We start from the raw sequence: 114,386 nt of genomic DNA, 5'->3' as shown, positions 1-114,386 counted from the left end.
GAGGAGACTGAGTATCCGGATCCATTCAATCTGGCTTCAGACCTGGTCATTGCACTGAAGCCACCTCGGTCAATCAGTTTAATGTCATTTGTCAGAGAGAGAGAGAGAGAGATGGGGAAGTGTGACCCTGATCACTCTCCTTACTTCTTGAAGGTTGTTGATACCATTGACCACAGTATCCTTCTGGAGTGGCCAAGGGGGGTGGAGTGAGGACACAGTACTTCAGTGGTTCTGCTCTTACCAATAGGGCCTTTTCCAGAAAGTAGTTATGGGAGGCTTTGGTTTGACACCATGGTGCTGTCCCGCAGGGTTCCATCTTGTCCCCGTATCACCACGCACAACGATTCTGTGGAGGAGTCTGCCTCTTTTGGGGTTTTGAGCTTGCTGGATTCAATGCCTTCTTTCACGTATAGAGCGACTCCGCCACCAATACGTCCTTCCCTGTCCTTCCGATATAGTTTATATCCAGGGATAACCGTATCCCACTGATTTTCTCCATTCCACCAGGTCTCCGTTATGCTCACTATATCAATGCTCTCCTCTAAGACCAAGCACTCCAGTTCTCCCATCTTGGTTCGCAGGCTCCTAGGTTCAATTTGCGATCCACTACAATTCCAAGGTCCTTCTCACACGCACTACTGCTAAGCGGGGTATTTCCCATCCTGTACCCGTGCATTTTGTTTTTGTGGCCTAAATGCAGAATCCTGCATTTGTCTTTATTGAATGTCATTTTATTAATTTCAGCCCAATTTTCTAGTCTATCCAGGTCCCTTTGGATTTTATTCCTGTCTTCCATTGTGTTAGCTATTCCTCCCAGTTTCGTATCATCTGCAAACTTCATAAGGCTTCCCTCCACCCCATCATCTAAGTCACTGATAAAAATGTTGAAGAGTATCGGCCCCAGGACAGAACCCTGTGGCACTCCACTCAAGACCTCCTTCCAGTCCGAAGCAGAGCCACCGACGACCACTCTTTGAGTACGGTTTTCCAACCAGTTGTGAATCCACCTGACAGTATTTCCATGTAGTCCGCATTTGACGAGTTTGCTAATCAAAAGGTCGTGGGGGACTTTGTCAAACGCCTTGCTGAAATCTAGATAGATGACATCTACAGCATTTCCACCATCTACTAAGCTAGTGACCCAATCAAAAAAAGAGATGAGATTAGTTTGACAGGATTTTTTTTGACAAACCCATGCTGGCTCCTTCTAATCACAGCATTGTCATCTAGATAGTTGCTAATGGACTCTTTTATTATCCGTTCTAAAATCTTTCCCGGTATTGAAGTCAGACTGACCGGCCTGTAATTCCCCAGATCTTTTTTACCCTTTTTAAAGAGCAGGACGACGTTTGCCCGTCTCTAATCCTCCGGCACCGCTCCCGTTCTCCATGATTTCTCAAAGATGATGGCAAGAGGTTCCGAGAGTACATCCGCAAGTACTCAGTGGACATAGTGGACATAGTGTACTTAGACATTTAAAAAGCTTTTGGCAAGGTACCTCACCAAAGACTTCTGAGGAAGCTTAGCAGTCATGGAATAAGAGGAGAGGTCCTCTTGTGGATAAGGAATTGGTTAAGAAGCAGAAAGCAGAGAGTAGGAATAAACGGACAGTTCTCCCAATGGAGGGCTGTAGAAAGTGGAGTCCCTCAAGGATCAGTATTGGGACCTGTACTTTTCAACTTGTTCATTAATGACCTAGAATTAGGAGTGAGCAGTGAAGTGGCCAAGTTTGCTGATGACACTAAATTGTTCAGGGTTGTTAAAACAAAAAGGGATTGCAAAGAGCTCCAAAAAGACCTCTCCAAACTGAGTGAACGGGTGGAAAAATGGCAAATGCAATTCAATATAAACAAGTGTAAAATTATGCATATTGGAGCAAAAAATCTGAATTTCACATATACGCTCATGGGGTCTGAACTGGTGGTGACCGACCAGGAGAGAGACCTCGGGGTTGTAGTGGACAGCACAATGTCGACCCAGTGTGTGGCAGCTGTGAAAAAGGCAAATTCCATGCTAGGGATAACTAGGAAAGGTATTGAAAATAAAACAGCCGATATCATAATGCCGTTGTATAAATCTATGGTGCAGCCGCATTTGGAATACTGTGTACAGTTCTGGTCGCCTCATCTCAAAAAGGATATTCTAGAGTTGGAAAAGGTTCAGAAGAGGGCAACCAGAATGATCAAGGGGATGGAGCGACTCCCTTACGAGGAAAGGTTGCAGCATTTGGGGCTTTTTAGTTTAGAGAAAAGGCGGGTCAGAGGAGACATGATAGAAGTGTATAAAATTATGCATGGCATTGAGAAAGTGGATAGAGAAAAGTTCCTCTCCCTCTCTCATAATACTAGAACTCATGGACATTCAAAGAAACTGAATCTTGGAAAATTCAGGAGAGACAAAAGGAAGTACCTCTTTACTCAGAGCTTGGAAAAGTTACTTTTTTGAACTACAACTCCCATCAGCCCCAGCCAGCACAGCCACTGGATTGAGCTGATGGGAGTTGTAATTCAAAAAAGTAACTTTTCCAAGCTCTGGTAAACTATGGAATTTGCTCCCACAAGACGCAGTAATGGCCACCAGCTTGGATGGCTTTAAAAGAAGATTAGACAAATTCATGGAGGGCTATCAATGGCTCCTAGCCATGATGGCTGTGCTCTGCCACCCTAGTCAGAGGCAGTATGTTTCTGAAAAACAGTTCCCGGAAGCCTCAGGAAGGGAGAGTGTTCTTGCAACATCACAGAAAATAGGGTGGGTCCTAAAAATATGTATCTCAGGTCTCAAAGGCCAGGGTAAAGAGGAACATCTTCAGCATTTGCCAAAAGATGTACAAATGAGTTGCCAGACACACCTTGGTGGAGAGGGAGTTCCACAGCTCAGGGGCTGCCACAGAGAATGCCCTCTCCCGGGTCATCACCACCCCTCAAGCAAAGGCACCTGAGCCCCATGCAGAGGCAGCTGCTGCCCTGACCCTCGGGGCTCACATCGGAGCACCCAGCTCACATCTAAAGCATCCTTCCTTTCAACCAGAAGGGGTGGTGTCAAGGGGCTGCAGGGCCAGGCCTCCTCGACCAGCCCCAGCATAAGCCATGCTGTGCTCTGGGGTGGTGCAAGCACATTTAAAAATAACAATGACAATAAAGAACAGCCAATGGTCCTTGCAATGAAGTCCACGGCAAAAGGAGAAGAAGAGATAAAAATAGGGGGCCGCAAGGCAAAAGGAGGAAAAGCCTACGGCACCCGGTATTCCCAGGCGGTCTCCCATCCAAGTACTAACCAGGCCTGACCCTGCTTAGCTTCCGAGATTAGACGAGATCGGGCGTGTTCAGGGTAGTATGGCCGTAGACGCTTCTGCAGCCCGCTGCCACTGCCTTTCACCAGGAACTGTGCAGAAACGCCCCCTGTGCCAGAAACCATTGTTCCCTAGGCCTTCTTTCTGTTTCTTTGGAAAAGCGTGGACCTGGGGCTCCCTGCCCCTCAGCCCACTCCCGCAAAGGCACCCCAGCCCCATGCAGAGGCAGCTGCTGCCCTGACCCTCGGGGCTCACACCAGAGCACGCCTAAAGTGTCCTCCCTTTCAACCCAAAGGGGTGGTGTCAAGGGGGTGCTCTTACCTGTGAGTTGCCTAAACTTGAATGAAACACCTAGACAAACGGTAGCAGACAGGGCTCCCCAAAAGAGCTCGCCACCTGTGGTTGACCCTCACCTAACTGTGGTTACTTCAGAAGGCTGGGGCAGGGGGAGTCTCTGTCTAAGCCAACCTGTGTCCTCTGGCGGTGCAGGCTTAAAAAAAGTTTTTCTGGTGTATTTCATGTATATTTGTTGCTATATTTCTCGTATTTTAATTGTATTGTGACTTTAAATTACTGCAAACTTCTGTGAGGGGTGCATGGGCATTAAAATGGCAGGCTAGAAATGTTTATATAACAATGAAAGGAAATTTCTGGAATGAAATAGAAGGCAAAAAGGAAGTAGCAGCTTCAGAGGAGACACAACGGAGAACAAGAGATGAAAATAACAGACCAAAATGCAAAAGAAGGAAAAGCCTACAAGCAATATTCCCAGGCAATCTCCTATCCAAGTATTAACTAGGCCTGACCTTGCTTAGTTTTTAAGTTCAGGCATATCCAAGGTACTGTGGCTATAGACACTTTAACATGCCGCTGCTACTACATTTAAGCAGTTTTAGGGATGTTAGCTCGCAATAGTAAACAAAACTATTAAATATATGGCATATTTTGGAGGGTAAGTAGCATTATTATTATTATTATTATTACTATTACCTGCCCTTCAGCAGCTGGTCCCAGGGTGGGTTACAGCAACAGTGAAAACAAAGCAGAAACATAGAAGGGGTTTCCTCCCCCAAAAACATACATCTCAAGTGCCAATGGCCAGGGTAAAGGAGTGAATCTTTAGCATTTGCTGAAAACACTACAGTGAAGATGCCAGGCACATTGCTGTGGCAAGGAAATTCCACAATTTAGGGGCTGCCACAGAGAATACTCTCTCCCAGGCCACCACTCTTGAACTTCTGAAAGTGATGGAACTACCAAGAAGTACCATTTAGGGCTTTATACACTAACGTGAGCACCTTGAATGATCCCTGGAAATGGACTGGCAACAAATGCAATTATTTTAGAACAGGGGTTATATGAGTTCTAAATGCAACCCCAGCCAATAATCTGACAGCTGCATTTTGGACCGTTTTAAGTTTCTGAGTCATCTTCAAGGGCAGCCCCACAAAGCTTGGAGAACTTATTTTGCTGATAAGTGACTTAAGAAATGTATATAAGTAAATAAATCATTATGGCTGCTAGAGGGGGTGTTTTAGTGTCCGGAGGCAGAGTCGGTCCCTAGGCAAAATGCTCTGGTGAGGGTCACCAGCTAAGGTATTTTTGAAATAGGTTAGGCTTCATCTTGAGAACTGCATCCAGTTCTGGACACCACACTTTAAGAAGGATGCAGACAAACTGGAAAAGGTTCAGAGGAGGGCAACAAGGGTGATCAGGGGACTGGAAACAAAGCCCTATGAGGAGAGACTGAAAGAACTGGGCATGTTTAGCCTGGAGAAGAGAAGACTGAGGGGAGAGATGATAGCACTCTTCAAGTACTTGAAAAGACTTGGAAGTACTCAGAGGATGGCCAGGATCTTTTTCTCAATTCCATAGTGCAGGACATAGACTAATGCGCTCAGGTTACAAGAATCCAGATTCCAACTGAACATCAGGAAAAACATCCTGTTAAGAGCGGTACAACAATGTAACCAATGACCTAGGGAGGTGGTGGGCTCTCAACACTGGAGGCCTTCAAGAGGCAGCTGGACAGCCATCTGTCAGGCATGCCTTAATTTGGATTCCTGCATTGAGCAGGGGGTTGGACTTGATGGCCTTATAGGCCCCTTCCAACTCTGTTTCTATGAAAGCAGGATTGTAAAAAACTCCTACGTGTTGGGTTTGTCATTCCAGCTAGAGCAGAATGCAGCAACTAGATGGCTGGTGGGGTAGACACAAATGTGACACCTCTGCTAAAATATCTGCACTGGTTACCAATATGCTATCAGGCCAGGCTGATATACAAAGCCCTCAGCAACTTGGGTCCAGGATACCTTAAGGACTGCCTGAGAGTTTATATCCCAATCCAATCACTGAGACCATCCAGAGAACCACTGCTGGTTGTCCGCATGTTACATGGGGAGAACCATGTCTGGCCTCAACCAGAAGTTGTACGTTTAATGTCACAGGTCCCATTCTATAGGAAAACTCATCCAGCCAAGATTCAGCAGGCATCCTTGCTTTTGGGTTTTAGGGATCTCTTGAATACTTTTTAATGCCGGGACCTATGCACAGGTGATATTTAGTGCTTGTCCTATTCAGCTTAGACCTAATGAAGATAATGACCATGACTAGCTTAGGTTCATTAATTTCAGTGGGTCTACACTGAGTAGGACTTGAATACAAGCCAATCTTTTTTTTATTTCTCCAGTTGGCTTTTTCAGCATCAATGGGCCAGGCTGCTGAGGTATGCAGAGCCACTGAGGCCTTGCTAGCTCCTATCACGAGTGGACTACAAGTCAGGGCCTTTTTGGCCTGCAATGGAAATGGTTGTGAGGTGGAGGTTTGGAGTGTGAAAGAGCTATATTCAACCCTGGGCTGGGGAGGAGGAAGTGGCCAGCTGGAATGATGGACCTAGATTTGAGGGGTGGCAGATTATCTTAATTTATGAGTTAACCTTATGGGCAGGTTGGTTTCTTCTTCACACCACAGTGGTGCAGTTGCTACACCCAGCTCAGGATGCCTTTGCTGGTGTTTGAGAGATGAAATGGAAAGGAGGCCTGGAGCATGTAGATAATGTAACTATATTGTTGAGTCACAAGGTGGCACTGGATTTAGTAGCAACTGGATGGAATCCTGTTGTTGTTCTGTTCTTGTGTGAGATACTCAATAAACATTCATGTCTACCTTCTTGACAGGCATATCCTGTAAGCTTTTCATGACACAGTATGTGCAAGTGCTGTGTTTGGCCCTAAGATGGGGAAGAGTGCATGGATGGCTACCATGATCCGTGGAGGTTTGGGTGGAGGTGGCTTATTCATATTAACAAGCCACCCTTTGTGGGTGGTTTTCTTTCCCATTCATTCCACAGCAGGGCAGTTGGCACAACCTGTTTGGGTGCTGGTGTTGGTTTACAGCCAGAAGAGGGTTGTGTGAAGGAGAGGAGGTGCCGGCCTTGATATAATTTGCACTGCACACCAGAGGCAGTTGGGAGGGAGTCTGGTGAGATTTCTGAGACCAAAAGACTTTTCCCAGAAGCCTTGGTTGCTCAGTGCAATATTTTCATCGGCCACCCAAGGACTCTGGAAAGAAATATTTTCTTGGCTCAAAAATCTAAAGGCGACAAAGACATATAGGGCAGGGAGAGAGCGTAGCTAGCAGGAACAATGATTGTGTTGGTTCCTGTCTCAGGTTGGATTGAGAAGCTTTCCTAGGGAGCTTGGTGAGACAAAGGCTGTGAGCGCACTAGTTGCCTACAGCAAAGTGTTTCCATTGGCCGTACCTGGGGGAGGAACAGGTTGATCTGCCAATCAGCTGCAAAATCTCTTTGAAGCTGTTTAAAAAAAAAAACACATTCAAGCTGATCCCACCGTGTTTTACAATAAAAAGGAGCAGGGTTTGAGTAGTGTTGTGTGTCCCCATTTTCAGAAGAGAAACAGTAGGCAGTGTGGAGACTTCTGTGAGGGGAGGGGAGGAGGGAACAGGTCCCTTCACACGCATCCTCTTTTGGAGGCTCCTGTCTAGCTTCTGTTTCCCTCAGAGGCTCCAAAATGGTCACACTTCCTCAGCTGCCACCTTTTTTTACTGTGAAACCTTTGGAGAAGAGAACATCTGCTCACAAGCTATGAAGCAACAGAGTGTTGCTCTTCTTCCTTTGCCTAAAAGTGAGATCCAGGGACATCCACAAGTGACTACAAGCATGAAAGATTGTCTTACTTCTTATATACTGAGTCAATCACTGGGCTCTGCAGAAGACCTTCGCCCTCAGGAGGTCCACTCCACACAACATAGGAAGCGGACCTTTAGTGTTGTGGCACCCACACTTCGAAATTCCCTTCCCTTAAATATTTGACAGGCATCATCTCTGTTATCTTTTCCATGCCTACTAAAGGTCATCCTCTTTTCAACAAGCCTTTTAAGTATCCTGCATCTGTGCTGGAATTGCTTTTTAAGATGTTTATTTATTTATTTATTTGATTTATATCCTGCCCTTCCTCTCAGTAGGAGCCCAGGGCGGCAAACAAAACATTGTGGGTTTTTTTAAAAGATGTTTTGTTTTAATATGCTTTAAAGTCTTTTGTTTTTCAGATGTTTTAATGTGCTTTTAGTGTTTTTGTTTGCCGCCCTGGGCTCCTTCTGGGAGGATGGGCAGGATATAAATGTAATAAGTTATTAAATAAAAAATAAAAATAAATAACTGAGAGAGAGGACGCGGGGAGAGAAGTTGGCTGGTTGTCTTGTTGATTTCAAAACTGTTTAGTCATCACCGCCCTGCTCTATCCACTGGTGTGTACATGGAGTCAATATGATCAAAAAAATGAACCAATTGTGTACAGCTTGGTGCAAGTTTGTTTCTACACTGACTGGCAGCGGCTCTCCAAGGTTTTGGGCAGGAGTCTCTCCCAACCCTAGCTAGAGATGCTGGGGATTGAATTTGGGACATTCTGCATGCAAAGCAGATGCTCTGCCACTGAGCTAAGGCACTTCTCTGCTGTCTGTGTAGAGAAACTTTGAATTTCCCTCAGGTTTTTCTGTGCTTTGTTTTGTGGTGAGTACCAGTTGATGCCCATGCCTGGAATTAATACAATGGACTAAAATAGATTTTTCAGAAAGGAACTTGGAAGTCAGGGGGAAGCTGTCCCCCGTGTTGAAGAACCCCCCACTCAGCCCTGCCATTGTGGTTAGTTTCATAGAATCAGAGTGCAAAGAAAATTGTGTTAAATTTAGTTATAACTGGAAGCCTTGCATAATTGTGCCAAGCTATGCCAAAGTTTGGTTATGCTTATTAAATTTATTTATTTATTTTATTTGATTTATATCCCACCCTTCCTCCCAGCAGGAGCCCAGCGCAGCAAACAGTTTTCAGTTTCCTTCCTTTAATTTAATCTAAGTAAAAAGGGACCCTCAGCAAGTAACCTACATAGTGAGCATTTGTCTGAGAAACTACCTGCTACTGGGTAAAGGACTGAGATTGTGGCTTAAGTCTCTTTTACTGAAATATATCTGTATTACATTTGGTTGAACAATTTAGAGAACAGGGGAGGATCTCCCAGATATTTAATAGCACTGACATATGTTAAAATGTTAAGCATGCAATTTAGGCACTGCGTTTTTACACACTTGTCTGTGTTTGTTCAAATGTTTCCTATACATTCCTTGTGCAATGGATCTCGAAAAGTGGAGCACCTTCTACAGAAGATCTTGTACAGTGAGTTTTTTTTTAAAAGGCAGTATGTTGTTCATGTTGTGCTGATGCCTTTATTCTGTCCTTGCTGTATGTAATGTTCTGCAGAAGAACACCCAAGCTGTTTTATGATGTTAACAATTATTTTAAGAATTTGCCTGGAGATGTCTAAAATTGAGTCAAGGGGCCTCAGAATCAGCTGTGCCGCTGCCTAGGGATCTAGTATATGCTAATTGCTAATTGTAAGTCTCACAGATGACTGGTTGCTTAATTTGCAAATGTATATGCTTGCAACAAATGTTTACTTTCTGCATATAATGGAAATCTAAACACTCCCAAACACTTTTTAAGGAATCATGGAATCACAGAATAGTAAGGTTGGAAGGGGCCTAAAAGGCCATCAAGTCCAACCTCCTGCTCAATGCAGGAATCCAAATGAAAGCATTCCTGGCAGGTGGCTGTCCAGCTGTCTCTTGAATGCCTCCAATGTTGGAGAACCCACCATCTCCCTATGTCATTGGTTCCATTGTCAAAACACTCTAACAGTAAGGAAGTTTTTCTTGATGTTCAGCCAAAATCTGGATGTTTTGTGACAACTCTATATATATTGGTTGGTAGTCAATGCTATTTCTACTCAGAGTAGTAGACCCATTAAGGTGAATGAACATCACTAACTCAGGTTCATTAATTTCAGCTGGTCTACTCTGAGTAGAATTAGCGTGGAATATATACCACCCATTGACTTAAAATGGTTTTTCCCCCCTGCAATACTAGATATGAGGCATGGATCTGATCTTGCTTTGATACTTGTGTATAAGGAAGGGTTGGTGTGTTCTGAAACACACTTTCACATCAACCTGCATTTCCATTAGACATTTAACTCTTTGTAGCGAATTAAAAATCCTGTCCAGAAATCTGATGCAAGTAATTTACAGTAGATTCTAGAGAAATCGCCTTTGCTTTCTAATGCAGAGGTTTCTAAACTATGGTCCATGGACCACTTCATTCAGGTAGTCCATGGCACGTCTGTGGCTCTGTGGCTGAAGATGGGAGATGGCGCAATATACGATACAATACAATACAATACTAGAAATAAAAGAAGCAAACAAATAAAATGAGAAATCACATAGCACCTAGCACAGTACATTACAATTGCTACAGCAGACAGAAAAATCATTAGGTAGTCTGCAAAGGCCCTCAACAATTGTCAAGTGTAGGGAAGAAAGTCTGGGGACCATTGATCTAATGAATGCTACTTGGATGCTTACTATCTAATGAATGCTACTGTCTCTGTTATGTGTTACAATTTTGTTCACTTTCCTTTGGGAAACTGAAGGAACACTCAGACAGTGCCCAAAGACCACAGAGCAGAAGGTGTGCTGTAATATCTCTTTAAGGTCTTGGAATTGTCAGTTAAAGGCAGTTGGAGTGCAGTTGAGATGGGTGAAGCACAGCATAAGCAGATGTAAAGACTGTGCCCTATGGAATGGTGATTAAAGTATACTATTCTGATTGTTAAAGAATCAAGATGTGTTTATTGTGAAATACAACACATTATATGGTGTCAGAAGTCACATTATAGAAGGGTAGCACACTTCACCCTCCATTATTGGCCAGAAAACTAAGAGCAGCTGATATGTGTGAATGTTTGCGGGGTTTGTGCTATTAGAACCTGCTGTAAGCCATTTTACGACAGGCTGTAATAGGGGTATAAATTTTCAAAATAAATAAATAAACCCAGATTTTTAAAAACTAGAACACCCTTGCATTCTCTACCAGATAGTTGCTGGAAACAAGCAAAGGCTTTGTTTCATTTTTGATGATCCATGGTCTGGGAATGAATTGTTATCTAGTATGTGCATGCACACAAATATACAGACTTTTTTTGCTGTTGCTTTTAAGAACTAGGCAGTTCCAAAAGGAGGCCAGGCGTAGCACATGGCTCAGTGACTGAGCACATGCTTTGCATGCAAAAGGTCCCAGATCCAATCCCAACAGCTTCAGAAACAGCTGGGAGGGATTCCTCCCTGACACCCTAGAAAGCCACTGCTAGTCTGTGTAGACAATATTGAGCTAGATGGGCTAGTGGTCAGGCTTGGTCTGGACCAGCTTTCTGTGTTCTTAGTTTGTATTAAAATTAACAACCCAAACCTCTGCTACTGGCCATGGTGGCTATGATTTATTCGCATAGGGCATGAAGCAGAAACAAGTGATTACATTTCTATCCCACCTTTCCTCCAAGGAGCTCAAAGTGGTCTATGTGGTTCTCCCTCTCCTCATTTTATCCTCACAACAACCCTGTATGGTAGGTTGGCTGAGAGGCAGTGACTGGCCCAAGGTCACCCAGCAAGCGTCATGGCCCAGTGGGGATCTGAACCCAGGTCTCCCATGTCAAAGTCCAACACCACACTGTTCCATCAAAGGCAATCTTATGTCCTGTGGTTCTGCCTTCTCTCTTGCACTCAGGGTCCTCCTTGCAGGCTTCCCATGGGCAACTGGTTGGCCACTGTGAGAATAGCATGCTAGATTAGGTGGGCCATTGGCCTGATCCAGCAAGCAGGCTCTTCCAGAGCTTGGAAAAGTTCCTTTTTTGAACTACAACTCCCATCAGCCCAATCCAGTGGCCATTACTCAAAAAGAGTAACTTTTTCAAGCTCTGGGCTCTTTATATGTTCCCATTAAAAAGGCAGGGAGGTAGCAGGTAAAATTAAAAACCGTAACAGCAGCAAACTTAAAGGATCGTGACTTACTGCTGAACCCCTTGCTTCATATTGCTCAATGGTGGATGGAAAGAGGTGGAACACTTTAGTTATAAAGATCTAATCATTAGTCTGTTACTTGCAGCAAGATTGTGGGTGGCTTGGAAGTGGAAGAACACTTGAACCCAAACTCAGTGGATTAGGAAAGTGTTTGGATATACTAGCCATTCTGAAATTAGCAGATGTTGTCAGGGGAAGTCCTAAAAGAGGAAATTCATAGACAGTTGGGACCCTTTCCTGAATCAGCAAATTATGAATGAGAGGTCACAACTGGATAAATATGAAATAATATGCTTGTTGTGATAAGGGATGGAGGAGAAATTTGGTTGAGTTCTAGGACTAGGACCTGGGAGACCAGGGTTCAAATCCCCATGCAACCATGAAGCTCAATGGGTGACCTTGGGCCAGTCACTGCCTCTCAGCCTAACCTACCTCACAGAGTTGTTGTGGGGATTAATTCAGGACGGGGAGGACCATTTTTGCACGCCATCTTGAGCTCCTTGGAGAAAAGGTGGGATATAAATGCAATAAATGAGATAATAAATAAATAATAACTTAAAGATGAATGTATCTAATTCACATTTTCTGAAACAATTTGCGAACGGAAACAGTCATTCTTCAAAATTCACACTTTTCTGAATTTTGCAATGCAGTTCTCCAACCAAACAATGTGTACAAAAATTCATATGCTAAGTAAAGTGTGCATGAAAATGCATATATTTATGAAAATAACATACCGAATGTGTTGTATTAGGCAAAATTGCATGCAAAAAAGTGTAATTAGGAGAAATTTGCACTGAAATAATGATGAATTTTCATGAGGCCTTTCTAAACTGCAAACTGAGGCAGAAATGTGGGAACTGCACTTAAAATGAGCAGATACTATACAAATAATTATTATCATAACAAAATCCACAGCAGTAGAGGAAAGGAACCATAAAGTTGACTAGCAGGCATGATTAGGAAACAAAACTAACTCCCCAAGACTGTTGCAGAACAGAAACTCCCCCCCCCAGTGCTTTAGAAATCCAGATATTATAGTGTGGGATAAAACAATTAACCATCTTGATAACATGCATAGTCATGGTGGCATGATATAAATAAATAATAATAATTAATACTATAATTCACGCCTGGCTGACCAGATTCGTACTTAGTTACAGAGTCAGATGAGTCCACTCGTCTTTAATAAGTGGAGAATATAAAAGGGTGTTAGTAAATAAAATGAGTGAGGTGGTGATGTTTCTGAGGAAAGCAAAATGCCACCAGAGAAAGAGCATCCAACTTGCCCAGCTCTACCTGGAAGGATGAAAGGCAGCAAGAGGGAAGTCAAGACAATGGTGCAGACATTGGGATCTTTGGTTGCTCTGATTCCGCATCAGATTCTGTGTCTGCTGAAACTGCCCTGGTCACGCAGACACTATCCTCCTGGGCCTTTTCGGTTTCCTCTCATTGGAGGGATGTGGCGGTTTGGGCTCACACTCTCTCAAGAAACGTTCATGAAGGTACTTCTTTCAAAACAATTAGTCAGCCAAGTAAGAGGATTAGTGGAAAGCACAGCGAATTATTTCCTTTATTTGATAACCGTGGATAATGTGCCGCATGTGAAATCTAGGGGACTTTTAAGAATTTATGTGCAGAAGGAATCTATCCAACAAAACTACCGATCATTTTTAAGGCCAGTGTGTATCCTGTCATAAGTGGGTCCCAAACTTTTTCCCCACAGACCACTTGAAAATTGCCGAGAGCCTTGGAGGACAGCTTAATATTTTCTGCCTGTTGTAGCAGTTGTGCTAGATGCTGTATGATTTTTAATTCTACTTTTATTGCTTCTTTTATTTCTTATGACGTATTTTGTTGTAACAAACACAATTTGAATTCCATAGAATACAGCATAAAATATAATAATAAATAATAAAATATAGTGTAGGAAATAAAAGAAGCAATTCAAACACCATTAAATATTGATGTGAATATTTAATCTACAGAGCCCACCATGTACAACCGCTGCTCCTGCTGTTCTTCACAGACACACCGTGGATCACCTGAATGAAGCAGTGGTGCACGGACCATGGTTTGGGAACCCCTGATGCAGACAATTATCAATTCAATAGGTTTTCCCTTTTTTTCATAATTCCAGCCAATTAGTCAGGAATTCTCTTCTGCTTGGTTACATTTCCAACAACAATTGTATTATTATTATTATTAATAACAATAATAATAATAATAATATTTTGTTGTTATATGCACGGTAACAGGTATTCAGAGGTGGTTTACCATTGCCTTTCTCTAAGGCTACATCACCTGGGATTCCCATACAGTCTCCATCCAAGTACTAACCAGGCCTGCGTGTTCAGGGTAGTATGGTTGTAGGCGTCAATAACAATAACAACAACAATAATTTTGAAAGAACTGTTTGCATAAATGGTCATATTCATGATTTCATATAAAAGTTCATTACATGCTACCCATTGGATTCTATGGAAGCAAATAAAGGGACATCATTTGATGGCACCATTTTGAGAGAGACCTGACTCTTGGGGACTCTTGCCTTTGTGAGAGAGACCTGACTCTTGGGGAATAGGTGAGATATTTGTGAATGAGGGCAAGCTTATTGAGCAGGCGCAACCATTATTTGGGACCCTGTAGCTCCTAGCACCAGAGATGCCTTCTGTCACTTTCATTCGATAGGTCACCTTCTTAGAAAACCACAATCTCACGACAGCGATCTATAGCTTTGTATCTTCATTCCTCAAGGAGTGACTGCTGCAGTGAGGTTTGCATGGGAATGCCCATGAAAAATGTGTCAAAAGCTTCAGCTAATGCACATCTCTTGATGGGTGTAGATGAACTGATTTGACCACATCAAAGGAGAATGTGGCAACTCTGCTGTCTTGCAGTAGGCTGTCTGGGCCCAAATCAATGTGCTGATATATTGACTGTTTAAATGGCAAAACCGCTTGAAACCTATAGATACATCAGTGCCTCTCCTTATAAGACACCGTGTGCCTACTACTATATAGGAAACACAGAGACTGGTAGCAAAAATGTTTGCATTTTCAGTGATAGTCCTGGGGGATGACCTTCTGCAATAGGTGTTATAATTTAGGAAGCTGCCTTTTCCCATTGGTCTATATAGCTTAGTATTATCTGCAGTGACTGGCAGCAACTCTCTAGGCTTTCAGATGGGGGTATTTCACCAGTGGCAAATTCAGAAGTGCAGGGTCCCCTCATGGTAGCCCCCTCACAGCCCTGTACCCTTTCCCACTTTCCTTCATCTCCTTTGCACTCCATGTCATCTCCAAGTCCGCTCTCCACTACAACAGACATCTCTAGGAGCCAATGAGCATGAAAGGGGAAGCTGTGTTAGCTACTGAGAAGAGTCTTCTAAGGTGCTGACTCACCTCCTTTCACTCTGATTGCCTCCAATCAGTACAAAAGAATGTGTCTCGGTGGCTAACATACTCCTCTTTCATGATGATTGGCTCATACATAGGGACCTGGCTGGGACTCTGCTCCCAAAAAAGTAAGAGGTCTATGACCCTCACCCCTGCAAACATGGACGACTATATCCCTGTATTTCACAGACCTTCTTGGTGGTGCTAGGGAGTGAGCCTGGGATCTTTTGCATGCAAAGCATGACAGACCCTACTACTGAGCCACAGCCCATCCCCAATTGCTCCTGGCCATTAGATGGCATGAAAAGCTCTTTTCTTGAGAAAGATTTGGACTTTGGAAAGAAGGTTTGCTTTTTTGACTGCATTAGCTGCTGGAAGCCAAGGGATGTTTCTGAATTATTATTTTTCTGCTGTTTTTATATAAATCTATTTGGTTTTGACTCGAGTTAGTTGTCATTTTCATATTTGACACTCAGCTGCGGTGAGCTTCAGAAAGGAGGAGTAGCAATGCTATTGATAGATATCCATCTCAGCATACAAGACCGGGGCACACGTTGCACAAAACCCCTCCACAGTGTCCTCAGTTACAGCCAACTTACTATCTCCTGTTGTGCTCAGGTCCCTTAGGAGGCATCTGGTTGACTACTGTGAGAACAGGATGGTGAACTAGATGGGCCATTGGCCTGATCCTGTAGGCTCTTCTTGCTTTCCTATAGTGATGCATGCCTTCCCATTGATTTCTGTGGGAGATATAAAAGAGGCTGAAATTGGAAACATCTATCTACCTCCTTCCCCATACACAGGGAGGGGGAACCTGGTGTCCTCCAGATGTTGCTGCACTACAACTCCCATCATCCCAGACCTCTGGCCATGCTGGGGCTGATGGAAGATGGAGGCCAGAGCTTGGGAAAGTTTTTTGAACTACAACTCCCATCAGCCCCAGCCAGCATGGCCACTGGATTGGGCTGATGGGAGTTGTAGTTCAAAAAAGTAACTTTTCCAAGCTCTGATGGAGGCCAACATCATCTGGAGGACACCTAGGGTTGCCAGGTTCAGGGCCTGAGACTGATCCTGTATCTTTAGGAGAAGAGAAAGTCAGCCACGTGCAGGTGTTCTTGCAACCCTGTAATGGGAAAAACCACAAGGTGGAATTCTCCCTTCCCCCTGCACAACTTTTAAAGATACAGAAGACCTCTTGGAGGCTGGGCCCGGCAACCAAGAGGTCTTTTGTGTCTTTAAAACCCTAGGAGGACACCAGGTTCTCCATTCATGCCGTGCATTTTTAACACCTCTGGCAGAGGAAGGGACAAGTCTTGCTACCCACCCTGCAATCTTCCATAGACCCATCTGTTACCGAATAACTATGCATCATGAAGCAATACTCCCATTTGCTTGTTCTTAACCTACTGTCTATCAGTCTCTCTGGATAAGCCAAGCTGTAGTATTTTGAAAGTGGATTATTGCAAAGCAGATGCTCTGCCTCTGAGCTATGGCCCTTCCCCACTTACTGTATACTGATTAGGCCCACAATATTGAGCTTTTAATCTAAATGCAGCCTCTGTCCTCATCTAACCTTCCTGACTTCAAAGAGAATGAAATAATCCAGTGTTCTGCAAGTGAAGGTTTGTTTACCCCCAATCCCTACTGTCACATTACCTTGCTCTAACTTTTATTTTCTGACTCCTCAATTTGTATAGAAAACACAGTAATTAACTGATCTTATATAATGTTTTGAGTCAGTGCTGTTTGTTTAAAATAAAATTTGATTTTTCTTATAATTCATGGTCTTATATTCTCTGAAGCGCCAGTCTTAGCCTCATATTTATGGATTCCTAATTGATGTATGCATATTGATGGCCCTTTTTAGACTTTTGGCTCTAAATATGGTGATCAAGGGGTGAGGCCAGTGGGGCATGGGAAAATCACTTTAGGGACCTCCAGAGCTTGAAAAAGTTACTTTTTGAACTACAACTCCCATCAGCCCCAGCCAGGATGGCCACTGGATTGGGCTGACGGGAGTTGTAGTTCAAAAAAGTAACTTTTCCAAGCTCTGGGGACCTCCATCTATTCCCTCCTCTGTTCATTCACGTTGCCTATGAAGGAGAAGAATTCCCAAAGAATCCTGGAAAGTGTAGTTTGATAAGGGTGCTTGGAACTGTACCTGTGTGAGGGGTAAACTACAGTTCCCTTGATAATTTTTTGGGGTGTGCTTTAAATGTGTGGTGTGTAAGCAGCCATAAAGACAAATGCATAAGAATAATCATTTCACCAAAGTTTAACAAGAAAGCAACAATTCTACTAAATTAAACTGATAAAAAAGCCAATCGTACAAGCCACCCTATCCTAGGATAAAAAATTACCGTAACCTATTTATTATACCTCTTCTACACTATCCTATATACTACAGAGAGAGAGAGTAGCCTATATTCTAAAAGCAAATTTACTCTCCAATTATGAATCTTTATATATCCAAAATGGCACAAACCACACACAAGAGAGAGGTGTTAGCTGGCTCAAGAGAACCATAAGGTCTGCAGAAGGTAAAAAAACTCTCCTTCTCTCTTACCTCTCCCGACACGAACCCACCCGTACATTACGTTCAACATCAAAGGCCCTCCCGCTGGTGCCTACTCCGAGGGAAGCTTGGAGGATGGCAACAGGGGAGAGGGCCTTCTCAGTGGTGGCCCCCAAATTATGGAATGATTTTCCTGACAAGGTGTGCCTGGCGCCAACACTGTTATCTTTGCAGCACCAGGTTAAGACTTTCCTCTTCTTCCAGGCATTTTAGCATGTGTTTTAAGTTGTTTTTTAAAAAATGTGTTTTTAAATTTGTATATTTAATGTTTTAATAGTTGTAAACCACCCAGAGAGCTTCAGCTATGGGGCGGTATACAAATGTAATAAATAAATAAATAAATAAATATTCTGCAGGCTCACAATGAGGACTGACAATTCTTGGACCAGGCAGGATGCAGAATGTTACAGAGCATCCTGGAAAAGAGCATAGCTGGCTGGCTGGAGCCCTGGATGGGAGCACTCCATGCTGCCACATTTTGTTGCAGGTCCCACTTATCCAGTGTCTGCTTCACGTGCAAAACTGAGACCACACAAGATTCAAAAGGAGCACAGTTCACAGTCTATGGCAGCGTTTCCCAACTAGTGGGCCACCAGATGTTGTTGGACCACAATCCCCATCTTTCCTGATCATTGGCAATGCTGGCTGAGGCTGATGGGAGTTGTGGTCCAACAACATCTGATGGCCCACTAGTTGGGAAAGGCTGGTCTATGGCTTATCTGTTCCTTATAACTTTCACCAAGGCGGCCTATCATTACAAGTTCATAAACACTTATCTGGGGTTCTCCATTCATCTCTGTCACATTTCATTGCTCCAAGATTTCCCCAGGAGTGACTCAAGTCAAGCTGTGCATGGCCTCTGTAAGCTATTGCTTGAAACTTTAAAATAATCTGAATATAACAAATCTTTTCTTGTTGTTTTGATCTGAACGGCAGCTAGCAAAGCAGTATGGAAACATTTACACTGTGTGGATTGGGCATATCCCTGCAGTTGTGCTGTCTGGGTACAAAGCAGTCAAGGAAGGCCTGATCAACCATTCAGATGACTTTGCTGACCGCCCAGTGACCCCTTTCCTTAAACTTGCAGGAAAAGAAAAGGGTAAGTTGTTGGGTTGAGTAAGAGCTTTTACCAGCCTTTTCTCCAGTGAAAAGGTCTTTTGTATCTTTAAAAGTTGTGCAGAGGAAAGGGAGGATTCCACCTTGTGGTTTTTCCCATTACAGTGTTGCTAAGAACACCTGCACTTGGCTGACTTTCTCTTCCCCTAAAAATACAGGATCAGTCTCAGGCCCTGAACCTGGCAACCCTAGGTGCAACAGAAGTGGGACAAAAAGTACCAAACCCAGAAGCCTTATTGTATGAAAAGTTTCAGGGTGTCATCCGGATGTTACCAGCCATGCAGATGTGGTGGCTGGTGCCCATTGCAGCTGGCTGGGCGGAAAGCAGGGAGGCCAACAGTAGGTGGAGCCAGAGCCAATAAGAGGCAGAGCCAACTCATTCTTGTTTTGCCCCCATCTTCCTCCCTGTCGAGTTCCTCAAGGGCAACATGGAGACTCAGAAGGAAAAAGCTGACAGCTGAGTGGCCGCCATTTGGACTGGTTGTCGGAATGCAGGGAGGTGGGAACTGACTCAGGTTAGTGGGACAGTGCCCCATTAGCCCTAATGGACAAACACACAGTTGCTGAAAATAAAGCAATATGTCTACTTTGAAACTTTTGCAGGGGAAGGTCCATAGCTCAGTGGTAGAGCATCCCCTTTGCATGCAGAATATCCACAGTTCAATCCCCAGCAGAGTCTCCAGGTAGGGCGTGGAGAGACCCCTGCCTGAAACCCTGGAGAGCTGCTGCCAGTCAGTGTAGACAATACTGACCTAGATGGACCAATGGTCTGATTCAATATAATGCAGCTTCCTCTGTTCGTATGTAAGGAGTATAAGTATAAAGAGTATTGAAAGTAGGGCTGCATATCACTGCCCTGATACCATCATGAGCACCAGTCATTGTGGATGCATAATAAAAAGGATGTCTGCAGCGGCCCAAAGAGAAAATAAATAAATAAAAAGGGAGAGAGAGAGAACAAAGGGATTCTTTGAACATTTCACTCAGCTGGAGGAATTCAGTTAGCAGCTGAGCTCTGGAAACAGCAATAGCAAAAGTTGCCTTGCGTTTACCAACTCTGTCATTGGGCTCTGAGACTGGTGCATAATCCACTGTCCTGAAGAGGTGTGGAAAGGCAGAAGTCTTGCTGGCTTGAAAAGTGGAAGTGGTCCTTCCAACAGGATGGAGAAGACAGGTGGGTGGACGGAGGGAAAGAATCTAAAGGAAGGAAGAGCAGGTTGGTTTTGAGGATGAGAGACGGCCGGCCAGCTGGCTCAATCATTATAATTGCTACTTATTTGTTCCCATAAGTCATTCCTCTGGTGGAAATCATAATAATGGAATTATTTCCATGAATTGCAAGTCAAATATGGCTTAGCTGAGAATCCCAGAAGTTGCTCACCATATCCATTCCTCACTCATTGCCACATATGTGTATATACCCTTTCAGCATTAATATTTTAAGTCATGGCAATGAATTGCAGATACATCAAAATGTGTGAAAATTCTAACATCAGCAGCTATTTTAACCTGTAAAGGTTAACCTGAAGCTGTGAGACAGCACTGTGAGCTGGTACAGCATCTCAAAGTCACAGTTTCCTTTCCAAATGGATGCCTGCACTTATTTTGCTGATTTATAACCCATCCTTCATGGAAAACCATCCCAAGGTGGGGTACACAACATAAAATATATAATACATAATGAAATAACAAGGATAAAAGATTGTTTCACTGTTTCATTCTGTGTAATTCAGAATGACTGCTGGCCAGCCCTCATGCAAGAAAAGATAGTGCATAGCCTCAAACTGCATTGATACTTTCTAGACCGGCAATGTAATCACTTTCACACGAATTTTGTGAGCCATAATTTCTCATTGGTTCTTGATGGCTTTAGGAATTGTACTTTCAAACGGTCACACCTGGAAGCAGCAGAGACGGTTCGGCGTGGTTACTATGCGGCAGCTGGGCCTGGGGAAGAAGGGCATGGAACAGCAAATAGAAGCGGAGGCCAGGGAGCTTGTGGAGATCTTTGCATGTGCAAAGGGTATGTGATACTAGAAAATGGTGCCAAGATGTGACCTAGTCTGTGGACATCTTTGCGTGATCAGTGGACATAGTGTACTTAGACTTTCAAAAAGCGTTTGACAAGGTACCTCACCAAAGACTTCTGAGGAAGCTTAGCAGTCATGGAATAAGAGGAGAGGTCCTCTTGTGGATAAGGAATTGGTTAAGAAGCAGAAAGCAGAGAGTAGGAATAAACAGACAGTTCTCCCAATGGAGGGCTGTAGAAAGTGGAGTCCCTCAAGGATCGGTATTGGGACCTGTACTTTTCAACTTGTTCATTAATGACCTAGAATTAGGAGTGAGCAGTGAAGTGGCCAAGTTTGCTGACGACACTAAATTGTTCAGGGTTGTTAAAACAAAAAGGGATTTGGAAGAGCTCCAAAAAGACCTCTCCAAACTGAGTGAATGGGCGGAAAAATGGCAAATGCAATTCAATATAAACAAGCGTAAAATTATGCATATTGGAGCAAAAAATCTGAATTTCACATATATGCTCATGGGGTCTGAACTGGCGGTGACCGACCAGGAGAGAGACCTCGGGGTTGTAGTGGACAGCACAATGAAAATGTCGACCCAGTGTGCGGCAGCTGTGAAAAAGGCAAATTCCATGCTAGCGATAATTAGGAAAGGTATTGAAAATAAAACAGCCGATATCATAATGCCGTTGTATAAATCTATGGTGCGGCCGCATTTGGAATACTGTGTACAGTTCTGGTCACCTCATCTCAAAAAGGATATTATAGAGTTGGAAAAGGTTCAGAAGAGGGCAACCAGAATGATCAAGGGGATGGAGCGACTCCCTTACGAGGAAAGGTTGCAGCATTTGGGGCTTTTTAGTTTAGAGAAAAGGCGGGTCAGAGGAGACATGATAGAAGTGTATAAAATTATGCATGGCATTGAGAAAGTGGATAGAGAAAAGTTCTTCTCCCTCTCTCATAATACTAGAACTCGTGGACATTCAAAGAAGCTGAATGTTGGAAGATTCAGGACAGACAAAAGGAAGTACTTCTTTACTCAGCGCATAGTTAAACTATGGAATTTGCTCCCACAAGATGCAGTAATGGCCACCAGCTTGGTCAGCTTTAAAAGAAGATTAGACAAATTCATGGAGGACAGGGCTATCAATGGCTACTAGCCGTGATGGCTGTGCTGTGCCACCCTAGTCAGAGGCAGCATGCTTCTGAAAACCAGTTGCTGGAAGCCTCAGGAGGGGAGAGTGTTCTTGCACTCGGGTCCTGCTTGCAGGCTTCCCCCAGGCACCTGGTTGGCCACTGTGAGAACAGGATGCTGGACTAGATGGGCCACTGGCCTGATCCAGCAGGCTCTTCTTATGTTCTTATGTTCTTATGTCTACCCACTGCAAGCATAACGCTACATTTGCAGGGTGTTTTAAATTAGGAGGGAATGCAGCCCTCCAGATTTTTCTGTTTGGCCTCTTAACTCTTCCCAGGCCACACCTCTCACTGGCCCTGCTTTGCGCCCCAAGTGTTTTTGCTTGGCTGCCATGTGTCCTTCAGCTCTGATAATGCTTTGTGCTTGCCTGCATGGAGGACACAGAGGGGGGTGTATAGAAACTAGCCTACTGTAATGTAAAATTTACATTTATTGCTCCACTCATTTTGCGTCTGGCTCCACCCATCACTGGCATGTGGACCTTAGAAGATTGCCTAGAAGACGATGTGGCCCTTGGGCAGAAAACTTTTTAATTGTTTGTTTTTAAGGTGCCTCAGGATGGAGTCAGAACTCTTTGTTGCTCTTGGTACAACAGACTAACACAGCTTCCCCTCTAGAATTCTAGATGACAGTTTTTCCAAATGTCAGACACACTGAGCCAGCATGCCTGACCCTCTCAAATTGCACAATTTGTGGACACTGGGCAGAGGAGAAGCCCCTTTCCTTTCCAAAAGGAAAACATTGTGAACAGTATCATTCTTTTTCAGGGTTTCCACCATCTTTCTATTCTACAACAGGCACATGTAGCCTCCCACCCAAATTTAAACCAAAGCTGTCCCTGGCCACATCCACACCAGGCCTTTATTTCACTTTGGACAGTCACGGCTTCTCTCAAAGAATCCTGGGAAGTGTAGTTAGTGAAGGGTTCTGAGAGTTGCTAGGAGATGCCCTGTTCCCCTCACAGACCTTCAATCAGAGCAGCTGACTGTTAAACCACTCTGCCCATTGGAGCTCTGTCAGCGGAACAGGAGTCTCCTCTCAGCACCCTTCACAAACTACACAAACTACACTTCCCAGGATTCTTGGGGGGAAGGCATGACTGTCTAAAGTGAAATAAAGGTCTGGTGTGGGAGTGGCCCCCTGATTAGGCAAGCCCAGGGATCCTCATCCCCAGGGTTTCCCATTTGTAAGATTAGATAAGCCCATGGCTTTTAGAATACTGACAGTTGGTTCTTACTGAGCGTGCTTGGCTTTATCATTGAGTTCAATGCTAAATTTCTTAAATTAATTAAAAACCAGGCAGGAATTTTTTTAACTTTTAAACTGCAGATGATAAAGGTCAGAGTATGGGGCATGGTCAGTAATAATATTACAGGTACTGTGTGAACATGGCTGGTTTTTAATTAATTACAACAGATTATGAGAACTCTGATAGAAAAAAGTCCAAAATGAGTCTTTTTTCCTCTTTTTACACTTTGAACTCTCAGTTCTCTCTGACTGTTTTGTGTATTGCCATGAAAATTTAGAGGGTTGTTAAACAAGTGTTTCTGAGTTCAGGACTATAAGTTTTGTAAGGTTTTGTTTTGAAATGAGCTTATGGAAAACATCAGAATGGCATGGGGGTATTTTCAATTTAACATTGCGGAATGTGAAAAATCCATGCCGCTCTTGTGACTATATAATCACTTGCTCAGACCTTGCGTTATAGCTCCTAATTGCTTTTGCTACATCACTTCTCACTATTAAAGCAGCCCTGTTTCTTCTTAATTTCTCATTTCCTGCATAAAATATTTTGTAGCTGTCTGACTGAAAGTATCCCATTCCCATCCATTTCAGTTCACTCACGCCAAGTATTGTAATGTTGCTGCATTCCATTTCTTGCTTGACAATTTCTGACTTTCTCTGGTTCATGCTTCTCACATTCCATGTTCCTATTGTGTGCATTGTACAACTCCGGACTCTCCTTTCGCATCTGTGCACATCAGCTTCTGGGCTTCCATTTGGCTTTGACCCAGTGGCGTCATTCAGGGCCGGCTCCAGGCATGTGGGGGCCCTTGGGCATCAGCTTGCCCTGGCTCCCCGGTGTGTGTGTGTGTGTGCCCCCCCATGCAGCCCCCCACAGCCCCCCTACCTGTCTAGTCTTTACCATTGCCCTTAACGAAGATGGCGGCCGCGGTTTCCCTAAGGGGAATGAAGCCTCTGCCGCCATCTTTGTTGATGGCACACGTGCGTGCTATGCACGCACATCTCTAAAATGCCTGCATGTTTATGTGTCTGGTGGAGGGAGAGGTTGTGTGTGATGGGCAAATGACCTCCAGATTTGTAATTCCTTGACCATATGGATAATTTAACATAATGTGTACTCCATGGTTTAAATTAGCTTACATTCTTAGGAGATGTTCTTTGCATGGGGTTTGAGTTCTCCACCAAGGATTCACTGGTTGCCTTTTGGACTAGAGATCCTCACCCCCAGGGTTTCCCATTTGTAAGATGGGTATTTTCTACATTTTTAGAATGTCTTCCAATATATTGCATACCTGTGTATGTAATACGTGTGGCTTGATGTATAGGCTGTGCTCACTTGCTTGAGTTATGTGCCTTTAGTTCTTGCTTTGTGCTTGTGACAGAGATGGATTCTGGATTGTGTTAAGTTGATTTTGAGTTTTCTTGGATTTATGAATGGATGGATTGCTTGCAGGAAGGGGACTCGTGGAAGCACATGGAATGGATGGACATCATGGTTCCTGTGGGCCCCAACCTTTTAACCCTGGGTGCAAAGACTCAGAATTCCTATGCTGGAGGATTGGTTTCAAAGTGACACACTGATGACCACTGATTTAGAGTATTATAAGATCGGGAATGAAATACTGGATTCCAAAGTGAGATTGAACAATTTAAAGAACAAATGGGTTGCCAGAAACAATTGAAAGTGAAAGTTGAAAATACTCCCACTGGCAGTAGCCAGCTGAAAGCACTAAGATGGAACATTTCGGGACAGGGGGATGCTGCCATATGCTTTGGATCCAAAGCTCCATAGGTCTTCTGAGGGGCCAAATCATTGGGCCAATATGCCCATCTTCTACCCTGGCCAGCAGAATCAAACAGCAGGACTGCTCTGTAACAGCACAATCCTATGCATGTCTATTCAGAAGTAAACCCCACTGAGTAGGGATGTAGGAAGGCATTGCTTTCTGTTCTGCCCTGTACTGTCACAAGCAGCAAAGTTTCCATTCCACTGTAGTTTGTCTTCCACCAAAAACTACATCACTCAACTTTACTGTCTACTGTGGCGAAATTACGTAATTTAAATAATTTACATGATTAGATAAATTACATTGTCATCATGTTATTCCACCATATTCATTTTGATGCAAAGGAAACACAATGCAAATGGGGTAAAAATGTATTCACTTACGTATTGTTTGTGGACTGAAAGCAACAACAGCGAATGCTGATTGTATTTGCTGGATAGATTTCCATTTCAGACATGGGATGAATAAGCAAACATTGACAATTTCTGCTCCTGTTTCTGTTTTTGTCGGAATTCTCTGAGTTCCCTACCACTGAGTACAATGGGTCTTACTTCCTAAGAAGGATTTTAGCTTTGATTAAGCTGGAGAAGCTAAAATAGAAGATGATTTGTATGTAAAGGGTTGTTACCAAAACTTTATCAACTGGTTTTGAAAATCACTCTCAAGGAAGATGAGTATAAAAACAGGTGAGCATTGGAACTCATTGGAACTTTCTTTGCAGGGCAGCCTTTTGACCCTTCCTTGCACATCACTAACTCTGTCTGCAATGTGATATGTGCTGTGGCTTTTGGATACCGATTCTCAGTTGAAGACGAAGAATTCCTGAAGTTGATGGACAACGTTCGGATTAGCTTACAATTTGGAGGCAGCTTCTTTCATGGTGTGAGTAGGCTGATCCTTCAGTTTGGTTGTATGGAGGCCGGTGGAGAAGAACATGAGATGAAAGGCATGTGAATGGTGGTTGTCTACAGCAGACACCAGTTCAAACTGTAGTCAATGAGGTGGCCTTTGGATGTTGTGGACTACAACTCCCATCAGCCCCAGCCAGCATGGCTAATGATCAGGAATGATGGGAGTTGTCATCCAAGACAACACCACATTGGCTACCACATTGGCTACCCCTGCTGTAGTGGACCTGTCAGCTCTTTTGCCAGTCCATCTTAGTCTGTGTTGGGGATGGAATTTGTTGGCCAGTACCACTTCAAAAGCATTCCTTCAACCAGCAGGCTGGTATCGATTCAAGCTTGTTCTTTGTCTGCTATCCACTGCTTTTACCAATCTGGTTTTCCCTCCTTGCAAATTTTTTTGTTTTTAAAGGAAATAATAATTTTAAAGGAAATGTCAATGTTTTGAAAGGAAATATCAATAAATAAAGAAAATACTGAAAAAATTATCATTCTTAACATGGATAATTTAGAGGCAATTTTTGTTTAAAAAAATTCCATTTTTGAAAATAACCATGGAAAATCACTACATAAAAATCTGATCTGCAACAATAGAGAATAAGAGAATTTATGGAAAATTCAGTACCAAGTCCGAATTGGGAGGAATTCTAATACATCCCTAGTCTCTATACATATATGGATCATTACAGAAGCAATTTTTGTTTTAATGACAACTGCATTACCTAATTCAAAGGCTTGAAGGAATGAGGAGAGAAGGAAGTAGTGATTAAGATGGTGCCTTAATAGGTACGGGGTGAAACTTGTTTCTTTTCACATTTTATTTATTTATATATTGCACTTTTGTAAAAATACAAGATGGTGTACACCATATAAAAATTGCAATGGCAATAAAAACATAAGTAAATCCAGAAATACTGGTTGGCTAACATTTTAAAGGCCTGTCTAAATACCATCTAAAAGAAGACAAACCTCTACTGGCAGGGATCCCCACAGGGCAGGGCCTTCCACATTAAAGGCATGATTTTTACTCCCTAGCAAAGGTTGACCAAACCTCAGAGGCATGTGGGAAACCACAAGAAGTGCCCTATCAGAGGATCTTGGTGACTGAAGTAGAGCATAAGGGATCAGATGGTCCTTAAGGTACTTTGGGCCCAAGTAGTTTAGGGCTTTGTGAATTAAACCAATAACCTTGAACCTGGCCTGGTCGTAAATTGGCAGCCAGTGCATCTCCTTCAGCAGAAGTTTCCAGACCAGATACAAGGGTAGTCCACATAAAGTGTATTACAGTAATCAAGTCTTGGGGTTACCAAAGCAAGGACCACTATGGCCAGGCTATGGTGGTCCAGGAATGGCCACACTGGCTTACTACCTGGATCTGGTAGAAAGCATCTTAGCCACAGAGGTACTGGTGAACCTACCCAATGTGGACATATCCAATTCATATTTCCCAAACCAATATATGAACCAAAATGCAGCTGTCCTTTGAAATTTGCGCTTCTCCAAAATGTATGATTCAGTTCACCAGCTGAAAAATGCATAAGAATGTATACTAAGGAAAGGTATGCCAACAAATATGCTTATCAGTGATGGTAATGTGCAAAAATGCATTATGGCTTACAAAAATGTATATATTAAGCAAAATTGTGTATAAAATGTATATATTAGGAGCATATTAAATGTGTATATTAAGAGAAATGTGCATGAAAATGAATACAATTTTTGTGTGTGTGTAGAATTCTTCCATCCCTGTGCATTGAACCCTTTCCTTGATGAAGATGATTTGGCAGTATCAGGGCAATTTGCTACATACAAGGAGAGGGGCATGCCAAACTGTGGTCTGCAAACTTCATTCAAGTGGTCTGCTCCACAGCATATACATAAAAGCACAATTAAAAATGATACAGCATCTAGCACAGCACATTACAATTGCTACAACAGGCAGAAACATCATTAAGTGGTCCCTCAAGACCCTCAGAAACTTTCAAGTGGTCCGTGGGGTGAAATGTTTGGGAACCATTTCTGTAGCACATTTTGTGAGTCCACATGTTCCTGCTTTCCACTCTATGGCAGGATTTTCTTACGTAACCGCTGTATCTCACTAAGCAAGCACCGTAGGTAAGGACAGATGCTGTCCCTCTTTCTGGGAATATATGACATGGTTTTAATTATGTTTTTAGTGTTAAATTGTTGTTTCATAGGATGTGTTTCATAAATGCAATGAAATAAAAATAAAATAAATTCCTAGGATCCAGTGAATGTAAGATTCAGCAGAAGCAGCTCGCTGGGTGTGGTGTAGCTGCTTCTGCTGGACTGCAAAACAATTTTCCTGGAATATAATGCTTTTTTCTTTTTTTACTATTTTCACTAATCTATGCATTTGTATGCACACACTTTATCCTAGTATATGCATTTTTGTGCACACTACTTGCTTGTGAATTTGTTTTTTAAAATGTCCTCATAAAAATTCATTCAGTGGACTTCTTTGCATGTACACATTTTTGTGCAATTCTGCTTGATATAGACATTTCTGCAAAGCAGTTTTCACTAATGCATTTTTGTATGATATTCTCAGCAATATATGTGTCCAGTAAATGTATTTTTGTGTGCATTACTTGTCTGGAGAACTGTATTGCAAAATTTGGAGACATGCGAATTTTGTAGGATGACTGTGTTTCAGTTTGAGTATTATTTTGGAAATTGTGAATTAGGCAGGTTCACCTTTAAATGGAAACTGAATGGAATTTCTCCTCCATTCCTAGTCCCAGCTTTCACTCACTCAAGGACAAGCCAGAGCATGAGACTGAAGTGTAGCCCCAAGGAGTTCACTGATAGGGTCATGCTACTGATAGGATGCACTTTTGTCTTCCCTGCAGCTTTATGAAATTATCCCATTTGTCATGAAATATATTCCGGGACCTCACAAGACAGCCTTATCCTCCATGGAGATGGTGTTGTCATTTGCAAAGAAGGAGATAGCAAAGCACAAGGAAGATCAGACTGTGCATGAGCCCCAGGACTTCATTGATTACTATCTACTTCAGATGGAGAGAGTTGAGTATCTGCTTTCCATGTGAATGTGACTTGTCCGAAGAATCATTGCATTCCCTGTTATGGCTGAAAAATACCATCTGCAGGGCCACCAAGAAAATCTTCTGAATTTTGGATAACAATTACACTCAGTTCCCTTCCAGTGCCATTGCTGCCTTGCCTCTCTGCCACTGGCAAAGCATTGTGGAAAAGGGAGGGCATTGTGTTCACTTTTGGTCAGGATGGCTGTGGCGCACAGCAGTGAATGACAGCAACTGCACCTGACCTTCCAGAGCTTGTTAATTCATCACTGTGAACTAAAACTAACCTTTGTTATTGTCAATGACAGAGCAAGGATGACCCCAACTCTACCTACGATGAGGAGAACCTGGCTCAGTGCATCTTTGACCTCTTTATTGCAGGGACAGAGACGACTGCCACTTCTCTGCAATGGGCCCTGCTTCTCATGGCGACTCATCCAGATATCCAAGGTGAGAGGAAAACGTGATGGAAGCAAGCAGCCATTTTGACCTCTTGTTTTTCGACATTCCATAGGTATCTAGTCAGAGACTAAAATGAGGAAACCCAAAAACATCATATACATCCTCAGCCCTAATCAGGCTACTCAGAAGTTGCTTTCATTGAATGATTAGGAATTCATGTAAAGTAAATGTTTTGTTTGACAGTTTAGAAAGATTGAGGGATACAGCACTGAATGAAAGTGGTTTTAATTACTTGTGATAGGTGAAAATACTTTTTATACACATTTCCTCCACACAGTTTATGGTATCTCTCATCACGATGCAAGACAAGCTTTGCTGAAGAATTAGGCTTTGATGAAGGGTTTGCAACTCAAATCGTATGCATGTTTACTCAAATGTGAGCCCACTGTATTAAGTAGGCCTTCCCCTTCAGGTAAGTGTGCCTAGGACTATAGCCACCAATGAAGAGAGAGAAAAGACATTCATTACTATTATTTTTTAAAAAAATTCCTACCCTCCCTCCCAAAGGAGCTCAGTGTGGCAAATGGTCCGGAAGTTGCAGCTGGTGCAAATGCAGCGGCGAGACAGCTCATTGGAGCAGGATATCGCCAACATGTCAGCCCACTGCTGAAATAATTGCACTGGCTGCCCATTTGCTACCGGGCCAAGTTCAAAATTCTAGTTTTGGTGTACAAAGCCCTAGACAGCTTGGGACCAGGATACCTGAAAGACTGTCTTACCCCTTATATACCCAGCTGATCACTGTGCTCTGCAGGTGAGGGCCTCCTGCAGATACCACCTTATCAGGAGGTCCATTCCACATAACTTAGGAAACAGACCTTTAGTGTGGCAGCACCTACTCTGTGGAATTCTCTCCTCTTAAATATTAGACAGGTGTCATCTCTGTTATCTTTTCAGCACCTATTGAAGACCTTCCTCTTTCAACAAGCCTTTTAAGTTGAGACCTTATCCAAGTCTGCGTCTGTGTTGGAATTGCTTTTTAATATATTCTTAAACCGTCTTTTTTTAAAAATGTTTTTAATAGTAGATGATGTTTTGAAAGCTTCTTTTAAGAAACGTTTTTAAAGATGTTTTGTTTTAATGTGTTTTAAAGTCTGTTTTTATTATGTTTTAAAGTTTGTAGTGCTTTTGTTTGCCACCCTGGGCTTCTGCCGGGAGGAAGGGCGGGATATAAATCAAATAATAAACAAATAAATAAATGACCAAGTAGTAAAAAATACATTTAGAAATAAAGTAAAACTAAAAATATTTAAAACACATAAAAACATTTGGAAACAGCCACATACCCTCACAGCTAATAATGTCAGGATGGCCAGAAATAGTATTTTTCTACCATCAAATTCCTGGGTGAACAGAAATGTTCTGATCTTCCTCCTGAATGTTAACAAAGAGGGAGACAAACACACCTCATGAGGGAGGGCATTCCACAAAAGGGGAATCACCACTGAGAGGGTCCTGTCATGAGTCAACGTCAACTAAGCAGCACCACCAACAGGGCCTCCTCTGCTGATGGTAAGGTCTGAGATGGTTAATATTGGGAAAGGCACTCTTTTAGGTACTTGTGTCTAGAGATGGGAGAGAATTTAGATTTAGTTTTCATTTTAAGCTAAATTTATCAAATTTACAGTTTCCAAAACAATATGAAACCCCAAACTCAGACATCCTTCCAAATTTGCACTTATTTGAATGTTGCAATGCAGTTTGTCAACAAAACAGTGTTTACAAAAATGCATATACTAGGGGAAATGTATGCATAAAAATGAATATATGCATGAAAATAACATGCAAAAATGCATAGTATGATGAGAAATAGCTTGCAAACATGTGTACATCAGTCAAAACTGCCTGCAAACATGTTTAAAATGCTGGTGAATTTTTATGAGGATTTTTTAAAAAGAATTTTGCAAATTGCTGCAAAAATGTGGAGAACTGAATTTAAGATTGGAAAATGGGTAGTCGAGAGAACCAAAACTGACAGGTTTTTCCATCCCTACTTGGGTCCCAAGATAGTTAGGGCTTTGTGCGCTAGTACTAACCTTGAATTGTGTCCAGTGTCTCATTGGCAGCCAGTACAGTGATTTCAGGACCCATAAGGGCTGCCCCACTCACCAACCTAACAGCCACATTCTGCACTAGCTGCAGCCTCTAGATCATCTTCAAGGGCATCCCCATGCACAGCACATTGCAGTAGTCCAAGCAGGAGGTCACTAGAGCATGGACAACTGAAGCCAGGCTATCCCAGTTCACCGAGCCACTTGGGACTTCAGAGACAGATTGGAATCCAGGGGTACTCCCAGATTATGAACCAGCTCCTTCAGAGGAACGTAGCTCCTCCCAGAACAGGTCATCCACCTAATTCCCAGACACAGGAACAGCTGGCCCGCCTACAACACCTCTGTCTTAACAGGATTCGGCTTCACTTTCTTGGTCCATCACTGCTTCACAGGCTCTTCTGATTCAGATGGAATAGAGAGACAGAGATGCATGTCATCAGTGTATTGATGACACCATGCTCCAAATCCCTGGATGACAGATCCCAATGGTTTCATGTGGATGTTGAATTGCATAGGAGACAGAATGGGGCACCCGCAGCTCAAAAGCCATGGGGACGAGCAACAGCACTCTAGTACTACTTTCTAGTAATGGCCCTGCAGACAGCAGTGGAATCACTATAATACAATGCCTCCAGCTTCTACCCCCCTGAGTAGTGTTGGAATTTGGTATATATTGCAGTGGAGTGCAGAATAAATAGTCTGGTAAGACTGTTGGTTGAATGAATAAAGAAATTTAAGATTTATTACTCCTGGGAAAGAAAGCCATTCTGAGTACAGATGTACATATATGGCCATTGTAGAGCCATGAGGTTCACACTCACTGACACTATCTCTGACTGACTAGAAAGGAAGAGGAAGGAAGGGAGTAAAGTCCGAAAATAAGTAGTTACTTAAAGAATGAATCAGAAAGGAAAGTACAGATTGTCTTTCTGTCTATTGCCCCCATTGGTTCAGGTTACTTGTTACAAGCATTGGTGCTTTATTCCCAACAACTAGTTTTAGAAATACAATGTGAATGGTGTTGAAAGGTCAGTGCTGAGAGATCAAGGAGAACCAATAGGGTCACTCTCTCCTTGTCTCTCTCCTGACAGAGGTCGTAAATCAGGGTGACCAAAGCTGTTTTCAGTGCTAAAACCAGGCCTGAAAACAGACTGAAATGGGTCTAAATAATCTGTTTCCTCTAGGCATACCTGCAGCTGGCTGACACCACCGGTCCACTGGTCCATTGTAAACGATGTAGCACTTGTCTGAATGAACCAATTTGCCATTCCAAACAGCTCTACCAGGCAGTTCACTAAGAATTCAATAAGCCCTAGAGGTACGCTCCCCGCAGAACTTGGAAAAGTTACTTTTTTGAACTACAGCTTCCATCAGCCCAGCCAGTATGGCCACTGGATTGGACTGATGGGAGTTGTAGTTCAAAAAAGTAAATTTTCCAAGCTCTGGCTCCCCTTGCCTCCACCATTGTCACATGGTAGATGTGGCTGTGCACTTATACCTCTATTTCGTCAGATTCACATCAAGTCTTGTGCTACCTGTGCTGTAGCCATTGACCAGCCTGTTTATCACTGGGAAGTCTTCAGAAAACCAAGGAGCCCCCTGGGCTTGCTGTGGGCAGGAGAGGCAGTTAGGAGTGATTGTGTTGATGGCCCTTTCCACCTCGCCATCCCAGAGTGTCAGAAGCACCAGCCATGCCACCTGGAAAATTCCTTAGAGCATTCAGGAATCTATCAGTCTTTGCTGGGTGAAACAACATAGTCGGTTCCCCACATCTGCAGGAAGTGTCAGTCATAGCCAGTTAAACCTTCAGCAGGAAGTGATCTATCCATGATGGTTGGGGGTGGGGTGACAATCACCTCCCAACTACCAGATCCTTCCCAATCCCCCTTGTAGCAAAGACAAGATCAAGGGTATGACCTGTAGTATGTGTTGGGTGCATGATGTATTGAAATAGCCCCATGGTTCCTTTGTTCAAGAACAGTCACTTTAGGATTATATTTTGGGATGTTGAAATGTTCTCCCATTGGTGTCTGAGGTCATTGTGGGTGTGTGTGGGTGTGTTTAGATACTGACCTGTTTGTCTTTGAGGTGCTGCAAGGTTCTTTGTTGCTTTTGCTGCAACAGGCTCAGATGGGTCCTCCTCTGAAAATTGTCCTCCAGGTTTCTTTAGTTAGGACTACATGGAATAATTTCATGTGGAATAAATAGCCCTTAATGATTGCTTAACTTTGAGGTGCTGCATCCAAAATAAAACTTCATTTTCCGCCGTTTTCTGCAGAGAACGTCTACAAGGAGATGGAAGATGTTTTTGGTTCTTCTCACTCAATCCGCTTTCAAGATCGTAAGAAACTGCCCTACACCAATGCTGTGATTCATGAGATCCAGCGTGCAAGATATATCTTATTATTTGGGGTTCCCAGACAAAGTGTGAAGGAAGTGAACATGCATGGTTTTCACATTCTGAAGGTACAGAACACCGTAACAGCTGCACTCCTATAGTCAAGGGTGTAGGAGGCAAGATCACAAGATGACACTAAGAGAGATAGATTTCTGCATAGCACAAAATCTGGGGGAGGGGGACAAATTCTAACTCGCTTCATTTTTTTTTTAACAAAGATAGTTTAACGCAGGGGTATCCAACATGCTGTCCTCCAGATGTTGTGGGCTACATCTCCTATCATCCCTGATCATTGTCATTGACCCATCCTAGCTGGGGCTGATGAGAGTTGTAATCTACAAGAGCAACAGTTGGTGAGGAGAGGCACTGCTGTGCACCTAGCCTCCCAGCAGCAGAATTGCTGCCATTGACCAGGAGGGAGAGTGGCTGAAATGGGAAGTTAGCACTGTGTGGATGCATCGGTGGAAGTGCAAGATTGGTTCTGATGATGTGCTGACACAGCACCAACATCTCCCACTCCCCTCCCCCTCTCAGTAAGCGGCAGCGGCACCATTGCCAGGAGGCCAAGCATGTAGCACCAGTCCTCTGGAGCGAACACTCCTGATCCACAGCACCTGGAGGACACCATGTTGGCGGCCCCTGGTTCAATGTGTCATCCCATTTTGTAGCCTGCACCACCTGTTGATCCTTTCAGGTGCTTGTTGTATGGTTTCTGGTGTTTGGATGCACTCCACTGGCAACAAAGAGTAGCTTTGGGTGGAGGTGGAGAATTTTGGTGGGGTCATGGGGGGAAGGATTAAACTCTCCTTCCCCACCTTCCTGTGGATTTGATGCTGGCCAGGTTAACTTGTGGCTGCCAGTCAATATTTTTTTAAGTGCATGTTAATTGCATCCACCCAATTAATGTTAAGTCTACGTTGGCCCTTTAGGATACCCTGGCCAAGGAAGATTCATTGTCCCAGAAATGCATAGATTTACTCCTGTGTAGCTTCTTTAAAATATGCCGCCTTCTCTTAACACTCATGACTTTCAGGTTTATGAAGGTATATAAGGGTTCAAAGGTGCAACTCTGCAAATTCAGCATTTATTAAAGAAAGAAAATGGGATTCTTCAGTTCCAGAAGAATGACGTTTTTATATGTAGGAGCCATATAAAGATTAATGGAGAACTGGAAGAGTGGACTGAAGAACAAAATGTGCTGATTTAGATGCATTCTGAGTCATGTCTTTCTTCCCTGTAGGGGGCTGTTATTGCTCCAGACCTTCGCTCTGTTCTTCTTGATCCCAAGGAATGGGCCACACCACAAAAGTTCAACCCAAATCATTTTTTGAACAAGGATGGACAGTTTGTGGACAGAGAAGCATTTATGCCATTTGGTGCAGGTACATATAGAAGGCCCAACTGGCTTGTGACACACAGTCATGATCATGGGGTTGTTTGTGGGAGAAAGAACAAAATAATATCAGCTTCCCTTATTAGGCTTTGGAGAATGACCTTGAGACAGTGGTCACTGACAGTTACCTAATCTGGTGAAATCACTGAAGGGGGATACCTGTTGTGAAACTGTGGATAATGAGAAATTCATTTATTTCCCCCATAAAATCCTACTGCCTTATGTGTAGGATTACAATTTGATCAGGATTAGAATGTGAACCCAGCTAATTGGCACTTTCTGAAACCATGTGCAAACTGAAACACAGCAATCCTTTGAAGTCCACACTGCTCCAAATTTTGTGATGCAGTTCTTCAACCCAATAATGTGTACAAAACTATGTATATTAGGGGAAAGTGTGCATAAAAACACATATATTAATGGAAATTATTTTTTTAAAATGTGTTATATAAGGGGAAGTTGCTTGTAAAATGTGTCAGGCAAAATTGCATACAAAATTGTGCATTATTATGAGAAATTTGCACTAAAATGCTGGCGGATCTTCACAAGGACTTTTATTGTAAATATCACAAACTGATGTGAAACTGAGCTTAGGGCTGGAAAAATGAGAAACTGAGAAAAATCAAAATGTGCAGACAATATTTGTCCATCCTTACTTTTGTGGGGCCAGACCCCTAGCCTTGCCCAGTCTACTCTGGCCATGGTTTTCCAGGGTCTCAAGCAGAGGCTTCTTTTGTTTTTAAGATCTACTATCTAACATCCTTTAGTAAAGCAAGTTCCAGGTTTAATCCCTTGTCTCTCCAAATGGAGAGGTAAGGGATTAACCCTGGAACTTGCTGCATGCTCAGCATGGGCATCATTCACCCTGCAGCTGAGACGCCTCCTGGATGGCTCTCTTTCAAAAGAGGAGGCCGCTGCAAAAGTTTCAACAGCACTCTCCAATTTTGGGAGACGAGCGGTGGGGAAAAGGGAGAGGAGCAGCCTATTCATGTCCCTTGGCTTGGGGTGGATTCTGCATTCTACTCTTTGGTTTTGTTTTAGAAATGGTTTTGTTCTGTTTTAATTGGTGATTTTTTAAATAGCACATATTGTAGATTTTTATATTGTAGCCCCTGTGGGCACAAACATTATTATTAGACCCAATGAAATTAATAAGGCTAAGTTAGTTATGCCCAGTAACTTCAGTGGGTCTGCTCTGAGTAACACCAGCACTGGATACAGCCCAATAATAATAATAATAATAATAATAATAATAATAATAATAATAATAATAATCCCACCCTTCCTCCCAGTAGGAGCCCAGGGTGGCAAACAAAAGCACTAAAAACATTCTTCTTGTTATGTGCCTTCAAGTCGATTTTGACATATGGCAACCCTATGAATCAGCGCCTTCCAATAGCATCTGTCATGAACCACTGTGTTCAGATCTTGTAAGTTCAGGTCTGCGGCTTCCTTGATGGAATCCATCTCTTGTTTGGTCTTCCTCTTTTTCTACTCCCCTCTGTTTTTCCCAGCATTATTGTCTTTTCTAGTGAATCATGTCTTCTCATTATGTGTCCAAAGTATGATAACCTCAGATTCATCATTTTAGCTTCTAGTGACAGTTCTGGTTTAATTTGTTCTAACACCCAATTATTTATCTTTTTTGCACTCTAAAACATTCTAAAACATCATAAAAACAGACTTGAAAATATATTACAAGACATCCTTAAAACAGACTGAAACAAAACATCTTTAAAAACATCTTTAAAAAAAAAGTTTTAAAAACATCTTTTTTAAAAAAGCTTTAAAAATATCTTAAAAAGCAATTCCAACACAGATGCAGACTGGGATAAAGTCTCTACTTAAGAGGCCTGTGGGAAGAGGAAGGTCTTCAGTAGGTGCTGAAAAGATAAACGAGATGGAGCCTGTCTACTATATGAGGGGAGGGAATTCCAAAGGGTAGGTGCCACAACTCAAAAGGACTGCTTCCTATATTGTGTGGAATTGACCTCCTGATAAGATGCTATCTGCAGGTGGCCGTCACCTGCCCTACTAATGATAATCATTAATAAGAAGTTGAGATTTTAACATATAACTTAGTAAGTTTATAATTACTGGTTTTATTTTTTAATTGTTTTGAATGTAACTTGTTTCTAATGTTTGTTTTTATTAGTACTTTTAATAAACATTTTAGCTTGTCTTCTGTAGACCACTTAGAGTTCTTTAGTTTCAATAAGCGGTATACACATTTTGTTAAAGAAATAAATCATACTGCTTTGATGCTGAATCTGGCACTGGTGACTCCTGGACTAAAACCAGCCCTCTCAGGGACCCCCCCAAAAAAAAATTAAAAGGAAGGGTTTATTGTAAGCTTTTTTCCCTACTGCACAAGCAGCCAGCACACTGCCCACCCCCAAACTATCAAGGAATTAGTCCCATAATATACTGTATTATTAACAGGGCTTTTTTGGGTGACAGTACCAGGGTCTGAATTCCCACACAGCCATGAAGCTCACTGGGTGACCTTGGGCCAGTCATTGCCTCTCAGCCTCAGAGGGAGGCAATGGTAAACCTCCTCTGAATACCTCTTACCATGAAAACCCTATTCATAGGGTCACCATAAGTTGGATCGACTTGAAGGCAGTCCATTTTCACTCACTAGTACAGAGTACCTGCACCTCTTTTTTTGCTGGCAGCCACAATACTTTTATCAGTATATGAGTAGCAGTACCTCATTTTTTTTGACCCAAAAAAGCACTAATTAGCAGTAGTGTAGTGGCAAATTCAGAGGTGCAGGGTTCCCTCATGATAGTCACAGCCACGCCCCTCCTCCTCTTTTTTAGCTGTGAGGTTGAGAGTGAGATCCTTGTTAATGCCTTCTCCCACAACAACAGATAACCCTAGGAGCCAATAAGCATGAAAGAGGAGTGTTAGCTACTGAGAAGAGTCTTCTCAGTTGCTGACTCACCTCCTTTCACTCTTATTGGCTCCAATCAGCAAGAAAAGATAAGCATGTTAGAAGACTATTCTCAGCAGCAACACACTTCCCTTTCATGCTGATTGGCTTGTAGGACATAGGGACCCTGCTGGGACACTTCTCCCAAAAAAGTAAGGGGTCTAAGACCCCCCAAGACCCGAGACAGCTATACCCCTTCTAATTCGTAGTATAAGGTTATGAAGATTTGAAAGGAACCAGGATTTATCTTCATTTTCTATTTCTTTTTATCTTTTCTTATCTATTTTTTATTTTAGAAACTACCTAGCTCCTTATTAAATTCCAGATGCTCAACTGCACAAAAACCTGCACAGTGTTTTGGGGCACTGGACAAAATGTGTCTTGCTGCATATTAGAATAAACCCTGGAGGTACAGAGGATGCAGGGGTCAAAGCAAAGGGAGTTGCTGTGGGTGGTGGGTAGGTGGGTGGAGGCCTTGCCCCACTGATCCAGATTCCTTTCTCAGAGTCAAAGCCAGTTGCTGGCCAGCGTAGACATCCTAGAGTATAGGTGGCATATCTTATTGTTCACTTGTTGCTTTCCTCTTATTTTTTTCTCTTTAGGGGTTCGGGTGTGTCCAGGGGAGCAGCTGGCAAAGACTGAGCTCTTCATCTTTTTCACCAGCCTGCTGAGAGCGTTCAGGTTCCAGCTGCCAAAAGGAGTGAAAAGAGTCCACAAAAAGCCTATCGTAGGATTGACAATCCGTCCTCGTCCATACAAGCTCTGTGCTGTTCCCCGCTGCAGGGCGTCATAAACCATTAAAATAATTAGGGTGACTTATTCATTACTGCACTCTGCTTCTCCTTTGCCATGACTCCAATATTCTGTCTTGGCTTGCTCAGCTGAGCTTTTCCAGTCTGCAATGCTATTGGTTGATAAGCACGCTGCCATCACCCTAGCAATTCTTCTGTGTTTGCTGTTTATGCACAAATATTTGGCACTGGTTTCTCACAATACTGTACCTTTTAAAGGCAACAAGGGAATAAACAATTTCTTGAATAAACTCTTTGACAAGATCTACTTTCTCAGCTGTTAGTGTACTACATATTGTGATCAGTGATGAACTAGAAACTTCAAAGGGAGTTTTATATACCAAGATAAATATTGGATGAAATTTGGGGGGACTGACCTATAATCATGATAAGTGTAGCTGGAGAGGGAAGCAGCAGGCTGGTTAAACATGAAATGATACCAAATTAGAATGGTTATGCATGATGAATTAGGGCTCTTTCACACCTATGCACACCACTGATGTTCCATTCTTTTGGAGGAAGAAATGAAGGACAGACATTTGGAGAGTTAACATTCAATGTATGTTTTGCATTCACATTAACATCTCCACTGGCAGGAAGGGGGGGGGAAAGAAGGCAAGAACTCCAGGTGCTTGAAATAAAATTTATTCCAGGTCTGACACAGTTTTGGAACAAATCCTTCCTCGGGCACATTTTAAAAATATCATCATTATCATCCGCATCATCCCACCCTTTGTCATAAGACCCAGACCACGTAACAATCAAACTGCAAAAACAGGTTTTGGCAGCAATTCCCACCAAATGCATGGACACTACACTATCTAAAATTTTCCCCTCATCCCTCCCTGCAAAAATCACATTACAAATCTGATAAAGCATTTTTTCTGATTTTGAAAACATTATTTGTTGCCATGCATTGGAGCAACAGGAAATATTGTGAACTGAATATTAGCTGCCCTGAACATAACTGTTGATAGGACTGGATATACATTTTTTTAAAAATAAAATAAATGAGTTTAGAGTCCATGGAGCCAAGTCAATGAAACCCTTTTCCAACCCCTTGAATCAAAACAGAACCTGAACCATGATTTGACAGTCTCACTTGAACCTAACCAGAAATATTTGGGTTATTAGGTCAATAGAGGTTTGATGAAGAGACCTGATATGCCAACCTGCTCACTGACCCCAACCACAATGAAGCACAACTTTGTAAACTAACCTCTAGGGCAGGGGTCCTCAAATTTTCTACCCCTAAGGCCCACTTGAGATGGCTGGAAATTACTGAGCCCCACCAGACACAAAATAGCGATGCAGGGGCAAACCAAGTCACAAAATAGTGGCAGATGGAGGTAAGGTTTAATCAGCTGGCAATTACTGACATTGCTTTCTAATATCTTACCCATCTTTGGGAATTGCTAAATTATTTGCCACAGCAAATTCTTTTACATTTGCAAGGAGTTCCTTAGCTCAGCTTTCCTCAAGGTAAGCAAAGCCTTTGGCTCTGGAGGCATTGGTTCTCAGCCTTCCAAGGTTAGGCAGAATTTGCCGATGAAAGACTCTAAGTGGAGAAGACTTTTTCTTCTATATTTCTCCCTTCCCAACCCCACATACCTCTCAAAGTATTTTCACCCATCCCTTGTAGTTTCTTCTCTCATTTCACCTTCAACTTCACTGGACTGGCCATGTTGTTCGAATGCCTAATCACTGTCTTCCAAAGCAGCTACTTTACTCCCAACGTAAGGATGGAAAACGGAACATCGGTGGACAGCAAAAGAGGTTTAAAGATGTTCTTAAAGCGAATCTAAAAAAATGTAACATGAACATCGAGAACTGGGAAGTCTTGGCCCATGAAAGTCCCAAATGGAGGTCGGCTATTATCAAAGGTGCTATGGACTTTGAAGAAGCACGAGTACAGGGCGAAAGGGACAAACGAGCTAAGCGGAAGGCACGTCAAACAAATCCTCATCGCAACCATCTTCTATCTGGAAACCTATGTCCTCACTGTAGGAGGCTGTGTAGATCCAGAATTGGCCTGCACAGTCACTTACGGACCCACTGTTAGACTTATCTTGGAAGATAATCTTACTCGACTATGAATGATCACCAATGAATGAAATGAATGAATGATGTAGTTTCTTCTCCCATTTCACACTCATTGTATACCTTATTTCCAGGCCCTCCCTTAGCATGTGCAGGGCCCGGGGCAAAAACATAGTTGGGGGCCCCCCACATTTGCTCTGGGTCACTGTCTTGGTCTTGCCCGAGTTGCCGTAGGTGTACAGACACCAGTCCTGGAACTGCCAGCCCAGCTTGCTGTCCCTGGGGCAGCTACCGCTCGCTGACAGCAGCAGGAGTGGCGGTGGCAGCTTCGGCATGGCGAAGGCGAGCAGGCAGGGAGGGAGGAGCCGGCTGGTGAGCAGATCGCCAAGTGTGGGGGGGGCCCAAAGCGTGGGGCCCGGGGCAACTACCCCATTTCCTGGGGCCTAGGGGTGGCTCTGCTTATTTCCACCCCCACAACTGTTTCATCCCTCCTCTCTGGTCCTTTTATGTTCACTTCTTCCTCCTACAACAGCTTTCTCTTCTTATCTCTTTCCTTTCTTGTCCCAGGTAAGTGAGGAGGCACTAATCAGACTATGGCTATGAGGCCCACCTGTGGATACCATTAGTCTCCACGGGCAGTCCATCTTAATCTGTCCACCACCCCTGTAAGGGAGGATTGGAGCCATATGTCTAAACTTCACCAGGAAGTGGTCTGACCATGAGGCCAGGCCCAGCCTCCAAGAGGTCTTCTGTATCTTTAAAAGTTGTGCAGGGGGAAGGGAGAATTCCACCTTGTGGTTTTTCCCATTACAGGGTTGCAACAACACCTACACTTGGCTGACTTTCTCTTCTCCTAAAGATAAAGGATCAGTCTCAGGCCCTGAGCCTGGCAACCCTAGACTATAATGCCCCATACCCCCAAAACAGGAAAATGTTTTATTGGAAATGTTGCATACATATTTGGAATGCTGGAGCCAAACCAAACATGAAGTCGGAAAATCTGTGATTAGGGCTGCAATCATAACCATGTCTACTCAGAAATAAGTCCATTGAATTCATTGGGACCTATTCCCAGATAAGTAAGACTTAAGCCTAGGGCTCTCAGTTTCCTATCCCACAAGGTAAAACACTGTGTGTGGGGGGAGAGGGAATTGGATTAGGAGGACCACAGCACTGGCTGGGAGGGGGCACTGGTTGACTTGCCTCTGCCCCTCAAGCTGTTATTTCCCCCAATGAGAACATTTACAGGAATCATGTAGGTGGTATAGAAGAAACCTTCTGCAGCCCAGAGCCTTATGTGAGTTATTTAGTTGGTGGTGGACCACATGGCCTTCAGATACCTGCCTCCTATTCTGAAATGCCCTCCTGTCTGGCTTGAGGTGTAATTAATTGTCAAAGTGCTTCTAAAATCTTCCTTTCCTTCTTCCTCTGGTTGTTCTATAGGTGTGCACTGTGGTGACCCCTAGTGGCTGTTACAGCAGTTAACAAGAATGGTTATACTTAACTAGCAACACCTTTGCTTGGCTACAAATTATGGGTAAGTACTATTTGCTCCAGGGAGACAGCTATCTTCTTTAAAAGAATTAACTCTGACCCCTTTCTCTTATAAAATTGGGGTGGTGGGGGGAGGTAGGTCTGTCACCAAAGAAAATACATGGATCCCTTGAGGGGTAAGTTCTCACCAATCGTCTTGAAGAGATGTATAATTGTGGAAGTATTTTCAGAATGAGAGAGTAACCTTAGTGGGGAGTGGGGTTGCCAGGTTCCTGGCCTGAGACTGATCCTGTATCTTTAGGAGAAGAGAAAGTCAGCCATGTGCAGGTGTTCTTGCAACAGAGTAATGGGAAAAACCACAAGGTGGAATTCTCCCTTCCCCCTGCACAACTGTTAAAGATGCGGAATACCTCTTGGTTGCCAGGCCCAGCCTCCAAGAGGTCTTCTGTATCTTTAAAAGTTGTACAGGGGGAAGGGAGAATTCCACCTTGTGGTTTTTCCCATTACAGGGTTGCAAGAACACCTGCACTTGGCTGACTTTCTCTTCTCCTAAAGATACAGGATCAGTCTCAGGCTAGGAACCTGGTAACCCTAGTGAGGAGGTTCACCTGACAATAGGGGAAGAATGGGTTGGATTCAGATTTAGCCACATACAGACAAGGGATTTATTGCAATAGTTTTACTGATTATAATGACAGCGCTTCTGTCCCGATTTCTAACATTCTTTTCACACTGCAGTACCTATTGCCATATGCAACTAGCTTTTTGACCAATACACTGCCATGACATGCTAAATTTCATTCACACCAGTGGGCTTGGTGTGACACAACCATTAACATCACTGGACATGTTGTTACTCCCCCACCCTTTCCACACATGTCCTCCATGATTTCCCCATGAAAACTACAGGAAAACTATATGCCACTCCAAATTTCATCACTTTACTCCCACGATTTTTTGAGTTAATGGGGTTCCAAATGGATTTTTTTTCTTGAAGCAACATGGAAATGAGAGCTACGCTTCCACTATATTCTGCCTGTACTCCACAGTTACCAGCTTCTTACCAGGGTTCAGAGGGAATAAGTGAAACTGAATGGAGGCACCAGTGTGAGTTTAGGAGAACCACTGAGAGGTGCAAGTTGGGTTTCATCATAACAGCATAAGGGTAGGGACTAGGGTTGCCAGGTTCAGGGCCTGAGACTGATCCTGTATCTCTAGGAGAGGACTTCTGTATCTTTAAAAGTTGTGCTGGGGGGAGATTTCCACCTTGTGGTTTTTCCCATTATAGTGTTGTAAGAACACCTGCACTTGGCTGACTTTCTCTTCTCCTAAAAATACAGCATCAGTCTCAGGCCCTGAACCTGGCAACCCTAGTAAGGACACATGACAGACTTAAAATGCAGCAAGCCTGTTTTTTTTTCATTGCTGTATTTCAATTCGATTTTGCAAATCCTGGTATCCCCAGACACCCACTGTCCATGCCTGTTTCCCCACTCCTCTGCCCATCCCAACTTCTGTTGGTAGAGCTTTCATCCCTCCAACTCCACCCCCAGGAAATCATTATCTTGTTGTTTCTCCTGATGTTGGCACTTTTAATAAAGTGAGTGAGATTCCCCCACCTTCTTGTTTACAGAGACTAGGGATGGTGGAGAAGTTCAATTCAGTTTGCATTCAAAGCCAAAACAATATGAGAACCAAAACACAGCCATCCTTCAAAATTCACACTTATCCGAATTTTGCGATGCAGTTCTTCAACCAAACAATATTTACAAAAATGCATTTTTTAGGGAAAAGTGTGCACAAAATGAATTTGTTGTTGTTATGTGCCTCCAAGTCAACTACAACTTATGGCGGCCCTATGAATGAGCGACCTCCAAGAGCATCTCTCATGAACCACCCTGTTCAGATCTTGTACATTCAGGTCTGTGTGGCTTCCTTTATGGAATCAATCCATCTCTTGTTTGGCCTTCCTCTTTTTCTACTCACTTCTGTTTTTCCCAGCATTATTGTCTTTTCTAATGAATCATGTCTTCTCATTATAACATACAAAAATGCATTATAATGCTTGCAAAAATGTGTACATTATAGTCAAACATGCCTACAAAATGTATTTATTAAGAGAAATTTGCACTGAAATGCTGAAGGGTTTTCATGAAGTTTAAAAAAAAAAAAAAAGCTGCAGAAATGTGGAGAACCGAAATTTAAAATTAGAAAAATGAGAAGCTGAGAGAACTGAAACGGACAGATCCTTTGATCCCTAACAGAGACTGACGGGCAAAGATGAGCGTAGACCTCCCCCCTTTGCCTCTTGTTTTAAAATGAATCCACCTACCAGGGAGTAAGTCCTATTAAATTCAATGTGGCTTATTTCTGAGTTTCTGAGACATGCAGTGGGCAGGCAGTGAGTGGGAGGGAAATGGGATGCTCCTGCTGACATCAGGCATGTAGGACCACCCCCAGGAAATGTTTCCACTGTATACACCTGGAATTCGCTAGTCAAAGGCTATGAGCACACTAGTCACCTACAGCAAAAAATTTCCTTTGGCCACACCTGTAGGGGGAATGGGTTGATCTGCCGATCAGTTGTGAAATCTCTTTGAAACAATTTTTTTTTAAAAAAAAACATGCCCTAAAGCTGTTCCCACCAGATTTTACAGTAAAAAGAGGTGGGGTTTGGCTAGTGTTGTATGCCTGTTTTCAGAAAAGAGAGGTGAAAACGCACTGGAACAGCAAATGTGTCTGTACCCAAACCATTTTAAAGTCAGAGTGAAACTGGTGTTTATACTGCATCAAAACACAGTATTGCAGAAGAAACCAGTGGATTATGGGTAATTTGGGGTAATGTAATTTGCATGTACCTGGATTCAAAGAACAGGGGTGACTGTGTTTTAAACCAGTAACATGTCTATACCCAAAATTAAATACCCTCCTTCCCTCCACAAGGGCTCTAGTTTAAAAGCTAGATATAATTCTGCTAAATAAATCCTGGCTGAGCTCCTCATGTAGGATAAAAACACTGAAGATTAGGGATACCAGATCTCTGGCTTTCAGCCGGAGACTGTGGCATCTGGGGGTGCTCTCCGGTCTCTGGTCAAATCACCCCCAAATACCTGCATCTCTGGCTTTCCAGACTCCCACCCAGCCGCTCATGCATGCTTCACGCATACACTGAAGGCTCCAGCTGCCCCTTCCCAGGGGAGCCATCCTCGCTCTCTATTTGCTGGGAAGGAGTCTGGGCAGGCAGCTGCCTCCCTTCCTTCCTTCCCGCCTGCCCACTCACTCACTCACTCACTCAGCAACCAGCTGCCACCACTATGTCATTCCCTCCCTGCCCCCTCCTCCTGCTCAGCACCTGACTCAAACTTTAGCTGGGGACTCTTTCTCCCAAGAAGCAGTGTTCACCTGCAGTGGCAAGTGGAGGATCATCTGGGCAGTGCACAGGCAGGTGGGCAGCTGTGTCTTGCAGGGCTCCCCCTGGGCACCAGGAGCAGAGTTGGAGGGTGGCAGTGGGCCATGTAACCAGGGGGCGGTGGTGGTGGTGGCCAGGTGGCTGACAGGATGTGGCTGGGGCTGGGCGCTGGCAGGTGGCATGTCCCCCCACCTAAGGCCCCCACCCGCAAGCTGCTTTGCATGTGCAGCCCCTCACTTTGCCTCACCTACATCTGCTACAGCCTCATGGGGTGGGGGGGCACTGGGAATATGATACAGCGATGATATAGGGTATTTTGACAAAAGCCTGAACTTTGCCTTTGAAGCAAGGGGACCGCCTGGCTAGATTTTGTTGCTGTTTTTTCTTTTTTTAAATTAGATGATTAAGAATCAGTGGCTATTTTGATAAAAACAGAATCCTGTAGACAACTGTATTTATAAAGACCACATTTAATCATGCTTCCCTTTTTCAAGAACTGGAATAAAATGACCAAAGTTACCTAGAAATTATGATTTAGTCAAGAGGTCTACAACCAACAATGAACACTTCAAGAGTTTTTGAAATTTTAAGTAACATATACGGGGAAACTATAGTTAATTTTGTTCTATGAAAATGAAATCAAAGAAAGAAAGAATATCCATCTCAGGGACGAGAAGTCTTCCTCTGAGAACATAGTGTTCTTTGGCCCTGAAGCACCATGCAAAAATGAACAAGATGGCAAAGGTTAAAGACATCACCTTGTTCTTTATAAAAGCATTAAGATTTACTTTGATGTTTCTCTATGCTGACAAAATTACCCTAGAAGCACTTCCCAAGCATAAAATTAAAATTTTGTTACTGGCACATCTGTTTAGCAGCAGCCACATTGAAAATTATAAAATCTGCAGACAGCATGGTAAAGTCCATACAGCACAATATAACTGTATATGAAATAAAACTTTAGGCTCAAATTGCTTTGCTGTCACAGGCCTATTAGTTCCACTGAAATGTCAAGTACATTTTAATAGATAGCACTTTTCGTTTACACATAGCATTATAATGAGCAAAGAGCCAAAATTAAACCCCAAATAAGTTTTAGGTTAGGCTCTTATTGAATTATTTTTGTTGTTATGCGTCACTAGTCACAGCACTCCTTGTACTTGTCCTTTGTTCTTCCCCAATAGCTTGGTGAGTGTCTTCTGACCTGGGGGTCTCATCTTCCTGCAGTGTCTTGTGGTGCATTTTGGATACTCTGTTCATAGGGTTTTCATGGTAAGAGTTATTCGGAGGTGGTTTACCATTGCCTTCCTCTGAGTATGTAACTGTCATCCAGATCAAATTCCAGAAAATCAAGCTCATGTTGATTCTATTTTTAGGTCACTACCTGTTGATACTAACTAGTAATTGTAATCAAGTAATAATGAGATGGTAGAGATTCCTCTACTGAATGTTCATTGATGTTGGAGCTCTTTATCGTGTGCATTTGTATATGTTTATAATACATTTCATTTTTATATAACATAAGTAGGGGTGTCCAACCTACTTCAGTGGGACTTATTTCTGACTAATTATGCATTGGGTTGGGATATAACTATTCTGCCGCCCTGGGCTCCTACTGGGAGGAAGGGCAGGATATAAATCAAATAATAAATAAATGAAAATATTCTACAACAAGTATTCTGCCTTTGTTGTTGTCGTCATCATCATCATCATCATTTATTTACATAGTGCCATCAGATAAAGCGCTGAACATAAAATAAAACAATAAAATCAGGTCCCTGCCCCCAAAGGCATACAATCTAAATAAAATAGAATGTGGACAACAAAGGAAGAGAGGGAAAATAAATAGAGGACAAAGCGAGGACAAATACACATACAAATCCTAGAAAATAAAAAACCTAAGTTGAAATTCCAAAGTCCCTTGGAAGTGGTGTTTTGTTTTTGTAACTTAATTCACTATAAGTTTAATTTTTAAATTGCTTCTATTTTCAATATTTATTATGCACGTAATAAATCACACATTAGGACTCTTATGCTGAAAGGCCTGCATCCATCCAGGTTGACATGAAATGGGTTTACAGCTCTGCATTTAGCACCTTACAAGGTCAATTGGTTTCAAATTAAATAACTGTATTGATGGCTTCATTCTTTCTCTCCCCCTCTGCCTTTTCCTCTCCAGCACTTGGTCTTTGGCAGTGCTATGGCAGTGAGCCAGGGGTCAGAAAACACATGTATTTTGAACCTAGGTATTTCTATTTGAGTCCAAAAAGTGTTGTAAAAAGTGGCCTTAATTAGGGTTGCCATATTGCCCGGATAGCTGGGTTTTACCCAGATTCTAACCATGCCACCCGGCGCCCGGCTAGCCCCTTAGGTGGCTCGGATTCTCAGCTTTCATTTAAAAAAAAAATTAAGTTTCTAGGTGGTGCGGTTCTCGATATATATATAAAAACGTCAGGCACCCCCCCTCCCGTTAAATCTTTTTTTAAACTACTGTATAGCACTTCGTAGCTTTAACTCCGCCCATTCAGGATTGCAGCCAATCAGGGATTGTGTTTCAGTTTCATTGACCTGAGGCAGCGTCTAGAAAACAAAATGGTGGTTTCCCCCCCTGTTTATCTGAAAATCTCATAAATTGGGTAAGTATATACATTTCAGTTTTTCCTCCTCTTGTGTGTAGGAGTCAGATCCTGGGCAGTGTTTTGAAAACCTTCCCAATACTTGCTTTTGTGGGGGTAAAAGCATTGCTAATCCCATATGTCCAGAGTAAATCCTATTGAATTCAGTAGGAATTACTTTTCAGTAGTCATGATTATGAATGTGCTGAAAATCAATGGGACTTTGGAGTGAATGTAAAAAAGAATTGTGTTTGTGTTCTCTTTCTGTCCCACCCCCCAGTCTATTTTAAAGTAAGTAGGCAGGGCTTACTTAGGTATTACAGTTTTTATTCTGTAGGAAACTAATACTGATTTTTTTAAAACTAATACTGATTTTTCTGCAATGACCAACTGGTTTGACAATAAACTATTATATGGGCTGTATGTATTTATACATCTGCAGTGTGTGCGTGTGTGTGTATGGAGTCTTTCCAACACCCCTGTGAGGTAGGGTTGGAAACCAAGGCAGCTCACAACAAGAAATAAAGCCATTTAAAATCCAATAACCATAAAAACAAGTATAAACAGTTGCAAAACAGTGTAAAGTGGCATGATTCGGAATTTTGGGTTGTGTGAATGAAGTTGCTTATCACTTGAGGTTGCAGACAGACAGACAGACATTCTTTATTGCGGTCAGTGACCCATCAAAGAGATAAAATTTACAAACAGTGCATCAGATTAGCTACAATTCACACTCAAACTACTGGAGTAACAATAAATCGATTACAGGTAAGGGTTAAAAGTAAATAACAATCGTTTACTCTGGGCTGCATTGAAATATTTGGCTACTGAGGTCAAATGAGGACTATCATTACCAGCTAACAGCCATGTCATCCATTGCTCTAGAGATCTATAAGGGTGCTTTTGTATGAGGGGGGTAATATATCGGTCCCTTTCCTCAGCATATAGCGGACAGGCAAAAAGAACATGGGAAAGTGTTTCTACATGACCTTCCTTACACAGACAAAGGCGTTGTGCTAGTGGAATTCCCTTATATCTGCCCTCCAGCAACACCGACTCTAGGCAGTTGAACCGAGCCTTAGAAAAGGCTAATCGATATTTAGGGTTCGTTAAGATGTCTAAGTATGGAGCGTGTTTTAAAAAATTAACATTCAAATTGTGCTGAAGGGGGAAGCACACTTTAACTGCAGCTTGCATTGTGGATTGACTATCAATGTCCTTGAGCAGGGACCTAATAATCTGCCTAGCCTTACAGGGGTCTTGGGAGGCGAGGAATTCTGTGGATAGGCCTAAATAAGGCAGCTTTTCTAGAAAGCATTTCGTCCAGGTGGAAAGGTACCGGTCTTCCCCAAGGAGCGACAGGAAGCCCGACGGGCATGCGAAGGTAATTTTGGTCCAAAAGGTAAAGGCAAGGGACCAGGCCTGGCATTCGACCGAGCTGGATCCCGCGTCTATTCTCAAAACAGCATTCGGAACACAGTTTGGGACACCGAAAATCCATCGTAGAAAGTTAGACAAGACTGATTCAACCAAGGGATTAAACGCATGAACCCAAAGTTGGACGCCATACAGTAGTTGGGGTAGTATTTTGGCTCTAAACACCTGAATTGCTGCCGGTATATATTGTCCCCCATTTTTATAGTAATAGCGTATAATACTCTTCATCGCTGTCCGTGCCGTCGCAACTGTCGCACGTATGTGTGGGACCCAGGAAAGGGAGGAATGGAATACGATGCCTAGATATTTATAGGATCTAACTTGCTCTATAGTATGTCCATTAATTTTCCATGCGGAAATTGAGGAGGATTTTACAAATGCTAGAATTTTGGTTTTTGAAAAGTTAATTGTAAGGGAGTTCTCTGAGCAGTAGGTCATAAAAATCCTAATCAGACGTTTGAGGCCAACTTTAGTGAAGGAAAGCAGAGCCGCATCATCCGCATAGAGTAGAATGGGGCAGCTGTTTCCTCCAATTTTAGGCGGATGTAGGACAGGCGAGAGACATTTGGGGGGCAAATCATTCAAAAAGAGATTGAAGAGGAGAGGGGCCAGCACACATCCCTGTCTGACCCCTCTTGGCGTAGTAATTGAATTTGAGAGATCTCCCTTTGGACCGCAGCGGACACGGAGGGAAGTGTTCAAATGCAGATTGTGTATCAAAAACAGCCTTCTGTCAATAGATGTTTTAACCAATTTGGCCCACAAAATATCCCTCGGAATAGAATCGAACGCCGACTTCAGGTCAATGAAGGCAGTGTATAAGCTATTCCCTACCTGGTTCCTGTATTTTTTGGCTAGGTGGTTTAATAGGAGGCAGTGGTCCAATACCGATCTGCCACTTATAAAGCCTGTCTGTTCCCAGCCCATTACGTTTTCCTCTTCCATCCAATTGGACAGTTTCCTCTTAAGGTACATGGCATAAAGCTTGCCAATCACTGAAAGAAGGCTAATAGGTCTATAGCTGGCGGGCTCATTCCTAGGTCCTTTCTTGTAGATAGGCACAACTATTGCTTCCTTCCAAGACTGTGTCCTTCATTGTTAATCAAGGTAAAAAGATTGGCCAAAATAGGTGCCCACCAGTCTGGAAATGATTTTAAGATCTCTGGGGGAAGATTGTCACCACCTGGGGCTTTAGCCGGTCTTAGATTTTGGATCAAGTCACTTATTTCTGTCTGCGAAACCGGCGGCCATGTGGGAAGAGATTCATAATCAACTGCTAGTGGGAGCATCAAGGGGAAGTGCTGCGAGTCCCTTTGGAAGTCCGCAAAAAGTTGTTCCCAGACGCTTGGTAGGATATTACAGGGGGCTGGATTAAAGGGTCTGGTAGAGCCATTGACTAATGACCAGAATTCTTTAGAATTTTTATCTTTGGCTGCTTGTCTCAAGGATTCCCAGTCTTTATGTAACACTTGCCATTTTTTGGTAACTATAAGAGCCTTATAGTTCTGTTTGGTCGTATAGTAAGCCACAGGCAAAACTTTGGCATTTTGATGGCGATAACGAATATATATCTTTTTCAGTTGTCTCTTTAAATTTAGACATTCTTGGTCATACCATCTATGTGGGCCTGAATGGGCATTTGCTTGTCTGGAGATGTTATTTGGTACTAATAATGGTTGAAGTGTCTCGACTAGGGAATTGAATATATTTAAAGATTGGGAAAGATTGGGAGAATTTTCAAGAGACTCCTGTAAGGTCTTCGCCAAGGGAGATGTTATAAATTCCGCTATTTTGGAGGCAACTATCTGGGACCACATGGGGCGTTTGTATTGGAAGTACAATTGATTGGGAACCTGGTTATATTTTGCCTCTAGCCGGCTGTTCGTCTTTAGACGTAATGAAAGGGATAGAGGAAGGTGATCGCTATCTAATCTTTTGCCAACTGAAAAGTCCATTATGGAGTTCAAAAGGTGGTGTGAGATGATCGCATAATCGATCACACTACTTCCTCTGTTTGAAATATATGTATATTCTGCACAGGCGTCGAGGGGCTTCAAGCCATTAAGGATGGTAAAATTATGGCTGCCGATTATACGGGTCAGACATATTCTCGGATAATTAATGTTATGATCTTCGGAGGTTGTCTCTGACTCAGAGATTAGATGTGTGTTAGTTTCACCCCTCCAAAGCTTAGAAGCCAGGAGGCTCTCATTATTCTGGCCGATCCTAGCATTAAAGTCCCCCAGAAGAATTATTGGGGCTTTGGGGAATCGTGCCTCCTCTATGATGAAGTGATCTAAATCCTCCCATATTTGCTCTGTAAGTGCCCTAGAGGTGGCGGGGGGAATATAAACATTAATTAGTAAGAGAGATAATGTGTCAAAAGTCAGGTGAACAGCCATGGCAAAATTGTGACATGATGGAATCCTATTACAGTGGACATTTAATGCTGTGGAGATCAGGATTGCCAAACCTCCTTTAGGACGTCCCTTAGATTGGATTCGTTGTAGGACTGCAGGTAGGGATATAGAGTTAAAACCATCTATAATTAAATCGTTGGTATACCAGGTCTCCTGTAGACAGATTACATCCTGATGTTTTAAGAAGTTGGTAAAGTCTGGGACATTTTGTTTGGCAGTCCAGCCAGCTATGTTCCAGGACAGCATCCGTAATATACAAACAGACATCAGTAAGGTGTTGGGTTTACGTGCAGGGTGAGTTACCTCTAAGGAGGGTAGGTTAGGCTGGGGAGGTCAATGCAGCGCTTCAGTATGATTCAGTAGGCTCGTTTCTTCCTTGTGTACTACCCAGAGGGTAGGCGCGATTTCAAGGTTGTGGGCTGGGTCAGAGATAGTTCAGTTGAGAAGGTCGTATCCGGAGTAAAGGGAGTAGACACTTCCTCAATGGAGCTCTTTAGTTGGTTCGTATCTAAAAGGCATTGTATTAGGCAGTAAAGTTTATTGATGACCATGCCTCTCTCCAATTCTGTTAATTGACAGTATAGTTCCGTTAGTTGAATCTCTTCCGGTTCCAACTCCCCCAGTAAAATCGAGAGCGGTAAGGCCGGGGTAGGTGGTGAGGCAGGCACAGTTCGTTCCTTATACTGAGGGTAAGCAGGGTGCAAGGTTGCCTCTGTCTCAGTCTTTGAGCAATGTAGGCTCATTGGGCTTCCAAAGTGAGGCCATAGTGATTCTGGGGCTGCAGAGTTGATATAATAGTGTTGTATCAAAAAGCCTCTGCGGCACAGTTCCTCTCTTACTCGGAATATCCGGTTGGTTATTGCCGGGGAGTGGAATGTCACAATTAACTGCCATACTCCAGGTCTAGTAGATACATTAATCATGGATTTGATGTAGTTAGTAGGTTGTCCAGGTTGTAGAATTTGGGCAAAGCAGTTATCCAAAAGGGTTATACTTGGAAAGGAGGGCCAGCTTCTTAAAGCCCTAGAGTTGTATGATAATACCAATTTTCCAGGCTGCAAAATCAGATTCCAAGAATGAGGCTGCATTTTAGTATGTAATGTCTTTTGATTCTGTGGTGCAGATGCTGTAGTATAGCTCTCTTCGTCAGAAATAGATTCGCTAAGAGAGCTTCCTCTGGAATGTGTAAGGGATACATTCTGGAGGATATTTTGTTTAGATGGCGGTGACAAAATGTGCTCTCTCGTAGTAGAGATCGGTTTTTGTGGTTCAAGTAATTTGAATAATGGTTGGAAGTCCATTTTCTTGGATTTCTTACAATTCTTTGTTTGCCTTTCCTTTTCCCTCCCACAGGAGACGACCTTGGACTGCTGCCGTTTGTTCTTCTTCTTTCTTTTTTTGTTATTAACTGTTTCTTTTGCAGGCACCAGCTGCTGAGGAGAGCTAGGAGAGTCAGGACCCACCACTACAGGAGCTGACTGCTCCGAAGGGCCACATACAGGCTGTAACCCCCAGGACTTCACCAAGGTGGTTAGTAGACTGTTAGTTTCATTAATAAAGGATTTAATTAGTCTCAGTTCCTGCAGGATAGTAAGTTGCCCATCTGAGTCTATTCCTTTAAAAGCATCATTAATCTCAGCTACTGGGGAGCATAGTTCAGAGTCTGGAAGGGAGTTTATGATAGGGGAGTTTTCGCTGAGTTGCTCGTAATATGAGTCAATAGTGAGAGTCTCCGAGGGAGGTGGATCATAGGAAGAATTAGGAGAGTTTAAAGAGCAGTTAAACCCAGCATCTCACAGCTCCTCCGCTAAGCTTGTAGTTGAGGCTTTAGCAGCATTTCCTGTATGGCTGTTAACAAAAAAGGGTTTCCCTAATGACCATTCATGTGCCACTGCTGGTAAAGGAACCCTGGTCTGAGGATTCTGTACGTTCAGGGGATGCAGTACATCCTGCGTTCGAGGGAAATAATTAGTTATCTTGGGTTGCCATTTGTTTAATCCACTCCCATTCTCCATGACAGACTCTTTGCCTCTCCCAAGCGCTAGTTCTTCTTATTATAGCCGTTACCTGAGATGTTGCAATAAAACACTAGCACCCTTCGCTCCCGCAATAGCTGCACTGCTTATCTATTTGTCTACTTCTGTATACAGTTGTCCTCAGATCAGATCAGAGATGTTTTAAAGGGAGTCCAGGTAATTACTCTTGCTGAATTGCAAGAATTGCGGCGGTTGCCCAGGTTAATGGTGGCAATTAGCCCATATGTAAGGCTTCTGTTTACCCTACTGCCGCTCTTTTATTGCTTTTACTGTAGTCTTTCTGATGCTAGCAGATGCTAAAAAAAGCGACTTGGGTATGCTGAGCTCAGAATTCCAAATCGTAAAAATTTGGAACACGTATTTGTTATAGAGTTCTACTATCTGCAAGAGCTTACAGATAAGCTTCTTACCGGAAGAGGATCCTTGCCGGAAGTCATGAGGTTGCATTTCTGTCCCTGTTTGAGTAAGCCCCACTGAATATGCTGGGACTTGCTTCTGAATAAATAAATTTAGGATTGCACTATAAATATCTTTACAGTTTGTGTAAATAATAAATATATTTGATAGTCATGCTTATATAAATATTTCTTCATTTATCATATTTTTGGTTTTTGGTTAGGAATCCTGACTGGTTGTGAGATGCTTAGTTTTTTGCCTTACTCATAGGAATCTTGTTGTGGTTGGTATGGTATTACATTTAGGAAAGTGTTACTACCTTCTGTATTTTTTTTTCCTATTTGCATTTCACTTATCTTTAACCTCACTCCATTACAACCATAGAAGCAACAGCAGCATATGCAAGATAATTAACTCCCATTAGTGATAAGAACAAGAATTTATAATTATTATTTCAATTAAAACAAGAGGCTTATCAATACTTTGAAGAGGACCAGATATTTGTTGTTCATGCTCTGGTAACTTCTAGACTGGACTACTGCAATGCGCTCTACGTTGGGCTGCCCTTGAAGACTGTTCGGAAACTACAGCTAGTCCAGAATGCAGCGGCCAGATTGCTGATGCGGACCAGACGGTCCGCTCATATAACACCTGTTCTGGCCTGTCTGCACTGGCTTCCTATTTGTTTCCGGGCTAGATTCAAAGTACTGGTTTTGACCTATAAAGCCCTACACGGCATGGGACCGCAATACCTGGTTGAACGCCTCTCCCAATATGAACCTACCCGTACACTGCGCTCAACATCTAAGGCCCTCCTCCGAGTGCCATCCCATCGAGAAGCTCGGAGGGTAGTGACTAGAACCAGAGCCTTTTCCGTGGTGGCCCCCAAACTGTGGAACAGCCTCTCCGATGAGGTGTGCCTGGCGCCGACGCTACTATCTTTTCGGCGCCAGGTGAAAACCTTTTTATACTTCCAGGCATTTTAAAGTGTGTTTTAACAGCATTTTCACCATTATTTTGTATTTTGGACGTTGTTTGGTTCTTTTATTGTTTGTTTGTTTTGTTTCTTGATTTATTGTATTTATTGTATTCATACACTGTGCTTGTTTTTATCTTTTTGTACACCGCCCAGAGAGCCTTCGGGCTTAGGGCGGTATATAAATTAAATTAAATAAATAAATAAATAAAATATTTATTTTCTTTCTGAGCCCAGGACTGGGTTTTTCATGATGCCCGGTGTGTGTGTGGGGGGGGGGGGGAGCAGGAGAGTAGTCGATAAGACAGACATCCTGGCATTGATAATCGAATTAGCAAGGTATGTGTGGGGTTGTTGTACACTTCCAGGCTCAGTTTCATTTTGAGTATGGAGGTAGAACCTGTGTAGATGTGGTTATCAAAGGGAGAAGAAATTTTGAGTTAAGCAAAGCTCTGCTTTTATAAAACCTAAGAAACATACAGATACTTTGAATGTCTGAGTGCCTGCACCAGTGGAATAATGGAGGAACTTGTAAAACTTGCTGCAACAGTATTTAGAACTGAGCATGTGGTGTGAAAGACTCCTTTTCCTAACATTGTGGCTTGTTTTTCTCCACCCACCACATCTCTGAAATATATCGTATATATAATGGTTAACCGTGCTGCTGCCCTGACTTACTTTATGTTTGTTGCTATTTTGTGTTTTTATTATGTTTTTATATTGATTGTGTATTTTTATTGTTTTATTATATTTGTAAGCTGTGCTGAGCTCTGTTTTTAACAGCAAAAGGGCAGGATATAAATTCTCTTAATCAATCAATAAATACTCCATAGTGTTGGAAACTAGAGTCTAGGCATTTAAGGCTGAAAATGTTGCTTTTAAAAAAAAGATTTCTCACATCTTTCCCCAGTTTTTGGTGGTAATTCCTAGGCACAAAAACAAAACAACTGGACAATCCAAATATTAATATGCAAATATTTTCATAATATGCAAATAATTTGCATAATATGCAAATTAACCTATCCGGATTTGTGGAACTGGAATATGGCAACCCTAGCCTTAATGAGCTGTACATGACAAGCTCCTGGCCTTTAATTTTTCACTATTGGAAATTGTCTGATGTATCAGATAAATGAAAGATGTACAACATTTTTTTGCAATTATTTTCAATATTGCAGCTATTTTATTCATTTGTTTGTTTTTTGATCTCATGCTATGAAAGCTCATGGAGAATTATAATAAGGTGAAAGGTTTCATTTGAAGAACTCAGCATTCATAAGGGAGATATTTGATACAGCTTTGTTCTTCCTTGAGGTATTTTTAAGACTCTTATTCATACAGTTAGAAGGATTTTGTTCATAAAGTACAGTTTGGAAAAATTAGAACTGAATCAGGAGATATATATTCCGGCTCTCTTTATCCGGAATAAAATTACTTGATCTTCTAGAACAGGGCTTCCCAAATTGTGGCTAGTGGGCCCCCAGGATCTGCAAGTTACATTCAGGTGGTCTGTGGAATGCTGGCATTAAATACTCATATTGATTTTTAATTGTATTTTAATTGCTTCTTTTATATCTTATACTTCAGGGGTTCCTAAACTGTGGTCCGTGGACTACATTCAGGTGGTCTGTGGCATTGTGGCATTAAATATTCAAATTGAATTGAATTGAATTGAATATTTAAATATTCAAAATATTTCCTGCCTTTCACAGTCAGGTTAATACAGTAGCCTTCAAGAATAATCCAGGCCAGGATACTGAAGTTCTAATCCAAAGCAATTGGTTTGTGGACTGTGTCACTAAGCCTTCTCATGACAGTGATAGGTTTGTCTTTTTCTCATTCCTTCAGCTGTATGACCTGTTCCCACGACTCATGAACTACCTTCCAGGGCCTCACAAGAAGGTGTTGTCTGAAGTGGAGATGTTGCTTTCATTTATAAAGGAGGAGATAGAGAAGCATAAGGAGTATCAAACACTTCATGAACCACAGGATTTCATTGATTTCTATCTGTATCAGATGGAGAAAGTATCTTTTGTGTGTAAATCAGAGTTTAGCCAAAATGACCCCCTCCCAATTGTACTGTGCCTTTCTCTGATGTCCACGTCATCAGGCCGCATCAACTGAAACCGTTCCCAAGAAGTTGCAGCAGAAGTTGCACTGGACACCTCACTGGGAACTACAGTAGATGTTGATGGGACATCAAGATTGCTACGTAGGTGAGCAACTTTACCCTCAAAGCGTTGTTAGGTAAAAACTAAAATTCTGAGCCGTCCTTTTACCTTACTCACCTCACTTCACCCCGGGCAGAGTGCGGAGCTGAGTCTGCATGAACCCGCTGCCAGAGACTCAGGGAATACGACAACAAAGTACCTTTGGCAAAGGGGACCCAAGCCTGTCCAGCAGATACCTTTCAGAAATGGGAACCTCGTTTATTGGGTCAGATTATATACCCTCATAGAGAGGTTACAGGTCAGGGGAATGAGCACCATAAAACATAAAGAACTACATATCAGCATATAGGTCAGGAAGGAGGGGAGGAAGGGGAGGAAGGAATTTGCCGGGGAAGTGTTGCCCCTTTTGCACATCAGTCGTGCACACTGTTACAACCTTGAGATAAGAAGTGGTGCCAGAGTTCTTAAACCATCTAACAACATCAAAACAAAGAGGGCAGGAGACAGAAACCATACAGAACACATTCTTGTGGAGCAAGGCTTTCATCCTTTTGACACATATCTGCTAAAGCTCAATAAACATATGAAGGTGTGAATTCAGCTTGCAACCTGAGCCAGGTTCTTTCCGGGATGGGAGATCAGGTTAGGGGCAAATAAACCAGCATTAACTTTATTTCATCCTTAATTCATTTTAACCCAACAACGTCTTGCAAACAATTCACAGTAGGCCTCCGAAGGGTCTAAAACTCCATTTCCTGGAGCTGAAATTGAATAGATTATAGCATCATGGGTGCCTTTATTTGGTAAAGGCATAGTTGTAGTCTCTGAGCCAGTGCAGAATGCAAAACAGTTGCTGTGCACTAACTCAGTTTCTGAGCAATGTACAAAGTATTGGCAATATTTTTTTCACTTCAGGCTCTTAACCAAGTAACCTATAACTGAGAGCAAGCACATTTTTGTGGCAATTCCTAACTGAAGTGTACGATGACTGTCCCCATAGCCATGCCGTCAAGGAAAATACAGAGTTATATCACTGGGATTTTATATATCTTACTTTTTTTAACATACTCCTTAAAATCTTCACCTTAAAAACTGCATGCATTCAAGACAAACTATGAATAAAATGTCATGATAAGGTTTATGGGGCATGACTGCAATCATGTGCATTGTTATCTGGGAGTAAGCACCATCAAACAGTATAGGTTGCATTTGTAAAACACATTTGGCTTTAAATTTGTCATTTGCTGCTGAGCAACTGATGTCACAGTACTCTTTGTGTGTTACCAGATCATAAGAGAGCCACTCATAGGTTCTTTTCCAAGTATTTTGGTACTGATGTCCTGGCTTACCTTTCATATTAGAAGCTCTAATCTTGGAAGATCTCCCTACCCTTTAGCTAAGTATCCTGTCAAGGAAGAAGTAGTAATGATTCCTCCTGCCCCTGCATTCAGGTCTCCAGTGCAAGATGTTGTAGGTGTACTTTCACAAGTGAGAGCATCAATCCCAGAATGGGCTTTTCGCGTTCTAATAACAAATCTCTCCATGACAAATTGGTAAGAATGGCGGACTGACCACAATTCAAAGGAGTATATCAAGATTTCACAGAAGGAGAGCCATTGTTGCAACCACTCTAGACCCCAGTATCTTCATCAGTCAAAAAAACTGCTTGTTTAAGAGCAGGGTTAAGGCTATCTCATGTTGGCACTCAGGCACACAGCCCAGCAGCAGGCAGGGGAATCAAACTTCCCGCCTAAAATTCACAGCTGATGAGTGGGCAGGCCAGGCAGGATGGGGGGGAAAACTGCTCTGCAGCCAAAGAGCAGGAGATTCCCCAAGAGGGAAGTGGCTGGCGAGATGGCCGCTGCAGGGCTGAAGATAGAGGAAAAACCCCGCTTCCCGGTGTGAACATTTTTGTAGTCGAGCATACGCATAAATATCTTTGTGGTGCCATCTGTCTGTTTGTAGAAGCGTTTTTTGGTGGCCAAAGTCATTGCGAGGGAGTCCGAGTCTTATGAGAAACTGGAGGGGTGCACGAAAAGACAAGGAATGCATTGAGAGCGAAAGAGACTACGCGTTGAATAATGTCGGGATAAACCACTGTAATTAGATTGATCTTCCCTCACATGGTTGTGTGAGAAACTGGAGAAATCACAAGAACTGTATTTTCTGTTAAAAGAACACACGCACATGTTTTTTGCCACTAAACCCCAATGATAAAGTACAAGAAAAACATTCAGCCATGTACCCCTTGAAACCCTTTCGTGTACCACCAGGGGTACGCGTACCACACTTTGGGAAACACTGCCTTAGAGGGAGAGCCAGAACCATTGCCCTCACTCTGGCTTTAGGATGGCACTAAATTATGGGCTGCCACTCTGGAACAGCCACAATTGAGTACTGTGCTTCCTGCCCTCACTCTAGGGAAAGGCTTGAGTAAAGTGGTTGGGGACCCTGGTACAGTTTCCAAAATAGGCCCCCTTTCCCCTAACAACAACAACAACAACAACGAGGAGGAGGAGGAGGAGGAGGGGGAGGAATGAATGAAATATGGTAGCACAATTTGTCTCGTGGTATCTTAAAGACTATAACATTTATTAAGCTTTTGTGGACTATATAAAATACTCTTGGGTTTCACATTTTAAACTCGCTTAACTCATCATTGTTTTTGCTCACTTCCTGCCTTGGGCCAGTCACCAACTCTTATCCTAGCCTACTTCACATGACTGTTGTGAAGATATAGGAGGAGGTATAAAACGGCTGCAAAAGGGAACTTAGTATTTGTTTCATAGGCATCAAATGTTGATTCCTTTAACAAGAGCAATCCATCCTTATACTATAAATGACACGATCTCCATCAGCCTGCAACCTGGATAACTGCACATTGGTTGGCCCTTATTAATAAGCTGGGTACTGAAACAGATACACATTTTATAGACGGATAAAACAATTAACTAAAAGGGGGAGATAAAGTTATCCCCCACGACCTTTTGATTAGCAAACTCGTCAAATGCGGACTACATGGAAATACTGTCAGGTGGATTCACAACTGGTTGGAAAACCGTACTCAAAGAGTGGTCGTCGGTGGCTCTGCTTCGGACTGGAAGGAGGTTTCGAGTGGAGTGCCACAGTGTTCTGTCCTGGGGCCGATACTCTTCAACATTTTTATCAATGACTTAGATGATGGGGTGGAGGGAAGCCTTATGAAGTTTGCGGATGATACGAAACTGGGAGGGATAGCTAACACAATGGAAGACAGGAATAAAATCCAAAGGGACCTGGATAGACTAGTAAATTGGGCTGAAATTAATAAAATGACATTCAATAAAGACAAATGCAGGATTCTGCATTTAGGCCACAAAAACAAAATGCACGGGTACAGGATGGGAAATACCCGGCTTAGCAGTAGTGCGTGTGAGAAGGACCTTGGAATTGTAGTGGATCGTAAGTTGAACATGACCCAGCAGTGTGATGCTGCGGCAAAAAAGGCAAACGCGGTTTTGGGCTGCATAAACAGAGCTATAGTTTCCAGGTCGAGGGAAGTAATAGTCTCACTATATTCTGCATTGGTCAGGCCTCATCTGGAATACTGCGTTCAGTTCTGGGCGCCTCATTTTAAGAAAGATATAGACAAGTTAGAGCGGGTTCAGAAGAGGGCAACGAGGATGATAGCCGGTATGGAGAACAAGTCTTATGAGGAAAGGTTGAAGGAACTTGGCATGTTCAGCCTGGTGAAGAGAAGGCTGAGGGGCGACATGATTGCACTCTTTAAGTACCTGAAGGGCTGTCACATAGAGGAGGGTACAGATTTGTTCTCTGCTGCCCCAGAGGGTAGGACTAGGTCTAATGGTTTTAAGTTGCAGGAGCGTAGATTCAGACTGGACATTAGAAGGAACTTCTTGACAGTAAGGGCAGTTCGGCAATGGAACCGACTGCCTAGGGAGGTGGTGGGATCCCCTTCGCTGGATGTCTTCAAGCAGAGGCTGGACAGCTATCTGCGGGAGATGCTCTAGCTGTGGATTTCCTGCTGTGAGCAGGGGGTTGGACTCGATAGCCTACAAGGCCTCTTCCAACTCTATGATTCTATGATTCTATTCTATGATTCTATGGAGATTTTCAGCAATAACGTAAGATCCAAATTTTATTTCATGATTGCTTTGTTGTTCTGTAGCTTTGCCCAGATTTTCAATATTACTAGTTCATGATCTGTACCACAGTCTGCTCCTGGTCTTGTTTTTGCAGAAAGTATGGAACTTCTCCATCTTGTGCTACCAATTATATAATCGATTTGATTCCTATATTGACCATTTGGTGATGTCCAGTTGTCTTTTTGGTTGCTCAAAATGTGTGTTTGCAAGATACGTTTAAAGAAAGATACTTTTCTATCCCTCTATCCCTCTATAATGCCCGTGTTGGATTATTACCACAGTCTATGACCATGTGCAAGGATCTTTGGAGGCTCACTTCAGAAATAAATTACTTAGTACTGAAATGAATAGCTGCCAGAAAGTGTGTCTTGCAGTTGATTTTTAATTATTTTTCACTTTTCCTATCATCGCCCACAGAGCAAGAATGATGCCAACTCTACCTGTAATGAAGGAAACCTGGCTTTTATAATGCTTTTATAATATGTTTCTGTTATGTCTCAAAAGAACAAGATGCTCAAAGAGCATGTCAGACAAGGAATGTCTTTTTACAGTCATTACGTTGCCACCAGTACTGAACAGGCGTTCTACTGCGGCGCTTGAAGGCATGCCTGTGTTGTGCTGCAAAAAACACCGCAGCACACGTGGAAAGCCATGGAGTGATGACACTTCCCTGCTGGGAGACCTCAGGTACCTCACCAGTTCCTCCTCAGCAGTGTCCACTGCTGACTTCTTGCCCTGGGGCAGAAAGTTAAAGAAGTCATCTTCTAAGTCATCTCCTTCCTGGTCTTTATCTGAAGACTGATCACTGTCCTCATTAAGTACACCCATCTTTATTTCAACTTTCAGCAAGGCTTCCATTGTGTATCTAAGAAAGAGAGAGGATATGTTAACACATATATGTTAGGAAACCATCATCTGCTCTTCATTTCCTGATGCTTGTCATGTCCCCTGGTTCAGGGTCCAGCCTGAGCCTGTGGATGATGACATGGAAGGTAGGAAGGTGACCAAGTCACCACACTCATGGGGCAGCACAGCAGACCCTTAAGGATTACCTGCAGCAACCCAAGGTTGTGATGAGGAGCCCCAGGAAAAAAAGGCCCAGCCCCTGCCTACCACCTTAAGCCCTCTGATGCCTCCCTTGAGACAACATTTCCCTTGGAGTAATCCACCCAAAGGGCTTCCCTAATGTTCTTACTTGTTGGTATGGGTGGTGGCCTGACACGATTCCAGCCAATCTAGTTTGAAGCGAGGGTGTAGGCAGGCTGCCAGAAGAAGCCTCTTGTCCTCCCAGATAGCTGCAAACCGCTTTCTTAGGCCTTCGCACACACCTCTCAGCAGCTGAAAACAGTATGTGTACCTCTCAGGTTTGTTTTCCAGTCCTTCTAACTTGCGGTCCAGATTGCAGAGTGTTGGTAGCAAATACCCCATGAACATGCCGTTCTCCCGTTGAAGGATATCTAGGGACTGGGCTAGTGGCTCCATAATCTCTGTGTATTCCTGTACCACTTCAATCTCAGCAGCTGTGATCGTGGACAAGGAGCAGCGGTCCATTATGGCATGCATTTTTAGTGGCACAGTTGACAGGAGCTCATGTAGTTGCTTCAACGCATCAAAGGTGGAATTCCACCTGGTCTTATTCGGTACCTTCAGATACACACCACATTGCGCATGGATATACTCAGCAATCTGGGCTGACTGGTTCTGCTTGGACCACAACTTGCTGCACTTTCCCATCAAGGAACGAAACTGTTTCTTGAAAGGACCAAGAAGACTACTTTTGGAGGAGTCAGAAAGCATGGCCTCTATGTCTTGTGTTACCACAAGGTTGAGGGTGTGGCTAGCACATCTCTGGTGTGGTGGTAAAACAAAATCCTCTCCTGAGTCTGCAGCTTCTTCCTCTGCCTCAGGTCCTGTGTCCAGGATCTCACAGATAGGCACAAACTCCACCTCAGCCTCCTCCTCCTCCTGGTTATCACCATCATCGTCACTGGTGCCTGCAGCTTCCACTGGTTCTTTGGCCATGAAAACTCTGAACGCTTTCACAAAGTTGGAGCCATTGTCTGTAGTAGTGCACATAACTTTGTTGTGGATCCTGTACTGCACATGTACATCATGCAGTGCTTTTGAAAGGACATCGTATGTATGGCGCCCCTTCAGACGCTTACAAGCCAAGGCCCCGACCTCACGTTTCAGGGTAGTTGGGTTGATCCAGTGGGCTGTTACCCCAAAGTAACTCTTCTTGCCATTGGTCCAACAATCTGCAGTGGTCGCTATATATGCCACAGCACCCATTCGGTTTGCAAGAGTTTCTCTCATGTGGCATGCTCTCTTCTCAATTCTGTCTCTCAGAGTCTTGGCACATATGATGGTGAGATCTTTGGGGAGTCCAATGCGAACCAGATTAATGAATGATGGTTTGTCCACAGTCTGAAGTGGTAATGTCTCCTCTACAATGAAATCAATGATTCTCCTGTCGAGATTGCTCTGGGTGACAGGCTCCCTGCCAGATCCCCACCTCTCAAGGGTTGTCTGCTGCTGCTTCAGCATTTTGGGAGGAGGGGTGTCATGCAGTGGTTCAGGAAGGCCACGTCTCCTTGCCTTTATTGCTTCTTCAATTGCTCTCAGCTTCTCAGGGTGTGCCCTCTGAGGAAGAAGAACAAAGCATGAATCCAAGAAAAAATGGAAGAGGAACTTCACAATTTAAACATAAATAGACAATGGACACTCTTTGAGGACCAGCATGACAAAGGCTTACCTCAAAATGTTTCTTCACATTGGATGAGGAGGAAACAGCTGATCTCAGATTTTTGATCCTTGGAAGGCAGTAATTGCATCGTACAACAACATTTTTCCCACTCTGGCTCACAAATGTACAAGCTTTCTCAAAGCCAAACCATGGTACTTGCTGTTCTGCAGATGTGGCTGTGGGCAACTGGCACTGCTTCGTGCTCTGGCACTGCTTCATGCCCTCCTCCTCCTCGTGCACAGGGCCTCCTTTCTGAACCTCACTTTCTAGTTTTGCCTCCTCAGGATCAACAAGCTGTGACTCAAGTGGCCGCACTAACTGACTGCTGCTCTCAGCAGCAAAACCTGCAACAGGCGTCTCTGTAATAAACAAGAGATAATGCTCCTATATGGGTGAACTTCAGCTGTGATGTGCCCCCATCTCTTCCCCATGCTGCAAGATCCCCCAGTCAGAGTGGAAGTAAGCAGGTCGATAGCACAATTAAAAGAGATCCTATTTGCTCACTGAATAACCCTGCCTGGGCCAGTCTAACCTACTATCTCACAGGGTTGTTGTGAGAACAAAATGAGACTAGGGTTCAAATCCCCACATAGCCATGAAGCTCACTGAGTGACCTTGGGCCAGTCACTGCCTCTCAGCCTCATGAAAACCCTATTCATAGGGTCACCATAAGTTGGAATCAACTTGAAGGCGGTACATATATTTTTTATTTTGAATATGATGATTATGATAATAAATATGCAGCATTTCAAATTAATTCTGTATGAGAAGCATTCCATGCCAAGCTTGGAAAACCAAGGATGAGGTATAAAATGTAGACAAAAATACTTTTGACAAAATGCCATTTATATTTTATATATATGAGCCTGGGTAGGGAACATTTAATCTAGCCTACTTGCTTTCAGCAAGAAGGGTTAAGTGCCTTCAGGCTAGGGCAGTCACCAGAAGGCCACAGCAGAGACAAAGGAGCCTAGTGTTGTGGAGATGTTAGATGGGAGCTTTGGGGAGTAAAGATGGAGGCTCCTGAAGGCTGCAATTCTAAACACACTTACTAAGGGATTAAGCCCCATAGAACTCAACAGGACTGACTTCTAAGTAGATATAGTTTGGACTGTGCTGTTGGTAAACCTTGACTAGGGTTCTTCTGCAAAGACATCCATATCCAAGCAGGGTTGGCAACCCCCTGCCTGGAACACCCTGCCCTTATCTTTTAATGTGGCTGCTCCAAATGTTTTTACAGATTTGACCCTTTACTTCAGAAAGAGGTCTGAAAAATGAGTAAGAGTAAGAAGTATCTTTTAAAATTGTTCTTTTCAATTCACTCTTGAATGAACATCATACCTAGGGCAGATCCACACCATTCCTTTAAAGCACATTCAACACCCATTTGAAGCACATGAATCCCACCACAGAATCATGGGAACTGCAGTTTGTTAAGAGTGGTGAGAACTATAACTGTGAGGGGGAAATGACACTTCCCAGAATTCTTTAGGGGAAGTCATGTGCTTTAAATGCGAGTTGGATGTGCTTTACGCATATTGTGTGAATCCACTTAATAAATTTTGCCTGCATGTAAATTGTTTTAATTAATTTTTCAAAATGGAAATAAGCTATAAAGTGTAGTGGGTGACCATGGGCTACTCACCATTTCTCAGCCTATCTGCCCCTCAGGATGAAAACAATGGAGAACCATGACTACCCCAAGGCATACTTAAAATGTAAAGGAAGTATTGTACAACCATAGTATGCAATTGGATACTTATAGGGACACAGCATGACAAAACTGGGTGGAAGTAATGAGTGGGGTACCACAGGGCTCGGTCCTGGGCCCAGTGATCTTCAACATTTTTATTAACTACTTGGATGAGGAGGTACAGAGCATGCTTATCAAATTTGCAGATGATACAAAATTGGGGGGCATAGCTAATACCATGGAAGACAGAAATAAAATTCAAAGGGACCTTGATAGGCTGGAGCATTGGGCTGAAAACAACAGAATGAAATTCAACAGGGATAAATGCAAAGTTCTACACTTAGGAAAAAGAAACCAAATGCACAGTTATGAGATGGGGGATACTTGGCTCAGCAGTACGACATGCAAGAAGGATCTTGGAATTGTTGTTGATCACAAGCTGAATATGAGCCAACAGTGTGATGTGGCTGCAAAAAAGGCAAATGCTATATCAGGCTGCATTAACAGAAGTATAGTTTCCAAATCATGTGAAGTATTAGTTCCCCTCTATTCAGCACTGGTTAGGCCTCATCTTGCGTGCTGTGTCCAGTTCTGGTCTCTGCACTTCAAGAAGGATGCAGACAAACTGGAACAGGTTCAAAAGAGGGCAACAAGGATGATCAGGTGACTGGAAACAACGCCCTATGAGGAGAGACTGAAGGAACTGGGCATATTTAACCTGGAGAAGAGAAGACTGAGGGGAGATATGATAGCACTCTTCAAGTATTTGAAAGGTTGCCACACAGAGGAGGGCCGGGATCTCTTCTCGATGATCCCAGAGTGCAGGACACAGAATAATGGGCTCAAGTTGCAAGAAGCCAGATTTCGACTGGACATCAGGAAAAGCTTCCAAACTGTTAGAGCCATACAACAATGGAACTAATTACTAGAGAGGTAGTGGGATCTCCGACACTGGAGGCATTCAAGAGGCAGCTGGACAGCCATCTGTCGGGAATGCTTTGATTTGGATTCCTGCATTGAGCAGGGGGTTGGACTTGATGGCCTTATAGGCCCCTTCCAACTCTACTATTCTATGATTTTATGAAAATATTTATATAAGCATGACTATCAAATATGTTTATATATATAACCTGTAAATATATTTATAGTGCAATCCTATGTTTGTTTACTCAGAAGCAAGTCCCAATGTATTCAATGGGGCTTACTCAACCAGGGAAAACTGCAGCCTCAAGTGATAAGGAACTTGTTCTTTTAACAAGTCCTTTAAGTTGAGACCTTATCCCAGTCTGCGTCTGTGTTGAAATTGCTTTTTAATATGTTTTTAAACTTTTTCTTAAAAAAAAGTTTTTAAAGCTTTTAAAAATGTTTTTAAAGATGTTTTGTTTTAATATATTTTAAAGTCTGTTTTTATGATTTTTAAAGTGTTTTTAGTGCTTTTGTTTGCTGCCCTGGGCTCCTACTGGGAGGAAGGGTGGGATATAAATCAAATAATAAAAATAAATAAATAAATAAACTTCATTCATTTTTTAAAAAAATGAGTATTAGTTTCCTACATAATTAAAACTGTGATAAACCCTGCCTAATTTCTTTAAAAACAGGGTTGGAGGGAGAGAGATTTACAACACAAACACAACTCTGCACTATGTTTACTCACAAGTCCCATTAATTTACAGCACAATCCTAACCATGTCTACTCAAAAGGAAGTCCTAATGGAGTTCAATGTGGTTTACTCCAGGTACATGCTATACTCCCAAAAATAGCTTTACTCCCAGAAAAGCAGATATTGGATTAAATACTTTCATATTTCATAGCCCAGGGTCTGGCTCTTGGACAGAAGAGGAAAAAAAACATTAAGCCATATTACTTACGCAAACTGCAAAAAACTCAAAGCCACCATATTCTGACGTTCAGCCTAGGCATGCCTGGATCAACAAGTCACAACTCTGGCATCATTGGCTACAATCATGAAAGGGCAGGGTTACAGCCAGAGCTTTGAAAAGTTACTTTTTAAAACTACAACTCCCATCAGCCCCAGCCAGCATGGCCACTGGATTGGGCTGATGGGAGTTGTAGCTAGAGCATGGATCTGTTTAAAAAAAAGTTGTGCGGGGGGGGTTACGTTTTGGTGTATATCTCGAGAATTAGACCACCTAGAAACTTACTTTTTTTTTAAATTGAAGCGGAGAGTCCGGAGAGTAAGGGGTGGTAGCCAGAGAGCCGGAGCCCCCCCCAAAACCAGAGACTCCAGCCGAAAACACACACACCAGGGCACACACACACACACACACACACACACACACACAAATCATCGTCACTCACCTCCACAGCTCTTCGCCATTCTGCTGCTGCCTTCCTTGCCCTGGCTTTTTCCTCCGGCGTCCATTTCGTCCTCTCAGACGCTGGCAGGCCCTGCCTATTCACCTCTTCCCTCGTGCCTCCTAACACAGATCACGAGGGAAGAGAGAGTCTGCGCAAAGGTCCAATCAGTGTGAGGCACATGTCTTGTGTTAACCAATCACAGCCAGGAGCTGACTTCCCCTTGTTCCCGTCCCCAAGTAACGTCCAACCTAATGTGGAAATGTTAAAGTTGCAGCTGAAAAGTAGGGAAATTACTAGTCGTTCTGTTACTTGCCAAATGTAATGGAATTACCCACTCGTTATTTAAAATTGTAACTAATTGCAAGCAACTCATTAAAAATAATGAGTTACTTCCAAGCTCTGAGCTTATTTATGGAACGCTGTGACATTCCACATTAATGTGCTTTTATTTGCCACCCTGGGTTCCTGCTGAGAGGAAGGGCGGGATATAAATCAAATAATGAATGAATGAATGAATGAAACGTAATGGAGAAAACACACCAATGAGTCTGAGTCTGAATCCTGCAGGGTTGGCCAGGACATATATACACACTGGATTAGCTATTGGTGGCATCTGGATCAAAACCAATTCCCTTATAGATGCCATCCCAGAGATTCAAGGGGAGATGTGGAGGGAACAGTGGCTACAACGGTGGGATTTAAACATCAGCCATGGGGGTAGGCTGTGGCCCACTCTTCCAAATTCCTTTCTTAGAGTCAAAAACTAGTTATTGGCTGAGATATATGCCCTGGAAAATAGATGAGATCAGTTATTATTCACTTGCTGCCTTTCTCTTGTCTTCTTCACAGGGCTTCGTGTATGTTTGGGGGAACAGCTGGCAAAGATTGAGCTCTTCCTCTTTTTCACTAGCCTCCTGAGGGCATTCAGATTCCAGCTGCCGAAAGGAGTGACAGAAATCAACAAAGAACCTATGCCAGGACTTACAAGACATCCCCATCCTTATAAGATTTGTGCTGTTCCCCGCTGCAGTACATGGTAAACTATAAAGATATTTATAGTGGCTTCTTTATTACTGCAAAGTTTTTAATAACTCATTTCCACTTCATCCAATAATTTGCCTTGCCTTGTTCAGATTCACTCTGTCCTGGAATTTCTTGATTCTATTTGAACTTGAGGCTGATTTGTCAAGAAATTAGTTGCTGGATCTATCACCTGGCAGACACCACCCTCCCAATTTCTATTTAAGCACAAGTGCTCAGAATTGCGATCCTGGTCCCTTCCCCCAGGTTTGCTGTGGGGAGGATGGATCGCCTTTTACACACAGTCCGACTCTGATGGGGCGTAACTCCTGGTTTTGGGTGCAGATGTTTAGTCTGCTTGGGCTGGTGTGTAGAGCCACCTGATTGGCTGGCTCTCATGCCTCCCTCTTATTTCCCTGTGCCCATGACCTTTTCAGTGTGGGCTTAGCTGATTGCCACTAGGGGGCTTCACAGGAATTTTTCCTTCCTTTGTCCTTTTGACCGGGGAGGTTTTTTGCCTGTGTCATATTGGATTGTGATTTGGTGGTTATTTGGGCAGGGTCAGTGCAGGGTTAAAGAAAATGAGGGAAAGTTGCAAAATTGGTGAGAACCTGGAGGCACCTTCTAGAAGGTGAAGGGGGGCTTCCCTCAGACCTGCCCATCAAAACCTCAAGGCCAGATAGTGGGGACAGGATCCCTCCTTGGGGACTGCACAGATCACAGACTCAATGCCTCAGCGCTGGAGCTGAGGGTGACCTAGACAGAATTCCCTAGGCACAGTTAATATGCTGGCAATGATGGGCCTAGGAGTAGGTAATACAACTACCCAGAGCTTGGAAAAGTTATTTTTTTTGAACTACAACTCCCATCAGCCCCAGCCAGCATGGCCACTGGATTGGGCTGATGTGAATTGTAGTTCAAAAAAGTAACTTTTCAAAGCTCTGCAACTACCATTGTGCCTAGAGCCAAGATTCCTCTCCCCAAACTCTGAGGATTTGCATTTAAGCTTTGTAGCAGATTTTAAGAGCCCACACTGATCTTTAATATTTATTTATTTATTTCTCTGCAGATCTTCATATGGATAATTGGCTTCAATTTGTTTTAACTGATCATTGAGATTAATTGGCTCAATTGCTTAGGAGCATTATTTGTTTAATTGGCTTAATAAAACATTGCCCTTTTTCATCCCACATACTGTGTCTGCCTCATCATTTGGACGGGTCTGGGTGCAATAGAATTCTTGTGGTGTTAAAACTATACATTTCTTATTCTGTGCCCTTTGATGGCAAAAAAAGGAAAAACTATTGTTTTCAACAAAAAACTCAGTATCATTTATTTATTGTGGATTCTCTGGTAAGTGTTGAAATGAATGGTTATAATGAAATGTGTGAGAGGTCTAGATATGTAAAAGGAAAGGACTTGTACCTCCTTCAGTTTTAGTGACTAGAGAAGGATGGCATATTTTGGCTCGGTGGTTACAGGTTGATCTGTACGCTTATGCTAAATTAACTTTATGGGGTAACCCAGATTTGAAGCTAGAGAGGCAATTCTTTTTCTGGAAGAAATTGGTAGATTGTGGGATTTACACACTAGATCAGCTGATAGGAACAGATGGAGAATTGCTGCAGTTTAAGTATTATTTTCCAGTTAGTGCTGCAATATTTACAATTACGACACCTGTTGGTATTTATCTATGGCCCATCTGCTTTGAGTGCCTCAGCATTCCCTAAATTAGTGGATGGAATAACTGGATATTTTAAAAAAACAGACCCATAACTATGGTTTATATTTACTAGAAGGATGTAAAGTAGAAGTTCAAGAACTTAGGGAAGAACAGGAACATGGAGTTAGAATATGATATACAACCTAAACTACAGAAAATTGCTTTAGAATTAGGGATGGGTAAGAATATCAATTCAGTTTGCATTTCAAGCTGAATTGATCAAATTTGCACTTTCTGAAACAACATAAGAACTAAAACATAGCGATCCTTCAAAATTTGAATGTATATGAATTTTGCAATGCAGTTCACCAACCAGTGTTAACAAAAATTCATACATAAGATAAAGTGTGCATAAAAATGAATATGTGAGAGAAAATAACTTGCAAAAATGCATTACATGATGAGAAGGAACAGGAACAGATGGCATATCAGATGGCATACCAATAGAGTTGCTACAAGCTACTGAGACTGAATCTGTCCAAATTTTGACAAAAATCTGTCAAAAAATATGGAAAACTAAACAATGGCCCACAGACTGGAAGAGTTCAATATACATCCCAACTGCAAAGAAGGGATCCCAGAGAAGAAAGTAAGTATCGAACTATTGCCTTAATATCCCATGCAAGTAAAGTAATGCTCAAGATTCTACAACAAAGGTCCTTACCATATATGGAGCGAGAAATGCCAGATGACCAAGCTGGATTTAGAAAGGGAAGAGGCACCAGAGATCATATTGCAAGCATACGTTGGATAATGGAATGGACCAAAGAATTTCAGAAGAAAATCACCCCCTGCTTTATAGATTACAGCAAAGCCTTTGACTATGTAGATCATGAAAAACTATGGAATGCTTTAAAAGAAATGGGGGTGCCATAGCATCTGATTGTCCAGATGCGCAACCTATACTCTGGACAAGAGGCCATTGTAAGGACAGAATATGGAGAACCGGATTGGTTCCCCATCGGAAAGGGTGTGAGACAAGGCTGTATTGTATCACCCTATTTATTTAATCTATATGCAGAACATATCATACGGAAAGCGGGATTGGACCAAGATGAAGGAGGTGTGAAAATTGGAGGGAGAAATATCAATAATTTAAGATATGCAGGTGATACCATACTACTAGCAGAAACCAGTAATGATTTGAAACGAATGTTGATGAAAGTTAAAGAGGAAAGCACAAAAGCAGGACTACAGCTGAACATCAAGAAGACTAAAGTACTGTAATGACAACAGATGATTTATGTAACTTTAAAGTTGACAATGAGGACATCAAACTTGTCAAGGATTATCAATACCTCGACACAGTCATTAACCAAAATGGAGACAATAGTCAAGATATCAGAAGAAGGCTGGGACTGGGAAGGACAGCTATGAGAGAACTAGAAAAGGTCCTCCAATGCAAAGATGTATCACTGAACACTAAAGTCAGGATCATTCAGACCATGGTATTCCTGATCTCTATGTATGGATGTGAAAGTTGGACAGTGAAAAAAGAGAATTAGAGAAAAATCAGCTCATTTGAAATGTGGTGTAGGCGGAGAGCTTTGCAGATACCCTGGACTGTGAAAAAGACAAATAATTGGGTGTTAGAACAAATTAAACCGGAACTTTCACTAGATGCTAAAATGATGAAACTGAGGTTATCATATTTTGGACACACAATGAGAAGGCATGATTCACTAGAAAAGACAATAATGCTGGGAAAAACAGAAGGGAGTAGAAGAAGGCCAAACAAGACATGAATTGATTCCATAAAGGAAGCCACAGACCTGACCTTACAAGATCTGCGCAGGGTGGTTCATGACAGATGCTATTGGAGGTCGCTGATTCATAGGGACGACATAAGTCGTAATCGACTTGAAGGCATATAACAACAACAGCAACAATGATGAGAAACGGCTTGTAATATAATGGAGAAATGTGTACATTAGTCAAAACTGCCTACAAAAATGTGTTTATTAGGAAAAATTCACACTAAAATGCTGAAGAATTTTCATAATGTTTTTTTAAAAAATCACAAATTGCTGCAGAAATGTTAAGAACTGAATTTAAGATAGGAAAAATGTGAAACAGAGAGAACTGAAATTGACAGTTATTTCCATCCCTATTTAGAATCTATATGTTGTTATAGATTTAAAATTGAGATTGATTGAGCAAAAATTAGTATATTGGACTCCGAAACATCTTTATAGGACAGCACTGTCTAATTCAGATAAATGTTGGAGAGTCAATGCTAGAAATGCCTCATTAAAGCATATGAAAAGGGGTATCTCCAGTGATATTTTCTTTTTGGTCTGAAGTCGTCCATCTCCAGGGCCTGATGAAAATCTTCAGGGCCTGATGAACTGCATCCCAGAGTATTGAAGGAACTTGCGGATGTACTCTCGGAACCTCTTGCCATCATCTTTGAGAAATCCTGGAGAACGGGAGAGGTGCCGGAGGATTGGAGACGGGCAAACGTCGTCTCGCTCTTTAAAAAGGGTAAAAAAGAAGATCCGGGGAATTACAGGCCGGTCAGTCTGACTTCAATACCGGGAAAGATATTAGAACGGATAATAAAAGAGTCCATTGGCAACTATCTAGATGACAATGCTGTGATTAGTAGGAGCCAGCATGGGTTTGTCAAGAAAAAATCCTGTCAAACTAATCTCATCTCTTTTTTTGATCGGGTCACTAGCCTAGTAGATGGTGGAAATGCTGTAGATGTCATCTATCTAGATTTCAGCAAAGCTTTTGACAAAGTCCCCCACGACCTTTTGATTAGCAAACTCGTCAAATGCGGACTACATGGAAATACTGTCAGGTGGATTCACAACTGGTTGGAAAACCGTACTCAAAGAGTGGTCGTCGGTGGCTCTGCTTCGGACTGGAAGGAGGTTTCGAGTGGAGTGCCACAGGGTTCTGTCCTGGGGCCGATACTCTTCAACATTTTTATCAATGACTTAGATGATGGGGTGGAGGGAAGCCTTATGAAGTTTGCGGATGATACGAAACTGGGAGGGATAGCTAACACAATGGAAGACAGGAATAAAATCCAAAGGGACCTGGATGGACTAGGAAATTGGGCTGAAATTAATAAAATGACATTCAATAAAGACAAATGCAGGATTCTGCATTTAGGCCACAAAAACAAAATGCATGGGTACAGGATGGGAAATACCCAGCTTAGCAGTAGTGCGTGTGAGAAGGACCTTGGAATTGTAGTGGATCGCAAGTTGAAAATGAAACAGCCTTGGTCGCCCTGGTGGATGATATGAGGAGGGCGTTGGATAGGGGAGAATATACCTTCCTCGTCCTCCTAGATCTCTCAGCAGCTTTCGATACCGTTGACCACAGTATCCTTTTGGATCGCCTAGAGGGATTGGGAATAGGGGGCACTGTTTTACAGTGGTTCCATTCCTATCTCTCAGATAGGCACCAACGGGTAGCTTTGGGAGATGAGGTTTCAGACCCTTAGCCTCTTAATTGTGGAGTACCACAGGGTTCTATCCTCTCTCCCATGCTGTTCAACATCTATGTGAAACCGCTGGGGGCCATCATCAGGAGTTTTGGGCTGAAGTGTCACCAATATGCAGATGACACTCAGCTCTATCTCTCATTTAAGTCCTCACCAGAGTTGGCTGTGAATACCATGTCCAAGTGCCTGGAATCCGTAAGTGGATGGATGGGAGAGAACAGGCTGAAGCTGAATCCCGACAAGACCGAGGTGTTGCTCGTGGGAGACAGAGGAAGGTTGGGTATTACGGACCTGATGCTTAATGGGGTGAGATTACCCCTGAAGGACCAGGTCCGCAGTCTCGGGGTCATTCTTGACTCCCAGCTGTCCATGGAGGCTCAGGTCTCGGCAGTAAGTCGGGCAGCTTGGTATCAATTACATCTGATACAGAGGCTGCGACCCTACCTTCCTGTTCATCTGCTCCCACGAGTGATACATGCCCTGGTCTCCTCTCGCTTAGACTACTGTAATGCGCTCTATGTGGGGTTACCCCTGAAAACGGTCTGGAAGTTATAGCTGGTACAGAATGTGGCGGTGCACTTGATCAAGCACAGCCGTCGCCGTGATCACATCACTCCAGTGTTAATAGATCTTCACTGGTTACCAGTTGTCTACTGGGCCCAATTCAAGGTGTTGGTGTTGACCTTTAAGACCCTATACAGTTTCGGCCCAGTCTATCTGAAGGAGCGCCTCCAGAATCACCAATTATGCCACCTGACAAGATCAGCCTCACAAGACCTTCTCTCGGTCCCACCGGTTAAAACAGCTAGGCTGGTGCGGACCAGAGAGAGGGCATTCTCAATTGTGGCCCCCACCCTCTGGAATTCCCTTCCTTTTGATCTCCGACATGCTCCCTCCCTGATGGGTTTCCGCCGAGCCTTAAAAACCTGGCTATTCAGGCAGGCCTATGGGATTGGGGAGGTTTAATTTTTATGATGTTTTAACTGGAACTTGGTTTTAAATTGATTATGATTGTGTTTTGTTTTGTATATTGTATATTATGTATTGCTCTTTATTATTGTAAGTTGCCTAGAGTGTCCATTAACCTGGACAGATAGGCGACCAACAAATAAAATTTATTATTATTATTATTATTATTTATAGTTTCCAGGTCGAGGGAAGTAATAGTCCCACTATATTCTGCATTGGTCAGGCCTCATCTGGTATACTGCGTTCAGTTCTGGGCGCCTCATTTTAAGAAAGATATAGACAAGTTAGAGCAGGTTCAGAAGAGGGCAAAGAGGATGATAGCCGGTATGGAGAACAAGTCTTATGAGGAAAGGTTGAAGGAACTTGGCATGTTCAGTCTGGTGAAGAGAAGGCTGAGGGGTGACATGATTGCACTCTTTAAGTACCTGAAGGGCTGTCACATAGAGGAGGGTACAAATTTGTTCTCTGCTGCCCCAGAGGGTAGGACTAGGTCTAATGGTTTTAAGTTGCAGGAGCGTAGATTCAGATTGGACATTAGAAGGAACTTCTTGACAGTAAGGGCAGTTCGGCAATGGAACCGACTGCCTAGGGAGGTGGTGGGATCCCCTTCGCTGGATGTCTTCAAGCAGAGGCTGGACAGCTATCTGCGGGAGATACTCTAGCTGTGGATTTCCTGCGGTGAGCAGGGGGTTGGACTCGATGGCCTACAAGGCCCCTTCCAACTCTATGATTCTATGATTAACTTTATATTGGCGAAGTCCTTGAAATTTGCAGATGTCTGTACGCTTTTAAATTATATTGCTGTTATTACAGGGAATTAATGGCATGGCAACAGGAATGGACTTTATCTGTCCTAATGGTTGCTTTTATACTTCAAGCCTGGTGACAGTCTACCTACCTTGCTGGGTGTTGTGGTTTACTCAGCCCTGACAAGGTGAATACTTGCCAGGATCAGTTGCCCTGGGTTTGGGAGTCCAGTCCTGGGACAAACTGCATCTGGTTTAGGACAGGTTCATGACATGTTGGCAGCTTTGGGGATTCGAGGCCATCGTTTTCTCCTGGTGAACACATTGTTGAAATAAGTGCATTTGGCAAAATTCGTAATGGTTTAAAGAGAGACTTCTGTCACAAAGATTCTTTGTTTTGGGTAGTGAGAATCATACCTAAGACTAGGTCTCAGTCGGTAGTTGGGGACAATAAGACTGCTTGGAGCAGTAATGAGGAAGACAGTTAACTACTCCTGGAGCCGGGGAAAGGCTTGGGAACAGGAGGAGAGAGCGAGTTCGAGCAGCCACCAGACTTGACGATGACACCAGACGAGGAGCAGGAGGGAGAACCTTCACAGCCTCCCTCACACACATGGGAAAACACTTTATCTTGACATGCGGACTATGCCACTCGCTTTGCAGAAGCTGTTCCTCTGTCTAGCATTACTGCCGCAAGCAGTGCTAAGGCTTTGTTGGAACTGTTTTCTCACTGGGGTTGCCCTAGGACTGCTTTCAGATCAAGGCCCTGGGTTTGTGACTAAGCTGACCCAGAAGCTGTGGGAGATTGCTGGCACTGAACATCTCACATCTGTTGCTGCTTGTCATCAAACGAATGGACTGTGTAAGAGACTAGTATGAAAGGAAACACTGTATTAGTCAGACTGTTCATTCACATGAGAAATGCCTCTCTATTTTCATTCTGAATGAACAGTGGCGCACATGAAGCTCAGTGTGTTTTAAGCCTCACACTTCATTTGTCATGCAAATAAAGCTTTCTAATTTCACATCATTTTCAGATACCATCAGCACTCTCAGGGGCGTCACTAAGGCAGTGCGGCAGGTGTAGGCCGCACCAGGTGACACCAAGATGGGGGGTGACACCACGAGCCACCCCCCCAGGCACTGCCGGGAAGCAGGGCAGGCAGGCGGAGAGCTGCCCTGCTGGCTCCTCCTAGCTGCTACCAGAGCCTGGCCGGAAGCTGCAGTGCAAGCGCCGCCGCCGCCACCTCCCCCTCGCCCCTCTCGGCAGCAGCAGGAGGGGTGGCCGGCCAAGCAGCCAGCCAGGAAATGCTGCATTGGTTCCCCCCCTTCCCGGGGCTGGCAGAGGATGGACAGACCGATGGATGGCAGCGAGGGACAATGCCGCTGGCTTCTCCGGGCTGGAACTGCCCAGCTCAGAAGGGGGGGACACTTGGGGGCCTCCGGCAGCTTGGCAAGGAAGGGCCGAGACTGCCTGGAGAAGCGCTGCCATCCAACCAGCTTCGCAGGCATGAGCCTCAACTCCGTGAAGCAAGCATTTCGGATCAGAGCGGTCGATTAACCCCAGACCTCGGCGGCAGCTGCATCTGCTTTGCATGCCAAAGGTTCAGTCCTGGCAGCATCTCCAGGTTGGTCTGGGAGAGCCTCCCTGCCTGAAACCTTGGGGAGCCGTTGCCAGTCAGTGCAGGTATTACTGAGCTGTATGGACCAATGGTCAAACGCAGTATAAGGCGGCCTTCAATGCGATGCAATCCTATATATAGGAACCTGTATAGGTCCAGATGTTGCTAGACTCCAATCGCCATCATTCCTCACCCTTGGCCAGGCCGGCTGCTGGGACTTGGCAGCATCTGGAGGACTGCAGGGATACATCCAAGCAGTATATAAGGGGTAGCCAACTTGGTGCCCTCTAGGTGTTGTGGGGCTCCAACTCCCCTCTGCCTCAGCTAGGGAAAGGGGATGATGGGAGTTTAAGTCCAAAATCATCAGGCGGGTGCCATGTTGGCTATAGAGAATTCCTTTCTCTCTCTCAGCTCAAATGGTGCAACATTCTGCTCGCTGCACCCAAGTTAGGCCGTCATCCTAGGCAGGCTTTCACGGGAATAGACCCCACTGCGCTCAGAGGGGCTTGCTCCCAAGGAAACCTGCTGAGGACTTCTCATTTCAAGACCAGGCCAGAGGGCCCTGATCCCAGAGGGCCCTGATCCTAGAGGCATGCTCTTCTTAGGATCTCTTGCAGGGCCAAACAACTTTTTCTGCCTGTTGTAGCCATTGTGATGCGCAGTGTTACATTTTGCATGAATTTTTAAATATGTTTGTGTTGCTTCCCATGTTGTATTTTCTTGTATTACAATTTCCATTCCTGGAACTGCATATAGAATTGTAAGACAAGAAAATGCAAACAAAAAGAAGCAATAAAATACAATTTAAAATCAGTATGAGTATTTCATATGCGGAGCAGCTAAATGAAGCTCACAGACCACAGCTTGGGAACTCCTGTGGTAGAGAACGGGCAGGGCATTTATGGGTCCTCCAGAGGGTTACTGGACTCCCAGTTCCCATAATTCCTGGACCATCGATGACTAATGATGGTGTCCATTTGCATTTGCCGTCTTCTTTGTTTCAACTTTCCAGGCCTAGCTTGAATCCCAAACGTGCATTGAATACATTGGGACTTGCTTCTGAGTAAACAAACATTGGATTGCACTATAAATATATTTACAGATTGTGTAATTCATAAACATATTTGAGAGTCATGTTTATATAAATATTTCTTCATACAGTGTCCCAATAAGTATTTGATTTCACACTATGGTTGTAGATCATTTTTTCCTCTACATTCTAAGTGTGACCTTCTTCCTGGGGGTGGTCATGGTTCTCCGTTGTTTTCATTCTGAGGAGAGGATAGGCTGAGATGGTAACACATTTAAGGTCTCTTCACCTCCCCCCCCCTTTTTATTTGTATTTATTTTATATTTCTCCAATATCTTCCCCTGGCTGTTTTTATGTATTTTAAAATTTTTAGATTAAATAAATAGGAAATCATAATTGTGAACCTCCCTAAAAGCAATTTAGCTATCCTTATGTTTTGGCAAAGTGATGGTGTGAAGGCATGCTGGTAGAACAAGAGACCATGTTTGAGGCATGTTATAAGGTGGTTGAGGACTTTGTCACACGTTACTTTTTGAGACCTGTAGATTCATGTTGGAAAGAACACATGCACATATTGAATGGTGGCTTGGGTGCTGTTTTTTCAGTCTACGCTGCACGCGTAGGGAAGGTGATACATCATCTGGCAGCTAGCTTCATAACGTGAGAATGGAAAACATTTGGATCACCATTCACTTGTTTACTTTTCTCACTATTGAGACCACTTCATACATTACTTTTTCATACACAGAAATTTAATCTTGTGTATAGGAAAAAATATTTTGTAAAATATGAAGGACAGTGGCTGCCCAGTCAGTATAACCACTGTACAAGATCTACTCAGCCACTGTAATTGCCTTTTTGTTTTGAGTGCCCTTTTGTCTGGGTCTTGGTTCAGGTGTGTATCCAACTTTGATGTGCTTATGGAAGGGGTGTGCAAGTAGTGCCCCCCCCCAGGTGTGGAGGCTTGGACAAACATTGTGTTATGGAAAACCAAAGTCTGTGTGAAAGTACATATTTGGGAATGCCATCAGTGTAATCCTAAACACATTTAAGAAATAATATTGAACTTGCACGCCACAAAATATATTATGGTCATGTCCATAAGCACCAGGAGGGTAGTCGCCCAGGGGGTCTTAGTCCTTCTGCGTTTTTGGGAGCAGGGTCCCTATGTCTCCAAGCATCCTACAGTCAGCATGAAAAGGGAGTGTGTTAGTCACTGAGAAGAGTCTTCTAATATGCTTCCTTGCCTTTCCTGCTGATTGGAGCCAATCAGAGTGAAAGGAGGTGAGTCAGCCACTGAGAAGACTCTTCTCAGTTGCTAATGCTCTCCACTTACATGCTGATTGGCTCCTAGAGATGTTTGTTGTTGTAAGAGAATGCGTTAACAAAGATCTCATTCTTAATCCAGGAGCAAAAAAGGGTGTATGTGGCTGCAACTATCATGAAGGGACTCTGCACTTCTGAATTTTCTACTAAACAACTGATAAATACCTATATAACTTTGTGTCTGGAGACTTATTATTAAGAATCACTTTCCATAATTGTAAGGAGGTATGTCCACACGCATGCATCCCAGGCACCTAAATGAGGAGTGAGAGCAGCATAGGGACATAAACAGATGTCTTATTCCAGGGGTTCCCAAACTTTTCTTCTACATAGACCACTTGAAAATTGCTGAGGGTCTGAAAGTATCTGAAAATTTACTATGGGCATATGCAAGATAATTAACTCCCATTAGTGATAAGAGCAAGAATTTGGGCTGTGCATATGATATTGTAATTTAAAGGTGTAATTTTAATTTTGCTAGTTGTTTATGTCACTACTATTGCCATTACATTCAGTGATATATGGGAATTACGATTTACGAGTAACATTAGTACAAAAAACATTACTAAGGATTCTGTATGGTCTGGTATGGGAGGAGGTCCATGGGGGTGACACCATGAGTTACCACACCGGGTGACACCAACCCTAGTGACCCCACTGAGCACTCTGCTACTTTTTTTTCCTCATCTTCACTTATCACAATTCCAGACAGATCCACAAGAAACTCTGCTACTGATTTCTCAGCATACAAATATCCCTGTTAACCATTCAATTCACCACTTAATAGAGAATACACAGCACGCTATGATATGAGAAAATAAACAACGCTAACAAGTTTATTCAGTAAATAAGACTTCTTTGTGCTCTCTAAAAAGCACAATTTTTATACTGCAAGAAATCAGTACCGAAAAATTGTGCACTGTTAATCGCAAACAAGGAAGAATTATATTAGGCAAGTGGGTTGAATTCTGATAGAGTGAACTGAGCAAATCAAGATATAATGTGGAATTAACTGAGGAGGAATGAGGGATATATTTATGGTAATGAACAGAGCACTTTAACTGTGTTGACAGTTTAGGATGCCTTGCTACGGGGAACAGCACAGACTTTATAGGAATGAGGATATATTGTTAGCCCCACCCTATGCTGTTGGCTGAATTTTTTCACCCCTTCTGGCAGCTGGAAGTTGAACACTCGCAGCAGACTGGTGAAGAAAATGAAGAGTTCCATTCTTGCCAGCTGCTCCTCCAAGCACCCACAATCTACTGCAGAGGAAAGAAGGGAAAGGCAGCAAATGATCAATCTCCATTTGACAGTTACCACAGTCAACAACTAATTTTGACTCTTAAGGAATTTGGGTTGGTAGGTAGGGGATCCCTTGCTGCCACCCAAAGTGGCCCCACTGCTATAACCCCTGCTATCTCCATTTTCAACTCTGGGCAGGCACTAGGAAGGACCTTGCTTTGGCCACAAGTCACAAGCAACTGACCCCTACGAAATAGAAAGCCAAAAGCAAAACTATATCAGCATGTTTAGAACGATTTGAGTCCTGAAAGCAATATGAGTAAAGACTGAATGCATACGGCATTGATCGCTGGTACAGTACCACCATGATACATAGTACTTTGGAAAAGTCCTAGGAAAGCTGATCTCCATCCCACATCCACTCCCTTGTGAAGCCCCATGGACAAAACCAGCAGCTGCCAAGTCCAACAATAGCAGGGAAAACAGGAAGAAATGGAGAGGGATGGAAAAGGAGGGAGAACAGGCTGGAGCAGCTGTTTTTTCTGGGCTCCCTTCTATTTCAGCAGACCTCCTGCAGGACGGTTGCCTCATTGTGGGATTGAAAGAGAGTTGTATTTTTTAAGCCATCAGGTGCTCTGTGATGCTGTGCCAAACCCCAGAGGGTGGTGGTGGTGAAAAAGGCATAAGTCTTGCAGCCATCTTGTATGGGTGAAGGCTGCAGAATTTCCAGGTCGACAACCTAAGTCAAGGGAGGGAGGCATTGGGCTTGGTTGCTTATCAAACCACACCCTTCATCTTTATCCCAAAGAGAGCTCAGTTCACTGTTTATCCAAAGTTCAATAATTATTCAGCAAAGTTCAATAGTTATTAGGATTGGGATCCACTAGCTGGGCCAGATCTGCTCGCTTTCCGTCAAACAATTCCATCCAGACTTGCTTTGTTTTTGTAAACTTCTGATTTGTTTCAATCTGATATGAAGGGGCTCTAATAGGAACCAGAAATATGTGTCATACAGCTCTCTGCATCTCTTTGGGTTTCTGTTCTCAGGCCTGCCCCTGCCCCAACCTTTCTTCCTCCTCCCTTGGGTGGGAAATTTCCCCTGGTTCCATAGTCTTCTTGGCTTTCTGTCAGGCAGTGGTGGCTTCCCCTTAGGCACTCGATGCCATGTCTGCCTGCTCTTTCCTTGCCTGCTTGCAACTTTTAGCTTCCCAAGCACCTCACTCTAGGAGTGGCTTACTTGTTCCTCTTGGGCTGCGGCACTGTCCCTTAGACTCACCTTACCTGCCTTTTCAACTTCCTCCTCCAACCTTCCTTCCAAACCTTTGCTCTCCTGCCAGGCCAGGCCACAGCTAGCTTAACGTGCGGTATTACCATAGCAGCTGGCAAAGCTTGCAGCCCTCCTCTCCCTTTTAAAGCAACATGCCTAGTGGAAGTACAGCATTTAGAGGGTTAATACTAGAGATTAAAAGGGAATCCTAGAGCACCTCTTTAACGAGGGTAATTCACTCTAAGATTCCCTATTAATCTCTGTAACATTAACCCTTTAAATAGGAAAGACAACAATATTCAATACTTTTTTTAAAAAAATCCAGTGTTGGGGGAGGGAAGGGGAAATCCAAAGCATTCAGGATCAGTCTACTTTCTTTGCAGACCTGCAGGTTTTTAAATAATCAAGTCCGAAGTCTGATTTCAGCAGAACTCTCACCCATCTCTAAATGGTATACTGCCTTAGAAGAAGGAGGCCATGAGGATAGAGTCATAAGCTTTGCATGCTGAATGTCCCAGGTTTAATCCTCAGCATCTCCACTTAAAGGATTTCAGCTGACAGAATTGGGCAGAGTTCCTGCCTGAGACCTGGCAATGCTGCTGGAAGTCAAGATGGACAGTGCCTGGCCAGTGGTTTGACTCCATATATGGGCTGTATGATCTCAAAAAGAGGGAGAGGGCAGTCAGTTTCTCATCAGACATAATATGCAAAAGTACTAGCCACATTCGTGTACCTTCCAACTGTTTCATAGAATTGTAGAAAAGAATAATAGAGTTGGAAGGGTCCTATAAGGCCATCAAGTCCAACCCCCTGCTCAATGCAGGAATCCAGCTCAAAGCATACCCGACAGGTACCTCTCCAGCTGCCTCTTGAAGGCCTCCACTGTTGGAGAGCCCACCACCTCCCTAGGTAATTGGTTCCATTGTCATAATGCTCTAACACAGCCTTTCCCAACCAGTGTGCCTCCAGACATTGTTGGACCACAATTCCCATCTTTCCTGGCCATTGGCAATGCTGGCTGAGGCTGATGGAGTTTTGGTCCAACAACATCTGGAGGCACACTGGTTGGGAAAGGCTGCTGTAACAGTTCGGAAGTTTTTCCTGATGTTCAGCTGAAATCAGGCTTGAGCCCATTATTCCATGTCCTGCACTCTGGGATGATCGAGAAGAGATCTGACCTGGTCCTCCTCTGTGTGAAAACCTTTCAAGTACTTGAACAGTGCTATCACATCTCCCCTCATTCTTCTCTTCTCAAGGCTAAACATGCCCGGACTTCCGGGAAGGGTGACTTAGCCTGTGCCTGCTTTTGAGACGGGCTCCTGCCTCAAAAGAAGCTTATTCAGATATATCAGTCAGATTTTTTTTTTTTTTTGACTGATTAAACTTCTCCCGGGTAGGGAGAAACGAAGAGATTAACCTCAAAGCCTATTTTTGTTGGGACGACCAGATCCCATTAATTTATGGGACGAGGTCCAGCCGACGAAGGTGGGACGGATTTTCAACAACAAGCTCTATCTGATAAAGCGAACGTTCATCTTATCTTCTAAGAGAGAACGCACTAACAGGCAAGCACCCTTCTTTCTATATTTTTCTTTTACTTGACTTAAATTGTTGCTGTTTAAAAGAGATTTGCCAGATTGATCGGTTTTTGACATCTCACTGGGGAGCCATAACTTCTCTCTGCTACTCACTAATTAATAGCTTATCTCTGTTTTTGTTGCAAAAAGCTGTCCTGGATTTGCATTCTAAAGATATACACAGAAGAGGGATTTCTATTCCAGATTTTTATTTTGAAGAATATTATATTGTCTGAGACTACTCTCTTTTTGGTCTATTTTATTTTGACGAATCTGTTTCCTGACGACCGCCATTAATTGTTTCGATCCTGGGAACTGCATTTTGTTTACTTAAGCATGGAGAGATAAGGCTGTCTGCTCTGTTTATACTGTGATGTCACCAAGTTTGGAGTATTAACCCAATTGTTGCTGAAATAAGAAGTGGTTTTCCTATATTTTTCTTTTAAAATGGCAATTAAGAAAGTGGCTGAGAATTTGGAAATAACTATGTTTCAGAAAATAATGGATGAGATTGAGATAACGAAACAAAACCTGCGACAGGGTTGTAAGGAGCTGAAAATTGAATTGAGTAAAATGAAGCAGGAGATTAAAGATATAGGGGTCCCTGTGAGAGAGGTGACCCTGGAAGGGGTCCCTGTGAGAGAGGAGACCCTGGAAGGGGTCCCTGTGAGAGAGGAGACCCCGGAGATTGGAACAAACGTGGAACAGGAAAAAGATTTGGAGTCTATGGACTTTAGAAACAAAATCTATTGTTTGGAGACACAGGAGATTAAAGACATAGGGGTCCTTGTGAGAGAGGAGACCCTGGAGACTGGAACAGGGGTCCCTGTGAGAGAGGAGACCCTGGAGACTGGAACAGGGGTCCCTGTGAGAGAGGAGATCCCGGAGATTGGAACAAACGTGGAACAGGAACAAGATTTGGAGTCTATGGACTTTAGAAATAAAATCTATTGTTTGGAACTCAATGTTATCTCTGAAGAAATTAATGAAGATTCTAGAGATAAAGTTATCAATGGCATGGATAATCTTCTGGACTGGAATGATGTGATGGAGCCCAATATAGAGAAAATCTATGGAATTAACTGCAGCCATGTGACAATGGAAAAATTTTCAAGAGATGACCCAGTGTATTTTGAAAAAAAGAACAGAGATATGATTTTACAGCAGTATTTCAGCAACCTATTCAAAATGGATGGCAAGAAAATATTTGGGATAGAGGTAATTCCCATCAGACTCTTACTATATGACTATGGCTTTGACAGCAAGATTATTATGGAATACTGATAATGGAAGATTGGATACTGAAATTACTGGACTTAACAAGACTACTGAAGATGGAAGATGGAAAATGGAACTAATAGGGATAATAGAACAATGGCTACTGAAATTACTGAACCTAACAGATTCTGATGTGATGGATTAATTGAAATGTTTATTTTGACTATGGTTATGACAATAAGATTATCATAATTAGTAATGAGATGGATTAATCGATATGCTTATCTGGAAAAAAAAATTGATAGATATATTTCTTAAAGAATTGAAACCTCTCTTTGACTTTTTGTGGAAAGAATAAAGTAATGTTTATGAGATTTGATGATTAAGTAAGATAACTACTGGAGGAAAGTGATTTTATAATATGACTTAAGAGACAGGATTGTTATATATTATAGACTTATAACTGATTTGATCTTTGACAAATGGGAAGTCAATATTTTACTCTTTATTTTTTATTTTTGTTTTTTTTTTCCTTTTTTCTTTTTGTTTAACTATTTTTGATTTTGTTTTTTGTCTTTGAATGTTTTATGATTTCGTCTTGTATGTTTTATGAAAATCTGAATAAAAATTATTGGAAAAAAAAAAAAAAAAAAGGCTAAACATGCCCAATTCTTTCAGTCTCTCCTCACAGGGCTTTGTTTCTAATCCCCTCCTCTGAACCCACTCCAGTTTGTCTGCATCCTTCTTAAAGTGTGGTGTCCAGAAGTGGACACCATACTCAAGATAAGGCCTAACCAGTGCTAAACAGAGGGAAACATATACTTCTGTTAATGCAGCCTAAAGTAGCATTTGCCTTTTTTGCAGCCACATCACACTGTTGGCTCATATTCAGCTTGAAATCAACAACAATCCCAAGATCCTTCTTACATGTAGTATTGCTGAGCCTAGTATCTCCCATCTTATAACTGTGCATTTGGTTTCTTTTTCCTTGGTGTAGAACTTTGCACTTATCCCCGTTAAATTTCATTGTGTTGTTTTCAGCCCAATGCTCCAGCCTATCAAGTTCCGTTTGAATTTTGTTTCTGTCTTCCAAGATATTAGCTATCCCTCCCAATTTTGTATCATCTGCAGATTTGATAAGCATTCACTGCACCTCCTCATCCAAGTCATTAATGAAAATATTGAAGAGCACTGGGCCCAGGACCAAGCCCTGTGGTACTCTGCTTGTTACCTTCCCCCAATTTGAGAAGGAACCATTGATAAGCACCTGTTGAGTACGATTCTGGAGCCAACTGTGGATCCACCTGATAGTTGTTCCAGCCAGCCCACATTTAGCTAGTCTGCTAATCAGAATAGCATGGGACACTTTGTCAAAAGTTTTGCTGAAGCCGAGATATATTATGTCCACAGCATAATACTACCAGGGAGGTTATCCAATCAGTTATCCAAAATGAGATAAGATTAGTTTGGTAGGATTTGTTCTTGATAAATCTGTGTAGGCTTCTAGTAGTTACTGCAGTGTTTTCAAGGTGCTTACTGACTGACTTCTTTATCATCTGCTCCAGAATTTTCCCAGGGATTGATGTCAGGCTGACTGGTCTGTAGTTCCCAGGTTCCTCTTGTTTTGCCCTTTTTGAAGGCAAGGACAACATTAGCCCTGCTACAGTCATCCGGCACTTCACCAGTTCTCCACCATTTTGCAAAGATAATAGACAGTGCTCCCGAGAGTTCTTCAGCTAGTTCCTTCAATACTCTAGGATGCAGTTCATCCGGCCCTGGAGATTTGAACTCTACAAGTGATTAGGTATTCCTTGACCATTTGTATATCAATTTCAAGCTGCAATCCTGCCCCTTCAACTTCGCATTTGCCAGACCCTCTTTTGGGAGAAGATTGAGCCAAAGTAGGAACTAGGCACTTCTACCTTTTCTTTGTCATCATTTTGCCATCCTCATTGAGTAGCTGTACCACCATTTCCTTTGTCTGTCTTTTACTATGGATGTCCCTGAAGAAAGCTTTTTTGTTGCTTTTGGCATCTCTCACTAATCTCAGCTCATTCTCAGCTTTAGCCTTCCTGATGCCATCCCTGCAATTCCATGATGCCTTTCTGTACTCTTCCTTTGTGGTCTGGCCTTCTTTCCACTTCCTGTATGTGTCCTTTTTTGTTTTCAGGTCATCTCTAAGCTTCTGAGGCCATCTCTAAGTTTTCTGTGAAGCCACATTGGCTTGTTCTGCTGTCTTCCCCCTTTTTTTCTTGATGGAATTGTTTGCCATTGTGCCTTTAGTATTTCCTCTTTTAGAAACTCCCACCCATCTTGAACTCCTTTTCTCATTAGGGCCACTTGCCATGGAACCTTACTTATCATTGTTCTGAGTTTATTAAAATTGGCTTTCCTGAAGTCCAGGGTACATGTATGGTTATTCTAAGATTTTGCTTCCTTTAAAATCAAGAACTCCAGTATAACATGGTCACCTTCCCCCAGAATTCCCATTAACTGCCAAGTCATCTCTGTTGGTTAGAATCAAGTCAAGGATAGCTGGTCTTCTAGTTGCTTCCTCCACTTTCTGTAGGAGAAAGTTATCTCCAACACAAGTCAGGAATTTCTTGGAGGGGCTGTGTTTGGCAGAATTTGTCTCCCAACAGATATCGGAGTAATTAAAGTCCCCCATTACTACTGCGTCATGCTTCCTCGAAACATTGGCAATGTGCTTTGCAACAGTTTCTTTGTCATCTTCTCCTTGATTGTGTGTTTGGTAGTAGACTCTAACTACCATGTTCCTTTTATTCCTTGCCCCATTAATTTTAATCCAGATACTCTCATTGGAGCTTCCAAGCTCATCCTCTTGTATTTCTGTGCAGGGATACATATTTTTAACATACAGCACAACTCCACCTCCCTCTCCATTCCTCCTGTTCATTTTGAAGAAGTTATATCCTTCATTTGCTGTGTTCCAGTCATGAGAGTCATTCCTCCAAGTTTCAATTATACCTATCAAGTTGTACTTACTCTTCTGTATTAAGAGTTCCAGTTTGTCCTGTTTGTTTCCCATACTCTGGGCATTAGTATACAGACATCAAAGACCATGTGATTTATGGCCTGGTTTCCTTCCTACATTTTTATACAGACTATTACTGGGCCCCATTAGAGCCATTCCCTCAGTTCCTGTTACTGTGCACAAGCCTTTGTTAGTTGTTTATGTCTTCCTCCCCCTTAGGATTCAGCTTAAAGCTCTCCTGATGAAGTTCTTCATGCTGTGGCCAAACACAGTCTTCCAAGTTCTTGTGAGGTGCAACCCATCACTTGCCAGCAGTCCATCTTCCAGGAAGCTTAGCCTGTGGTCCAGCAGCGTCACTAGCGGGAGTGCGGGGGGGTGCAGACCTCCGGTGCGCGCCCTCCCAGGGGCATGGATGAGGTGGCTGGGCTTGCGTGCGTGCTTGCTTGCACGCACACTCGAGGCCAGCCACCCCATCCATGCCCCTGGGAGGGCACGCGCCAGAGGGGCACCCAGCCAGAGAAGGCCTGGGAACACCGGAACACCTCCCTTGCCCCGCCGCCGCTGTTCCCAGTATCGCCTGCCCGCCCGCCTGCCCGCCTCTGAGGAGGAGTTGGAGCAGCCTTGCCGGGCTATGGCGCGGGGCGGGCGGCTCTGGGTGTCACCCCCCTCATGGTGACACCTGGGTGCGGGCCACACCCTCCGCACCCTGGTAGTGACGCCCCTGCTGTGGTCCCAGAATCCAAATCACTCATGTTGGCACCACCTTTGTAGCCAGTCATTCCCCTGGAGTGTTTTTCTTTTCCTTTCCACTCCTCTTCTAAGTACTAGAAGGATCAACAAGAAAACTATCCAGGCCCCAAAACTAACAACAACACAGAATACTGACAGATTTCATGCATTACATGACAGCAATTCAGTGACAAATTATCAGTCTTCAAAACCCAACATTATGAGGAGCAAATATTCCTTTATTCTTTGAAAACAAAAACCTTACACAAACCCTCTTACAGAAACCCTCTTACACAACCTTACATAAACAAAAACCCTACACAAACTACTCTTTGAAACAACCCAGCAAATACAAAAATGATAAATTACTGCTACATTTACCTGCACCAAACATCAGAAATTCTTCCCCAGCCACAAAATTCCCATCTTCGTCTAAAAAATTATTTGGGTTGAATTTTTCAGGAGTCTTCCATTGTTTGGGATCAAGAACAGAGTGCAGATCTGGGTTAATAAAACTTCCCTGAAAGGAACAGAAATGGACTCAGAATGCATCCAGCCCAGCACCCTGTCATCATATTACCTCTTTGTGCCAGTACTAACCTTTATACATATACTTCATTCACCTGGAACTTGCACATTTCTTCTTCAGTAAATGTTGAATTTACATAGTTGTACCTTATCTAGTTTGCAAAATTGGGGGAAAATGGTTATTTGGGGAGACTGCAAAAATAAAAGCTAGGGAAGATTCATCTGTGCCCTGTTGTGAAACTGCTATGGTAAAAAAAAAAACTCAACTAGAATAAACCAAAACTACATTATTCATTATATCAAATCCTCGTTCTTGAATCTGACACAGATCCTATGACCGTTGGTGAAACCAAAAGAGAGTTCAGTGTAAGGGGTTGTTTGTGAAGTTTTGCTCCTGATGGAGGTGGAGAAAGGTGTTTTATAAGTATGTTGTTGCATGTATCCCAATCTCCAAGCACTGCTTACCCAAGGTTTGGTTGCCTTGGAATGAAGGTCACTGGAGACTGTGGTGTCTTATTTATTTATTAAATGTATATCCCACCCTTCCTCCCAAAAGGAGCCCAGGACAGCCAGGGATGGTTTTATTTGCACATATATACAACCTGAACATAAGATGGAAGGGCTCACAGCATTAACACTCCACAGATATTGCTTCTCCATTAGATTACCATGGAGGCTTCCCAAACCCATAGCTTTGGATTCAGCAGAGAGTAAGTCAAGCTTCCCAGCTCCAGACAAGACTAGCAAAGGCTGGCTCCAGGGCTATTTTTCTCCTACCTACAAGATGATCTCTCGACAGGTAAGGGGTAGGGAATGCCTACCCACTTCCTCAAATAGCATCACCAGCCAGTGGTTCCTATGGCAACATGGCCAACTCTTTAGCCATACAGACTTGATTGGGACCATTACCTTAAAGAGATTGGTTTGACTAGTTTAGTGGTTCCCTCTGCTACAGATCCCAGTCTTACGTACAGATATTTATTTATTTATTATTTAATTTATATCCTGCCTTTCCTCCCAGGTGTCCAGGGCAACAAACGAAAAAACTAAAAACACTCTAAAACATCTTAAAAACAAAAGAATTACAGGCTTGGAGAGGACTCAAAGACTTCATCCAGAACAACCCCTAATCCTATAACAATATTAAACACATGAACACTTATTGATTCCTCATGTGCATCCATGTAAGGGAGCAAGCATAGATAATGCAGGCTACAAAGGGTGTGTGTGACACATTAAACCTGGGGTTGTGCAATACCTTTTTAAGGAAACAGGTACATAATTGCTTGCTCTCCAGGATACGAGCTATACAGAAGCTCCTGTGTGGCTACATCTCTGAAAGTGCTATCCTGCATTGCTCTTTTCTCTTAGAATACAGATTACAACCATATCAATTTTCTTTACCTTGGGAATGAGAAAGCGAAGGATGTCTACATCCTTTGCACATTGTCTGATGATTCTGAATAAGAAGGCATATTTGGCACGTTGGATCTCATGAATCACAGCACTGGTGAATGGCAGCTTCTTCCAATCTTGATAGCAGACTAAGTGTGAGGCATCCAAAACATCTTCCATCTCCTTGTGGACCTTATCTGTGGGAAATGGTGGAAAAGGAGCCTTTATTCAGGACACTCTGCTAATCTCAATTATCACTGAGATTCCTTTTTTTTTTACATTGCCTTTAACAATTACACTAAAAAAAAACCAAATAAAAGGTCCTCAAATGCCAGGATGTATCACTGAGCACCAAAGTCAGGATCATTCAGACCATGGTATTCCCGATATCTATGTATGGATGCGAAAGTTGGACAGTGAAAAAAGTGGATAAGAGAAAAATCAACTCATTTGAAATATGGATTGATTCCATAAAGGAAGCCACAGACCTGAACTTACAAGATCTGAACAGGGTGGTTCATGACAGATGCTGTTGGAGGTCATTGATTCATAGGGTCACCATAAGTCGTAATCGACTTGAAGGCACATAACAACAACAACACTTGAACTGTACAGGTGAAGTGGAAAATCGTGGCATCTTGAGGGAGACTCGTGGTAATGAAATATGCTTTAAAATATGGTTGTGTTCCTGTAGATATAAGATCCCTGCAGTTGTAGTTGCATTCTACTGTGATAGATAAATTATGAATAAAACAGTCTGAAATCACCTGAATGATCTCTTTCCTATGAAAGCACAGGACTGAGGGTTCTCACACTTTCCTTTTAGCCCTGTGGCTATTCATGATCACTTAAGCTTGCGCAGTCTCAGACAGCAGTTTGTCTGAACAGGTAGACCAAAGTGGAAATCCCACCAAGACTTCCTTAGGACTGAGAATGCATCAGGAAAAATAATAGGAGTTCCACAATGGATTGTCTTTACAGCGTTTCTTAAAATATTATATATATATTCAGTTCTTATTTATACAAAGTACATGTGTATCTGGATTCAGCTAGTAAATCAGAATCATATAGGTCACAGTCAAAGTCCTGACTTATTACAAGCCCATAATGGCAAACATAATGCTTACTGTAGCCTTAACCATTAGGTCTTTCATATATTCTAGCTCAGGATTATATATTAGGTTTATACATCAGTATACATTGCAGTATACAGTTAACATATCTGAAAGTATAAGGTTCTGTTAGTCCCCACCTATACATTATACAATATTTGACATTGCAATATTTGTGAAGTTATAATGCAAGGAACCAACACCAAACAAGTTACATTTCCTTGTTAGCACATTTCAATATATTTCTATCTCTTCCGGAAAGAAATAGAATAATCTCATCCTTGTGGGGAGGGGGGTAACCTCTGGCTAGCAGCAACATAGCAGCAGTATGTTGGATCAAGTCTGAAAGACTGGTGCTGGCTGCAGAAAATCCTCTCCCTTTCATAGGACTGTTTCAAGGCTATAGCCTTGTTTAACAGCTGTGACTTTGGCTATCTCCTTATCAACTACTGTTTCATCAGCTGCTGTCTCTACATGCCACATGCTAGAGGCAGCAAGTGGGACCACCTAACCCAACAATTAGTTCATCAACAACCAGTCCACTCAACCAGTCAACTTAACCAGAAGTAGGTGTGGTTCACACCATACAAGGAACTTCCTCCTGTGGCTCCTACATGCTATCTCCTTTGTTTTTACTAGCAAAAGTACATTGGCCGATTGCCCAGAACTAGACAAAGCGGGGGGAGCAGAAATACTTTTTCCAGTTTGGACATTACAAGGCTTGACTGGATACTATGAGGAGGTCTGCATGCCTGGATATATAATATTGTATACATTTGAATGAATACATACCTTATGAAGGCTCTTGGAATCAATTACCTAGAGAGGTAGTGGGCTCTCTGACCCTGGAGGCATTCAAGAGGCAGCTGGACAGCCATCTGTCGGGAATGCTTTGATTTGGATTCCTGCATTGTGCAGGGGGTTGGACTTGATGGCCTTATAGGCCCCTTCGAACTCTACTATTCTATGATTCTATGATTCTTAGATGGGAAATTTACATACATGCCAGCCCATAACAAGTCCCTACATACAATTCAAAGCATGGGGAAATGGGAAACAGTTCACATTCATAGTTCCTTTAATTAGAAATACGGATGGAAATTGGAAAGAGATTCTGCTTTGGTTCTGAAATTTGTTGCGTGTGTTTTTGTACTTCATAAGGCCTCACCCCCTTAACCAAATCCTTGTTGAGTGAAAGACATTGCACAGAAGAACTCTCTCACCTTGGATATCTGGATGAGTCGCCATGAGGAGCAGTGCCCATTGCAGAGTAGTAGCTGTTGTCTCTGCTCCTGTGATAAAGAGGTCAAGAATACACTGAGCCAGGTTCTCTTCATTATAGGTAGAATTAAGGTCACTCTGATAACAACAGAAATGCGGAATGTCATTTACAGCAAATTACAGCCTGGCCATACCAGCACCAGAGGTGAGTGTGCAGAAATCCTTGCACACAATTGTGGAGTGGAATAGTAATCCCACACTGGCATTAGAAAGGGGTAGAAAATGACATCTCAGACATCCTTCTAAAATAATGCACAAGAAAGCAGCAGCTCTTCCTCAACATTTGAGATTATGCAGAAATGAGGGTGCGGTGGACCCACGCACATCCAATGTAGGTTGCTGAAGGTCTTTTGCACAGGGCCCCCAAAAATGCTAGGGACAGAGACCTTCTGCAGAGCTATGGAAAAGAATGGAAGCAATACAGAATTTCTTGTATTACTTTTAGCATTAGTCGAGAAATCAGAAGAAGGCTGGGACTGGGGAGGGCAGCTATGAGAGAACTAGAAAAGGTCCTCAAATGCAAAGATGTATCACTGAACACTAAAGTCAGGATCATTCAGACCATGGTATTCCCAATCTCTGTATGGATGTGAAAGTTAGACAGTGAAAAAAGCAGATAAGAGAAAAAACAACTCATTCGAAATGTGGTGTTGGAGGAGAGCTTTGGGGATACTATGGGACATGAAAAAGACAAATAATTGGGTGTTAGAACAAATTAAACCAGAACAAATTAAACCAGAACTATCGCTAGAAGCTAATATGATGAAACTGAGGTTATCATACTTTGGACACATAATGAGAAGACATGATTCACTAGAAAATATAATAATGCTGGGAAAAACAGAAGGAAGTAGAAAAAGAGGAAGGCCAAACAAGAGATGGATTGATTCCATCAAGGAAGCCACAGGCCTGACCTTACAAGATCTGAACAGGGTAGTTCATGACAGATGCTCTTGGAGGTCACTGGTTCATAGGGTCGCCATAAGTCGTGATCGACTTGAAGGCACATAACAATAAAAACAACTTTTAGCATATTCCCCTTTTCTCTATTCTTACCTGAAATAATCTCCTGTTGGGATCCTCCTGGATCCTATACACTGGATTTATCTTTCTCAACTTTCCCCCTCATCCCACAGGAACCTGTTAATTTGGAATCTCTGCTTGGAGCTCTTTGCCTCCCTTTTCACCTTTAGACAAAGCTGCTATATACCAACAGACACAGTAAGATTTCAACACATTTTCACAGGTGGGACTTCTAAGGGGAATTAGTGTTCCATAATAGTTAAAACTGCTGCTAGTTTTGCCTGCCATAATTATTCCATGCAACAGTCATTCTATCATGTTTTAATATTTTATATACTGTTGCGCATCCCCCAATCTCTGAGCGGTGAGAGACTTCCAGGGGTTCTTGTGCTTACCTAGGGTTTGGTTTCCTTGGAAAGGTCAGTGGAGACTGTGGTGTCTTATAGGATGTCTGGTTTTTATTTACACATATCCACAACCTGAGCATAAGGTGGAGGAGTTCTCAGCATTAACAGTCCATCAGATCTTGCTCCCCATCACCCATCATTTTGGGGTGCCTTCAGACACAGACAGCAAGTGAACCTCTCTGTCTGATTTCAGCTCCCAGCCTTTCCTCAGACTAACTTTAACACAGACACACAAACTACTTCTTTGTGTGGGGGGGAGGGGAAGGCCTCTCTCCTGAAAAGAGTTCTTAATGGGTCACACTGCTTTCCTGGCAGATTCTTACACTTGTTAATGGAGGCACTTGACAGACTTGGCTGAATCCATTAACTTATAAATGGAACTAGTCTGACCAGTAGGGCAGGTTTCTTCCTTTGCAGATCTCAAATCAGAGGTTAGCAAGGGCATCAGCAGAAATCATACATCTCAACCCCCATATCCCATAATGATACTTTACTTTCTAAGTAGGGTCAAGAGTCAATTTATAGACAACTTTAAATCTAGCATGCACTAAACCTTTCATGTAATAGTTATACCATCTTGTGGTTTAATTAATACAGTATATTGCTATGAAATCAATTTTCTTTTCCTTTACTTTTGACACAGATATCCTGTGCTTGCAAGATGAGACTTCATTCCGTCCATAGGAAGACACATGAGAAGCCCCTGCCATTTTCAAAGGCCTGGTGAATCACATTCCCAAGTCTACATTACACTGAGTTATCAGCCCTTCCGAATGCCTATTGTCTCCACCTTAATCTTTGGCCTCCTGAGCCCTTGCTCAAATATTTTCACAACAAATTGGGAAATCATGTCTTGAGGCTTCTACACTGAAAACAACTGGTACCACCTACAGTTGCATGTTAATTACATATTCCTTTCATTAAACCTGGAACACACAGGATCATCAGCTAAGTGCTTCCAAACAACTGCCTTTTAAAGCAGGCGTGGGGAATCTTTTTGGCCCAGCAGGCCAGATTGCTATCTCTCTGCACCCCCACAGGCCAACTGTGACAGGAAAACACACCTGTCAATTACCTGATGTCATTACAACATCGGGTTTAGGGCAGGTGAGTTGTCCTGCCCACCTGTTAAAGTCCCTTGCGCAGCACATCCCAAGCACCTGACAGCCACCCACCTGGTTGTTGTCCACTTGGGAAATGCAGCACAAGGGGCTTTGCCAGCTTTCTGCTGGATCAGCTGTGTCTTTGGGTTTCCCATAGGGAACTCTATCATGCAGCCAATCCAGCCACGTGTTTAGATGCCCCACAACTGAATTCCCAAGTGACATGAGGTGTGGGGAAGGTAGCTGTGGTTTGGGGAAAATGCCCTTGTGGTCCAAATTGGAACCCATGTGGGGCCAAGTCCCTCATGACTACTTTTACACATACAGTACACACACAAATGCACCAAAGATCTTATTTCCAAGATCTCCTGCATCACATCTGGTTTGGCTTGAGCTTTGTGGGCAGTCATAGGAAGCTGCCTTATACCAGTCAGTCCATTGGTCCATCTAATCCATTACTGTGTACTCTGACTGTCAGCAGCTCTTCAGGATATCAGGCATGGTGGTCTTCCTCAGCCCAGTTATCTGGAAGTGGCAGAGATCAAACCTGGGATGTCCTACATGTGTGACATGTGAGCTTCACTGCTGATCTATGGTCTCTTCCCTAATCATGGCACACCACCAGCAGGATCAAGGACCCAGGGTCAGAATTCTCATCTACAATGGCAGAATACATGACACCAGGTTTCCAATCGCTCTCTGTCACATCCAAAGAATTCTCATGAACAAATGAACTATTGTTGTATCCCTGTGTTTGCCTGTCAAAAGAGGGGCTGTCATTAGCAGGTATGGTCCTGCCCGATAAAGCTGCTTAGTCTCCTTGGAGGAACAGAAACAGGAATAGGCGAATCTGGTAATTTTGGTTTCTCTCTATGTCTCTTTTTTCCAGTCTTAAGTTCAGTTCTTCACATTTCCTCATCAGTTTGCAAATTTCTTTTTTTTAAAAAAAAAGTCCTCATGCAAATCCATCAGTTCAGTGCACATTTCTCCTAATAAATACATTTTGCATGTAATTTTGCCTAATATACACATTTCTGCATATTTTCACAGATCTATCCATGTTTATGCTTACTTTACCTCAGTACATGCATTTTTGTACACATTCACATGGTCGCCTTTAAATGCAAACTGAACTGAATTTCTCCCCCATCCTTAAAGTGAACATTAATATTATAACAAGAAATAAAATTCACATAACCAGGGTGATAAAAAATATATCTTTTCTGTAGTTTTAGTACATGTTTTAGTGTGCAATAGGAACTAATCATTAGTAATTGTAAGGATTACAATTATACAAATAATATCCTTTAACCGTCACTAGGTGGTATTTTAAACCCTCAGCCATTCAATCATATTCACAATCAAATTTATGAAAACATCTATTTTTTCCAGTATTTTCAATCCATGCACATGTTGGAGATTATAATCCATTTTAGTGGTTTACAATAATATGTGGGAAGTGGTGTTGGGAGGTGGGGGCCCGAATGCAAATAATATCAGAGGCTGAGAAAATCCTGATGGTGGCCCTGCAGGGGATGCCATGACTCTTGGGACTAACAATATTCACATACAAATCAGGTACTTACTTTCTTCATCTGAAGTAGATAGAAATCAGTGAAATCCTGGGGCTCACGCCGGGAATAATGCTCCTTATGCTTCTTTATCTCGTCTTTTGCAAATGAAAGCACAAAGTCCCTAGAGGACAATGCCTTCTTGTGTGGCCCTGGAAGTCGTTTCATAACCCATGGGAACATTTCATACAGCTACAAGAAAGGTGAAAGCAAAATCCTGTCATTACCACGGAGAGGCCCAGTAAGATGTGGTCCATGATGACCCACCTTCTTTGAGCTATAATTTTGGTATCATCGTTCAGATCAGCTTTTCCCAACCTGCTGCCATCCAGAAGTTTTGGACTTCAGCTCCTGTCATCCTTCTCCTTTGGACATAATGGCTGGTGCAGCTGGGATCAGGAGTTCAAAACCTATGGAGAGCACTGTGTTGGGGAAGACTGGCCTAGATTATTCTCAAGAACTGGCCCACTCATTTGACTCTCAGTGAGTGAAGCAGCTTTTTCTGATTCCCATATCCACAAGTTTATTCTGGTGAAAGTTGTAAATGAAAACCCATTTTAGTTGGCAGCTGAACTGATCACCCACTCCAAAATTACTGGCACTGTAGTGCTGGAACATGGGAATTTGTAGCTTTCCCACAACTTGCATAATATATTTATTCACAATATAGAAAAGCAATCAAAGCAAATAGGGTCTCTGTTGCCTTTGGCAGTACCAGCACTAACCTAGAATATCTTCATGGAGATATAGTGACTTTATGGGAACCTACCCCATTTAGTCTAGATTAATTCTGGACTGTGGGGATGTATAGCTGCATAGTAAACAGCTTATGAGAGCTTCTCCTGCCTCACCTAGCAATCTTCCTGCCCATCTTGCCACCTCCAATGGAAGAGAGTCAACAGAGCAATGGCCGCTCCTAGTTTTTGCGTAAGGACTACATTACAGAATGTGATGTTCTCTTTATCTGCTTACCATTTTCTCGGAAGTTCATCTGTAGCACTGTATGAAATTTGGTTTTCTGTGTTACATAACTGGCAGTATAATCCTATACATGTCTACTCAGAACTAAGCTTCATTGAGTTCAATGGGAGTTACTCTCAGATAAGTGTGTATGGCAGGAATGTGAATCTGTAGCTCTTCAGATATTGATCTTGTGTAATTCCCATCAACCCCAGTCAGTATGGCCAATGGCCAGGAATGGTGGAAGGCAGTAAACTGCCCAGAGAGCTTTGGCTATGGGGCGGTATATAAATGTAATAAAATAAATAAATAAGAATGTTTGAAGGGCTGCAAGTTCCCTACCATGCAGTATACGATTGCAGGCTTATTACTATTGTTATACATTTTTCAGTTTTACCTATCCTAAGCATGATTACATTGGCGTAAATCCCACTGAACTCAATACGCATGCAAATGATCAATCCATTCTCAGCAAACTTGCACAGGATCCCATTTCTTACCTCCTGGATTAAAAAGCAGGGAAATTCACTAACAGGCAAAAAAAAAACCCTTGCAGTTTAAGAACATATATATAGCCAACAGATATTTCTATCAAACTTTAAAAAGCAGGGAAATTGGGCAGCTATAGTGAATGCACCAGGGGAGCAGGAGACCTGACCTCCTCTTTGAGATATTGTACTGCCCTACAAATTGGTCAAAATGCAAATGCAATTTGGGTTGGTCTTTCACAGTCCAATCCACTTCCTGTGTAGCTTGGAGAATTTAACATGTGCTTCTGAGCATATGGTGAGTGGTGGCAATACCTGCAATCAGCCCAAAGAACAGACACAAGACATGTGCTGTGCTGATCTTGTTTTAGCAGGGAGGAAGTAACAATATTAAGTCAGTTGATATTGTTCAGATTGTCACTTTAAATATGTATGATTTACTTTGGAATTTTAGAGAAGTTTCCTATAGTTCGGTAAATCATTTTCTTTTGCTTCTGTCTCTGTGAATATGTGACGTACAGAATAGTTTACAATAAAAAAATCCAAAAACAATTGTGGAATAATGGCACTGACCATTCTGCAGAATAGTCTCCAGTGGACATGAGGAATTGTCTCAGTTTGCACAAGATAAAACAGTGGGGGGTGAAATATGTTCTAGCAAAATTCTAGGTGTGCTCTCTTTTTAATTGACCAAGCCCTCCTTTCCTTACCTGGAGTGGTTTAAGCACAGCAGGCTGAAAACATTCATCTTGCGCAGGCTAAGTTTGTTTTTTCCAACAGCTGGAATCATTGCTTAAGTAGCAACATATTGTAATCAGTCTGATTTTACATCAATCTGCAGTTTCAGATTCGACTGTTAATGTGCCCAAAATAGAAAAGGCTATCTTTACCATCATACGACATTGACCAATAAAAAGGCTTTGAAATTAATAAAAATTTGACACAGTTTTCTAGGATGAATAATGAGAGAAATATAATTTTCTAGGTTAGATACTCTGTAGAAACAGTAGTAACACAGGAAAGAAGCAAAGTAAGAACACCAACAAACATACAAAAATGTAATTTTCCATCTTTGGAGTTTGGTAGAAATATCTTTTGGCTATAGGTACGTTCTTAAACTGCAAGATTCTTTTGCCTATTAGTGAATTAACTTTAAGGAGAATGATTAATTAGAGTGAACCGGTATAGTGCAGTGGCCAAGGAACAGAGCTACGAATCAAGAAACTGAGTTTGAATCTTCTTCTATGAACTGTGAAATCACAAGCTGGCCTTAGGCAAGCCATTTTCTCTCAGCCATAGTCTCGCCACCATCTCCAGTATGGCAGATGACAACATGGATGTGCCTTACAGGACTGACGGGGAATTTTGGGTTCTTGGACAGGGGGTTCTTGAACAATTTAGAGAACACAGGCTCCAGGCAGAAAGTAGCCCTTTATTGTATGTGAGCATACGCAAGGACAGCCTCCCTAGAGCATCTAGCAAGGACTGCAACATGGCACTGTCTGCATAGGTCTTTTACACAGTATTAAGCACAGCATGTGACATCATTTCACCAATCATACAATTTTCCCACAGAATTACATAAAGGTTACACCCTCCTACAGCATTTCTAAACCAATCAAATAATATTAGGTAAGTCTAATATCTAGTTTCATGAACACGACTACGACCTGGGGGACCAGGGTTCGAATCCCCACACAGCCATGAAGCTCACTGGGTGACCCTGAGCCAGTCACTGCCTCTCAGCCTCAGAGGGAGACAATGGTAAACCCCCTCTGAATACCGCTTACCATGAAAAACCTATTCATAGGGTCACCATAGGTTGGGATCGACTTGAAGGCAGTCCATTTTACAATAAGATAATGCATGTGAACACTTGAAAACACTCTACAAGTGATAAGTATCATCATTAGTTATACATTTATCCCAACTTTCCTCCAAAGAGCTCATTAAACGGTCCTCTACCTCTTTCATCCCCATAATATCTCTGTGAAATAGGCTTGACTGAGGGATAGTGACTGCCCCAAGACGGAGGGGACATTTCAGCCCAGGTCCCCCTCATCTAAGACCAACCATAGTGTCTCTCTGAATGCTGGAATGCTGAAATGAGGTTGTGGCTCTGGGGATACCTGCTTGACTCAGCGGGTAAGAAGAAGTCTACTTACAGTAAAAATGAAGCTACCTCCACATTTGAAGGCAAAATCAATAGCTTCAGTCAGTTTCCAGAAGTTTTTGTCTTCAACAGAATACCGATGTCCAAAAACCACAGCGCACACCACATTGCACACTGAATTAGTGATGGATAACAAGGGGTCAAGTGGCTGCCCTGTAAATGGAGTTGTTTGTAGACATATTAATCCAGTTCTCATGTTAATATTGAGAGTAAAATTTCATGGTGGGACTAAAGAACTTTAAAAAAATTATTAAAAAGGCAATTAAATATGCATCAGATCCCACTCAAAAATATGCAGGAATGATAAACAAAAACATCTGAGTAGGATATCTGCCAGCATAACCATTTCATGATTATCCTAATCATGCCAGTCATTTTAATGCTTTTTTATGGTTTTATATTGCTGTGAACTGCCCTGATATTTTACTTTAATATATAAATAAATAAAACAATCTAGTTATTGCATACCTTTCACATGTGCAAAAGTCCCCACAAGCTGATGGGCCTCCTCTTGTATTTGGTGTTCCAAGCCTTGCTTCCTTGCTTTCAGCTTCCTCACAGTAAGTTGTCCAATCTGTCTCTGCTGCTTCCAGATGGGTCCGTTTGAAAATACAAGATCTGTAGCCATTAAAAACCAGTGAGAAATTACCTGCAGATATCCACAATAAAATACGTTTTACATTTTCAGCCTATAAATGAATTAAAAAACATAACCCTGTTTCTGTGTGCTTTCTTTATTCAGAGTGCAGAACTATAACTATTGGGTGGAAACTGCAAGGAGGCAGATTTTGACTGAACTTCCTAATCACAAGAGCTATTTGACAGTGGAACAGACTGCAACTGGAGGTGATGGGAATCTCCTCTGCTACAAAGGTTCTACAGACATCTGCCAGGGTTGTTGTAAGATTCCTGAATTAAGCATGGGACTGGTATGGATGACTTCCAAAGTCATTTCCAGCTCTAAAATTTTATGGTTCTAGAAAGCAATGTGTGCCTATACATACAAAAGCTACCCATTCTTTAAGAAATTAACCACTGCAGCTGGAGACGAAGGAGAAATTATTTCCAGTTTGCAAGTAAAAGGCACTACCTAATTTGCAGTTTCCAAAAGAGAACCATGACACAGCTATCCTTCAGAATTTACCTCTGAATTTTACGGTGCATTTTTCAGCCAAGTAATGTGTACAAAAAGGCAAATACTAAGGAAAAGTGGGCATAAAAATGCATATATTAGTGAGTATACAAACATGTATTAGGGAAAATTACTTTGGAAAAATGTCTATATTAGGCAAAATTGTACACAAAGGTGTGTACCTTACAGGAAATTTGTACTAAAATGTTAATGAATTTTCATGAAGACTTTTCTTTTTTAATCGCAAACTTATTTTTTTTTTAAAAAAGGCACATGTGGAAATGTGAAGAACTGAGCTTAAGACTGGATAAATGAGAGAAACCAAAACTGCCAGATTCGCCCATCCCTAACTGCAATGCTGATGCAGAATCAGTCTGTCTGCTAGTCAGGTGTGTTTTGGAGGGGGGACACTTTGGGACTTCCTCCCATTACTTTTCCTGCAGCTAGCCCCCTGCTGGCTCCCTCCAGTCCCCCACCCACTCACACACACGCACACACCAGGGTGAAGGAGGAGGCGGGAGGGGAGGGGAGGGGCTTACAGCAGAGGCTTCTGCAAAACTTCCCCAAGCAGATGGAGGAGGAAAAGGAAGAGGAGGTGAGACACCGCCAGAAACCGACGAAAAATCTGCTGAATTCTGGGGTGGGGTCAGAATTAAGCAGATATTTCCCCACCCTGGCCTAAAGCCTGTCTCTTGCCTCGCAGTGTGGCTCTACCTCTTCCTCCTCCCTGGGCTAGCACTCCTGGGGAGGATATCGCTGCGGCCTCCGCTGTATGGATGTGCCCCGGGTGGGCTCCTGCCCCCTTCTTCCCCACGGTAGCGGGGATGGTGGCAGATCTGTAGCGGTGCAGTGTGAGTGTGTGTGAGGGAGTGGCGTGAAGGGACTCTGCACTTGAGAGAAGTTTACATAGGAGGACAGTGCCGAGGGTGAGAGAAGGCGCTTACACAGGGGGATGGTGGAAGGCAGCTGCAACCCCAGGAATGACTATTTTGACTTCAAATCACCCAGCCTAGAAGGAATTGGATGTTATTGCTTCTTGGGGTTTTTATCCCCTCCCAGAGGTGATGGGCATGTTTAGCCTGGAGAAGAGAAGACTGAGGAGAGATATGATAGTACTCTTATTTATTTTATTTATTTATTATTTTATTTATACCCCACCCTTCCTCCTAGCAGGAGCCCAGGGCGGCAAACAGAAACACTAAAAGCACTTTAAAACATCATAAAAAGACCTTAAAACACATTAAAACAAAATGTTAAAAACATTAAAAAAATGTTAAAAACATCTTTTAAGAAAGGGTTAAAGGTATTAAAAGACATATTAAAAGCAATTCTAACACACACGCAGACTGGGAAAGGTCTCAACTAAAAAGGCTTGTTGAAAGAGGAAAGTCTTCAAAAGGTGCCAAAAAAATGGCAGAGATGGCGCCTGCCTAAAATTTAAAGGGAAGGCATTCCACAGGGTAGGTGCTGCCACACTAAAGGTCCATTTCCCTTGTTGTGCAGAACGGACCTCCTGATAAGATGGTATCTGCAGGAGGCCCACACCTGCAGAGCGCAGTGATCGGCTGGGTATATAAGGGGTAAGACGGTCTTTCAGGTATCCTGGTCCCAAGCTGTATAGGGCTTTGTACACCAAAACTAGAATCTTGACCTTGGCCCGGTAGCAAATGGGCAGCCAGTGAAGTTCTTTCAGCAGCGGGATGACATGTTGGCGATACCCTGCCCCAGTGAGCAGTCTTGCCGCTGCATTTTGCACTAGCTGCAGCTTCCGGACCAATCTCAAGGGCAGCCCCACATACAGCGCATTACAGTAATCCAGCCTAGAGATTACCAGTGTGCGGACAACAGTGGTCAGGCTATCCTGGACCAGAAAAGGCCGCAGCTGTCTCACCAGCCAAAGCTGGTAAAAGGCACTCCTAGCCATGGAGGTCACCTGGGCCTCTAGCGACAAAGATGGATCCAGGAGCACCCCCAAACTACGGACCTGCTCTTTCAGATGGAGTACAACCCTATCCAAAGAAGGCAACTGACCAATTATCTGAACTCGGGAACCACCAACCCACAGCTCCTCTGTCTTGCTAGGACTCAGACTCAGTTTGCTGGCCCTCATCCAGCCCACCACCGAGTCCAAGCACCGGTCCAGTGCTTGCATCACCTCTCCTGATTCAGATGTTACGGAGAAATAGAGCTGGGTGTCGTCAACATACTGCTGACACCTCGCCCCAAATTTCCTGATGACTGCTCCCAAAGGCTTCATATAGTTGTTAAACAGCATGTGGTACAAGATGGTACCCTCTGGCACCCCACAGCACAACTGCCAGGGGGCCGAAAGACAGTCACCCAATGCTATTCTCTGAGAGCGACCTTGGAGATAGGATTGGAACTACTGTAAAACAGTGCCTCTGATACCCAGCTCACCAAGTCGGCCCAGAAGGATACCATGGTCAATGGTATTAAAAGCCGCTGAGAGATCAAGTAAGAATAACAGGGTCACACTCCCCCTCTCCTTCTCCTAATAAAGGTCATCCATCAGGGCGACCAAGGCCGATTCAGTCCCATAAACAGGCCTGAACCCAAACTGGGATGGGTCAAGATAATCTGTTTCATCCAAGAGTACTTGCAATTGCTGCGCCACAACCGTCTCAATCACCTTCCCTAAAAAGGGAGTATTTGCAACAGGTCGGTAGTTGTCAGAAACCAACGGGTCCAGGGCGGGCTTTTTCAGGAGTAGTCGGATCACCATCTCCTTCAAGGTGCCTGGAACCACTCCCTCCTGCAATGATGCGTTGACCACACTCTGGATCCACTCGGTCAAACCCCCTTGGGAAGCTTTAATATGCCAAGAAGGGCAAGGGTCGAGAGGACACCTTGCTGGTTGCATCATTGCAAGCACTTTGTCCACGTCATCAGACCGCATCAACTGAAACCATTCCCAAGAAGTTGTAGCAGACTTTGCACTGGACACCTCATTGGGGACTACAGTAGATGTGGAGGGGGCATCAAGACTGCTAGGGAGGCGAGCAACTTTACCCTCAAAGTGCCTTGCAAACAATTCACAGTGGGCCTCCGAAGGGTCTAAAACTCCATTTCTTGGGAGTTGATGTCAACAGACTCTTGACAATATGGAAAAGCTCCACCGGACGGCTACTTGAGGATGCGATGGAGGCAGAGAAGTGGGCCTTCTTCACCTGCCTCACCACCACACAGTAGGCACAGTTATGATGTTTTACTCGTGCACGATCAGCCTCACAGCACATCTTGTGCCACTTCCGCTCTAGCCATCGTCCAGCCGTCGTCCAGCCTGTTTCATTGCCCTTAGCTCACTGGTGTACCAAGGTGCAGACCGGGCTCCACAATGCCGGAGAGAGTGCTCAGGGGCAACCGTACTCTTCAAGTACATGAAAGGTTGTCACACAAAGGAGGGCCGGGATCTCTTCTCAATCGTCCCAGAGGGCAGGACACGGAATAATGGACTCAAGTTGCAGGAAGCCAGATTTCGACTGGACATCAGGAAAAACTTCCTAACTGTTAGAGCCATACGACAATGGAACCAATTACCTAGTGAGGTAGTGGGCTCTCCAACACTGGAGGCCTTCAAGCTGGACAGCCATCTGTCGGGAATGCTTTGATTTGGATTCCTGCATTGCGCAGGGTTTGGACTTGATGGCCTTATAGGCCCCTTCCAACTCTACTATTCTATGATTCTATGATCAGTTCAGGTTTTGGAGGAGAGGAGGAGGGGCACATTAGTTGCAAAGCATTCGAAAGGGTTGAAGAATTGTGCCCTTTCTCTCTGTTTCTTAAAAAAAGAGGCTTTAGAAGTTTGTGAGATCTTCCTGCCTTCTCTCCCCTCCGATTCCCTTCCCCCGCCCTGCATCTGAAAGTATTCCTGATGCAAAGCATTATAATTTGCAAACACAGAAGGTATATGGGTGCTTCTTGCCTCGGTTTGTTATAAGACCAACAGATTATTCAAAGCAATGTCTTCCCTTCTCTATCAAGCTCTGCTCAGACAAAATTCTCTCTCTCTTATTAACAAACTTATGCTGCAATCCAATACACATTTACCTGGGAGTAAGTTCCATTGAACCCAATGGAGGTTACTTCTGAGTAGGCATGCAGAGCCGGCTCCAGGCATGCGGGGGCCCTTGGGCATCAGCTTGCCCTGGCCCCCCGGTGTGTGTATGTGTGCACGCGGTCCCCCCGTGCCTCCCCCACGGCCCCCTACCTGTCTAGTCTTTACCATTGCCCTTAATGAAGATGGCGGCTGCGGTTTCCCTAAGGCGAATGAAGCCCCCGCCGCCATCTTTGTTGATGGCACATGTGCGTGCTACGCGCGCACATCTCTGCCATCAACTAAGATGGCGGCAGCGGCTTCAGTACCTTGGGGAAGCTGCGGCTGCCATCTTCTTTAAGGGCAATGCTAAAAAGCCAGCTGACAGGTAAGTGGGAGGCGTAGGGGGGCGCTGATCGCGGAAGGGGAGTGGAGGGCCCCTCAGGGGCTCCTGTAGCTCCAGGGCCCTTGGGCCAGTGCTCAACCTGGCTGCCCTTTAGAACCGGCCCTGTAGGCATGTGCTGAATTGCAGCCTTAATCTGCTCCCTGTGGGGAATGGATCTGCTGCTGCTGTGGGAGAAGCGAACCAGGAAGCAATTTTCTCAGCTAACCAACACGTTAAGTTAAAGCTAACTTTGGTTTACTTGGAAGCAGAGCTTGGAAAAGTTACTTTTTTGAACTACAACTCCCATCAGCCCCAGCCAGCATGGCCACTGGATTGGGCTGATGGGAGTTGTAGTTCAAAAAAGTAACTTTTCCAAGCTCTGCTTGGAAGTAAGCGTCATTGATCACAGTGGGGCTTGCTTATGAGTAAACATGCAAATGATTGCAGGCTGCATGATACTATAGCTGATTTATCTTGATAAAATAGGTTATTAATTTCTTTCTTTGGCTGGATTGCATGACAAGATTAGAGATAAGAAGAATGATAGTTAAAAATGATAGTTAAATAATTCCTGTGAGTTAAGGTCATTTTATTATTCTAGGTACATAACCTTGGAGTAAGGTTGCCAGGCTCAGGGCCTGAGACTGATCCTGTATCTTTAGGAGAAGAGAAAGTCAGCCGAGCGCAGGTGTTCTTGCAACCCTGTAATGGGAAAAACCACAAGGTGGAATTCTCCCTTCCCCCTGCACGACTTTTAAAGATACAGAAGACCTCTTGGTTGCCAGGCCCAGCCTTTTCCCAGAAAAATAGAACTACCATTCTGGGTCTCTGTTCCCCAATGTTGTTTGGTGCTACCTGATGTTGGGGTTCCACCTTTCATCTGCTATCCAGGCTATACTTCTCTGGGGAGATGTGGAACCAAGACGTTACTCTGTTAGTTTACCTATATTGTGTGAGTATAGATTAGGTTAGATGCTGTGTTATTTGTTACCTGTGACTTGAACTCTTTGCCTTTTGTATTTGACCTAACCCTTGGGGGTGTTTGGTTTAAGGAATTATTTTGCTGTTCTGTTTTTGCACTTCTATTTTGTTTTAATAAAGCTGCCTCTTATTTACCAGTGTGTGTTCATTTCAGAAGAAAATTGCCTCTGAATCCATCACCTTGGCCAATTAGCCACAGACTACAGTCTAGTTGGGTATTTTGCCTTAAGGCTCCAGAACAAGGAGTGCATTCTTGGCTCTTGTCATTTGGAATCTTTGGCAGGTCTGTTTCTGACACTTTGGGTTTCCCCTTGGCCCAGAGTGGGTGACCAGGTTTAAGGGGTGGTGGCAGTCTACCTACCTTGCAGGGTTGTTGCTGGTTTAACTCATCCCTGGTAAGGGAGGCACAGGTTGTGCCTCGCCGGGATCAATTGCCCTCGGCTTGGGAGTTGACTCCAGTAGGAACTTGTGAGTTCTTGACACTTACCCTTTTCATTTTTTACAGATTTAAGGAAAGGCGTCACAGGTCGCTCGGTGTTTCCATTTTGCTTTGTCGACTGCCATTTGGATCAAAATAGAGAAGAGACAATGGTCACACTCAAGCTCAGTTCTTTCAAGTTAATATGTGAACTTCAGGTTCTTTCAACTTTGCACTTTTTAGTCATGTCCAGCTGTCTTCTCTTTCCATGGCAGAAACGTAGGATATAAATTAATAATCATTCTCCCTCCTAGTTTTATTTTCAGTCTTAAGGTGCCACTGGATGACATGGCAAGAGGGCCATGACTTGGTTTCCAGTGCTTTTTTAAAGAAAATAAAATGGGGTGAGCTTGATTCAGATTGAAACCACAGTGCTAGGAAAGGGGTTTAGCCCTTTCCTCTGCACCATTGTAATGTAGGAGAGGGGACAACAATATACAGTGTGAATACATCCCATCAAGAAATATTCACTAGTGTGAATGGGAAACACTGAAACAGAGTTCAATGGAGGGCACTCCTGTGTGGACAAATGTGCACAAGAGTGCACATAGAAACATCAGAGATGTACCCACATGGTCATTTATACACCAGAATGTTATCGCACACATGGGTACAGATCTGCTATTTCCGTGTGCACTCTTGTGCACAGCTATTGTCAAAAACCATTCTGACTGCCCAGCCCCTCTATATAAGGGAGGCAGATGACATAATCATTGTTAGAAGCTACTTCTCCATCAAATTCCTTAGTATATGATACTATATATGATACAAGTGGCTTATAATAGATTTTTGGATTGCTCAGTACTGACCCCTTGTCTTTATAACATCTGTGCAGATTACATATAGGAGCTGGTCGTGAGAAGGAAGAGATTAGAAGGGGGCCTGTTCTGTTTGTATGTGGTCTGCAGGTTTCTTCCTTCATTAAGCAGAGCTTGTGAGCTGTGCCAGAGGATCTACTGAAAGGAGAAGTGGGAAGATTTGGTTTTATGTAATTTTATGGTGTAGCAGCATCTTCTAAGGCAGCCTTTCCCAACCAGTGTGCCTCCAGATGTTGTTGGATCACAACTCCCATCAGACTCAGCTAGCATTGCCAATGGTCAGGAAGATGGGAGTTGTAGTTCAACAACATCTGGAGGCATACTGGTTGGGAAAGGCTGTTCTAAGGTATATTGCACCATACAGAAAATTATGTTGCCAACAGACCAGGCAGCATCCATAAATACCTGTATTGTTTTTGTTTCTTTGTTCCATCTACCTGAATTTAGCATGTGGTGCTTCAGCTACCTGTGTGGTAGGTTCCAGATGGGTGTGGCTGATGACAGCACTTACTAGTAGAGTTCACTACTCTGTCACTATGAACTTTATAATAATAGGCCTCCTAACATATCATTGCAAAGAGTATGAATTGTGCCTCTACTAGATATTATTGTTTTGAGCAAAACAGAGTCACTAATCGTTGGACATTGATACATTGTCCAGTTTTTTCTTTCCACTTCCTTTTTTTGGGGGGTGGTAACATTTTCTGGGCCTCTCTCATTTTGTGTTTCCAGTGTTTTAATTCCAACCTACATCCCTAGCCTTTCCTGTCCCTTTAATTTTTCCCAAGAGGAGGTTTGTCCAGTTGGCACTGGCCATTCATTCTGTGAATTAACTTTTAAGCATTTGTGTATATCCCCTTTTATCTGGGTGGCTATGGGCATCCCAGGAGCCATAGAATAGATACATGGGAATTTCAGTGTAGGAGACAGAGTTCTGATGTTGGAGAGGGGGATCCATTAGCAGTTCACTCTCCTTACCACTGCAGGGTCTGCTAATGCCTTGGCCCAACATTGCCCTGGTTCCACCCGTCTCCATTGTCAGTAAGTCAAATAAAAGAAGACGTGGGGCAGGAAATGGCTTGGATCCAAGAGATTCAAAGCCCTCCTGGTCCCCTGACACTCCTCCAAGCCCTGAAGAAATTTATGCCAGCTCAGGAGCTGATCTATATCTCTCCCAGTAGTTTCTCTCCCATTGTTCTCAATGGGACAAAAATTACTAGGAAAAGCAAAGCAAAAAAGCAAAGATGAAGGAGCAGAGGAACATTCCCCTAACCTCACTTCTGCCCAGCTTAGTAGAGCTTAGGATTGGGTGGCTAAACTGCCTTTGGACACCCCCCCCCAAAGGTTACACCATAAGTCTCCTAGATTAAGAAGCAGAAAGCAGAGAGTAGGAATAAATGGACAGTTCTCCCAATGGAGGGCTGTAGAAAGTGGAGTCCCTCAAGGATCGGTATTAGGACCTGTACTTTTCAACTTGTTCATTAATTAACTTATTTTATTTATTTATTAAACTTGTATACCGCCCCATAGCTGAAGCTCTCTGGGCGGTTTACAATAATTAAAACAAATACAATTTAAAATACATCTTTTAAAAACAATTTAAAACATTAGGAGTGAGCAGTGAAGTGGCCAAGTTTGCTGACGATATTAAATTGTTCAGGTTGTTAAAACAAAAGGGGATTGCAAAGAGCTCCAAAAAGACCTCTCCAAACTGAGTGAATGGGCGGAAAAATGGCAAATGCAATTCAATATAAACAAGCGTAAAATTATGCATATTGGAGCAAAAAATCTTAATTTCACATATACGCTCATGGGGTCTGAACTGGCGGTGACCGACCTGGAGAGAGACCTCAAGGTTGTAGTGGACAGCACGATGAAAATGTCGACCCAGTGTGCGGCAGCTGTGAAAAAGGCAAATTCCATGCTAGCGATAATTAGGAAAGGTATTGAAAATAAAACAGCCGATATCATCATGCCGTTGTATAAATACCACATTTGGAATACTGTGTACAGTTCTGATCACCTCATCTCAAAAAGGATATTATAGAGTTGGAAAAGGTTCAGAAGAGGGCAACCAGAATGATCAAGGGGATGGAGCGACTCCCTTATGAGGAAAGGTTGCAGCATTTGGGGCTTTTTAGTTTAGAGAAAAGGTGGGTCAGAGGAGACATGATAGAAGTGTATAACATTATGCATGGCATTGAGAAAGTGGATAGAGAAAAGTTTTTCTCCCTCTCTCACAATACGAGAACTCGTGGACATTCAAAGAAGCTGAATATTGGAAGATTCAGGACAGACAAAAGGAAGTACTTCTTTACTCAGCGCATAGTTAAACTATGGAATTTGCTCCCACAAGACGCAGTAATGGCCACCAGCTTGGATGGCTTTAAAAGAAGATTAGACAAATTCATGGAGGACAGGGCTATCAATGGCTACTAGCCATGATGGCTGTGCTCTGCCACCCTAGTCAGAGGCAGCATGCTTCTGAAAACCAGTTGCCGGAAGCCTCAGGAGGGGAGAGTGTTCTTGCACTCGGGTCCTGCTTGCGGGCTTCCCCCAGGCACCTGGTTGGCCACTGTGAGAACAGGATGCTGGACTAGATGGGCCACTGGCCTGATCCAGCAGGCTCTTCTTATGTTCTTATGTTCTTAGATATCACATATTCATTTCCCGTATCAAATTTGTGCCAGGAGGTTTTACGAAGACTGCCTTCTCTTACTCAGCTACTTATTTTAGAAAGAAGTACCTTAATGAGAATATCTTGATAAAGCCTGATCCCGGTCCACCATATGCTTCCAATGGCAGGAAGTGGAAGAGGCCCAGGAGGGTAGCGTCTGCGTGACCAGAGCTGTTTCAGGAAGTGCAGAATCAGAAGGCCCACAAGAAGAACAATAAAAAATATCTGTATGCCCAACATTCTCCTGCCTTCTCTTGTTCTCTAGCTTCTGTATCTGTCTAGCACATCTGAGTGTATTGGATGCTCTTCTCTGTTGGCTTTTGATTTAGTCAGATATTTACAAGTTGTAACACCCTTTTATATAGCTCACTTGTTAAGGCTTAGTAGGCAAATGGTCTTCTAACACTATTTAGCAATAGTTGTGGAACAGGCATTAATAGTAATACTAACCATTTATGTTTACTACACCATTAGTGTCCACATTACCAGTGTGGTTAATTCTGGTATGTGTTAGTCAGATAATTGGAAGGAAAAGAATTACATAAGAGACTAGCAGAATCCAGCTCTGGGCTATCACAGGACAAACTCTGAAAAGTTTACTATATGTTCATAAAGTATATATGACATATGCAACTTCTTGGGAATGGTTTCAGTTGATGCGGCCTGATGATGTAGACAAAATGCTTGCGATGATGCGGCCAGCAATGTGTCCTCTAGACCCTTACCCTTCTTGGCATATTAAAGCTTGCCAAGGGGGTTTGACCAAGTGGATCCAGAGTGTGGTCAACGCATCATTGCAGGAGGGAGTGGTTCCAGCCACCCTGAAAGAAGTGGTGATCCGACCGCTCCTGAAAAAGCCCACCCTGGACCCATTGGTTTGCGACAATTACCAACCGGTCGCAAATACTCCCTTTTTAGGGAAGGTGATTGAGAGGGTTGTGGCGCAGCAATTTCAAGTACTCTTGGATGAAACAGATTATCTTAACCTGTTCCAGTCTGGGTTCAGGCCTGGGTTATGGGACTGAATCGGCCTTGGTCGCTCTGATGGACGACCTTTATTGGGAGAAGGAGAGGGGGAGTGCGACCCTGTTATTCTTACTTGATCTCTCAGCGGCTTTTGATACCATTGACCGTGGTATCCTTCTGGGCTGACTTGGTGTCGTTTTTAGAGAATAGCATTGGGCAATTGTCTTTCGGCCCCCTGGCAGTTGTGCTGTGGGGTGCTGCAGGGTACCATCTTGTCCTCCATGCTGTTTAACATCTATATGAAGCTCTTGGGAGCGGTCAAAAGGAGATTTGGGGCAAGGCATTAGCAGTACACTGATGACACCCAGCTCTATTTCTCTGTAATATCTGAATCATGAGAGGCCGTGGAAGCCCTGGACTGGTGCTTGGACTCAATGGTGGGCTGGATGAGGGCCAGTAAACTGAGTCTGAATTCTAGCAAGTTGGAGGCGCTGTGGGTTGGTGGTTCCTGAGTTTAGATAATTGGTCAGTTGCCTGCTTTGGATGGGGTCATACTCCCTCTGAAAGAGCAGATTCATAGTCTGGGGGTGCTCCTGGACCCATCTTTGTCACTAGAGGCTCAGGGGACCACTGTGGCTAGGAGTGCCTTTTACCAGCTTTGGCTGGTAAGAGAGCTGCAGCTGTTTCTGGACTGGGATAGCCTGACCACTTTTGTCCACGCACTGGTAACCTCAAGGCTGGATTATTGTAATGTGCTCTGTGGGGCTGCCCTTGAGGTTGGTCTGGAAGCTGCAGCTGGCGTAAAATGCAGCAGCGAGACTGCTCACTGAGGCAGAGTATCGCCAACATGTCCCCCCGCTGCTGAAAGAATTGCACTGGCTGCCCATTTGCTACCAGGCCAAGTTCAAGGTTCTAGTTTTGGTGTACAAAGCCCTATACAGCTTGGGACTAGGATACCTGAAAGACCGTCTTA

At 43.1% G+C, this 114,386-nt stretch overlaps 2 protein-coding genes, 1 long non-coding RNA gene and 1 other non-coding gene across 5 annotated transcripts; 2 read left to right on the top strand and 2 right to left on the bottom strand.

Moving 5' to 3' along the window:
* Window positions 1–3,225: 3,225 nt before the first annotated feature.
* Window positions 3,226–3,344, bottom strand: LOC133389854 (5S ribosomal RNA). The gene has a single exon (XR_009764170.1). It is a non-coding gene; the product is annotated as a 5S ribosomal RNA (ribosomal RNA).
* A 15,270-nt stretch (window positions 3,345–18,614) lies between these two features.
* LOC133389579 (cytochrome P450 2J4-like) lies at window positions 18,615–39,257 on the top strand. Of its 2 annotated transcripts, XM_061637518.1 has the most exons (8): window positions 18,615–18,782; window positions 20,673–20,822; window positions 25,769–25,929; window positions 28,826–29,002; window positions 29,329–29,470; window positions 33,815–34,002; window positions 35,175–35,316; window positions 38,868–39,257. In XM_061637518.1, the coding sequence occupies exons 2-8, from the start codon at window positions 20,732–20,734 to the stop codon at window positions 39,056–39,058; spliced, it is 1,092 nt and encodes a 363-aa protein (XP_061493502.1). In that variant the 5' UTR covers window positions 18,615–18,782; window positions 20,673–20,731; the 3' UTR covers window positions 39,059–39,257. The 2 variants fall into 2 exon arrangements, with proteins under 2 accessions (XP_061493502.1, XP_061493501.1); XM_061637517.1 differs by lacking the exon at window positions 18,615–18,782 and having other exon boundaries at window positions 20,663–20,822.
* Window positions 39,258–53,887: 14,630 nt separating this feature from the next.
* LOC133389582 (uncharacterized) lies at window positions 53,888–71,164 on the top strand. The gene is made up of 3 exons (XR_009764136.1): window positions 53,888–54,001; window positions 69,804–69,990; window positions 71,044–71,164. It is a non-coding gene; the product is annotated as an uncharacterized LOC133389582 (long non-coding RNA).
* Window positions 71,165–81,771: 10,607 nt separating this feature from the next.
* On the bottom strand, window positions 81,772–112,687 carry LOC133389581 (cytochrome P450 2J4-like). The gene is made up of 10 exons (XM_061637520.1): window positions 112,517–112,687; window positions 108,962–109,031; window positions 102,391–102,540; window positions 101,915–102,075; window positions 98,313–98,493; window positions 96,117–96,124; window positions 94,140–94,275; window positions 91,814–92,001; window positions 90,263–90,401; window positions 81,772–82,115 (listed from the first exon to the last, which is right to left on the bottom strand). The coding sequence occupies exons 1-10, from the start codon at window positions 112,685–112,687 to the stop codon at window positions 81,925–81,927; spliced, it is 1,395 nt and encodes a 464-aa protein (XP_061493504.1). The 3' UTR covers window positions 81,772–81,924.
* Window positions 112,688–114,386: the final 1,699 nt, after the last annotated feature.

The sequence above is a fragment of the Rhineura floridana genome, chromosome 7, assembly GCF_030035675.1.
Source record: "Rhineura floridana isolate rRhiFlo1 chromosome 7, rRhiFlo1.hap2, whole genome shotgun sequence".
Classification (NCBI taxonomy): Eukaryota; Metazoa; Chordata; class Lepidosauria; order Squamata; family Rhineuridae; genus Rhineura; species Rhineura floridana.
This window is presented reverse-complemented; position numbering and strand designations above follow the sequence as displayed.

Bases quoted from the DNA above. Each gene is read 5' to 3' on its own strand.
- LOC133389581 (XM_061637520.1), bottom strand. From the start codon at position 112,687: ATGTTGGGCATACAGATATTTTTTATTGTTCTTCTTGTGGGCCTTCTG. The intron at 102,541-108,961 runs GTAAGTGTCAAG...TAATGGCTACAG, and splicing joins ATCTGTAAAAAATGAAAAGG to ATCTTGTATTTTCAAACGGA. The intron at 92,002-94,139 runs GTGAGAGAGTTC...CATTTCCCACAG, and splicing joins GACTCATCCAGATATCCAAG to ATAAGGTCCACAAGGAGATG.
- LOC133389579 (XM_061637517.1), top strand. From the start codon at position 20,663: ATGGCTTTAGGAATTGTACTTTCAAACGGTCACACCTGGAAGCAGCAG. The intron at 29,003-29,328 runs GTTGAGTATCTG...TGTCAATGACAG, and splicing joins ATCTACTTCAGATGGAGAGA to AGCAAGGATGACCCCAACTC. The intron at 29,471-33,814 runs GTGAGAGGAAAA...CGTTTTCTGCAG, and splicing joins GACTCATCCAGATATCCAAG to AGAACGTCTACAAGGAGATG.